The sequence below is a fragment of the Ictidomys tridecemlineatus genome, chromosome 11 (assembly GCF_052094955.1).
Source record: "Ictidomys tridecemlineatus isolate mIctTri1 chromosome 11, mIctTri1.hap1, whole genome shotgun sequence".
Lineage (NCBI taxonomy): Eukaryota > Metazoa > Chordata > Mammalia > Rodentia > Sciuridae > Ictidomys > Ictidomys tridecemlineatus.
In genome coordinates, this window is record NC_135487.1 from 111,477,065 (window position 1) to 111,621,243 (window position 144,179).

The following is a 144,179-nucleotide window of genomic DNA, read 5'->3' on the forward strand; positions in this document are numbered from 1 at the left end:
AAATGGTAAACACCACATTAAATATTCTTATTGCCACAATTTTTTCAATGGCAAAAAAAAAAAAAAAAACACTTTTTCTCGGACTATTCCCTGAAGACCTTAAAAGAGCGTACTACAGGGATACTGCCACATCGATGTTCACAGCAGCACAATTCACAATAGCTAGACTGTGGAACCAACCCAGATGCCCTTCAATGGATGAATGGATTAAAAAATGTGGCATATATACACCATGGAGTATTACTCTGCATTAAAAAATGACAAAATCATGGAATTCGCAGGGAAATGGATGGCACTAGAACAGATTATGCTTAGTGAAGCTAGCCAATCCCTAAAAAACAAATACCAAATGTCTTCTTTGATATAATGAGAGCAACTAAGAATAGAGCAGGGAGGAAGAGCAGGAAGAAAATATTAACACTAAACAGAGACACGAGGTGGGAGAGAAAGGGAGAGAAAAGGGGAATTGCATGGAAATGGAAAGAGACTCTCATTGTTATAAAAAACTACATATAAGAGGTTGTGAGGGGAAAGGGGGAAAAAAAACAAGGAGAGAAACGAATTACAGTAGATGGGATAAAAAGAGAAGATGGAGGGGAGGGGGGATAGTAGAGGATAGGAAAGGCAGCAGAATACAACAGTTACTAGTATGGCATTATGTAAAAACGTGGATGTGTAACCGATGTGATTCTGCAATCTGTATTTGGGGTAAAATGGGAGTTCATAACTCACTTGAAACTAATGTTTGAAATATGATATGTCAAGAGCCTTGTAATGTTTTGAACAACCAATAAAAAAATAAATAAAAAAAACACTTTAAAGAATTTGAAACACAATTGGGAAACATTGCCAAGTATAGCCCCCGTACACCAAGTTCTTTTGGGGTGCCCCTGGCATCCACTCTGTTTACGTTCCCTTTTCCAAGGGTCTCTGATTCCATTTGAGGAGCTGTGAGGTTTCAGAAAACTGACTTCATCTCTTGCTCCTGGGGTAAAATTAGCATGTTTTAGATTGAAATTCACAAACTATGGGCAAAATGAAGTCCTCTGACTACTTTGTAAATGAGTTTTTTTTTTTTTAAAAAAAACCACACACACATCCATGTCCCTTCCTCTGCATCTTATGTCTGCTTTTGTATAGTTTGATTGTCTTAACTTACTAAGGTTAGTAGCTTGCAGTGTATTGAGTTTTGAAAGCATAAGTATAGAATTATTCAGGTGAACAGCATGCAAGTATAATTAAAAAGGAAGAAATAATATATGCGAGTGCAAAGGTGGGAAGAATGAGGTATATCAATTGTTTGGCATTTAAAGTATAAGTTTCTGGGACTGGAGTGGTGGTATTCACCTATCATCTGAGAAATTCAGGAGACTGAGGCAGGAGGATTGTGAGTTTGAGGCCAGTTTCAGCAACTTAGTGTGACCTTGTCTCAACATAAAAAATAAAAAGGTCTGGGAATGTGGCTTAGTGTAGCACATCTGGGTTCAATGCTCAGTACCATAAACAAACAAACAAAAAAACAAACAAATAAATAAATAAAATGTAAGGTCCTGGGAAGAGCAGAGAGGGAGAGAACAAAGTTGGCAATGGAATAGCAACAGAATAGTGGAGTGCTCCATAATCTTTTTCATTAAACTTGTAAGGGGAATATTTTGCCAATTATTCTTTCGGTACTTGAGCAGCTCCATTTCTGTTCACATGAATAGTATGCTCATTTTCAGTTTTTTTTCTCTCCATTAATATATACGAACGTGTTAGTGTTTTTCAGATACTTGGTGTTCGGTAATAACAAAATCTAAATATGTATTCTAATATTCAGAATTGCAATTTGTGAGATTTCCTTCTTAACTACTAGAAGTGTTTGGGGGTCAGCATCCCTAAAATCAGACCACTAACACCCTGAGGTGTCTCAGAGGCCAAGTATCTACTAATATCTGCAGAATGATAAGAATCAGTGGAATCAAGAGTCCAGAGCAGCACCTCTGCAGGCACTAGACTTGGGCCTGCCACAGAAGGCAGAGTCAGCTGTATGTGACCTCTAGCATGGAGGAGTATCTACTCTCTGACCTGTCAAGGTCATGGCCAGAGGGTCCTGGGTAGAGGCAAGTCAATGAGCCACTGATGGTTTCCATTAAAATCTCAAGAAGGATTCAAGGTACAAGGATTCAGGGCTTTCAACTCACAGCTCTTGGGGCCTAGGATGCCAAGTGTGTAGCTCTTGACCTGCCCCCAAGTGTTGGGAATCTTAGAAAAATCATGAAACCTGACTCTCTTCTCTTTCGGGGGAAGGTTTATCAATTTGATAAATCAAACTGTGGCTGAAACAAGTGGATACTGGGGAGAGAAAGGTGGAGACCTTGACAAAAGTGTGAATGAAACTCTTCTGGGTCCTTCTCTTATTCATTTGGGTGAGTGTTTTTCAGTCCTGGCTGTACATCCGAATTAACCGAGGAACTTTGAAAAATACCAAAACCTGTGCTTCACAAGAGTAGTCATGACTAGTCAGAGTGGAGAACCCCTGGTTGAGGGCAAATCCTGTGGACAGAAGCTCTCTTGCAAACAGCTGTAGTTGTGGTGTGAGGGCACCCATTGGCTCATGCAGATCTCCCTCAAGGGTATTCTTGGTCTTCCCAAGGCCCCGCTCTGATCATTCAGTGGCCAAAGTGCTCCTTACCATTAAAGGCTTCCACATTCACAGAACTAAGTTACTTCAAGAAAGTGTGAAGTCACGGCAAAAGTTCAGCCTCTAGGAACCCTCATAGGAATAACCTTTAGATAAGAACAAAGCCAAACGAGCCAAGTCTACCACAACCAACAGATGGCGCCATTGGCCAATGCCCTGACATTTAGGTCCCTGTCAACCATTTATTCTGTAATATTTGGTGAATTTCCTGCATGACTTCAAATGTTTTATAAATATCCTTGATCTGCATATCTGGGAAGTAAAAAAAATCAGTGAAAATTTTAAAAATGTGACTGAACAAAGGAGAACAACTCTGACAAAACGAGAGTCTTTCTTTTTTAAATAAATGAAGGTGAGGAAAAACGTGGACAGCTGAATGTAATGCAGGCAGAATTAGTTTTAGACAATAGAACAATTCCAAAGGACAAAGTTAACAATGAAATCTGATAAAAGTGTTATGCCTATACAATTGATAATAATAAGCAAGAGATACAGAGATGAATGAAATAGTAAACTTTATATCGCATGTGGCTAGCGGGTTCCAATACCCAGTGCATGCTTTATCTTTACCGCCAAACACACAAGTGCTTTCTTTTCTTTCATCACCACCTAGTCACCCTAAACCAAATTGTATCAATTAGAGTGTTTTCAATTCTGGAGAAGGGTGAGGGTTTGTCCTAGAATTTGAAACTCAGCATGATAAAATATCTATTTCTCAATATTCTGCTGTAATGGATGGACAATTCTTGTCATCTAAAAGCTAAGTCTGTACTTTGAAGTCTCTTCTAATTCACGGTGGCAAGGCAGCCCAGTCTAACACTAACCGTAACTGCTAGAGATGTGTGTGTTCTCTACTGCACCTGCAGAAATGATAGGGAAGCTGTGTTAAATCAAAATGGGTTTAACACAGATCAAAACGGTACATGCTGGGAAAAGATAGTCGATAGAATGTATCAACAAGAATGAAAAGAGTATTGCCTGACTTTAAAGCTGTGAGAGTCTGACACTTTTTTTGTATTCTGAGGGTTCGCTGGGACATTGCAAACTCAAGTCCTATGATGAACCAGTCAGAATCATCAGAGAAACAGAACAAGCAGGACATATATTAAGAGAATTATTGCAACTATTGGCTTACATGGTTGTGGAGCCTGAGTAGGCAAGTCTCATTTCTGTAGGGAAGGCTATCAGAAGGACAGGCTGCAACTCCTGGGTACAGGTGGAAGCTGTCATCCACAGGTAGATTTTTTTTTTTTTTCAGGAAGCCTCAGCTTTACTTTTACCCATGACTTTTACTCCCTTGACTTCCTTTCAAGTCATGAGTCACGTACACTGGTCATCTGCAATGTCCATGAGCACACAAATCTCTTCATTTTCAAGATGTGTTAAGGTATGACTTCTCTGCTTCCCTCTCAGGACAGTGAGAGTTAAGTGAGTCACTGTGAGAAGCCCCTTAAAAAGGACTCTTGCCACATGAAAGCAAAGTACATATTATGTATTGCCATCATGTGTCTGGATCTGTCTTTTTGTCTGTCCATCCATGCATCCATTTACTCCTACGTTGTGTCACATAAGGATAAAGATTATATTTGAATTTATGAAACTTCACACAGTTTTCTGCACATAGTAATTGCTCATTAGTTGTCTCGTGAAGACAACGATAATGAGATCATCTGAGGCTTTGGGAGGCAGATAATTGCAAACAGCCACACCACTGGTGCTAGAACGCCCAGAATGTTCCCATCCCCTATCTCTGGCTGGTTGCCTCTTTAACACTTAGCATATGCATCAACTTTACTAAGAAAACCTTCCTTGCACATCCTCATGACAGAGCCAAGCACCTCCTCCTGTTACTATAGAATCCTCTGCATACATTAGTCATTTCTGATGGACTTTATCTCTCCACATGAAGGCCAGTTCTGAGAGGGAAAGGACTGTGTTCTGATAATCTTTATCAGCATATCTTAGTTCTTGGCACAATGCAAAGATGCCATAAACAATAAATTAATAACACGGTATTTCTCTTTCTTGACGGTTGTCTTACTTTCAGCCACATAACAGATAGACTATGGTGGAGAGGAAATAATACTTAGGTGCTTAGAATTTCTTCTTCCTTATCAAGTAGATGGAAAATGAAAAGGAGCTAGGAGATGTGAGTTTGAATTTTTAACCCTGTATTTTCTTAGAGAAGTCATAATTCCTAGGGATGTGGCTCTTCACAGTTTCTCTATTGTGGGTTATTCTCAGACTGAGTCCCTTACAGAGACTGAACACAATAGATTAGGTGGTTTCAGTGACAGAAAAGTGAACCCACACCCAAGAAACTTCTAATGGGCACTGGCAGAGAAAATTTCATTCTCGGTTTCTGCTGCTTTTTTTAAATCTCAAAATATTCATGAGTGCCCATAATCTGGTAAGCTCTTTAAGGGGAGTAAAAGTGTCAGAATTCTTTTTTGTATGTCCCCATCTAGCACAGAGTAGGCACTCAATAAGTGCTTATTGATTTATATATATTCTTAGTGTGTACCCTTACAATTGGGACAGGGTTTTGCTTTTATAGACCCTGATTATTAACCCATCTCTCAACCAGACTGTTTCTTACAGCTCTGAAGGAGCTGGCTACGTGACTCCATGGCATGCATACAGCCCAGCTATGTTACTTCTTTACAGAGTGAATCAGAAATACAAAGACAAAGAAATTCGGAGTTGTGCATTCCAAGAAAGACATACGCAGCAAGGTAACTCATTTTTAATAACGGTCTCAGAATTATGAATTAAAGCATTAACTAACACCCTGTGGTCTCCTGGAATGTAACCGCCAACAAAAAAAAGCCATTGCCACAGGGGCAGGTCTGGGTTGGTTCAGCAATTTTCAAATGCCGGCTGGACTACAGGAAGAGTTTGTTGCATTAAGTAATTTATGGGGTGCTAAGAAGTTCCTTAAGCTATTATTAAAAACATGCAAACTCCTCCCTGGTTAGACCTCTAGTAAGTCAGACTTCTAACTAAGCAGAACTGATAGGCCCGTCTTTTGATGTTTAATGAGTTCTGCAGCAGATGTGAGACGTGATGGACAGGGCTGTGGTGGTGATTTACTGGTCATGAAACAAAACGATGAGAGCCTTCTCCTGAAAGAAGAAAATGGAGCCAAAGGACAGGTTCCCCCAACCCCCCGCTTGCCTTCCTCTCCCACCAATCCCTTCCCCTTCTTTCTTTGCTCATGTGTTTTTGATTTCCTCACCCCCGTGCCTCTCAGTGCTGGGATCATTTCCATTCAGGCACACACAGAACACTGCAAACTAATTAGCCTTGGATATAGCCACAGGAAGTCAGGCTGCCAAATCCTCTTTCCCCCACAATTCCTCAACTTTCTCAGCCTGCCTCGGGCCTGAGGCCTTGCACTGGGCCTCTCTGTATAAGTTGCCAGTTCTAATTTTGCAATTTCCCTTCACCTTATCAAATAGGCCCCAAGCCTGCCAACGGGTAGAGGAGGGAAGACTTTGGAGTCAACCTTGTCCTCTAGACTTTTTCCTCTGGACCCCTTTTCTGCTTTCTCCCCACTACGAGGGAGCCCTGTGTGGATACAGTTTCAGTGTTGACTTGTTAATCTGACCTGGGTTAATGCTTTCTAAAGACAGCATTGCCCATCCTGCAAAACTCAAGGGGGTCACACTTACCGAGCTCTTCTACCCCACTCACGTCTCCACCTCCCAGGGGCCCTGCACCTCTGACTTTTCTCACAAGTTAACCCATTTTCCCACAATCCGTAGGAGCCCATTGTTTGCTAACTAATTCTGTACATTAGTGTACATGACACTGGGAAGGGTCCAGAGGGAGGTGGGAAGATGAGGGGGGATAAGAGATGGAGAGATGAGAGGCTGGGCTCTGGTATTCAGTCAGGGGAGCATGACACCCAGGCTTCCCAGAAGGTGCACCCCTTCAAGGGAAGCCCCGAATCAGAGGTGACAAATTGGTAGCTCTCAGGCCAGATCTGAACTACCAAAATAGAAAAATTAGCTGCCAACATTTAAAAAAATGGAAGATTTGACCTAGAAATCTAAATTGCTTGCTTCCTGGGAAAACATTATATCTGGCAGCACTAGATTATCACACATTCAGCCTGCATGACACTATTTTCTAAAGCTGAGTGGACGTTCCAGGCCAATACAGTCCCCCATCTCACAGGGCACAATAGTCTCACTTTCTACTACTTGTGAGGCCTTTGCAAACATTAGAATTTGCCACTGTTGCTCTAAATGAAGAAAGAGAATTTTTATATTGAATCCTAAGAGACTCTGAAGGACTTTCTGCATGACCGTTCTTCTTTGTCATAGTCATTTAATCACATCAAATTATAACACCATATTAGAGCACTTGCCTGTTACTGAGCCCTGAGCTTCCTTCCTTATTGGACCGTGAGCTTGCTGAGGGCAGGGACATTAGCTGTCTTTTTCATTATTATATCCTCAGTGCCTTGCATAGTGCCTAGGCATTCAACGCATTTGTATTGACACATGTTGTTCATTTGCTTTTTCACTTGTCAAAACTAAGTGAATACTCCATGTATTGTGCTAGATATTGTGTGACACATTCCTTAGTGAGGTAATAGATTAAGAAATAAGCAGGAACTAAAATATGCATGAATGGTAGGTAGAGTGTTTAAGAGGCAGAAAATAACGTTAATTCTAAGTTAATTCTAAGGGCAAACTTCTCAGAGGAGGACATATTTGAGTAGAGCATTCTAAGATGTGTAGAATTGGGGCTTGGGACTCACTTTTTTTTTTAAGTAACATGAAACGTGTCATCCATGAATTATAGAATTAATCCTTAAATTTAATCCTCAATTTTTTATCTCTTCCGTCCTACCAGTGATCTAACTGGGTTAACTATCATTTTTTTTTTCAGTTCAGCAGTGATTAAACTCAGGGGCACTCGATCACCAAGCCACATCCCCAGCCCTATTTTGTATTTTATTTACAGACAGGATCTCACTGAGTTGCTTGGTGCTTCCCTTTAGCTGAAGATGGCTTTGAACTCATGATCCTCCTGCCTCGGCCTCTAGAGCCAGGCGTGCACCACTGTGCCCAGCCAAACTGCGTTAATTTCTAATAGTTATTTTATAATGTTGTTGCTGTGTGTTGTATGTCCTGATCCTGTGGAAAATCAGGGACTCCAGTCCACTTTGTGGTAAGCCTAACAGAATAGAAATCGATGTACAATAAATACTCATATTGATGATGGGAGGAGGAGTATCAAAGGTATTGATAACAATGATAATGAAATAGCAAAGGCAGAAAAGCCAAAACATCAAATGTGCAGATGCAAGATGCAAAGCTGATAAATCATTCTGTCTTCATGAGCCGCAACACAGAGAAGTAGAATCTCATCTAAGGATGGGGTGCTTTCCTGGACCTATAGACACCTAAAGTAGACTATGTGTTGGATCACCATCAAATACATGCTGAACTACGATCAAATCATGGTGACTAGCATTAGTAAAACACCACCAAAGGGAAGGTTTTAGAACCGTCTGGTAGAAAATTTTATATGCAGTTCATGTTAATTTCAGGATCCCCACAGAAAGATCTAAAATAGTTATAATCCTTAAGATTTTTAACTTGTTAAAAATGAATTTGGAAATTATATGCATATTATGATCGTATATACCTGTTTACTATAAAATAAAATTTAAGTTCTAGAGGGGATTGAATATTTACCTTAGTCATTTAATTACCTATTTAAGTTGTGAATAAGAAATATATGACAATCCTATTGCCACTGACATCTCTCATGTCCATGACAAGTGTTGCCAATAGTCATTCATCAATCCTTTTTGAATGCTCCATACATTGTGGTCACAGAGCTTGCTCATATGGTCCTAAGATTTATTGCCCAAAGACTTTTTAGCATGGTGCTCAGATAGCTGCTCCCAACTACTAAAGTTAACATTGAAATTGAAACTTATGGGGCTGGGGCTGTGGCTCAGCAGTAGAGCGCTAGCCTAGCATGTGTGAGGTACACATACAAATAAATAAATAAAATAAAGGTATTGTGTCTGACATATATATATATATATATATATATATATGTGTGTGTGTGTGTGTGTGTGTGTGTGTGTGTGTGTGTGTATACATATAAACTTATTTGAAATCCATATTCAAAATATTCACAAAACAGAATATTTCTGAAGACATGTTTTTAATCACACAGTGCTCCTAGAGCCTTTCACTTTTCACATACTTTATACAGGTTAGTCTACCTAATGTTACTGAAAGAAAGACACCATGATTCCTCCTTTACCAATCAGAACACTGAGATTTGGTTATTATGAATGATGATATTAAAGATGAGAATTTCACTGCTAGTTAGTCCCCAGTGGGGACTAATAATCAGCGAAAATTCCAAATTGTTAGGCTATGCCAGGTTTTTAAATAGCAGAATTTCTTAGAGAAATCTAGTCCTTCATTCTCTCTTCCCCATATTTTACTCTTATTTTTGGAATTTATTTTCTTTCTCTATCTCTATCTCATTTCCGCTTAACCATTATCCCTCTTTTTTCTTTCTCTTTTTCTATAAAACAGGTACCGCTACGGACTTCTCAGTACCAATGCAGAGGCAGAGTCTAGCCCAGACCAAATCACAGCATTCAGTGCTCTCTTGGGAGGGTAGTCAAAGCTGCTCAAACTCATAACCCATATCCAACAGACATATGCTCCTTTGAAATTTTTAGTCAGAAGGATACAAGTACGATGTGAGCAAAGGGATCAATTTGTCTTCTGGTTTCCAAAGAAGAATCAGGTAGGATGACCAGTATGAAATTAGCCAAAAAGCTCATCTCTAGCTACAGTTTGCCATTTACTGATTCCAGAATTAATTCACTCATGGCTCTTCTTCTATGTGTACTTTAGAATAAGATAGGATTTAAGAAGGTCCAGACCTCATAGTACATAGTGACCTGGAGAGAGAACATAAGGCAAGTTGCTGAGAAGTAGATAACATTGGCATGGTTATTACTTTGAAAAATATCACGCTAAGAATTGCTATAAGCACTGGAAAATATTCTCTCTCTCTCTCTCTCTCAACTAAATTTGAAGTGAAATTGATCCATGAAGAGACAATACAATTTTTTTTGCCTTGGTCTTTGATAGGTGGTACATTTACAGCTGATAAGTACAGGTTTTCTGTGGTATTAGTGCTATTCAACACTGGGCCAAATTAAAAAAAAAAACAAGTGAATGCAGTTGTCAAGATATAATAATCCTAATAAAATGCATGTTATAAAATACTTAACTTTGGGATGGGAATATGGCTCAGCAGTAGAGTGCTTGTTTGGCATGCATGAGGTACTAGGTTTGATCCACAGCACCACACAAAACAAAGAAGCAAACAAAAACATAACTGGAAATCTTACTCAGGTCTTAAGTTTTCAAGTAGGCTTGAAATTTACATGGGTCAAACTGAGCCACAAACCAGTGATTTTTAAATTTTAATTGATACATAAAAATTCTGCATATTTATGGGGTAGAAATTGACGTTTCTATGCATGTATACAATATGTAATGATCAGATAAAGGTAATTGACATGTTCATAATTTCCAACATTTATAATATCTTTGTATTGGGAACTTTCAAAAAACTTTCTAAACTAGCTGTTTGGAAAAATACAACAAATTGTTGTCAACCGTTAATATCCTACTGTGCGAAAGAACATGAGAAGTTATTTCTTCTCTTCAACTGCACCCCTGTATGCATTAATCATCAACTCTCCATCCTCACTCTTACCAGTCTCTGATAATCACTATTATACTATCTACTTCTATAAGATCAACTTTTTAACTTCTGTATTCTGTATCTAAGTGAGAACTTGTGGTATTTGTCTTTCTTTGTCTTTTTTACCTCACTTAATATAATATCCACCAGGCTTCTCTATGATGCTGCTAATGCCAGGATTTCTTTATTTTTTTATGGCTGAAAAAATTCCGTATTCCATTGTGTGTGTGTGTGTGTGTGTGTGTGTGTGTGTGTGTGTGTGTGTGCATAAATATACACATAAGAGAATACCAAGTTAGAATGCCTACTTCTTTTTCCTGTTGTCCATTTATATCTTATATAGTTATTATTCTAAGTATGTCCACTATAGTTGAGAAATAAAACCACATGCAGCATATCCAATATGACTGCCTTAAAATTTCCTAAACTATTTACTCTAATAAACTTTTATCAGACGGGAATTTAGTTCAATTTATTCAATAGTGGGGGAGAAATTATCTAAAGAGATATTTATTATCTTTGATATCATCACCATTATTATCCTCTAAAGTTCATTATTAAGCTTTTAAAACCTAAGCTAGCAGTCTGCTAAAGGTAAAGTTGATTACAAATGATTAACTTAGACAATTAGGAGCAAGTTTTAGGTGGAAGGCTGCTGGCAGGGAGACATTCCTATTCATGTAAAAAGTGTGAACTTTGTGCCAACAATGAATGACCTAGATATTGGAATACAGTAATAAAGTTAGAGAGATGTAGTCCCTGCCTTCAAGACACGTTCTAGTAGAAAGACATGCAATTAAATGAAGAACATAATTGTTCAAATGAAACTATTAAATTACTAGCTGTCTTTGCTTTTATTTCATTTGAGTCAGAATTCTTAAAAGACATTTTTGAGCTTCAGGCACCAAACAGTGGTCAAATGTTTATTTCCCTCCAATGTCTTCACATATTCCTCTAATATAGTTAAAAAAACAGTACCCTAAATTTAGCACATAGGGTGGAAAAAACAGAGGTCCTGTTATTCTTTTATTGGCAACATATAGATAGATGTATTAATTATATATTTTTAGCAAATTACTTGCTGCTATGGACTGAATGCTTGTGCTCACCCCCAAACATATGTTGATGCCCTAGTCCCCAGTGTGATAGTATTTGAAGGTGAGTCCTCTAAGAGTTAATCTGGTCAAGAATGTGGAATAGGATTAGTTCCCTTATAAAGACAGCTATAAGAGAGATGGTCTCTCTCTTCACCCTATAAAAATATGGCAAGAAGAGAGCTATCTACAAACCAGGAAGAGGGTCCTCGCCAACTCTGCTAGGACTTCCCCACCTAAAGAACTGTGGGGGCTGGGGATGTGGCTCAAGCGGTAGCGCGCTCGCCTGGCATGCGTGCGGCCCGGGTTCGATCCTCAGCACCACATACAAAGATGTTGTGTCCGCGGAGAACTAAAAATAAATAAATAAATATTAAAAAATTCTCTCTCTCTCTCTCTCTCTCTCTCTCTCTCTCTCTCTCCTCTCTCTTAAAAAAAAAAAGAACTGTGGGAAGCATGTATGTTGTTTAAGCCATCAGTATATTGTACATGCTATCATGCTATAGCACCTTAAACTACGACCATTTTTCCCTACAGGATTCAATAGTCCTGTTTATAAAACAAACTCCAAAAGAAATGTATATTAAAAATAAGATTAAGTAAATACATACATAAATAAATGTAAAAAACAGACTCCCTTTCAAGAGTAAAGCAACAATGCAAAATATAACTTCCAGAATCACTGCAGTCATATTCTTGCACATCTGAAATGGAGGTAGGACTGTACACTTTTGGACTGACCACTCAGGTGCCTGGGGGTGAGGACTACACTCCTTTGGGATGGCAGATGGAAGCCCATTGTGATAGTAAAGAGGCCCTCTTAAGCCTGAGCAAATCAGTGAACTTTCAGTCTTGATTTACTCTGAAATGAGAAGAAATGGAGATTAGAGTCTTTCACATTACTAACAGCACAACCTTTTCTTCATACAAAATCTTAGGTGGAAACTCAGTCCATAAAGAGGAAAAGTAGTATTAAGACGATGTTGAGGAGTTTGAGGATACATAGCTTTAGAAGGGGTAAGGAGTAGGAGTGACCTCTTCCCTTCCTTGACAATACCAGGAAACAGGACATATAAAGGTATAAAGTGAAATAAAACTGTCACCAACTCAAGTCAGTTTAGCCTTCCATCAACAGAGCAAGACCAAGGAGAGGAGTCAAGTCAAGGAGCATGGAAATCTATTACAGCAACAGATTCCCTCCTTGTACCCATTCTGTGCAAAACACCACATCACACCACTAGGTGGAGCCAGGATCTTAGCAAAGGAAGAGTTCGGAGGTCTTCTGGGCACAAGGTCTATTGGCAGAACTGGGTTCTTTGGTAGCTTAAAAAGAAAAAAGAGGGCATTCTAGGAAGTCGTGTCTGTGTTGGTTTCTGCTTACCCAAAGACCACTTCTCACTTCTGCTTGAGCCTGTCATGGAATTTAGAAGTAAAAGTCTTCAATAGTGAAATTACCGATTGGTCTCAACTCCCACCTCTGTGCTTAAAGTGTTCAGATGCCTGTTTCCTGGGAACATTACCCCACAGGAAGAGTGTCTGAGGGTGCAAACAGACTTAAAGGTTATCAAACCCAAGCATCTCAAGATGACCTCTGACCTTGGCTCCGACACCTCTAGTAATAGGAAAGCTCATAAGCACTTGAGGCAGCCCATTTCCTTTCCTACTGCATATGTTTATCATAAAATTCTTCCTTTATATGGAGCTAAAATTCCCATCCCTATATCTTTTTGCTTTTTGTTTCTGGTTCTGGTCTCTAAGGTTATAAGGAATGAGTCTAATTATCTTCATGATAGTCCTTCAAGTATTAGCAATTAGCTACCACTTTCCTAAGTGTCTTTGGTTTTTTTAAACTAAAATCTCTTCCTTATTTATTGCTTGTTCCATGAAATAGACTATATCATTTTCAGTGTGAGTAGCAACCAACTGATGAAACTTAGCAGGGGATGTGGCTGCTTGGTGGAGCACTTGCCTAGCATGTCCCTGGGTTAAATTGTCAGCCCTGAAAATAATAACAGAGTGACAATCAAGAACCTTTCTTCTAGTCTACAAGGAAAGCCAAAGTGATATTACAATGAACAGGATTAGGACTCAGCTCCCTATTAAAATATCTGCTACTAAAATCAACCCCACAGAGGCCCCCTCCCCATTTAGAAGTAGAGCAACAATGAATACAAAATTAAAAATATGTAAGATAATGCTTGAAAACATCAAGTTTAAAAGAAAACTGCTGCTGGGCACCATGGTGCACACCTATAATCCCAGTGACTCAGGACACGAAGGCAGGAGGATCACAAGTTTGAGGTCAGCGTGGGCAACTTAGTGAGACCCTGTCTTAAAACAAAATATTTTAAAAGCTACAAGGTGTAGCTCAGTGGTAGAATGCCCTAGCTTTGTTTGTGTGTTTATTTATTTTTGGTACCAGGAATTAAACTCAGGGGTGCTTAACCACTGATCCACATGCCCAGCCCTTTTTATTTTTTATTATTTTATTTTATCTTGAGACAGGCTTTTACTAAGTTGCTTAGGGCCTTGCTCAGTTGCTGAGGCTGGCCTTACATAGGCAATCCTCCTGCCTCCGTCTCCTGAGCTGCTGGGATTATAGGCATGCACCACCATGCCTGGCTAACCCCGAGTTTAATCACCAGTACTGCAAAAAAAAGAAAACGACTAGTGATTTTAATGCCAGGGTTTCATTTACAGTTTTTATTTTATGCATTACCCCACATAAAACATTAAGAAGCTGATAAGCACAGCAAGAACTTACTCAAGTATGGTTGTTTATAGTGGACTCAGAGGTTTTTTCAAAATTTCCAGAAGAAAAATATAGTTAGTGCTAATGAAATAATTGCTTAGAATGAGCTAGTATCCATCTTAATAAATCGACGCTCTGAATCAGACCCATCTGAGTCCGCCAGGTCCTGCTGTTACGAGGGTAGCGAGCTTTGCCCTTGCCAGAGTCCCCAGTTCCTGCCACCAATTCCAGATTTGGGTGAAGCACCACTACACCATGAGGCATAGATCTGGGTTCCTCAGGGGACACCCAAAATGTCAGGTCACACAGCCCAGAAGTGCTGGGGAATCACTTCCCACCAGCAGAACTTGAACAAATGGGATACAGAGGGTGGGAGGGAAGCCAGTGAGTAGATTCCCTCTCCATTTCCCTCTTTGATGGTCTGTTCTATGGCATGGTTGACTGTATGGCCACCAGCCAAGGCTCTTCATCAGAGGGTGACTTGTTCAGTAATGCAATGCTTTGAATTTGCTCGCCAGCTTTCCTGCCCCACCCCTCACTGGTTGCACTGGGAAGGATCCACTCAGTTATCCATCAGTATCCAAATCTTGCTGTAAGTCCTGATATTAGGAAGCCCTCCCTCTCTCTTTCCTTCTTCCCCTCTTTTCTCTCTTTCACTCTCTTACCTAACTATTCTGTTGACTTACTTTTCTTCCTAGAGATCTGATTTCAAAGGGGTAGACATATATGCCTTTTAAGTGATGTTAACACATCCCTGTCTAAGAAGGAAGGATATTATCTTGAGAGATTTTTGGATACAGAAATTTCAATAGACCTGATTAGGGCTTCAGTGGGATAAAGTCAAAGTTCTGATCCTTTTATTCTAATGCTGTAGTGCTGAACTAAGAAAGGCCAGGAGAAGGCAGATATATGGAATGTCTTTAATTTATGGTACCTTGGAAATAGACTTTGGGAGATGTTACAGCTTCACCCTATGCGATATATTAAGCACATACTTGTGCCAAGCGCTGTTCTATGTGCTTTTTTATATCTTAATTTAATTACATTTTCACAAACCCAAAAGGTAAGTGTTATTGTTACTTCCATTTTTCAGATGAGAAATGAGTGCTCTTGATGACCTAGGTCACGTCCACCGTCATAAGGGCATATTCCACAAGCAAAGCCGAGTTCGCCTGACCACAAATGCTTACCCTCTGCCACCGCTCTGAACCATAGTACTGCCTGAGTCTTTCTGCCAGGGTGACAGGTGGCTGTCACTTTGGATTGCTGGGTAAAGAACATAGGTACCCCAGGGTGAGAAGAGTGGTGGCAATGGCACATGCAGCAGAAAAAGAAGTCGTAGGGGACGACTCCAGCCCTGCCCCAAGTCCCTCTTCTCAGTGTTCCCATCCGGTTCAAACACCCTGCCAACATCCACACTCGGCCTCCACATAAGCTGGTGGGAAGGAGAAACACTAGGGGTGTTTCCTTCTTTTCATGGATCCTGGAAATTCCAGGAGGAGAGGCGGGGAAGTCTAGATTCCTTGGGCACTAGCTCTTTCTCTTTGCACCCCTGTATCTAGCTTCAGTGCCATCACACGCACCTTCAACCAAAATTCCACTACCACCTTCTCATGTTCCATCTGTTTTTTTTAGCAATTACTTACTTCCTCACATTTTAACATCCAAGAGGAAACATACTCTGCGTTTCAGACTCTAAAAAGTTCACTGGAAACTTTTTTTTTTTTTCCTTTTGATCCCATTGCAACAGGGGCTGTAACCTTCCCATTCCCTTCCGCGTCTCTAGTCAGTAGTTCCAAAGCTTCCCTCCACCTCCTCCTCTGGCTCCTGCCACTTCCTTCTCTCCCCACCCTGACAAAATGTGCCAGTCCCATCCCTGTCCCTCAGAAATCTCGGAGCATGAGCAGCACCCAGTCATTTTCCTCTTGCCTCAGGTAGCACCACCCCAAGTTAGGCCAATGCCAACCGAAGCATGAAACAAAATGACAACGTTTCTCCCCCAGTCTTCAATGGCAGTGGGACTCCCCCCACCAACCCTGCAACCCTTTTCTTCTTCATCCTCAGCCTTCCCAGAGCCTCATAATCTCTGAAAACCCACAGAACAGAAAGAAACCACATACACCATGATGTGCTTTAAAAAAATTCATTCATTGTACAATAAACCTTTTCACAGCTTCCTCTGTTGGATCCAGGGGGCCGGGAAGGCAGGCTTGGGCTAGCATTCCGCCCCAGGGAACAATGACTTATCCCTCCCAAGTCAGGGATAAGCAATGGGCCAGGAATGGATGCAAAGCCACAATGGGATGACTGCTGGAGATCACAGGCCATGCCGGGAGGGGCAGGCACAGGGACCAGGGTCTATTCAGGCGCCCAGGTCACAGAAGAAATGCTCACCTCATAGTGAAACATCTAACCTCCACCCTGTGCTCACGAGGAGCAAAATACTCCTAGCTAAGATACTGACAAGATCTGAAATGCATTCTAAAAATGGTTCTTTGGGACTGGGGATGTAGCTTACCTAGCACGTGCAATCCTCTGGGTTCTGTCCCTAGTGCCTCAAGCCAAACAAAAAATTTCTGAAGCTTTTAAAAATGGCACTTCTGCTGAAGAGTGGAATAAAATAGATCATTGCCTTCCCTAGGAGGGATTTTATATCTGATATGAGTTAAGACTAAATAGATGAAACTCTAATATTAGCATTCAGGAAATGTCGTAGAAGCAGGGGAGGGATTTGAGGGAAGACAGATGAAGACCTCAGCCATGGCAATCACATCAGGATGATTGCTCAGAGTTTGACTTCCACATTCCCTAGACCCACTCTTCCTGCCCAAGACTCCAAATCTTAAAGAATAGAATCAAAAGAAAGAAAACACAAAGTTCCTGAGACCTACCCCCACACAGCTCCCTCTTTCTCTTGTGAAAACTTTCTGTCCTGAGCAATGACGGAGAGGATCAAAGCGTCCACTTCCCTCCCTTTGATGTGTGGTCCAGAGGAGCTCTGATGTCAGGTGCATGATGCATTTCATTAGACCTGATACTGAGCTTCCTGGAGGTCGGGGCTGCTCCTCTGTTTTAACCTGCCTAGAAACACGTTCACTTTGCCTGAAATATCAGAGGTTCCCAGCTCCCCTCGGACTCATTAGGAAGTAATATGGGGTAAAGAAATTGGAGTGCTAATATCTTTTCTTGTTCTCTGTTGCTTTGCACTATAGAGCTTCTCTTTGACCTTGCTCTTCTGCTAAACAGTACTGATTCTATTTAGTGAATTCATACGCCTTCTTCATGTCAAATTTTGGAGCTTCGATCAGGTATAAAAAGGTGCAAGTTTTGGTTTGAGACACATCATTTTCAGCCAAGAGCACCTCTGCTTTCTCTAAAACAATGTCTGCAGCCCCAGCTGATTGCAAGTGCTGGGTTACCCTATAGCCAAGCAAGATGAACAAGTAATGGCACCAGATTTGCGGCAGTATTGGAAGAAGCTGAGCACATATTCCAATTAATCTCTCTCCAAAGGAAATTTTTAACCATAAAATTTTCTCCTGTATACTAAACAAGTGTTTTAAGCAGCACCTGTTGCACTTATGTCCCAAAGTTACATTTTCATAGCATATCTTGACCCTGGGCTGCATTCACAGTTTGCTACAGGAAAGTAATTTTAGTGTAAACATAAAGACTTCCATTTGATTTAGGGGTGCTCAATTCCCAGGCCAGACTGCAAAGTCAGGCAACCATTCATCACCACTGCAACTTACCCTATCTCATCTGCAAAATGGAGTGAATGCCAGATTTCTCAAATACACCTTTAGCACATTAAAAAAAAAAATCAGTTGTCATCCCAGGAAAAAAAGGAATAAGCACTCTGTTGGACTTTTATCATCATGTTTTTGTAATTCTTTTCATTTTCTATTACTTGAGAAGATTATCCTCTTTTCAGGACATAGGAATTCAGCAAGTCTTCATTTAGTCCCAAACAGGAGTGGCCCAAGTCTCCCTTCTTGTCTCGGAGTGTCTCTAAGCTGAGCCATTTGCCTTACTCACTAAGTTGCTCCCAGCTCTTAGGTCCTCTGAAGTCTTGTTTGTGTTTCAGGAGAGCAGAACAGATGCCTGGCTTTATCATTGCCGCTAAAAATGATAAATCATCTCCTGGCTTTAGTACGGGGAACTTACTGCTGTCCTTGCTGTGGTCTCTTAGCGGAGGCCTGTTGACCTGGGCTTAAGCCCTGACTCTGCCTCTCACTTACCCCCTGGTCTTAGTGACTCTCTTAACCACTCTCAGCCCAGTGTCCTCAATACAAACCCCACTCAGAGCACTCTGGGACAATGGAGTGAATTGAGGCATTTTTTGCCTTCTGGAGATGATCTCTCTCTCTCCTCTTCCTCTTTTCTTCCTGTCTCTCACCTCGTCTTCACCGTCACCACAACAAGCTAAAGGTTTGGGTGCCCCACATTTCCATTGTGGCTGGAGTGTCCTTCCCCACTTTCCTGCTATTCTCTCCTCTCCTCAAAAATCAGCTCTGTTTTCTCCGGGAAGTCTCAGATAAGTATGGCAGGTTTCCATAAAAGTTTTAACTAGACACGAGGCTCTTTAAGGCAGAAGTGAAGTCTTTTTAAAATGCTTTTATTAGTGCATTACAGTTATCCATAGTGTGTGGGTTCATTTTGACATAATCATATATGCATAGAATTTAATTTGCTTCCTTTCATTCCCAGTGCCTCCTCTTTCCTTCCCTTATTTCCATTCTTCTATTCCACTGGTCTTCCTTCTGTTTTATCTATTTATTATTTTTCAGTTGGTGCTTTATAGATATACGTAAAGATGGAATTCACTGTGCTATCTTTATACATGTACATAGCATAATTATATCAAATTCATTTCACATTCCTTCCTTCCCCTTTTCAGTCTCTCCTCCCTCCCAAATCTCCTCCTTCTAATGCACCGATTTTCCCTCTGATCATATTGAAATTCAACCCCCTCTTTCCTCCCTTACTTTGCTCTAGCTTTTGTAGATGAGAGAAAACAATCAACCCTTGATTTTGAGTCTGGCTTATTTCACTTACCACAGTATTCCCTGCTTTCATCCATTTACTGGCAAATGCCATAATTTCATTTTTCTTTATAACCAAGTAAAACTCCGTTGTGTATGTATATCACATTTTAAAAATCCATTCGTCTGTTGATGGGGATATGGCCTTGTTCCATAACTTTGCTACTGTGGATTGTACTACTATAAATATTGATGTGCCTGTATTACTATGATATACTGATTTCAGTTCTTTGGAAAAATACAGAGGAGAGGGATAAATGGATCATATGGTGGTTCCATTCCTACTCTTTTGAGGAATCTCCATATTGCTTTCCAAAGTGGTTTTACCAATTTACAGTACCACTGACAATGTATGAGTGAACCTACCCCTACATCCTCACCAGTATTTATCATTATCCATGTTCTTGATTAATGCCATTCTGACTGAAGTAAGATCAATCTTTTAGTTTTGATTTGCATTTACCTGATTGACAGAGTTGTTGAACATTTTTTTTTACATATTTTTTGGCCATTCATATTTCTTCTTTTGAGAATTATCTGTTTAGTTCTTTTGCCCATTTATTGATCCAGATTTTAGGGGGTTTTTTGGTGTTAAACTTTTTGAGTTCTTTATATATTCTGGATATTAATCCCTTGTCAGAGGAGTAGCTGGCAAAATTTTTCTCCCATTCTGTAGGCTCTTTCTTCATACTCTTAATTATTTCCTTTGCTGTATAGAGCTTTTTATTTTGATGACATCCCACTTACTGATTCTTGGTTTTATTTCTTGAGCTTTAGGGGTCTTGTTGAGTGCCTGTGCCAATATATTGGAGCATTGAGAGTCAAGTCTTTTGTTTTCCCTATGTAGCTCTTGTGCCAACAACAGGTACTTCCCATTTACTCTGTGTCTGGAGGAACACAGCTAATAACAGCTACCTCCATTTAAAGCTTATTTTAAATGCTTACTCATAGACTTAGAAAAGTTTCACATTAAACAATTTGAATTCACAATATTCATGTCCACCTATTAAAAAGTACTGGTTAATGGGGTTTCATAAATTGTTAAATGCCTCAAATTATTCTCAGCCTCAAATACCAAATAGGATTAATAAGGGTGAAAAAAACACTATTCAGGATGTATTATAATGAAAATAGAATGTACTGAAAACAGCTTGCAGAGAGAAAAGAAGACCAACTACAAAAAAAAAAAAAAAACCCAAGAAACTGATGGACAGAGGGGTAATGAATATCTTCAAAATGTGCAAGGAAGCAAGGAACTTGGAACCTAAAATTTTATAGTCTGCCATGACCTGACAAGGTTGCTTGCTGGGAATTGAGGAGCATAATCATCTTATTTCTATATTTTGAGGCTGGGTGAGAGAAAACATGAAAGGTATAAATCTGGGTGGATATTTCAGCTGAAGGTGGAGGAAGAGAGAAGTGTTCTTCCCCCAGACACTCTGTCCTCAGAATGATATACAGAATATTAATTTTCTATTCTTCCTGGGCCAACTCACACGGTACAACTGGGTTGTGACAGTGACAGCCAATTGCAAAATTAATGTCCTGCCTACACCTCCACCAGGTAATTGAGCTCATCCCTCTCTCCTTCCTTCCTGATGCTTGTAGGAGCAATGGCTAGCCTTTGCCTTTCTCACCAATAAAAGAGTGGCCAGGAAACATTTCTAATCACATTCCTCAAGTTCTGGAGAAACCATAAAGTTTCCCAGAAAAACCAGTTGGAATGGCCAGATTCCAAATGGACGTCTCCTGACAACAGAATCCCAGCCTCTATCTCTTCGTTCTCGGCTATACTCTTGGGGTCAGATTTAACAGTGACAGACATGGTGGTGGGAGGATACTGTTCCAGGAAGCCCCAGTAATCTGCTGAACAGCAAATGGAACCAGATCTCCAGCTAACCCAATACAGTGCTCCTCTTGTATCCAGTTACTTTGGGTTATAAGTCATAAATATCTTATTGAAGTAGTAGCTTATTGCAGTTGTTCCTCTTACTTTTGGCATACTCTTACAAGAAAAAGCCAGCCCTTGTGGGATGGAAAGTAAGGAACACATCAAAAACTTAAAATTTAAGAAAAATTGGCAGAGAGGGAGGATTTGGTCAAGTGAACAAAATGCCAACTCTTAGCATTTAGGCTGTGTCAGGTGCTGGGGGGAAAGACAGATCTAGTCACTACTCTCAGACCACATCTCCCTATTTATACATATCACTTTCTTAGCCATGAGCACAGTTTGCTTCTCCTACCCTTAAATTTATGACCACTTAGACCCGTAGGAGACAGCAGACATAAAATACCAGGGTTTTTGAGCTTTAAGAAGCTTGCGATTTCTACTTCCTTCCTCTTGTAACCCAGTGACCATGCTGTCCAAAGTCCGAGCCACGTGGCCCCATATAGAGGAAAAATGAGGCACCCCAGTCAACAACTCCAGCTGGGCTTCCAGTCAGCAAACGGTACCAATGATCAGCTGTGTGGATAATCTGTCTTAGACATACCAGCCTATTCTAGCTCCCAGATGACTAAATCTTCGAAACAACATGATCTAGAGCAGAAGACTCATCCAACAGATCCAGGTCATCTTGCAGAACCTTGAGAGATGTAATTGTCTGCCAGTATTGTTTGGAGTCACTAATTTCAGGGTAGTTGGTTACACTAGAGTAGATAACTGAAGCCACTAGCTTAATGAAAAGATAGGCATTAACTAAGAAATTATGGTAAAAATGGGATGAGAGTCCAGGGTACTAAGGGAGGATGGCATATGTCTTCCAGTGGGAAGCTTAGTGGAGGAGTTATGCATTACAAAGGACCCTGGAGTATCCCAGCCCAGGCCATGTGTGAAGTCAAGAAAGAAACAGGGCACTTAAAGTATAAAGGGAGAGTTAGATGAGGAGAGGGAAATTATCATGAAGGCAGTGGGAGGCTTTTGGAGGACTATGAGACTGAAAGTCAGGTAAACTGATGCATGATCAGTTTCATCTTGGCTGTGGCGTGAATATGTGTGACTATGAACCAATACAGAGAATTTCCTGTAGGCCCATTTTTTTGAGGTAGAAGGATGAGAGGCTGAAGAATCTTTGAGGGGATGTGAGACTCCCCATCAGCACTATTGCCTGGTTTGGGGCATGTTGTACCTTTTTTTTTCTCGGCCATGGCAGCTCTGGTCCCAAGACTTGGCCGCCTTCAAGTTAGCTAATGAGTGGGACTGGGACTGATGGTTTCCATATGAGCTGCTTCTGAAAGGCTCTTGGCATGGGCTGGTAGAGCTCCATCTCCAGTATTCAGAACCGTTGATCAGTCTATCCCAACCACCCACCAGAGACACCCGCTGTCTTTCAGGAAATTCCACGCTCCTGGGCCAAGTCCATTGTTTGAATGCCCCTGAATATCTCCCAAGGAGCTGCTCTAAAGCCCAGCCAGAAAGAAGAAATAGATACGGACGCAAAAGAGCCTGGAAAATTTGGGCAGGAAGCTATAAAATGAGATGCAGCTTGGAAAAATACAGAATGCTACATCTGCAAAAGAAAATAATATATCATTAGCAAACCCTACGAGCCCCCTTCACCAAATATATAATATATTCAAGTACAGAAGCAGAGGTTGACTACTATGAGACTAAAGAGGCTTAGACCTCAGACCCCTCAGTTGTTCGGGCCTCTTCCAAGGCCTTCAGAGAGCCTAGCAATGGGTTCCTTATGTTTTTGTAAATTTGCAAAAGTAAACAGTTTTTAAATTGTTTCTTTAAATAGACTCGCCCAAATTATATAAGTTTCATGCGTTACAAAACTTGGATCTGTCCCGTAAGGAGACTGAAATGTTCAGTGTCAAATCAGCCACAATATTGTTGGTCCTTTTGCTAAATAAGAACCTTTATTCCTACTTTATGAACTTCTGTTGGGAGAATCTCTTTAAGCCAAATATAATAAAGTGAAGCTTCATCTCTGGGTAAGGCTGTGGGCAAATACCTGGTTAGGTGTTGCAGACAGAGTTACTGCATCACACCACTCTGAGACTGGTCTTTGGCAAAGTCATGAACTCAAGGAAATGCACTTAAAACCACATACATAGTGTTTTTCTTTCCTTTTTACTCAATTTTCCTTTTATTGAAGAACCTGATGGGTTCTGTCTATAGTGAAATAGACACAACTAATAATTTTCCAAAGGGATCTTGAGATGGAGGTGCACCTTTATAATATTAGGATTCAACTCTTTAACCTTAAAGAATTGTATTCTAGCAGTGGAGTTAATTTCAGAACTGGAGAGAAAGAATTATATGGACTTCTGAGAAAACTACCTAAAATCACAGTTAGGCTGTCCCTCAGCCAGGAGTGACTCTAAAGCCACCCACTGGGATTCTGAGAGGTGCCACCAGAAACAGCAAAGAGAAAACATGAACTTCCTTTTTTTGAAATCTCATATGCAGTTTTGATTATTTTCCTCCCAGGACAATGTTCTCATCTCTTTTCATATTGAATAAAATTGACTGTAAGAGGAAGGAGCAAAATAATTATCCAGTGGCCCTGTGCCACCCTGCCATCTGTCGTGTGTCCCCTGGATTTTTGCACCCCAGGTGTGGGAGCACACATTCACTCCCGTCAAGAGGAGGACTCTTAGAAGCATGAGACAAAAAGGAATCTCTGGTATTGGAAGGGGTTCATGCTTTTTATATTTCAAATTGCACCTCGGCACGGCTGTGCTTCTCCAGCCTGTCCCCTAACTGTGTACAGACATTTGGCAAAACCAATGTGTCCTGCACTGCCAGGCTGGCTTTGCTCAAGGTGCTGTGGAAACATGAGGAATGGCGTTGTTACCAGTGGAAGTGTGCCCGGGCCTGGCTGAGCTTGGGCTTGCCCTTTCTAAGCCCTGTCAATGTTCCATTAGTATCCAGGGAAGTGCTCCTCACTGCCAAAGCCTAGAATCTGACATTTTAATAACAATCACAATATTTGTCTACTAGGTGGCTGTGAGTATTGTTGTTTATGCTCCTTTACCTTAAGTTTTCTGGTACCACATTTACCAAACTGGAAAACTGATGTAGACAGACCCTAGACTGACATTGAGCAGAAAGGTAAAAAAAAAAAAAAAATGTGAGATAACCTATGGTGGCCTTCTCTGCCTAGTTCCCTACCCCTTTTAACTCTCTGTCCTTTGTCCCCCAAAGGAGATCTCTCTCTTCCAGGACCCAGGGCTCTGGTGACTCAGACTTACAGTCAGTCCTCTAAATATTGTAGGTGAGAAACTGATCAAGGAAGGTTTACTGAGATGCCTGGGACTTGGTAGCTTGGGACTTGACTGGAAAATATCCCAGAAGAAGACTTCAGAAAGATGGCTCACATTATTCATTCTGAGGTTAGTTCCGTACCTTGAGTATTAAATAATGCTGCAATGAACATGGGAGTGCAGATATTTTTTATGAAGTGGTATTATGGTACTATATACAATAGAACGTTATTCATTCATAAAAAAAGAACAAGATCTTGCTATTTGTCGCCACATGGATGAGCCTGGGGGACTTTATGATAATGAAATTAGTCAGACACAGAAACAAAAATACTTTATGATCTTACTTATATGTGGAATTACATAAATTTATAATTTCTATAAATTAAATGTATAGAAATAGAGAAAAAAAGTAGTTACCAGGACCTGAGTTTGGGAAAAGTGGGCAGATGCAAGTTAGAGGATTAAACTATCAGATATGTAGGATGAGTGAGCCTGGAGATTTTGTATATAACAATAGGTCATAAAAGCATACTGTATGGGATTCTTGATAAATTAGTAGATTTCAGCTTCTGTTACCACAAAAATAATTTAAAAATGGATAAATGTGTGAGATGATGGATATGCTAATTTACTCCACCCATTCACCTTTTTATTTCTTAACACTATGTTTTATGCCTCAAGTATGAGCAATAAAATTTAATTTAAAACGAAAAGAAAGAAGGCAAACAACACTAACAAATCTCTAATGAGAAATTTTAAAAAGTGTCTGTGGGGGAATTTTGTCTTGTTATTTTGCTTTGCAGTGAAGTCTCCTAACACCTCTCAAATCATTTTTTTCCCCCTTATAGAAAAGGCAGGTCCCACTAGGAACCCTTCAACTGTACTCTAGGCGTGTCTGAGAGTAAAATCTGCTTGTGGCAATCTAAATGGTCATTGTCACTCAGTTGAGCCAGGATTAGTAATTTGAGAGCAAGAAAAATGTACTAGCCAAGCCCAAAGAAAATTCATTGGGTCAAACTCTACTCCTTCAAGATGCAGTAATTATAACAGCATCCCTGCCTAGAGCTGTGAAAGACACTCATGAACTTTAACAAGCGGTCTGCCTTCCTCCCAGTCTGAATATTGGATGAGGAGATTCCCAGCCAGAAAACCTCTACCACATGGCCCCTGGGGTCCTTGGTGAGCAGTGCACAAGTCTCTTAGGAAGCCAGCCCCAGTCAATGAGCTGCCTGAAGTTCCACAACAGAGGATCCAGCCTCATGGGAAACAGTCATTGAATGCCACCTCTTATGGCTCCATCCCTTCACTTCATATCAGATGGTGAGCTATAGAGGTCACTTTGTTCTCTGACTCTTCCCACTTTTTTGTTTAATTCGGTCCTTCTCCCTTCCCCACATGCCTATACCCACACCATACTTTCCTCCCTCCCATCTGAGCCATTTCTTGAACTTCCAACTTTGTTTCCCAAATGCTCTGTTCAGACAGTCCATCCAGGAAATGCTAGCCTTGCTCTTCCACAGCATCATTTGTAGCTCTGCCCAAGCATACACCCAACTCCCCAGGCTTCTCCCTTCCTAGGTCTGTAGGGAAAAGTCAAATCAAGGGTCCTGTATGCTCAGGGGCCCTGGAGAATCTTGGAAAAAGATTAAGTAACTTTAAATGAATCCAAATTAAGGGGTACATACCAGTGTGATTTAGGATTAGATAACTAATGATTCTAAAGGCCAGAATGGAAAAAAGGGTGACAGTGAGCATATTTACCTATTTTTTTCCTTTTGTCATTTCTAATTTTAGTTAGCTGAATGTGATTTGTGGCTCCATTACTCTGGCTATGAGAGCAAAAGGAAAAAAGCATTCAATTTCCACGTAAGCTTGGCTCTAAATGTAGAGAGCCTCTCAGCACCCCAGGGCTGGACATGCTATGGGATCACTGCCCCCTGTAACAGGAAACAAAAAGCCTGTGTACCGGCTTCATTCTCTTGCCCTGGACGCCATTCCCGTTTGGGTGAGTCTCACTCACTTGGCATATGTGTGAAGGCATCTGTCTTTTTCCTGCATTCTGGTTGGGGCTGAAACCGATTTATTCCAAAATCTGTTATGTATTTAGGATGTGTCATGGCCCAAATACTGGGTTTCAATGCTTTTCCAGTAACTTGTACAATTAATTACATTTTATATACGGGCTATTAGGGTTTGAGCTGGCATGAAGCATATATATTGGGCAAGAATAGTGTGCAGATGGTGTACAACAACTAGCCAATAGCTAGCTTTTGTGGAGGGTGCCATAGTTTGCAAAGCACTTTCACGTACATTATCGCTCTTTGGTCTTCACAGCAATCCCCTTGAGATAGGTAGCAGAATAAAAATGATTATTGTTCCCATTTTACACATGATTAATATAAAACTTAAAGATGTTAGAAGTGGTAGAAGCAGAACTTGAGATTCTAAATTCCCCTTAAGAACTCCCAGGCTGAAAAATGTGCAGCTTTAGCTCTTGGAGTTCTTTGGTTACTTTGTTTGAAATTTCTGTCATTAGCCTACATTGACTTTTTATTTAAGGTCTTTATTGAAGTACAATTGACATGCTATAAACCGAATATATTTAAAGAACACGACTTGATAAGTTTTGACATATATTATACCCATGAAATCAGCACTATAATTAAAATAATGAACACATTTATCACCCTCAAAAGTTTCCTTCAGTCTTCTTGTAATCCCTCCTTCAGGATCCCCCTTTTCATCCCCACACAACCACTGATCTGCTCTGTCATGACACATTAATTTGAATTTCATAGAACTTTATATAAATGGAATCATACAGTATGCATTTAAAAAAATCAGCTTCTTTCAGTATGCAATTCAATAATGTTGAAGCCTGGATCAGTATGAGTTTATTCCTTTTTCTAGTGTAACAATACTCTATCCTATGGGCATATTACAGTTTATCCATAGACTTGTTGATTACTATTTAGCTCGTTTTCAGTTTGGGGTTATTACAAATAAAACTCCTATGAACATTCACACACAAGACTTTGAATGGACGAAGGTCTTCATTTCTCCTGGGTTTACACAAAGGCATGGAATGTTTGCATTACATTAAGTATATGTTTAACATTTTATAAAACTCCCAAGATATATTCCAAAGAGGCTGTACCAAATTGCATTCCCTCCCTTTTGGTTCTAGTTCCTTGCCATCATGGTCAATACTAGATATGATCAGCTTTTTATTTTAGCCAAACTCATAGATGTGTAGTAATATCTCATTATGCATTTCCTTAATGCATGTTTCTTTAAATTGCATTTCTTTGAAGACTAATAATGTAATAATGTTTAGCAACTTTTCATGTGCTTTTTTTTAAAACTATCTACATATTTTCTTTGGCAAAGTGTCTGCTAACATCTTTTGCTATTTTTAAATTATGTCACTTTTTCTTTTTGTTGAGATTTTAGAATTCGATCTAAATTCTGAATACAAATTATTTATCATATATATGATTTTCAAATATATGATAAATAATTTAATACTGTCTCTTAAATTTTTTAATAAGTTCACTCAATGGGTTTTCTTATGAACCATACTTTTGATATTGTATCTAACACAATATAACCAAAGTTTCCTGATGAGATCTTCTAGAAATTTTATAGCTTTAGGATTTGCATTTATGTCTGTGATCCATTTTGCATTAATTTTTGAATATGGTGGGAAGTATGGATCAAAGTTCCTTTTTTTGTGTGTGTGGCTATCCAACTGATCTACTATGCAAAAAACATTCTTTTCACCATCTGCCATTGAAGTTTTGCTTAAATAGTTGTTCATACGTGTGTACTTCTGTTTTTGGACTCTCTCTTCCATCAGTCTGTCTGTCTTTATTCCAATACCACATTGTCTTAATTTCCATGATGTTTAATTTTATGTGCCGATTTGGTTAGGCTGTGGTACACAATTGTGCTAAGTATTAAGATATTTCGAAGAATTTTTGTGAAGGCATTTTTCAGATGTTCTTGACATCGAAAAACAGTTGATTTTAAGTAAAAGAGATTATCCTCAATTATGAGTCTTATCCAATCTTCTGAAAATTGTTAAAAGCAAAAAGTGTTCCTGGGGGATTCCTGGAGAGGAAATTCTGCCTCAGGACTGTAATAAGAACTCATGCCTGAGTTTCCAGCACCATCCTTTACTACAAATTCCATACATACCAGCCTCCACCATCATGTGAGTCAACTCACGTGTGTGTGTGTGTGTGTGTGTGTGTGGTGTGTGTGTGTGTGTGTGGCCTCCTCTTGGTTCTATTTCCCCAGGGAACTCTGACTAATTCAAGCATCAGAACCTTGTGATAAACCTTCAGACCAAATAGTTTTAACCCTCCAACTTTGTTCTTCTTCAAGATTTCTTAATCTATTGTAAGCCTCTTCTTCTAGAATAACAAAGAGAATAAAAATCACATTCCACTGAGTGTTCAGGAGGGATATCCAAAAAGAAATGGTCTGAGTGGAACCCTGAAGATGGGAAAGTTTCTACAAATAAGCTTATGAAGACAAGTGTTGTTCCACTAGCAGGCGAAGAAGGCCACTTGAGCAAGGCGTCAGAAGAATAATTTTTACAAAATACTCTGAAAATTGCAGTCATCTCATATGGTTGAAAAGTAAAGGGTATGGAAATAAAAAGGAGGGAAATATATTTGAAAGCATATCTTGGATTAGTGTCCCCTTACTTTCAAATAAAGAAATCCAACTGAAACTGGCTCGTGTACCAAAAAAGGAATTTATTAACACAAATAACTGAAACTCCAAGAGTTATGGCTTCAGGCATGATTCCAGAGACCTCCGTCCGGTTCATTCTCATATTCTTTGTCTCTGTTTCTGTCTCTCTTCTGTCAGCTCTGCTTCAGGTAGGGTTTCTCCATTAGGTGTTCTCTGACAGCTCCAGGTTTATATTACCTGTATAACTTGGCAATCCTTGTAGGAAGAAAGCTGCTTATTTTTACATTTTTTTCTAGCTTTCAAAAAAATATCTCAGACATGAGTCTCATTGGACTCCTCGGGTTACACGTCTGTACCAGAACCCACCTCTGGTTCAAGATATGGGGACACACTTTCTAGACTGGGGTCCTGTGACCATCATTCCTGGAGGAAAAATGTGAGGTAGAGGGTGGAGATTGAGGTCAATTGAATTGTCACATCCTTCTCCACTTCCTCTTGTGGTGACAGTTTTGGGGAACTTCAGCTATTTTTTTTTTTTATCCTTAAGTCTCTCCTATTGATTGTGTTTTCTGCATTGCTCTTCCTTTTTTAATCAAATCCCTAAGCCTCCTGCTTCCTTCCTCCAAAGTCAGTATTACATGGGTAGGTTTCACCGCATTTTGTTGTTCCCTGGTTGTTAGTCAGTCCTCCACAGAGTTCTCGTTTATTGCTGTCACCACTGGAGTTGGTAACAGCTTTTAATTTGGCTCCTTTGCAAATCTCATTAATATGCACTTATCACCTCTCTTCACCTCATTAACAGATATTAACCGAAGCCAAGTCTAATAATGAAGTCTGAAGATTCTGCACCCATAACTCCTTCATGGGAAGTTAAGGAAGAAATTTTGGGGTAGGAAAACTGAAAAGTCTTCCTTTCCCACACAACAGCTTTTCATCAATCTCAAAAGGAGAACTTGAGAGGAAGATGAAAGAATTACAGTGTTAAGATACAGAGGTAGAAAAATGCTTCTTTCTCTAAATTGAGAGTAAAAATCAGCCATGAGTAGCTGTAAGCTTTGGAGGCCTGAGGTTACTAGCCCTGTTTAGACAAGAATTCAATTAATAAGGCCAAATAGAGCTGACAAGGGAATTTAGTTGTTCACTGTTCTCCTTCATCTCCTAGGAATAGTCTCTCTTTAGTCTCAGAGGTGTTTCAGGATTCACGTTTTTGTGGTGTTTCAGTTTAACTTAAGTGTCACTCGGAATGAGATCATTGCTAAAAAATGTCATCTTCCTGTGTCAACCCACGGTTGGATTTGTTTTTATGAATTAGATCTTCTCCTGTCCTATTCAGTATCTCACTCTTTTATTTTATTTTTTTAAAACATATCAATGATCTTTTAAATATTCAACATTTTTATTCAGGCCTAAGCCACATAGTTTTTATGTATGCCATTATTTAAAAAGCAAATTTACAAAACTAAATAAGCATTAGAAGAATGGAATCTCAAGAGATTCACTATAAATTTCTAGAAAACAAATTCTCCAAGGCTAATTTCCTTTCTCTGTTTTTATGATTGAAAAGTAGCTGTAATCAAGCTTTTTTTAAAGAATTTATTTATTCTAATTTGTTATACATGACAGCAGAGTGCATTTCAATTAATAGTACACATGTAGAGCACAATTTTTCATATCTCTAGTTGTACACATACAAAATAAGTCACACCATTCATATCTTCATATATGTACTTGGGGTAATGATGTCCATCTCATTCCACCGTCTTTCCTATACCCCTGATCCCTCTCTCCTTCCCCTCTCTCCCCTCTTTGCCCTATCTAAATTACCTCCATTCCTCCTGTGCCCCTCCTCCATCCCCATTATGGATCAGCAGCCACTTATCAGAGAAAACATTCTGAATTTGGTTTTTAGGGATTGGTTTTCTTCACTTAGCATAATACTTTCCAACTCCATCAATTTACCTGCAAATGCTAAAGATTGTATCCTCTTTTAATGCTAAGTCATATTCCATTTTGTATATATACCACAGTTTCTTTATCCATTTATTTATTGAAGGGCATATAGGTTGGTCCCACCATTTAGCGATTGTGAATTGTGCTGCTATAAACATTGATATGGCTGCATTACTATAGTTTGCTATTTTTAAGTCCTTTGGATATAAACTAAGGAGTAGAATAGCTATGTCAAATGATGGTTCTATTCCAAGTGTTCCAAGGAATCTCCATACTGCTTTCCAGATTGGTTGCACCAATTTACAGTCCCACCAGCAATGTATGAGTGTGCCTTTCTCCCCACATTCTTGTCAATGCTTGTGTTCTTGATAGCTGCCATTCTGACTGTAGTGAGATGAAATCTTAGAGTAGTTTTGATTTGCATTTCTCTAATTGCTAGAGATGTTGAACATTTTTCATATATTTGTTGATTGATGGTATATCACCTTCTGAAAAGTGTCTGTTCAGTTCTGTGGCTCATTTATTGATTGGGTTATTTGGTTTTTGGTATAAAGATTTTTGAGTTCTTTATCTTGCTCCATTTGATGTGCATGAGGTAAAAAAGATTTGTTCCCATTCTGTAGACTCTCTATTCAAATCACTGATTGTTTCTTTTGCTGAGGAAAAGCTTTTTAGTTTGAATTCATCCATTTATTGATTTTATTTCTTGCACTATAGGAGTCTTATTAAGGAGCCTCAAAAAAATTGGGAATTGACTTAATTAAAGACTTCTACAATAAAAATTACAAAACACTAAAGAAAGAAATTAAAGAAGACTGTAGAAGATGCAAAGATCTCCCTGTTCTTAGATAGGCAGAATTAATATCGTCAAAACGACCATACTACCAAAAGATTTTGCTACACAGATTTAATGCAATTCCAATCAAAATCCCAATGACATTCCCCATGGAAATAGAAAGAGCAGTCATGAAATCCATCTGGAAAAATAAGAGACCCAGAATAGCTAAAGCAATCCTTAGCAAGAAGAATGAAGCAGGTGGCATCACTATACCAGAACTTAAACTGTACTACAGAGCAATAATAACAAAAACAGCATGGTACTGGCACCAAAACAGACTGGTCGACCAATGGTATAGAATGGAGGACACAGAAACAAACTCATTATCTCAGTCTTGACTGATCTTCATAAACATCAACTCATACCCATTATCACCTCTGATCTGGACTACTGAAGGAATTTCCTGGTTGGTCCCTTATCTTAATCCTTCTGCCTCCATCACTGTTATGCCAACAATCTCTTCTCTTTGCTGAGATAAAAGACTATTTCTCTAAAACCATATTATTTTGGTTTCCCCCCCCCAAAATAAATAAGTGTACAGGAAAGCCACATTGTGTGGCAGACATTTCTACCAGTGCCCTGCTTCATCAATATAGAGGTAAGAAAGTAAAAAGCAAAACCACTCAATTGGTTGAGAATGTGACCTTTGAAGGCAGCATGCCCATGTGACTACTTGTGTCCAGTGAGTTGTGGGGAGCAGTGATGTGAGTTACTTCCAGGTTGGAGCATTTAATTGCCTTTCATGTTGGGAGTGTGGTGGCAAGCTGCCATCAACCTGGGTTCTTGCATGACTACAAGGAGCAGAAATTAACAGTTTTCTGAACAATCTTGTTGAAATCACAAGTTTATTTCAAACCACTAAAATTTTAGGGTGGTTGTTTTACAAAAGTATAATTTGGACAATTCAGCTGATACAGATACTGGAGCATGAAGAAGTTTGCTACTATAATAAACCAAAACAAAAAAACCCAGTGTGACCTCCTGCCCCAAAAAGAAGAGAAAAAAGGCAACCCTAAAATATGTGACATTGGCTTATGGACCAGGTGGAAGGTGGTAAGAAAACTAAAGCTGGAAAGTTGGCAATTCATGCCATTTAATGGCAAAGCATTTGATGAAGCTGTCAACTTCAATCATTTTGGAGACATATTATGTGTCTTAATAATTTATGTATCTATTAGAAGAAGTTGGGAAACAGAGTATTGCAGTATGCCCATTGGCTATATTTGTTAGGGTCCCATAAGAAAGAGACGCATTCAGAAAAGAATTGGCTTATTTACAAGCAAAAATGAAAAAGAATAAAGAGAATCCAAAAATTCAGAAGCTATGGAGTCACACAGATATATATGTTCAATTCTAAGATATATAAAAGTGATAAAAGCTCTGAACAGGAAAGGCTAATTAAAAGTCAATTTTTTCAGGGAGGATTCAATTAAGGATAAAGTCACCACACACAGCTGTAAAAACTTCTGCATGGGGTAGGCGTCTTAAAGTGAAGATTCAGTGAAGGGCAGTGTGACCAGTAAAATCTTTTAACTGGACAGAAGCCCTTAAGGAAATAAAATAAAGATGTGGCATACAGTTGAATCAATCGAATGCCTAGACAGACGATGGTGAGAAAGCAAAGAAATAGCAAATATGGGACTTCCTTAGAGAAAGCACTGAGTATGGTTAGTGGCATACAGAGCAGACTAAAGTACAATATACGGGGGCAGTCCTCAGTCTACTGAGTTTTTGAGAGAGTTATATGACCAAAGGAACCATTGTCCTTGAGACCTTGTGACTGTTGAGACATTGATTGTTAGTCATTTGGGACAAGAAGTGCACTGGGGCAAATGCTCAATCCCCTAAGAAATCATATTCCCCAACGCCTGTTTTAGATGTGATCAAGAAAGATAAAGGAAAAGGAAGAAACTCCCTTGAGGTAGCTACATCAGTGATTGAGGAAAACAAATGAGGAGATCCATCAGCCTGAAGAATAAGAGAGCTATCAAAGTAAATTTCAAGTCCAAGTAGAAATTAGCCAGCCAGGACTCAACTTGTATAAGCCAGTATCTACTGCACCTGTCCCATTCTTTCCTCTTCTGAATAGGAGTGTTATTGTGATTTTCCCATTCCGATTCAATCAACTGTGCACTGGGCAGGGGTAAAGGGGGAGGAGATCACCTGTGATTTTTATTAGTTTATGGCTCTTGAGATCAAATGTGATCAAATATGATGTGAAATTACAGTGTAAGAACCATGCTGAAGAAACTACCATGCTTCACTCAAAGACCTGAGATTTTTAATTTAATGCCCTCACTTGGTGGGATATTTAGGTCATCTCCTTGAATAGGGAATAAGTATGTTGTGCATGTATTCAGAAAACAACACTAAAATATCCAGAGACTAAAGACAGACTACAGCAGATATTTCCATTCACCAATACTCAATTCTCCCCTCCTTTGGAGAACTTAGAGAACTTCACTTCCCCACACACTTGAAGTTAGACATAGTGATATGACCTGCTTTGGCCAATGGGTTGTGGGAGAGTGACATGGACAGAGCACATAAGTGACAACTGAAGACACTTTTGACTCTTTTTGTTACCACTATGAGGGCTGTGGATTACTTTGAAAGATACTAGTCTACATGGGGTAGGAACCCCCATCAATCTGCGTCCCTAATACAAAGAGTAGAGCTTTATGCCAATCTGATTTGGACATGTAATACAAATGAAAAACACACTTTGTCTTCACCCGCTGGGATCTGGGGGGGCTGCTTCTTCTGCAGCATAAGCTTTCCTGTTCTGAATGATATGCATACTTTTCCAAAAGGAAAAAAAAAGAAGAGGTAGAATGAAAAATTAAATTTAGTTTTGTCTGGTTCCGAGGGCAAAGCTCAGCCACGACCATACTATCAGTTGCAAATGTATCACAAAAGTCTATTCTTAAAGGAGGTCTGATGAGTAAAATTCAACATTATATAGCTTCAAAAAATTAAAACATGAAGATATTGACATAACATAATGGTTAGGTGATAGGAGAATAGAGAGGAAGCCTGGTAAGACTGGTCAGAGAGCTGGAGCATGAAGTTGCCAAACTTCACATCAATTAATTTATTTTCCTTGTGTAAGAAAGGCAAGTATTAGAATATACTTAAAAAAAGATTTACTCGATGATTTACTTATGAAAACCAACTACGGAAATAAGCTTTAATCATGTCCTGTGTATGAGATCTGCTACAATTTGGTTCTTGCATATCTTTCAAAAGTCCACATGATGGAGGCTTGATGACTAACCCATGGTGATTTTGGAAGGTGGTAGAATATTTGTGAAGGAGCTCAAAAGAAGGAAGTTAGATGACTAGGTCCTTCCAGTCTTTGCTTCCTGGATGCCATGAGATGAGCAGTTTTCTCTACCACATGCCTCTGCCATGATGTGCTACTGAACCTCCCAAATTCTGAGCCTAAGTAAACCTCTCCTAGTTATATGTTGATTTATCTCAGATATTAGTTCCAATAATGGAAAGCAGACTAATGCAAGGTCTTAAAGTAAACTCTGAGGGACAGGTGTGTGTGTGTGTGTAGAGGCAGTGAGATGGGGGCAGGGATAAGTGGGAAGAAAGGAATTGATAATAGCATACATAGGTATATTGACCAAATTCAATTATCTTTAATTTAGACAGAGATTGTGAAGAGGACTATAATAGTAGAAATTTGAGACATGAATTTTAGCTATTATACAATAGTCAAGAAACGCTAAAAAATAAATACATTTTTTTTAAAAGAGACACATGTAGATACTTGTGAAATTTGAGACTTTTATATTTTCCTTGAACAGTTTTATATCTTGATTCTTTATTTCTTTATCTGTTTTAATAAAGTAGTTTATTTTATATCAATGTAACGATGGAATTTTGTGATTATGTCTCTGTAGGTCTAAAGTTGTATTCTGGAACTCCAGACCTTGGTGAATCTTGCTGAGCCATGTTATTATTTTACTGACATATGGTGACCATATAGCTTAATTGTAGGAACACTTTTACAGAGTTGCAAGTGAAATGTATTGACGATAAACCCTCAAACCATCCGTAGAAATGGCTGCAATTGGTTTTTGATTTCCTTGTCTTCTATTTATCCCTTTCTTTGCCTCCTTATACATTATTTACCTCTAGTTTTCTTTCTCTTTCTCCCTTTATCTCAGATATAGCATATGGTTATGGTTTATAAAATATATCCCATGTAACCAACATGTTTCTGAAGGAAAAAAAATCAGAGAAATTACTGAGAAGGCTAGAACCAGAATTTTAGAGCTTTTCAAACTTGAGTAGTAAAAAAATCTGCAAATCAAGCATTCATTCATTCACTCATTTATCTAAGATTTACACAGATTCCACTATGTGCCAGGCAGGATATAAACTTCTTGAAGTCCTTGTCTTCAAGTGCTTTGTTATCGTATAGGGAATAAAATAATTAATTTAATATAGTAGAATACAGGTAATCATAGATCAGTATGGAGGATCCCAGATGTTCAAACTCTACCCTTGCAGACATTTTTGATCACTTTCGACAGAACTCTTAGGGACAGGCCACATGTATGTTACATAGGGACTCAGTCCAGACTTGTCTCCTTCCTCTCATTTTTGGTACTTGATTTAGGAATTAAAACAATGATGCATGCAAAAGTGCTTGGGTTAGTGCCTAGAATTGTGGAAATGTTACCTAATACTGCTTTTCCATTCTTACACTCATGAGACTCCATACCAGACATTGTGGTAAGAGCTGGGAATATTAAAATGAAAAGACAGCCTTTGACTTCAGGAATTTATGATGTTAATGGAAAATATGGAAAAATACAGAAAAATACACAAACCTATTGGCAATGGAAAGGGACAAACTGCACTTGGAGAAGCAGAAGAGCAAGGTTTATTCAGTACCCGTAATAGGCTCAGCAGAGCTTTCTCCAAAGGCTGAGCACAGTTCTTTGTTCTCAGAATCTTTTACTCAGTCCAGACTTCCTGGTTTCAAGACTTTTTCCTGCAAGTAGCCCTTTCTCTAGGCAGCTCTGGTTCCTGCCATAGATGCTGAGCAGAAACAGAAACTAAAAGTTTGCAGCTATTAACAGTGATAAAAAGAAACATCTTAGGAAGAAGTTACCACTTCAATGAGCCTGGAAAAGAAAATGGATATGAAAATAAACAAATAAATATAACCTGGTCACTGTTAGGTTACAGGATTAGAAGAGAGTGAGAATTCTATTAATCTAAAGAAACCATAGTTCCAAACTGTTATATTTATAAACTAGATTTGGCCAGGGTATCAAAAAGAAGTAAATTCTACAGAGAGAGTGCACCCAAACAAAAACATGAGGGTACAAGAGAACATGTATGAGTTCAGGAACTTTAAATACTTTAGGATTATTCAAACATAAAATATAAGCAGAGAGGAATTAGAATGGGGGAAGACAGGTACCAAGGTTCACATAAGAAAGACCTTGCAGGCCATACAAAAACTCTCAATTTATATGGTAGGCCACGGCAATTTAAACTTATGACCCAAGGTCTTCATGACTAAGAGAAGTTTTCCTTGGTTTGCACTGAGTTTTTGCAAATCAATATATCTAGATAGAACATACTACGTATTTTACCAATGTCCGTCCCAGGAGTTTGGGTTTCCTGTCTGTACCTACAGGTATCTGGGTTTGCAAGTCCATTTCAACATAATAGGTGACAGAAAACCATCGAAGAGTTTTGAGCAAAGATCATGATTATATTTGTGTTTCACTGCTAATAATGTGGTACCTAAGACAGAAGAATGAAGAATTAGAAATAGAGACAAGTAAGAGGCTATTAAAATAATTCAGAGATGAGAACCTGAAGGAGGGCAGCGGTACAGGAAACTTAGAAATTTGAAGAATTTCCAGGCACATTGGTGCACACCTCTAATTCAGGAGCCCAAGGCAGGAAGATCCCAAGTTCAAGGGCAGACTCAGTAATTTAGCGAGATCCTATCTCAAAATTAAAAATAAATAAACAGGGCTGGGGATATGGTAAAGGGATCCTGGGTTCAATTCCCAGTATCCCTCCCCCCCCCCACGCACACACAATTAGAAGAATCATCAGGTTCCATAAATGATTGTATGTAATTTTTGTTTGCTTTGTTTTCTAGTAGTGGTGGGACAGGCAGGAATCTAGCATAATTTCCCTATATTTAGTTTGTGCAATTAGGTAGATGGTAGGTAGAGACGCCATCCTGCAGAGGGTTCCAACATGATGTGAGGACAGATTAGGGAGCAATATCCTGTGCTAGGATTGGACAGGTAGAGTTTGATAATGATGCTGAACATTCTGGCAAGGATAGTGGTTGGGGTGAATCACAGACCAATAACAAATCATGCAGTTGATCTCAGGAATAAGGTCTATTTCTCTACAACTTACAGAGGAGGAACCCTCAAGCTTGGAATCAGAATAATTCTCTTGCTCTCCCGAGGCTATCAGAGTTATAAAAAAGAACAATGGTGATTACAATGGCCACAGTAACACAATAGCTGTCATTTACAGAATTCTAACTACCCGTGAGTGCCTGGATTGTTTATTTTATTCCTCGGATAAACCTTATACAACAGGTGCGCTTATTGTCCCTATTTCACAGACGTGGAACCTGAGGTTTAGTGAGGTTACAGAGCTGCTTCAGGTCACAAAGCACTAAGGCATGGAGTTAGGTCCTCAATCTGTCTCCAGGGTTTCATGTGGGTCACCACGCCATCATCCTGGCAGTTTAAGCAGGCCATGTATCATGAGAGACACCAGAAAAGATGACCACTTTGGGTAAAATATTCATCCTTTCTTTTAATCTGCCCATGTCCTGAAAGTATAACCTTTTAAATGTGTTATTTGGGGTCTTTAAGAAAGTTTCTCAAATTCTCTATGTAGGTCTAAATACTTCTGGGAAGTGAAGACCTGGCCTAGATATACAGAGGTTCTCAGGCTGATTACACTTTAGAATCATCTCGGGTGGTTTTTTTAAACATCAGCATTGTGCTAATTGTACTAGGGCGTACACACTTAATATTTTAAAACAGGGATTCGAATTTGCAATGCAGGGTTGCAAACCAATGGTAGTACAATGAAAAGCAAATCCTCTCCTAAACTCTGGATGGGGCCCAAGGATCTGTTTTCTGAAGCCTTGCAGGTGACTCGGGTTGGTACTGTAGTGGGGAATGATCATTCAAGGGGGAGCAAAAGAGGTGCAGGAAGAGGTCCAAGCTTCAGGCATTGGAGACAGGAGAGAAGATGCTGGAAGGAGAGCCTGGCTAGAAGATGATTTCCTTTACGATTTGAAAATTCTGTTAGGCCCTTCCACACTCGTGGGCTTGCCAATTGTATTTTCTCCCTCCAGGTGGCCTTAGGCAGAACTGGTCTTGTGCAGGGGTGACAGAAACTTGCTGGAGACACCAGAGCCGCGCGCTACTCCCTGAAGCAGAGCTACTAACAGAGGCGAAGTTGCCAATCATGGCCAGAAGGTGGCTCCACACTCAGTCTCTCCCATCGGTCTTCCTGGGAGTCAGGAGCAATGGCGGAGGCACTGGGTAAAGGCAGGGCAGTGGAAAGGTCAGCACCTTGGAGAAACTGCAAGGAATAGGACTTGTGAGATGGGAGAGTAACCGGAATTTATTTTTTTCATAGTTTTTTTTTTTTTTCTGGGAAAAGAAACCGAGATACCACTTGCTGGGAAAGTTATGTGAAAGGCGAGGATGTCTCCTTCTCATCCCCAGAGAGCTAAATGGAACCAGATTGGGCCCTCCCCAGGCCACTCAGGGAGATGCTTTTCAAGGGAGTGAAATGTTTTATTGAAGAAACTCCAAGGAGGGAGGAAAGAAGCCCAAGAAAGAGGCAGCCTGACAGGTCGACAGATGGAAATGGCCCCTTTCATGCATGTGGCTGAAAGCTGGCAGGCAGGTTCTCTGAAGGTAGAGCGGTAGTTCACAGATTCCCCAAAGCCTTTCATCTGTGGGCTCCCAGCTCTGGACTGAGGGTAACTAGGGAAATCCCCAGCTGGCCTGTGAGCATCAGAAACGCAGGCCCATGTTTAATGACTCCTTGGGTAACAGCAAATGCAATAGAGCCCCTGCAGTTTGTAAACTCACACTTTCTATTCAATTTTGTCACATGGACAAAATGAGGATAAAAGGAGATTTATTTCACGGGGTGGTTGTGAAGATTATGAAAAATTATGTATGGAAATTGCCTAGCACGTAATAGGTAGTCAACAAATGTCTCTTTCAGGTTCCTCTTCCCCAGAAGTGCTCAAAAAATGTGCTCCAAATATCAACTTATAGTCATTTTTATTTATTATTAGATCGATTTTCTCAAGTGAAAAAACAAAACAAGAAAATAACCCATCTTCCTTTGCAGGATGAAGAAGCCATAAATGTCAACTACCAATTCAATGAAAGGAATATTATTAGTTGGCAATAACTTCACTTTGGATAACCTTCCCAAGATATAATATTGCTACTCTATCAGAATATTACTGAATGTTTCAATAAGGTCCATTTCAGTTATCATACATTTACAACTCTTAGCCCACCCAATTAGCTCATCTTCAATTATGAATGTATTAAACTTTTTCAATGGTGTTAAGAGATAAAGATGGACCACATAATTGAATTGTCAGCATTACTTTCAGAAGTACTTCTAGGAGCTATGACCTTAGGAATTTTCCCACCCAGTTATAGAGTGACCAGATTTTTCTGAAACAAAAGTTTGGTTAAATATTCACTCCATGTCAGGCACAAGGCACATGCCTGTAAAGCCACTCTGGAGACCGAGATAGGAGAATTGCAAGTTACAAGTTAGCCTGGGCAATTTGGGAAGACCTTTCTCAAAATTTAAAAAAAAATAAAAAAGCTCTGAGGATGTAGCTCAGTGATAGATCGTCTCTGGGTTTAATCCTCTGTATTGCAAAGAAAAAAGAAAAAAAAAATTACTCCAAAGAAACACTTTTATTAAAATCTTCTCCAACCCCTCTTTTTTTGGCAGGGGGGAGGGGGTACCAGGGATTAAATTCAGGGGCACTAGACCACTGAGCCACATCCCCAGTATTTTATTTAGAGACAGGGTCCCACTGAGTTGCTAAGCACCTTCGTTTGCTGAAGCTAGCTTTGAAGTTGCTATCCTCCTGCCTCAGCCCCCATGAAATTCTATGGTCCCTCTATTCTTTTGCCAAGGAGGAGGCCAAGGAGAACCACTGTTCTAGATGCTGAAGTTACAAGAGGGATTCAGTCTTGTTATTTTGGAACCCTAAGTGATGATGTGAAGCAGAGCCCCTCAAACAATATATATCTGACATGAGAAATACATGTATTTGTGTCTTAAGCCATTGATCTTTAAGGATGGTCTGATATTGTAACTTATTTGACTTGTCTAATCCTTCCAAGTCCAGTACCTCACCTCATATCACCCTACCATAATTAATGAATTATTTTAAAAAAAATCCAACCAATATTTCTATCCCTGATTGCTTCCCAGAGTTTTATGGATTTATTATTCCCATCTGTTGCTGGACAAATCCATTTCTCAGAGCTGCTTCCCTTCTGGTATTCCAGACCTTTTCTAGTTGTACCACATACTCTGCAGGAACCCACCCAGACATCTTCCAGGGCTGCCCTCTCTACCCCAATCCAGACAATTGTCAAGGGCTTCTATAAACACCACCCCAGTATCTCCTCCGGATGTTCCCCATCAGCTGTACAGTGATTGGCTTGGAAAGTGGAGTTGAATCTGGATCATTCTTATCTTTTTACCCTGGTCTCCACCCAACAAATGTACTCTCCACACTCTGGTCAGAGGAGATGGCCTAACTTAAAATATGACCATATCAAGTCAGGCACAGTGGTACAGGCCTGTGATCCCAGCAGCTTGGGAAGCTGAGGCAGGAGGATTGCAGGTTCAAATCTAGCCTCAGCAACTTAGTGAGGCCCTGACTAACTTAGCAAGAACCTGTCTCAAAAAACAAAACAAAAATGGGCTATGGATGTGGCTCAGTGGATAAGCATCCCTGGGGTTCAATCCCTACTATGAATATATATATAAATTATATATATATATATATATATATATATATATATATATATATATATTAGATGTGGTGGCTTGTCACAGAGTCCTCCATACACAGATGACCTAGACCTACTTGCCCTTTCAGCCTAAGCATAACCTCCCCCACGCTGCCTTTTGCCTTGTATAGTACATGTAATGCTACTTGTAGCTCCCCCAACACTTGTTATGCAGTTTTGTGCCTCCTTCCTACTTTGCCTGGATGGACCATATTGATTCTCTAGGATTCACTGGAACCTCATCTTTGCCAGAGATCTGCCCCAGACCTCACCTTCATGGCTCCAGATTTGTATTTCCATCACTATGGTAGTGGCTCTAGGATAATACATAGACAGGAAGGTGTGTGTTCTCTACCTGATAAAGAGAGGCCCAATGACCTTGCTCTAACTCTCCCAGGACGTGTTTCATTTGGAGATTATTTGGTTCTCCTTCTCTGTCCATTTCCTTTCCCCAGGTCTCAGAATAACCTACCTGGAAAATACTTAGTAGAAAGTTTCCCTTCTCCTTATCTTCTTTCTCCCCACCACCCTTCCATTCCTCCTCTGTCTTTCCTAGTTCTGGGGTCAGAACAACTGGGTTCAAGTCCAAGTTCTACCATTTATCATCTGTGTGATCCTAGAAAATTTTTTTTACTTCTCTGAGCCTCATCTTTCTCATTTGGAAAGTAAGGATAGTCATATTTATCATAGAAACTTTCATCTAACTGGATTGTTATAAAGATTAAATAATATAAGCATACAAGTATATTCTTGTTCTAAGAATAGAATACTTGATACAAGATAAGCATTCAAATAAATGTCTGCTAATGTTATTACTTTGTGATATGTTCAATGAAAAACTAAACAGTAATCATCATTTAATAACAACTCAATAACCATGGAATCAAAATTAAGCTGACTGGTATTTTGGATTTGGGCCCAAACCCAATTCACATGCCCCAAACCCTCTGTCTGGAGGGCTGCAACCGACATTCCATACCAGAGTTTCACTCCTTTGACTTAAGACTTCATTCGCCCTTAAAGCACAAATACCACATAAAGTCTTATCAATCATTTATAATGCCCTTATTGAAGTAGTCCCAGACAACCCCAGCTGGAAATAATAATAACTCATATTTGTAAGGCTCTTTACAATTGACAAAGCACTCTCACATACTCTCATTCTTGTGATCCTCAGAACAGTGCTGTGGGTTAGGAGAAACAGGCATGACGATGATTATTACCATTTTAGAGAACAGAATGCTGAGACTCAGAGTTTGGGTTCCTACAGATGGCCTGCCGTAGAGCTGCCTCTCGTTGTCAAGTTTTCTGGCTCCTGGGAGCAAGCTCTTTCCACTCTACCATGTTTATGTAACCTCTGAAACGTTCTAGCAGCAATAGAGGATTTAGAATCAAGATTTACTGAGGAGTTCATGCCCAGCTCTGTCCCTTGCTGATTAATCTCGGGAATGGCATTTAGCTTCTGTGTACTGTGTCACCTATAAAATAGGGCTGACAGTAGTTATCGAATAGAGTTGTTGGAAGATCAAATGAGATCATTCACTTATAGCAACTTAGCAAATGAATGCTAGCTATCATTACTACCATTATTCCATAATTGTAATCTGTGATAGTAAGGAAACCTGAGGTAGCACCATCAGATTTCTAAGAGGAAGGCACAAGGCATTAAACAGTCAGCTGAGGAAAATGGCATTGGTGACTAGATGGTGAAGAGACTTCAAAATGATGTTAGAAGCTGGCCCTGCAGGGGTGGGTGATCCTTGAAGATAGATGGATGGAAAAAGGTAGGAATAGGGCAGGCTTTGAATTCTCCTTTCAGGCTATTAAGTTTAGCAGGAGCCCTTAACATCTGGCTGATCATTGTCTGACAGGTTGTATTAATCAGATTTTTCATAGAAAAAGATCAATCACACACACACACGCACACACACACGATCATATACATAAACTCAACATTTAATACCAATTCATAACCTCATAATTCACATATGCATCCACTATCGATATGGCCTAAAGATATAAATATATGTGATTTGGAACAATAATTTATTGTGTTCATTCCCAGTGGGGGGTGTGTGTGTGCACGCGCATGTGTAGAGAGTGGGGGGCAAGCTCAACAGAGACAGAGAATGAGAGATTATGGAGGCTGGGAAGATTCAATAGTAAGCAAGCTGATATATAATTCTAGCCTGAAGAGATCAGGAAAGGCCCATGCCCCAACTCAAGCAATCAACAGGAGAACTTCCCCCTTGCTAGAAGAAGGTTTATCTTTTTATTCTGTTCAGAATAATAAAAAAACCTTCTCCTGGTTCGATGACCCCTCTCTCTCTCTCTCTCTCTCTCTCTCTCTCTCTCTCTCTCTCTCTCTCTCTCTCACACACACACACACACACACACACACACACACAAACACACACACAAACACACTTTATGGAAGACAATCTACTTAGTCTACCAATTCAGGTAGATTTGAGAGGTATTTTAATCAACATTCAATATTGAATACATATTAGTGGGTGAGCACACAGAGGAACATTAACTGAATTGGAGATGTTATCTGTGCCATATAATGCTCTCATTATGTCTTGAATGGTGAAACTGGAGAGCTCCTAGGACAGGAGCTGGCCAGCCCATATTAAGTACTTAACAAATGTTTTTCCTGCCTGGAAGAAGAGCTCAGTGTTAAGAGAGCTTGCCTAACATGTGCAAGGCCTGAGTTCATCCTCAGTACTATAAATAAATAAATATCATTTTCTTATACTCATTTTGAGCAAAAGAGGCACAACTTACTAGGAAGTCACAATTGGCAAGAGTATTTATAAATTAGTTGCCCTTTAAAGATGTAGAGCACCTAGGAGGTGGATTGGATCTCCCCTCATATTTTATAAGTAAGGAAACTTCCACCATGCAACCAGCGCACTGGTTTCATTAATGAGGTTCTTGGCATAAAAGTTAGCTAGTGAGATCGAAATAAACACACAGACTCAGTTACCTTTTTCTATGACCAGGTCCGAGACGGCTCCCCACTCTGGCTTCCACCTCGAACCACCCGGCAGGGCAGCAAGGATTACTCAGGGCTAGCAGGAGAGAGAGAGAGAGAGAGAGAGAGAGCACACCAGGGAGTAGCCTTTTATTGGGGAACAAGAAATTCAGGGGAGAATTCCATCCAATGAAGGTTGAGGGGGGCCACACTCCAAGGTCAGGGTCAGTGATTGGTCCCCCGGGATCAGTGGTCAGGCACACCCCCACACGGACAGGCTCTCGCACCAGGAGAGGGTCGGGAAAGCTCCGACACAGTTTAGCCAGAGCGCCTCCAAACTGGGAGTTGCCCAGTCACGTGTGAGAATGGCTCCCCACAGGCAATCAAGGCAACTTACACAGTTTGAAAAAATAGAGACTACAACTTAGGTTTTTTTTTTTTTTTAATTTTTCTAGAATAAGGTTTATCTTTAAAAAAAAAATTCAAGGTCCCTGAATCCCTACCTGGGACCTTTGCCATTTATTGTGTGCTATAGCCTCTACTAAGTCTATGGGAAGATAACTCAGTCATTCAACCCATATTTATAATTTAGTTGTATAGTCAAGTGTTAAATAAGAGCAGCATTTAAACCAGCATTTAGTTGGGTTGAATAATTAGTACTAGGCCCTCAGCGACATGCATAAGGCATATAGAAAAGAAATGGTTTCATTCATCTAGTGATTAGCCAGTATTTTATTGAGCTCTTAATTGTGGGAGGTCTTCGTCTCCAAAATATATGGTCTCTACCCTCAAGGACATCAATTTAGATGGGCAATATATGGGTAAACAAATAATTTCCAACATACTGTGCTTTAAAAATCCATAAGAATGATGTTAATCAGGACTGTGTGAGTGCAGAAGAGTATAGGATCAAGAAGAGGATTATTCCTAAGTCTGTTTTGGCAAGGGAAATTCAGGGAAGTGACATTGGAAATGGGTTCTGAAGTATAAATAAGAGTGTACTAGCAGGTAATGGAAGAAGCGACCTCTAGCAAGAGGAAAATGGCTTTGCAAAAGCCTAGACAAAGAAGAAGGATGTTCTTTAGGGAACTGAAAAATTACTGTATAGCTGAAGTAGCCAGAGTTTGGGTTGTGAGCTACGCTGTGTCAGGCAAAGATGGGAAAGGTAGATAAAGGTCAGGTCATAGGAGCCTTAAATACTCAAGCATGGTTTATTGGGTACAAAATGAAAAAAACTAAAAAAAAAAATGAACAGAGAAATAACCAGGGAAGACTGGAATATTTCCCTTTATTGTAGTGGGGATTTTTAAAATATTTCTACAATGCGTGTGGGGTTAGTGGGGTCATCAGAGGAAACATGCTATTTCAAAAGAAAGCACAACCATGCTGGTGTGAGTGGAGGGTGGCCACTCAATACAGGAATGGAAACAGGAAGCCTAGGGGCTGCTGTAGTCCCCCAGATACAGACTGTTGAGAAAAGGAAGTAAAACTGAAGATGGAGGGAAGCCAAGGTATCAGGGGAACCTGAAAGGGAGAGGCTGAAGGGGGCTGGGAATGAGTGAAGGAAGAAGGAAAAGGGGTCCAACGTGACCCACGGAGTGTGCTGGCATGAGACTCAGTGTCAAGCAATTGACACTAGTCTTTTTTTTTTCAGCTAGTCTGAGAACATTCTTAGGATAAAGACTTCTGTGTTCTGGGTCTCTCTGACCATGACCCATCCAGAACCCCGCCCCTCTCTGGCTGGCTGTCTCCTGATGGACTTGAAGGCTGAAGAGCACTGGAATGTGACAAGCTCTGATTAGAATTATCAAGTGAAACACAGGACACCCAGTTAAATTTGCATTTCTGAATAAAATGAATAATTAAAAAATAAATATGTCCTATGCGATATTTGGGATATCCTTACATCAAAATAATTGACTGTTTATATAAAATTTAAATTTAACTGGGCATCCTGTATTTTTATTTGGTAAATCTGGTGTGACTTGTGTGTAAGTAAGACAGCAAGAACAGAGATCTGTAGCAAAGTAATAAAATATACAAATATTGAAAGACCGCAAGGAAACTTCTTTCTCGCAAAGCGTACAGGAAAGGCACAAAACACAAAAACTGAGTCATGTTAAGGAAGACAATGGAGCAGGTGAATTGTAAGATAGGCTTCTTGAAGTCATAGCTCCCCTTGATGGAATTCCTCAATTCAATCTTCTAAAGCAATGATCTCATAGTTAAGTGTGGAATCAGCTGTAACTTGGTTATGGAGAGATTGCACTGATCTGGGAATGAGCCTTCCTGACCCACATAAGCAGTAAATAGAGGACGTTATTTAGTATATGGGTTTTGTTATCAAATGGTCTGGGCTCAAATTCTAGCAGCATTGCCTTGAGCAAATCTCTTACCCCTTTAAGAATGAAGAATGAAAATAGTAAAACCTACCCCGAGAATCCTTTCATAATTAAAAGAGGATGTGCATGCAATGATTTGAGTCTATTAATAAGATGTTGTTACTACTATTTTCACATAATAATAATACCTTACCTTTAGAAATCACCTTTTAAAAAGTGGTTTTACATCCGCTTTTTAAAATATCATATCTTCTCAGTTGCTCTATAACACAGTATGAGGCAAGTTTGATTGCTTCCATAATACAGAATTTTTTTTTTTTAAGAAGAACATCAACCAGCTTGACTTAAGTAATAACAAGGGTGATTGGTTGGTACTTGAAACAAGACTCCTTAACTGGTGCAATATTAGGACTGTAAGGGAAATGGAGTCATCCAGTGTTTTTGACTTGGTAAACGTGAGGGCAATTTTGATTGTCACAGGCCTGAGGGTTCTGTTGGCATTTAATGTTGGAGGTGCCAGATGCTAAACATTCTATAATATGCAACACAGTCCTGTTCCCAGATCCCAGAAACTCTCCATTGAAAAATACTAATATTCCTGCCCATTCATTTTGCAGGTGAAGAAACTGAGGCCCAGAGATTAGATGACAGGTTCTCTATGGCTTTCAGATTGGAGATGATAAAAAAATAAGAAGTCAACAAACAGTTCAAAAAACTGCTGAGTTAGAGATTTAAAAATGGAAATGGAGTCCATTAAATTAGCTTTCTTCTTTCTTTCCTCTACCTAGTGAATGTGTCCCCAAATAAGTTGATGGGACCGTGGGGGCAGAAAAACTACTGAGTTCCAGTTCTGGATGCACAGCTGGCCATGTGACCAAAAGCAGTTTTCTTACTTCACCCTGAAAACTCAGGTTCTCAGTGGAAACACAGATCTTCTATCCAACACCCTGGGGCATCCCTTATGAAAATACAACAAGGACACAAGAGGAGCCACCTGAATGTTTTCAAAGGTAGAAACTCATTCAAAGAGATGAGGGCTCTAAGGTCATGGAGGTCAGTGACAGCCTGAGAACTGGGTCCTGGGTGCTTGATATGGCCAGCCTGGCTGGGTGGGAGTCTGCAGCAACAGCAGGACATGGTGCTCAAGGATGCAGGGTTGGCTCAGGATGTGCAGCTTTCAGCTGGAATCATTGGCAATTTATAGAAGAGGGAGGAAATAAAAATGGAACCATCATATTTTCACGATTTTACTGCATGCAGTACAAGGTACAAGGGTAAGCAATGGACACATATTGCCTCGTTTAATTCCCCCACTCACCCTGAGAAATATGTTTATGTTCCCATTTATACCTGAAGAAAGTGAGAGAGTAAAAGCAAATGTACTCAAGCTGGAAAGGTGAAAATTGGAGAGGTGGGATTTGAACTCAAGTCCATCCGATTCAACAGCCACCATCCTGCTCTCTGGAAGAAACTGGGGACTTTCGAAAGGACTTACCCAAGAGGGTTCTCCTGCCTAGTGGGACTGGCCCCAAATCCCCACTCCTGATTAAACTTCTTGGTGGCATGGAGACAGCAAAAAGGGCGGTCTGGTGTGAAATTGTCCCCTCCCTTTGCGTTGTCAGGAGGTCGTCCAAACTTCCTTGGTAGCTTTTATTCCTCCCAAAGTAGCTGCAAAGAGGACGTGAGGTGAATAGCAGAAGCCCCAGGCTGGAGCCCTTGCCTCCCACAACCCCAGTCCGGAGCCACGGAACTTCAAAGCGAAAGGAAGCCCGTGCAGGAGGGGGAGGAGGTGTCAATTTCTCCCTCGACCCCTGCGAGTTGTGAACACGTGCGGATCCCGCGCCCCGGCGCCCCGCAGGTGTCCGCGTCCCGGCCGCGCCCCGCCCCTCGGGCTCGGCTTTCATGTGGATCCAGGCTGAGAAGATGACAAGCCTCCTGACGGAGAGATACGCCGAGACTTCCTTGGTGATTTATTGGCTTTCTGCACCTGACGAGAACCACTAGGCCTATCTGGGGAGGGAAATATACGGCCTTTCCTGACTCCAAGTGGCAGCCCCGGGGCGCGCATGTGATGTCAAGCTGGGCAGGGCAGAGCGGCCCTGTGCACGGGCCTGTGTTCTGTAAGCGGGCCCGGGTCATAAAAGTGTCAGCAAGCGATATATTTCTTGCGGGGGATCTTCCCTGGGCTCTCGCCAGCGCCTTCTCTCTCGTAACTGGCAGCCAAGCTGGCTGAGGGTGTCCCAGACGCCTGAGCCCCCGGCTGATGGAGGCCGTGTCCCCAAGTCGCCAGTCTTTGGCAATGTCCAGGGCTGGGTGGGGTGGCCGCACCCAGGGGACTTTCTGATTCATAGGCCAGCCTGGAGTCTCTCACATGACTTCTGGTCTGGACCACAGTGTAAGATAAAGGCTAATTTCTGACAGTGTAGGGCAGAGCCCGAATGAACTAATTCCCATCAGACAAGTGGATGGAAATTCCGAACCTATTACTTATTAGTTGGGGGATTATGGGTGAACTACTTCATCCCTTCGTATTTGCTTTCTTATCTATAAAATGAGGATGGAAATATATATATTTATATATCATATTTACACTGAATGGAGTGGTATGATGATTAGTTTATGAAATAAAGTTCTACCTCTACTCTGAAGGATGAAGCTACCAGGAAGTAGCTGGAAAAGGAACAGGAAGGACCAATGTGGTGGACCACAGAAAATAAGCAGAGGAGAGTTGGAGATGATGCTAGGAACCTATAGTCTGCATTTCATTTTTTATGCTATATTACTATAGCAAGACACTTAAAGATGTCCTGTAGAAGATGGTTGTGCTTGTCCAAGAATAAAGCAATGGTTGATCCAACTTCCCTAAATCTTTCTTGTCAGTGCCTGTATTTCTGGGCCACACCATCATTGCCTAACCATGTGCTGCTGTGTATAGGCCTGTTCTCTAATTGTCCCCATTGCCGGATTTGCCACAATAATTTTTTTTTTTTTGCCACACTATTATACAAAGATGAGCTTTGCCTTCTCTTATGTTAGAAATAGAAACTCCAGATCATCTAGAAGGTTTATTTTTTTCCTGGGGAACATAAAATAACTGTTTTTCTGGATTTTGCAAATATGAGGCCTTGGTAGGAGAGACGGGAGAGAGATGAGAACTTTCTGTTACCAGAGCAAGGTTGCAAGTCCTTAAGGCCTCCAGTGTGCCACGCCAATCCCCGAGCAAGAGCTGCATCAGTTTGCAAAAGGAGGCCAGAAATTTCTGATAGAGAAGATAGGAAGGCTGCCAACTTCTGTTTCCAAATATTTGAAAACAAACCCAAGATGGTCCATTCCCAGTCAAGATCCAGGGGCAGAGAGGGACAATTAGGCCATAGAAGTAAAATTAAGGAGAAGAGCAACTTGGGCTCATGATCCTAGCTCAGTACAAAGGCCAAAAGAATTGAGAGGGTACTTGGTGTTAATGAGGCATGGTGTGCCTGGTGCTATTTGATTCTCCACAACTACCTACTTTGACACAGTGATTGCATTTGAGGGGAAGATGCTCAACATGAGAATCTGACCTAAAATCCTTATACCTGGGACAGACACTTGAAGCGTCACCCTCCAGGGTTTTTCCCCAGCCAAACCCAAGTATTAGTTTCTAAACTTGCACAGAATCATGTTCAAAAACATCATCAAGGACTGGGGATGGGGCTCAAGCGGTAGCACGCTCACCTGGCATTCGTGAGGCCTGGGGTTCAATCCTCAGCACCACATACAAACAAAGATGTTGTGTCGGCCAAAAACTAAAAAATAAATATTAAAAATTCTCTCTCTCTCTTAAAAAAAAAAACATCATCAAGAGATAAGGAAATGAAAGGGTATTGTCGCTCAATCAGACCCTGGGTCTACTTTTAAACTTTCAGGTCCCAGTGTTCTCAAGTAATTCAGTGTGAGGATAAGGGTAAAAAAGAGGATATTGGTTAAGGGGAGAGGACTTTGAAAAATAAAAGAGATTAAATTGCATTTGTTTCTCAAACTGGTGAAAATGGGTTTGATTCTGATGACTTCCACTGCTTTTTATGAAGAACTGATTTTGTCTTCAGTTAGAGCATAGACTTAGTGCTGAGCCCATAATGCTGAAGAAGTATTTGTTGATTGTTCTTTCCTAGAACTCCATCCCACCATGATATTTGGAAATGGATGAGCTTTACATTTTGTTTTCAATCATTTGTTGAAGTTCTAACTTGAGACTATGCTACAGTATGAAGCAAGTATTCGTAAGATGAGCTCATAGCTCTGCACCACCCAGGGAGGAGGTAGGTCTGCTCTCCTTTTCCACACTCAGCTGCGTAACATGCACACCATAAGCAGGACAGCACCAGCCTCTGCTCCTCCATCATAAGGGAGGCCTTCTTGTTTCTGGGCTCACGAGTTGGAGGGCAGAACACAGGCTGAATTTCAGACCCCTCTGGTTCCCTCCGCTGGGCTTCCTTGTGCAGAGGTTATTCTGCACAGCCTTCTGGGAGGCCCAGACCTCATGCTGATCTTCTGGGATCTGCAGTCCTCTCCCTGACCTCCCAAAAGGCTCATTGTAGACAGCTGGTATGCAGAGCTATGAAAACCCCAGCTCTGCCATTTACAGTCTGTGTGATTGGGGCTTCTTGCTGAGTTACTTTCCCTTTTTGTAAAACAGGGATGGGCCTCCTTCTCCCATAGGACTTTTATGGGGGATGAAGTAATGACCACTGAGCACCAGTGTAGATATCTAGGCCCACACCCTCACATATCTAATGACAGTCTCTCTTACAAGATTGAGGATTAGGAAGTAACTTTAATTCTCTGAGTTGGAAGGGTTTCTGGAGATACCTGTGTCCATCCTTGTCCTTAAAGTGAGTAGGGGATGATTGGACAGCAGGGAGTCAGGCTGTGACAACAGCAGAATTTTTCTGCAGATGCCCAATATGAGCCTTGGAGTCTACAGCTTCAGATCTTCCTATCTCAGCCCTCATTGCTGCTTCCACCACCCTTCAAGCAGCAGTGACAAGCATCATGCTAGTTCTCATTGCTGCATACAAGTTGTCACTAGATTGACCCTTGGTAAACACTGTGGTGCTGTGTTGAGCTGAGCCAGAGCATTGCAGATCACGACTATTCCTTCATTTTATTGCGGGCCCCACTGTCAGTTTAAAATTTCCCCAGAAGATTTAGACTTTCATGAGTGTGTAAACACAGTGATTCTCATCTTTGTTCAGCCCAACACTCTGAACCACAGCATGGGCAGTCCAAGACCATGATCCAAGAGAAGTGTTAAGGCACACTTAGTTTGGAAAATAATGGATATGGACTCTCATTTAGCAGCATCCCAACAAGAATGGCAAAAAGGCCTAGGGCTTGGAGAAGAGTAAGGGCAGCATCTTAATGTTGGTTTGAGAACACAGGTATCTGGGGAGACCAGCCTAGGAGCATCTTATGAGCCTGGTGACAAGGAGCATCCTTGGGCCAACTCACCAGTCCAACTTTCCAGAGACATTAAGCTTCCCCTACTCCCAAGAGCAAGGTCACAGAGTTGGATGTTTATGAGCTCTCCAGTGTGGCTGACTTGAGGTGGTCAAAGATGATGCAGGCTTATGCAAGGAACTCAGTGTCTCTGAGCTTTATACTTCATCTATTTATCTACTCCAAAGTCCTGAAAGAACCTATGTTTTTACCCAGGTGAGTAGAAAACTGGATATGTATTGCTTCATTTTTATATTATTGCTAATGTAATTAATCCTAAAGGTGTGTTTCATTTACAGATGCTTTATGGGTATGTATCGGTGGTAAAAATAAATAAGCACACAAATACCTTTTTAATTTTATAATAAATGCATGTAAATGACCTATTTTTATGTGTTCCCCAGATGGCTATTTAGAGTCAACACAAACATACCCCAATTCTGCCTGAGGCCTTAAGTCAGTAACAGAGGACAGTCCCGGCTCTGAGCTCAGATTAGGCCCCATAAAGATGAAAAGACTGAAGTCGTCCCCAGGTTTCTAAATCATTGTGAAATTTTTTTTCATTCTTCGATTTTTTTCGATTTTTGATTCCACAGGAGGCAGGAATCAAAAAGTTTAAAAAACAAAACAAGAGAACTTCCTAATAAGAAGGCCAATCTGTAGTTTGGATCTTAGGGAAGAAATCAGGAAATCTGATTGTATATCTTACTTGATCATTGATTCACTACTTGGAAAATGGGATAATCATTAATACGAGGTGAAATTTTTTTCTATAATTGGCCAAACTATAAACATTTTAGGATTAGTAGACCACTTGTTCCCTGTCTCAACTACATAGTTCTGTTCGTGTAGGATACAATCAGCTATACATGATTCTATAAAGAATCGGTGAAGTTATGTTCCAATAAAACTTTATTTACAAAAACAGGCAAGAGATCAGTTTTGCCCAAAGGCTGTATATGGTTTGCTGATCTCCATTTCATTCCATTGTGCCTCTGATATTAAGAGATTTCCTTAGGACTGGAACTAGCTACAACTGAACATCCACCCTAGTCCCTGGCCAACCCCAAATAAAAGGCCTGAGAGGTAGAGGGAGAGAAAAATGAGACCAAGTTAGGCCAAGCCCCATGGTAAGGCCTGGAAGTAAATGAGATCAGTGTAGTGTATGTCTAGCATGATGTGGATTTTATTTTCTGAATCAGTAAATAATTAATTGATTGTTTTCTGGGAATGTGATTCCACTGTTTAGTTGTCCTAGAATATTCTGGATCTCCAGGTTAACCATCAGCTTCAATATTTCACCCACAATAATTTTCTTTGCCACAGTCAAGGAATAATATTAGCAAAAAGTCAAAGGAGCTGTGTTCTGATCAAATCAAGCATGCCTCAGCTAACCCAAACTGCTTTGGAATCAAACGGGCCTCAATATATCTTGAAATCCCTTGTTTCCCCAACTGCTCATACCAGCGACCCTTTCCTAAACAAATCCTCCTACCCTTTGGACCAGTATCCCTGGAGAATCAGTGACTGTGGCATGCTGATGTTGTCTCACCTGGAATGGTCCGATTGCTTCCGAGCATCTTAGAACATTTTGTTCTTGCTGTCCTCTGGTCATTCCTGTCAATGCTGCACACCTGGTAATGAACCATGCTTGGAACTGAGAAGAAATGGTCTCTGCACAGAAGGAAGAGGTACCTCAGTGTCTTCTATGGCTCCTTCATCATCTCTATCTGAAAGGGGAGTCTAACTTGACAGCTGGCCGGGAAGACAGATTTCCGGCTCTGCCACATATTTCCAACATTACTTATCTGCCATGACTTACCATCTGTGATTTGACATGTTCTACACACATGGGCATGTTGTACACATTAAGACATGCTTCCTACATTAGGAGATTTTCCCAGATTGAGAGCATTTTCCTGGAGCAGAACAGAAAGATTGAATTGAGGCATTCAGGTTGACCTCAAAATCCATGGATCTAAGAAGGTTCAAGATGTTTTCTTCCCTTTAAGGGTCCACCCTTATCCTAAAGGGCAGCAGCATTTATAATGAGGGCCTGGGGCATGCTACAGGAAGCGTCTGCTGTCTTACATCCATCCCTGATCAACGATGGATGAAACTGCCGCCTAAATCTGCCTTTCTCTTTCCCCCCTCCACATGGGGAGAGGCTGTGGGCTGTAGCTCACAGCTCACCTGGAAGGCCTCTGGTTGCTAAAGAGTGGGATGGAGACTCTGAGACAACCTGATGGATCATCTCATAAACAGAGCCCACAGGAAGGAAAAGAAAATTATGCCAGCAGAATGCACTTATGAGAAATAGATACGTGTGGTGCAGGGAGAAATGCTTTGATATTAAAATTTTTTGTAACTTAAAAAGGCATGAAAAATGATACCGACCACTAACTAATCAACATTCCTTTGCGAATGCAGCTTCAGTTCCTAACCAAAAACACATCCCTGCTATTGTCTTGTCTGGATCCAGATGCAAACATGATTAATTAAGTTTTGAGGGAGGAGAGGGAGGGGGATGGGTGGGATGCATGGCTCTCTCAGGATCCCTTTTATACACAGGCCTGGGAAGAATCTCTGTAGCAGGGTGAATATTTTCTCCCATATGGCATGGCTTGCCTTCTGTCTACTGAGGGACTCAGGGTGCAGTGAGTGGCCTGTATTCACTGTGGGTGAGGCAGAGAGAGGTTCAACAGGCATTATGGAGAGGTTCTTGGTACCTCCCATTGTACTGCCCATCAGAGTAGGGAAAGCACTCCAGATGTCTTGTTGGGAGACCTGGCCTCTGTTCTCTATGCTTCTACCAAGTAGTCTGGCAGCTTAGGCCAGCTGCTTTGGTTTCTGCACTTGTACATAGAAAGGTTGGATTAAAAGTTCCTTAATAAATGTCTTCTATTTCTAGCTTCTTATTTAGATGCATGAGGTCCCTCACAGGTAGCAGGTGTTTATTAATCAATTGCCAGGCATGGTGGCAACTGTCAACCTTAGGCAAAGGAGTCTGGTGATGGTGGGGCAGAGAAGTATACTGGGTGAGCATTTCTGGTGCAAGTGACTGCACTGCAGAGTCCCAGGAAGCAGGGCAATGTCAGCAGACTTGCTTGCTGACACCTGCTCTGCCACAGTAAAACCAGAGACTGGGATTGAGACAGCTGAGTGCCCTGCACCTCAGTGTCCAGGTTAGAGAATAGAGAAACCTGGCCCAACTTACCCTGGGCTATTAGAAAACTGAGCAGTGCTCTATTCTGCTAATTGGTCAGAGGGGACAGTGACACAGTGGTATCTTCTCCAGGAGTCTGCTTCCCTGGTAGAAGTGATAGGTCCTTGAAGTACACTGTAACTAAGTAGTTAAAGTGGGTCTGGAGTCAGCTGCATTCAGATCATTCATCATCCTAATCATTAGGCAAATTACAAACCTCCATTAGGCCTCAGTGACTTCCTTTGTCAAATGGGAATGATAGCCGTATTGCATAGCTTCTAAGATTGTTGTGAAGGTTAAAAAAAATTAAAATATATAAAAATGCTTGTCAGGAGGATTGCAAATTTCAGGCCAGCCTGGGCAAAAAAAAGATCCCGTCTCATAAAAAAAAAATGGCTGAGATTATAGCTCAGGGGGAGCATACCGGTGAGTTTAATTCCCAGTACCGAAAACACACACGCACACACACACACACACACACACACACACACACACACAAACACACACTGTGCTTCCAGTCATGCCTGACAATTTCAGCAAGTGCTAAATGAGTGTTAGTGTTGTTACTGTGGCTCCTCTCCAGTGTTGGGTGCCCACCAGATGTCCTCTTAATGTGCACAGAGCTGTCCCAGGGGAGAGTGAGCAGAGCTGCCCAAGTCTTCAGCTGCACAGAGCGAGCATATCATTCCTTTGACAGATATCACCAAGGGCTCACAATGCACCAAGCTCTTTAGCTAGGCTTTGGGGAGACTATGTTACATGGTGATTTCAACCTGGCAGAGAGATCTGGGCTCACCAGAGAAGCATGCGGTGGGCATCTTCCCTGTGTGGTAAGCAGGAGCAGACCTGTGCACAGGTGGAAGAGTTTCACAAGGCCAGAAGGACCCCAGGATGGTGCCAGTACCAGGAGCTTCTCACCAGACTTTAAAACCTAAATGTGGGGATTTGAGCCAGAGCCAAGAATAGGGGTTATCGAGCTATTTTGTTGGGGGTTTTTCTTTTCTTCCAAAGCCATCTGATTCCACTAGTGGTTAGCATCTCTTGATGTCAGCTGTACATGGCCAATTTTTCAGAACACTAACCACACCCTCTCAAACACTGGAACAATGAATTGCCCAATTCAAGTTCTATAATTTCTCTCAATTCCCAAAGGAAGACAATGAATTTTACATGTGTCTGATTTCTTCCCTGAAAGCATCTATGGATTATTCAGCATTCTCTTACTTAGCTGGGAAATCACTTTAAAAATATCATTTCTAATCCATCTTCATGTTTGGGAGTTTGTTATTCCCATTTCCCGGATGGAGTAACTGAGAGCCGAGTCAGGAGACATCTTGCTCAGGGACTCAGAACCACAGAACAATGTGATGGTGAGGGCAAAAATCTGCTCTTATTTCCTGCCTTACAATCCATTGCAACCTGGGAATGACCTTTCTGGGCAATATTAGAAACATGAACATATAAAATGGAGAATTTAGATCACAATCCTCTGGACCAAAGCCAGGACACTAAGATGAGTGTGCTGCTGTTGTGAAATGCATTTTAAGAGTTATTTACTGTTTTGAATGTAATTTAAGGTGAAGTAGATCTTCCATGGAGGCTGCAGGCTAATCCCAACCTCATGGACAATGACTTTCAATTCATGTCAGCAAAGATTTAACCCCTGAAATGTGCAGGGTACTGCTTGATGGATGTTTTATAAAGGAACCAAGATGAGAAGGAATTTTCCTTAGAAGAACAGCATAAAGATGGATATAGAGATGAAATTTTGGCTCCCAGCCTGTGCATGAACCAGCCCTGCAGATGTGTGTCCCCTGCTCCATGCTCCTGCTGACCTATCCAGAAGAAGCTGCCAGGGGATGTTCTCTACTCATTCAAGGGCAGTTCCCCTCATTGAGGAAGGCTGCAGTCCAAAGCAAAGGTCCTATAAAAGAAGGTATTTTAGGCTTAACATTTGGTATTTGTCACATGTTGTCTTTGTTGTTGTTACATTTTATTTTTATTTTAAGCACCTTTCAAAGATGTAAAAACTATGCTTGGTTCATAGACCATAGGTTGCCAATCCCTATGGATTGAAATGGAATGAAAACAAGATTTGGATTAAGAAATGAATTCAGGATGAGGCTGGGACATTAGAGCATTCACTGCAGGTCTTGCATCCAAAGCTATATGTCACTGAGTGCTGTGTGTTGGAAAATGATATTGACTACTAATGTGTTGGGTCTTCTTTTCAACCTGCAATAAGAACCATCAGCTTAAGTCCCTAATAAAAGTATAGTCTTGTTCTTTGTAAAATTCATTTAAGAAAACCTTCAGATGTACTCATGAGTATGAATAATTTATGTTATTATAAAGTTGACCTATCTTAACATTTAGTAAATAATTCTGATAATTCCACAACTTACACACACACACACACACATTACCAATTTTGTTTTCACACTTAGGGTTTATGTCATGACACATTTTTAAAAAGCCATCATTAAAAGCCACTGAAAATGATACTCCCAGGCCCAACTTCCCTAGAACAAGGGTTAACTATTTATATATTTTTATTTTATGGGTATTTGTCTTCATGTTTCCAAAATAGGACTTCCTTGGTCATCTGGAAGAATGGATTCTCAAGAAATGAAGTATAGACAGAGAATCCTAATTCCTTGATTTTTTTCTACTCCAAGGCTGATCTTAAGTCCCCATACCTTTTCCTTAAAATGCAGCACAATTTAGCAGATATCAAATAGGTACAAGGCAGCTACACTAGAATTTGCATATCCTTCAAAAATAAGAATGATACCATTGCTGTGTTCAAGGAATTTATAATAGGATGAGAGAAGAACTGATTAGGTTTTACTATAAAAAATGTAGGAAAAATATCTCTTTGATGAGCATATGTGAACACTATCAGAAGCTGGATAATTTCTTTCTGGCAATAACTGTTTAGGTTGAAAGTAGATGTAAAAAAGGATAAAGGTGTCTTTAGCACTGGATAAATTTTAGTTCCATGGTGGACAGAATAAAATTTTTTATAGTTATGGATGATGATACATTTGCTGGCCTTCTCAATGAAAAAGACAAAAAGCTCTATAAACAGATTTTTTTTCCCCCAGGGCAGAGGGAAAAGAGCCAACCCCGAAGAAATACAGGATTTATAAGAATAATACACTAGTCAACTTGGATGTCAAAACAAAATACCATACACTGGGCAGCTTGAACAGCAGAAATTGTTATGTATCAACAGTGCAGTGCAGTTTATGGATTATATCCAACTTTTCTTGCAGTTCTGGAGGCTGGAAGTCCAAGATCAAAGTGCCAGCATGGTCACTTTCTGGTGAGGGTTCCTTTCCTGCTTTATAAGTGGCCACCTCCTTGCTGTGTGCTCACATAGCAGGAAGAAAGAGAAAGAGCTGACTCTGCAGTCTGGAGGGTCTGGCCCTCCTGACCTCATCTAATTCTGATTATTTCTCAAAGTCCCCATCTCCAAATACTTTTACATTGGGGTTATGTTTTTTTTTTTTTTTTTTGCGGGGGAGGGGGATATATTTACATCCATAGGAGCAATATAAAATTATTGTTTAACACCAGATCTCAGTTAAGTTTCTCTAGTGTGTATTGCTTTAGGATAGAGTTGATACATGTGAAGTGCTCATAATAGCACCAAGCCTTTGATGACTACATCCAAGTTGACTATTGTTATTGGAATTACATTTGATAGTGCCAGAAATTCATAAGGCCATTCTTCTTATAAATTACTGATTTATTTAAGCATCATTACCAACTTTTGTTTCAGCATTAACAATCGCCTGAATAATTTGAGCAGGTTGTCTGGGAGGAGAATTAATTATTATTTTTTTTATGTAACTGATTTTTATATCCATATTTTGGTGTATTTAAATTAATCTTTATGTATATTGGGGCCTTATTTTTCTACCATATAGATCATTTATCTTAACATTTCCTTTTTATAATATAAGCCTTTAATGTTATAAATTTCAGTCTGATCCAGGTGCAGTGGTGCACACCTGTAATCCCAGCAGCACAGGAGGTTGAGACAGGAGGATTGCAAATTCAAAGCCAGCCTCAGCAATTTAGCAGTGCCCTAAGCAACTCAGTGAGACCCTGTCTCTAAATAAAATACAAAAAAATAATAATAATAAATAAAGGGGTGGGGCTGGGACTCAGGGTTAAGTGGCCCTCGTTTCAATAGAGCACAATTTTTTATATCCACCACCCCCCCGCAAAAAAAGAAATCTTTCTGAGTCCTGTTTGACTTACACTGCATATATTTTAATTCATTTTTATTCTATTTTTGTTCATTTACAACTATTTTCTATTTTTCCTTTTATTTTTGATCTACGGTTTAATTAGACATCATTTACCTTTTAAAAATCTGTAGATGTTCCAGTTTTCTTTCTTATATTTCTCCATTTTGATCAGTAAACATCATATTTAAACAGTGAATAGTTTTATCCTTTTTCATTCATCTAGGAAAATTTTCATCCTTTACTATCCTATTGTATACTATACTATTGTTCACCAAAAAGGTCCTACCAAGGTCCAAGAGGAGATCACTGTTGAGTGATCTTAGCTATTCACAGTTCTTGTTACCTTATTATCTATAATTTCTGTTAATTTTTATTAGTAATTTGATTTTATAAGTTAACCTTGTATTTTACTGGTAAAACTCCCACTCCAATTATATCTGCACTATCTGGTACTAATATTCCAAGTCTATTACTCCTTGGCATAACATAACATTTACAAATTATTATAAATAACAAGAAAGTTTAGCCATTTGTTGGATACGAGGAGAATTAATTATTCCCATTGTATTTACATGAATTTCAAATAACAAGATAATTTAGTTGTGTGGGGGATTGTGTGAAAACTAGGCTTGAGATATTAATGTCCTTTACAGTAATTCAATTCTTAATCACTTTCAGAATCATTATCTGACAATTTCGGTCACAACCTTGAGAGAATTGTTGATATCTCATTCCTAATTTGAAATAAGATAACCTTGGTTCAAAGAGATTGAGTGTTCAAGGTCAGCTAGAAATGAAGAGTCACTTCCTGGACTCCACCCAGATCACCTCACATCATAGACAATGTGCTTCTCTTTAATCCACTGAAGCCTTTTTAGAGCAAATAAAATTCCTCCTCTCAAGGAGTATTGGACAGTGTAGTGCATTACCTACTGGAACAAAAATCATTAAATGCATTGGCAGTGATGGAAAAATGGATGAGGGATAACGTGTAGTATTAATGGACACAGTCCCCATATATATCCTCACACACATCATTCATTGTGCCCTAAACAGCTGCCTATAATCCAAGCACTGCAGAAAAAGTGAGCAAAGACATCAAACTTCTTAATTTCAGAAGGCATTTTCCAGCAGTAAGACAGAAAACATGTGAAAGAATTTAGGAGTAGGCAGCCTTTTCTTTCTTCTCCCCTGCATCTGTATTTTCCCCCACTTCCAAGTCTAAGATGAAGCCCTCTAGTCTGAGTAGAAAGAAAGGAAGGTTGAAGAGGAAATACTAGTGTCAACTGAGAAACAAAATTTGTGCATTCTTCTAATCCCCTTGTAGTTGAATCACAGATGAGGGTGTGCCTGCTGGGAGTACATAAAGCACCCCTTTTAAATTTGGAGATCTGCAAATGGAGAGAACCTGTGTCTTGCTTTCTGTATGAAATCCAAAGAGATGCAAGGCTGACTCATTTTTATGTATCAACAGTGGAGTGGAAAGTGTGGTGTGACATAATGGAGCCAGAGGTGTACTGGGTTTCTATATTCTTTTTTTTTTTTTTTTTTTTGGTGCTGGGGATCAATCGAACCAAGGGCCTTGTGTATGTGAAGCAGGCACTCTACCAACTGAGCTACATCCCTATTCCATTTCTGTATTCTTGAAGAGGAGCAAATGGCTGTGTGAAAATATTCAAATTTCTTGAGTAAGACACAAAAATTTTCTGAGAAAGAGTAAGGCCATGGGACCCCCAGGCCAGCCTAAAGGAAGACTGGATGAGAAGCATATAGCCCAGGGACCAGATTGCTGAAGTTATGGGAAGACACAGTTAAATTTCAGAAGATTGCAGGTCTGCTGCAGCCTATCTTGGCTGCTTAGAGGGCAAGGTACCTCTGAAGCAGCTCATCAGCAGTGCGCCAAGGCAATCCAAGTAAGAAGAAAGAAAGGTACTATTATTGCTCACCTGTACCTATATTTTGTAAAATAAATAGTTGTTACATTAGCTATTATTTATCAACGGCCAATTTTATGTCAAGAACTTTGTATCATCTAATTTCAACATAACTTTATGATGTGTAAGTTACTGAATCCCCTCCATAAGACCAAGGGAACTAAATTACTTACCCAAGATCACCTGCCAATCATCAAAAAAAAAACATGATTTGTATCTGTATCTGTATGACTCTAAAACATATCTTCTTGGGATTAGAGAGAAAGATTTAACTAGTACACCATTTGCATCTTTGATTTTTAAACCATGTGGCTGTTTTTTAACCTATGTAGCAATAAATGTCATCAAAATTAAAATAAAGCTAATTTTTTTGCTAGTGTATTATCATTATACATAATAGTGATGTTCATTTTGACATATCCACAAATGCATATAAGATGATTTTCTTCATTGCAATCCCCAAAAGTTTCTCTTTTCCTCCCCTGCTCCCTCACCCATATCCCCTTCCTTTACTCTATTGGTCTTCCTTCTATTTATTTATTTAATTGGTGCATTATAGTTATATATAAAATTGGAATAAATTGGGATTATATTTATAGATGCACATAAGCTAATGTTTTTTATGACACAGCGTCTACCTCCATATCCACCCTACACAAAGGCACGCTGACATCCACAGCCACTTAATCCTTTCCCATCTCCTCTTTGTAGGGGTCTATAAAGTGCTGACCCCTTAAAACTAGACTTGAGCTGGGCAATAGAGCTGTGCTTTCCCTTCATGGGGATGATCAGTCAATGCAGGCTGAGATGAGCTCCTGCCCTGGGAGGCAAATAAGAATATGTTTGCCTTTTAAGATGAAGGCCCCTTAACACACCCAAAGACCTGCGGTTCTTCCTTTGCTCATTACCTATGTTTCTCTAGACTTTTGAAAGGGTGGGAACATAGAAAAGGAATCCCCCCCACCACCCATGTACTGGGGGAAGGAGGTACAGTACAGTAGTGATGTATCCTTTGCTCTTGTCTTCCCAACACATGCTAGCCAGCACCACTAGTTTCTTATCAGACTGCCTATCACCATGTGGGACAAAGGAATTCCATATATGAACAAGGGGCAGAAAACAGGAAATTGTGTCCTGATCAAATGAAATTTGGGAGGGTTAGATTTTCATTTCAGACATGATTCTTGGAAGTTGGAGAGAAATGATTATTCTAAAGCTGATCTTAGGGGAGAGGAAGAAACAGAATGATACCTCAAATTCCTGCGATTCAAAACACTGACCATGTTCAAAATAGCCATGAGGACCCTTTCCTCAATATCTATAACTATAAACTGAAAAATTACGAAGAGAAAGAAAGAGGGAAATAAAGAGGAGAGTGGCCACATTAGAAGGGGTGGATTCATTTGTGAGTGGTTTACATTTGTCTACGGAGTTGTCTGTGTCACCGGTTCAGGGTACATTTATCTCAACTCATTTTCCAGTTAACCTCTGGTTCTTACATATTGTATTATCCAGAACCATATTTTTTAATCTTTCTCCACGGCATCTCAACAATAAAATTGTCGACGTTCCAGGAGCATAACAGTTGCAAGGAGGTTTTCAGTTAAAGGGAGAGAATTGAGTATCCACCATAATCCCTGTAGGCCCCGTATGAGTTGACAGCGACACCTGACTTCAAATATTATGATTGTCTTTTCCAGCTCACTATAGGGTTCCTTGTAAAGATTACAAGTCTTTTGAGCTCACATTTCCTTGCACAGCCATTATTTTTCCAGGGCACAAACTTTGGTGCCTAGGCGTTTGTGTCTTCAGGACCTGTGATCATGAAACTCACCTTGTGTGCTCAAACCTACCCTCCCTGATCTGGATACATTGCATCATCAGTCTGAGTTCTCCCCCTTCCCTATATCTATGCTCTTTACCATCTAATTCTGGAGTTTTCCCACTAAAAGGAAAGAGTATATTTCCCTTTCACTTTGGATTTGGTCACATGACTTGCCTTGGCCAATAGAAAAATAAGGAAGTGAGAGTGTGTCCATTCTAAGACTGGGTCCTAAGACAGTTCATGCTTTTTTTTTTTTTTTCTTGTAGAACTGAATTGAGCCTCACCAGCCAAGACCCTTGAGAGAAGTGGAACTCTAGCAGACCCATACATATTTGAAACCAGTGAGCTGCAACTGAGCCCAGCATGGATTAGCCAACTCTTAGTCAACTTGCAGAGTCCTGAACTAAACAGTGCTTATGGATTTCGCAAGTGATATTTTGCTGTTTGTTCCAAAGCATTAGTGTGGTCATTATTAACTGTTAGTGTGGTCATTATTAACTGTTCACCCTGTGTTGAGCTCAGACCATCAACTTTGATTTCCCCTTTCCTCATGATGATTTTATTTTCAGAGACTTTATTAGAGCTCCCCTACCCCTGATGGTGGATCACTGTACATCTGACCTTTGGGTCACAGGGCTGAGATCTCAGCACCTACCTTCTCAAAAGGCCCCTGGGATTCTTTTTAAAAAATTCCATAGCTCTTTGCCAGATCTTCTATTCCCACAGAAACAGGCAAGTTTGTGAGGTCTCAAAAATCAGAATGTTCACTTATCCTTATCCAAGAAAATGATAATCTCTTCAGCCAACTCTTCTGTGACTAACAGGGATTTCCAAAGATGTGACTCTACAGCACCTGAAGTGTCTCTTGATATGTGCTGTATTATGTAAGTACCCTACTGTACATATAATTCTAGGGTAATTATTTCATAAACGAATGTTACATTCAAGGAAACGGAAGCACAAGAAAATCTAAATGTCTGTATTAGTCAGCATTCTTTTACTATAATGAACACCTAAGATCATCAACTTATAAAGAAAAAAAGGTTTATTTTGCCTCATAGTTTTAGGAATTTTAGTCAATATTAAGTTGACCCTATTATCTTGGGCCTATGAAAGATATCAGGGCAGGAATAATTGTCAGAACAAGACCTTTCATCACACGGCTAGGAAGTGAAAGAATGAAGAGGAATAGATCAGGACCCCACAACCCCCTACCAGGGCGTGCCCTCAGTGATCTCCAGACCTTCCACTAGGCCCCATCTTGTAAAGTTTCTACCACCTGTTCATAGTGTCAAGCTGGAAACCAAGACTTTAACACGGGACTTTGTGGAAGGCTTATTCAATATCTTCCCTAAATTCAAAAACCTAAGGAAAGACAAATCCAGGATCAGAAGTAAGATTTTTAGTTATCCATTCAATTTTCTTGGCACTTAAGTCATTAGGGGTGTCTAAGGAAGCCCAATAACTAACGAGTTGTCCTCTTTTTCTGTACAAACTGCTAAGTAAAACAAAAACCTGGTAGATGCAGAACAAAACATCCTACTATGGTTTAGATATTAGGTGCCCCCCCCCAAAAGCTCATGTATGAGACAACCAAGAAAGTTTAGAGGTAAAACGAGTCAGTTATGAGAGCCTTGACCTAATCACTCTATTAATCCCCTGATAGGGATCCACTGGGTGGTGACTATAGGTAGGTGGGGTGTGACTGGATGAGGTGGGTTTCTGGGGGACATGCCTTTGGGGTATATATTTTATCTTTGGTGAAAGAATTCTTTCCCTCCCCTTCTCCCTCTGGTGCTATGTTGTGAGCTCTTTTACTTTTTCACATCTTTCCACCACGATGTTCTCCCTCTCCTTGGGCCCAGAGTGATGGAGTTGGTCATCTGTAGAATGAGACTTCGGACACTGTGAGCCCCAAATAAACTTTTACCCCTTTAAAATTGTTCATGTCAGCTCTTTTGGTCACAGCAGGAAAAAAAAAAAGCAGACTAAAACATACCCTTTATTTATGATAGAGGCTTTCTATTAGCCAAGTAGAGCTGAGATATACTCTAGGGAGGGGAAAAATCCTCCTCTAGAAGATCAAAATAAAATGTTTTCCTTTGTGAGCAACTCACTCCCAAGAGGAAGAATAATCTGAGCTGAGCGTGTCCAGATGGATCAGACAGTAAGTAACATACTCCATCCTCTCCCAGGGAATGGTGAGTAAAGGGGAGGAAGAAACCCAGTTTAGTGACACTAAATTATTCCCAGACACTAAATTATTCCCTTTAGCAAAAGGAAAGATTATAAGTTGGGTAAAAATATTCTAAAATATACCATTCTTTATTTAATATCAACCTAAGTCAGGCTCCATTAGAAAAACTGACATCTCATTCATTCCACTTCCTTAAAAACAAGATAGATATTTCTTCTGTCTGTTAGTGAAAACAATAGCCATTTTTCAACAATCATATTCTGAAATGCAGTGAGGTGGAGTGGGATGGAGTACATACTGAATCGTACTGAAATCACACCACATGTTCAGCCTTCTTCTCAGTCAACCTGACTGGTCCAGGCACAAGAAAAACCTCTCTTTCATCCACTTGTTAACTAATAAGAGACTATCTTATTTCTAATGAAAACTATGTTAATTCCAATGAAGTTGCCATTCCCCACCTTCAAATGTAGTGGTGTACTTTACACTCATATGCATCTTTTTCTAAAAAAAAATTCATCTGTTAGAAAAATTTGAATTTTAAATAGGTTGTAATTTTAGCCTATTCCCAATCCCATTGCCAAGTCCAGCTGCGTATTAGCTTCTTGCAGTCAATGCACACTACACAATGAATGTTTAAAGAATAATAAATGATAGATGAATTCCCCAAACTGATTGCCAAAGCCTTTTATAAAGTAGGTGGGAAGCAGGAATGGTTCTCATCATATCCTGTCTCCACCATCTTGATTCATCTACAGTGACAAAGAGGTGGTGTTGGGTTGTGGAAATGTGTGCGTGTGTGTGTGTGTGTGTGTGTGTGTGTGTGTATGTGTGTGTGTGTTTCAAATTGCATTTTTTGGCCACATCTCCAATGAGATGATTAAAGAACTTTAGTTCTTTGCAACCAGCTCAGCCAAAAGTTTGACTATGCTTCACTTTCTCAATATGGTTCTCATTTGCTTTCAACCTCATTCATTTCTTATTATTTGTCTTTCAGAGAAAAATCCAGCAAGAAAAATCAACCTTGAGCTTCGTTAATTAAGGCCTGCATTCTTGTTGGTATATTTCAGTAAGACAATCGGTAACTTTTGCCCCACTCTCTGGAGAACTTTATAATGTGGTTCTATTCATTCATCAGGGCTCCTTATGGCTCTGGGGCCCATCCTGGTTTGGTGGTCCCTAAATCTGTTTTCCTATGGAATTGTGGACATCATATCAGTTTGTAAAATTTATATTTCTCTCGACAGAGTTCCAGCAAGCAACCACTAGGATAATCTCATAGATCTTCACTGGGAAGAAGAGAAGAAGTAAGAATTTTTATGTGACTTTGTGATTTTTTTTAAAATAAAAAGACAAAAGGCGAGCACCAGATCTCCCCTCCCCCTATCCCAAATACCAAGCATTCTAATTCCAATTCCCCGTTTACTTGGTATGTGACATCATGACCCATCTTAAGCTCAGTCTCATTTTTCATGGCAAGCCAAAATAGAGAGGTAACTTTAGGGTTCTTTTTTCCCAAAATGTGGGCTGAGACAGAGTCAGGAAGAGAAGCAATATGTCCACCTCCTGGGCTCTTTCCTCTTCACTTTCAAAGAAGACTGGCATGGGTCAGTCATTTTACCCCAGCTCTTTGTGTCATTTTTACCAAAATAAGACATTCAGGCTGAGATTCTTAAGGTAAGAGTGGATCTTAAGGAAAGTTCTCCATATATTTGCTCAATTCTTCTGCTCAAGGGAATAGTATGGACATTGTAAGGACTTGAAGATGAACTCACTGTTCACATAAAAGAAGTCCATACACAGAACGGGGAAAGACAGATATGGAGCATAAAAAGAAAAAGTAGAGAGGAATAAAGGGGAAGGACCATTAAACATGCCCCTTCATGAGGCTGATGCCACTGTGTCTTGATTTGTTTGACCTCTCAACATCATCCCAATTCTAAACTTCCTCTTTTCTAGCAATGTAGCCAGGATAAATGTGGTCCCAGTAAGTAACCCAAACAAACAAACAAACAAAGGGTGTAGGCATAGGCCTAAAACATGGAATTCCCATCAGCTGACACAAAGAAATTTGTAAGGTTGAGTCCTGGGGCACTCCAATGTTAGAAGTCAGGAAAATAAGATGGAACAGCAAAGGAAGCAGAGAAAGAGCAGCGGTGAGGGAAAAAGAGAACCAAGAGAGAATTTTGAACAAAAGGCCAACAGAAGAAAGCATTTCTGACCTCCTGTCAAATGCCACTGACTGACAGCTCAGGATGGGAATGGAGAATTACTTCCTTGCTTTGGAGCTGACTTTGAACTGTAAGACTAGAAACACAAACCTGATTGAATAGACAGACGTGAAGACAATGATTATAGACATCTTTTTTTTTTTTCCCTAAAAATATCTTGAAAAAAAAATATTTGAAGACAAAATTAAGGAAGGCATTCGAGGTTTGAAAGCCGAAGTTTTCATTTATGTGAGCCTTTTGATGCTACAAAATGATCACCTCCCTCTGGTTCTATTGGTTTTCAGTTTTCTAGCACAATAGCTAAGACTGATGGAGCACTGACTCAGTGCTCATCAACCTTGCAATCCTATGTACACATTTGCATCTATTTAATCTTTATAATAGTGACTGAAGACCATTTAGAATCATTCCAAAGATGAGGATACTGAAGAGCAGAGAGTTCAGTAATTTGGCCCAGACAGTACAGTCATTAAAAAAGGGGAGGCAGAGTTCAAATAGTCAGACCGCCTTCCTGGTCCAGGCTGTCCACCACGTGGAGAGGCCTGTCCCTGAGTGTCAGCCCTGTCCATGGGTGGCAGAATCAGCTTTTGAAACTCTGAAGCTCTTTTCTTCAGTCACTGCCACAGTGGAAGGAAGAGGAATCAAGAAGCTCATCAAAGCCCAGGTTTTCTCTGTTCTCAACACCATGAATCCTCATGCAGCAGGCTTCTGTTGTCTGACCCTTCCTATTAAACTTCCCCACACAGTCACTGACCCCTGAGATTTGTTTGAAATCTGTAGTGATGGTGGTGGGAAAGGTAGGAGGAGAAAGGTGTACTGAGACCTGCCGGGCTGTTAGGAGAGGGAACTAACAGTCCCCCTAGTCCCTCAGGTTCCTGAATGACAAACACTGGAACCAGGACCAGGATCTGAGGTCACTCTTGTTCCCACTCTTCCTACTTTACTCTTTATGAAATAAAAAAAAAAAACTGCTCAGGAACGAATATTCTGCCACATCCTCCTTCCTATCATATATCCCAATATGTTAGTATATCAATCAGGATGACTTCGACCAAAGTAACAGAAAACCTAACTCAAATGAATTTGAAGATGTTTCATCTGAAATAACAAGATTTTTCCCAAAAGTACAGTGTCTCCAGGACTGGTTAATGAAGCCACTCAGTGACATCACCAAGAGTCCAGGGTATCTCCATCTTTTTCCTCTGCCATCCTCAATACTGCTCCTCGCAGTCACAAGCACATTGTTATGCCAGGCACAATAGTCTCCCGTAGCAGCTCTTGGTGACAATCAGGCATCTTCCTCAGAAGCTCCCCTAGCAAACATTGCTTCATGTTTCATGGCTGGAACAGAGTAACATTCCCACTCCTAAACCAAGCACTGGAATAGAAATGGAATTCCCATGGTTAGAACCATCAGCTTTCACCTTGAATAATGGGATCAACCGTGGTAAGCACACGATTATAAGGAAGAGCGTGGACACCTGAAAAAACTCAAGGCTGAAGAAGTTGAAGCAGGGTAGGAATTGGTGGGAGGAAGAATTTGGTCTGTGTGGTCTTATGGTGTTTGATAAAATAACACCTGATATCAATTTATTGAATTTAACCTCACTTGAACTTGAATTATGTCATCAGTTGTGGGATCTGAGCTATGAGGACATTGAACCTGGGTCAGAAGAACTTTGATGAGAACAGAGATAAGAACATATAGGAAAGGTTGGGAACATGAGACCTTGCCCTACTGGAGAGTCACTTCAATCTACCTAAGGAAGGAGAGAAAGCCATCTGAAATATTTCTGTATACCAAGTACTGCATTAAAGTATCCACATACCTTATCCTATTAATTCTCTTAAAACTCTTCTTATATCAAAAGTATTGTTCTCCTATTATAGATGAAGAAATCAAGGTTCACAGCAGTTGGGTACCTTGCCAAGGCTTCCATGGTTAGTAAGAGTGCAGCAGAGAGAATTATGCTGGTTGCTGACTGCCGTCACAGTCCTCCCACAACCTCCAAGCCACAAAGGAATTACAGGAACAGAAACCTCAGCCAAACCAATACTTTGTTATTATCTGAGGTTTTGGGTGTCACTTCTGCATAAAGTCTCCTGAAGAGGTGGACCATTCGTGAGTAGGGAGATTTTAAAGGAATAAGGATATTAGAGAGTGTTAAGAATGTGGAAAAACAAGGTAAATCCACAAAATCCAATTGGCTAAAACTAAATGAGTCAAAAAATCAGTTTTGTAAAATCATTAATTTGCTAAGTGATCCATTGGCCAAACTTGCAATTACTAAATTGTTCCTTCTGTTAGTTACTCATAGAGCTTATAGTAATTATGTTGCTTATAATAGTTTCAACAGACTTTGTAGAGTTTTCCCAATTTGATTTTCCAGAGGCTTTACCACAGAGGAAGTACTTTTCATATAAGTATTTTTTATATATAAAAAAACTTTGTTAGTGTATATCTTTGATGAAAGAATGGTCTCCTGCTTTCAGGAATGTTTGAATGCACAACTTCAGGATGGATGTCTATGAAGAAATGAGAATTCGCCATATAATCAACCAGAAATCCCAAATCCACCAGGACATATATTCAGAGACCAATATGGAAAACTTCAACTGGCAAGTTGGGGCTGGATACTGAAAAATCCTAAATGCTGAGTTAATGAGTTCTAAATTCCCAGGAGGTGCTGAGGAACAACTGAGCACTGGAGGGACATGCCGCGACCCCTCGCCAGCAAGGAGGACACGACACAGGATTCTTCTCTCAGCAGTTTATTCAGGCCTTTAATTATGTGTCTCTGGAAGCTTCTCTTACTATTACTACTACTACTGCTGCTACTACTACTTCTTCTACTCCTACTTCTACTTCTACTCTACCACTACTCCCTCACCCGAGCGCCCCAGCCTTGATAAAGCACATCAAACCCCAATGCACAACTGCCACGTGGATCTTTCTCATAGGGTGTTTTACAGCTACATGCCAACTCTCCCAAAACAAGGAGTTGTTTATCACAGGCCACGGCGCTTATCAGCGCCATCTTGTAATGGCGGCCACAGTTCACAGAAACGGCTCACCACAGGGACAAGTGTGTGGGTGACACTTGCAGCAGTGGATGGCATCTGTCAGATGAATATCCCATCTTAAGATATACCATGTTGCTTCAACTTGAGCAACAAGGCTGCCAGCACTCTCCTCTGTAAAGTAAAAGCCAGTTATAATGACGGAAGTTCCATTCTTACAGGTTGGGGCCATGCTTACATCTTTATTTTATTAATGTATAGGATTCCCCACTGGTTTTTATGCTATTATTTAGATTACCATCATCATTATTATTTGCTAAGTAGTCATCCTACAGAATGGTATATGAAAGGTGCTGGGCCTATTACTCAGGGTTGATGGCTCAAAACTACCCTCTTCCACTAACATTTAAAATTTAGTGTTGATGGAACCAATTAGCATATAAAATTAAGATATTTAAGGGGTTATATAAATGTATATAAAATTTTAGTTTTATTTTATTCTCTCTCCATCATTTGTCTACTATACTTTCAATGAGAGTATGACGGATGTGTGATGAAACCACTGAATTTGGATACTAGACACAAAGTGGTGAGATCTTGGGGTAAAACTGAAGTCTGCATGATCATGAGCAATCTTCTTCTCCTTTCTGAGCCCTAGTTTCCTAGCCATAAAACCCATAGCACCTGGTTCAAAACATTGCCCTGGAGATCATATGGCCTACTCCTACTCTGACCTGCTGTGACTCCTACTCTGATTGATCCTCTCCCAGAATACATTGCTTGCTTTTTGGGATCTATATGCCCAATTACGTTTTTATTCCCTTAAAAATTATTCAAATAAACACACACACAAAAAGGAATTCCATGTGAGAAGCATTAAGTTAGCAGATTTTCATGTTCTTTCAAGCTTCCTCTGGAATATCCACCTTCTGCACATCCTCCTCCTTACTCCCGGCCACAGGAATAGGCACCTGCCTGCTGCAACTTCCATATAGTCCACCACTGTCTGTCCAAGCGATTCTGGTCCTCAGCTGCCCCTTTTTACCCACCCTTGACACCAGGCTGAGGGCTTTCTTTCTGTTTCTTTCCAGGGATGACCACCACCAGCTCTTTTTGCTATGTTCTTGCCCCCATCTTTTCCCTTCCCCTTTACCCTGAAAGCCAGGAACATAATGGAGGGAGATGTCCTTTATAACCTTAATCACCTTTATTTTCTGAACCTCCTTTTTCCCCTTCTCTAACACTTATATCTTGATTTCTTTTCTTTTAATTTCTGAGTCTTAGAAAACCTCTGTCCCAATTGCCTGGTTCATCTTACTCTTTTATGACAAATTCTTCTCCTCTTACTGCCCACCGATCCACTCCCAATAATGATGGCTCACAGTTTCAGATCTAACTTCAAGTTGCCTCTCTTAAATTCTATTGCCCATTTTTATGTATACATGCAAATTACATATATATTATACATTTGGAAGTTATGCTACATATGTACCTACAGCTGTCCCTAGGTGTCTATAGGAATTTGGTTCCAGGATATACTACAGATACCAACCTCAAAGTATTCTCAAGCACTGTATACAAAAATAGCAGAGTCTTTGCATATAGCCTCCACATATTCTCCAATATTCTTTAGACCATCTCTAGATTATTTATAACAACTCAAATATCCTAAATGCTGAGCAAATAGGTTTTATACTGTCTTGGTTAGGCAATAATGATATAAATAAAGTCTGTACCTGTTCATTACAGAAGATTTTTTTAAAAAAATATAATTTTGGTCCATGGTTAGTTGAATATGTGGATGTGGAGCCCACAGATCCAGAGGCTGGTTGTACCTACATGTCTAGCACAAGGCTTGACAATTTGTGGGCCCTTAATTAACGCACTTGTCTCCTATTTTATTACAGTATATTCAGTATAGTAGCCACTAGCCACATTTGGCTATATAAATTTAAATTAAATAATGTTAAATACAATTTAAAGCTCAGTTCCTCAGTCACACCAGCCCTGTTTCTAGTGTCGGTAGACACAGGCAGCTAGAGCGTATTATAATCCACAGGGACATCGCTAAGGGTTTTGGGGGCAGCACAGCACTGTATCATTTGTTGCTGTCTTTCTGCATCTTTCTGTATTATTACCAGATCCTTAGAAATCTAGAAGCTATGTATTTATACTGCTCATTCTTTTTCTATTCTGTTAGGTAAAAATCAACATGAAGCTGGGGCTCAGCAGAGGCAGAACCTTTTCCTGGGCTGGAAGTGGAGCAGAACTAGAGAATGCTGTCTTCTAGGCATTGGAAGGAATCCCACGTTCCCTGTTCCCTGTCCCTGAGCTTCTGTACAGTGCTCTTGCGGCTCTGTGTGAATGGCAGCGATGACATGTTTAATGAAAGGTAAATATTTATGGTCAGTCTCCAGCAGATGTGCTCTGTGGGTGGGTGGGTGAGTCAGCACGGGGGCTGGGGGGCCCAAGGCTATGCTTTGAATCTCACCTGAGAGGCGGCTTCTGCCCAAAGTTAACCTTGTAGCTCTGACACCAGAGCAAGTGGGGATGTGGTGATCAGGAGGCTATCAGCAGCCCTTACTCCAGAAGGACTGCAGTGTGCTTGAAGCTGGGACAGTTTTCATGTGCTGTCTGCCTCTGAAACTCAGAAGGGCACAGAGCATCCATCCAGGAGGTGTCCTGGGATGAGGCTGGCATCTGGTGTAGAGACAGAGAAATGGCTGACATGCAAAGGGAGGGTCCCAGCCAGACCTGGCTCAGCCCTGCAGGGTGCACCTTGGACAGCTTCTTTGACAAGAATGGTTGGCAGCAGAAGGAAAGTCTGCAGGAAGAGAAAGCTGCAGATTTCTATGTCACCCCATTCACCCATACAACACCCATAACATTAACTTTCAGCACTACCAGGTCCAACACCCTCTTTTTATAATCTATAATTAGTAATTGCACTCAACTAATGTCCTAAAATTAAATCCACAGACATTTACAATGCACCAATGCATATTAATGTAAAAATCAGATTGTATCTAACTCTAATATATAGGAGAAAAAGAGTATTATGTGGCAAAAATGTATTTTACTCTTTGTTTATTCACAAACGGAGTAGAACACATAATTGGGTCACATACTCGCATGAACACAAAGCGTTTAGGTTTGAATTTAAGAGAAGCAACAATTTTGGTAAGAAGTAAGAGTACACAAGACATGCAAAAAAACAAGAGAGCAGGAATACAGACCAGCCTGGTTGTTGGTATGTAATGAGAAATACAAAGAAAGAAAAGGAGATGTGTTTTACATTTGGGTAAATAGAGAATGGAAAAAGGAAAAGAGCTACAAGAAAAGAGCTACCAGTGAAGATTAAGAATTCAGCAGAAGTAGGAAATTAAGAAGTATATAAGGAGCCAGACCTGTTAATGCATGCCTGTAATCCCAGTGACTCAGGAGGCTGAGGCAGGATGACCTCCAACTTGAGGCCAGTCTCTGTAATTTAGCGAGGTCCTGAGCAACTTAAGGAGACCCTGTCTCAAAATTTTTAAAAAAAAATAAATAAAAAGGGCTGGGGATGCAGCTCAGTGTTAAAGCTCCCCTGGGTTCAATCCCTGGTACCAAAGGAAAAAAAAAAAAACACAAACAAACAAACAACCCAGATCTCTGAGAATCCACTGAAATATGGAGAGGAATTGATAGGAATTTCCCACCCTATGTGAGATGGGAGCTAGAACTGGCTTATGTGTTTTTTAGTGTTGAAGAGGGCATGGCCCCATATGATTAGAGGGCCAGGGACACTGAGGAGTCTGACACATGAATCACAGCCCAAGGGATGCTACTGTCATTGTGTGAGTTTTATGAGCCTGATAAAGGAAGTACCTGGCTCACAGCAGGTGCTGAGCGAAGGTTGGTTGTCTGCTCTGCCATTTGGTGGTTGGTGTCCTGTATACCTTAGACACGTAGCCAACTTCATATTGAGGCTTTGGTTATCAAGCACAGTGTTGGAGCTTTATATACATTGACAAGTTTAATTCGTACAACAACTCCATAAGGTATGTATCTTTATATTCACAGGGATGAAAACCCACATTTGGAAAGTTGAGCACAGATTTGGTCCAGCTCTTGACAGGATGTGGCAGAGCCAGGATTTGAATGCAGCTTTATCACATTTAATCTCAAGCTCACCCTAGTAAGCAGGTGATAGAAAACCACTTTGATTTTGAGTCACCTGAGCAGTAATGTGACTTGCTCAATGCTGTGTTGCTGGTGTGCCATGTCCCTCTTCTTCTTTTTTAATTTTTCGGTGGACACAACATCTTTATTTTATTTGTATGTGGTGCTGAGGATCGAACCCAGCACCCCATGCATGCCAGGTGAGCGCGTTACCGCTTGAGCCACATCCCCAGCCCCTCTTCTTTAATATTTTGGTTACAGCAATGTAAATCTGACTAACATTCCCGCAATGTGTAATGATTAAATCCATCACCTTGAACATCCATGCAATGTCTCTCTACTGATTGCAAAGTCCCTATCTTCTCCGCATTTGCATCATATCCTGTGATATTTACATCATATTTTGTTCTAGGGAGTCTCGGAAATCTGTTCCAATCTTAAGCAAATTAAATTAAACTCTACTGGCAGGATATGAGCATGGTAATTTATCAACTGTTTTATAATAGAGACCAGAAATCTAAATGTCACTTAGGGCATTTAGTTAAGATCTGTGCTCAGTATGGGAACAATTAGCCAACAGACTGCAAATAAATTCTCTGATTACTCTCAGGGATGGGATAGAAGCCTTACAAAGCTTCTCTTGGATACAATGGTGATCTGGCGTGAACATCTGTCGTCAGACGGATGTTGGGTTTGATCCTGCCTGGTAGGCTGGATGTACTGCCATCTGCCTGTGTTGCATCTTGAACAAACTTCCTAAACTTGCGTGCAGACCCTAAGGTCTCAAGAATGGAAAACTTTATCCCATCAAGAGTATCCAAGTGTGAAGCATCTCGTGAGGGCAGAATATACTGTGAAATCAGTTTTTCAGAACCAATTTTACGACTGGGTGAGCTGTTCTCTCTAACACTGACTACTTGCTGATAGAAAGAGGCCTAAGAGAGGTTGAAGTAACTCCATCTTTTGTACTCTGGGAGCAGGAATGTAAACTACTTTGGAGAATTTTTTTTTTATTACAAAGTTAAAAATACACCTACCTTCTTGCTCAGTAGTTTCACTGCTGGGCATTTATCTAAGAGAAATAAAAACATGTTTAAAAAAGAATTATGTAAGGAATGTTTGTAGTGGCCTTATTCCCAAGAACCCCCAAACTGAAAACCATCTAAATGCCCAGGAACAGGTTACTAGATAAACAAATTTGTATGATGTTTATGTAGTAGGGCAGTATTTAACAATAAAAAATAAACTACTCATACACACAACATAAGGTGTATCTCAAAAGTATTTTTTGGACCGACAGGAGAAATACATAATCAAATGAAGAAATGTTTAATTGATTCCAGTAATTTAAATTCTAGTGTAGGCATAAGTAATCTACAGTGCTAGAAATCTCAACAGTGATTCCTTGTGCGAATGGGAAAAGAGGAACCTGGAATCCCGAGGTAATGAAAATATCAAAACTGTGCCCTTAGAATGGGTTCATTTTATAGTGTGTAGATTATATTCCAGTTGAAAAATGAAACCTCTTTTGTTGTTTCTGCTACTAGGGGAGCATGTCTGGGTTCTCTTTCTATTCTGACTTCTTTTCTTCTTTCTGATTTCATGCCTCAGACCTTCAACTATCAAGAATCACACAATCAACTTTTACTGGGAGTGCATCCTTGGAGTGGGGGCCTGAGGAATTGGGTGAATTATATTTTGATGTATAAAATTATACATCAAATTTTATGTATAAAATTCCAGAAATGCATTCAGCAAACTGTGCATTAAATAAATTTGAGGCACAACCAGTGATTGCTGCCTCTTCTTTTGCCCCCTGTCCCACCGCCAGAGTGTAAGAAGGGCACCCAGAAGCATGCTCAGGAACCCAAATATAATGAACCCTGGGCATACACAGGAGATTCTACAGGAGGAGGATTTCTAAATTTAGTGTATTAAGGGGCAGAAGAGCAGTTTCAGGCACCTGCTTTTCAAAAGCACCAAGGCTTCATGTCCCCAAGTGGCATAGCAGTCTTGATGAATGCACTTTGACCCAGGGCAGCTCACTCAGAATCCAGAAATTTGGGAACCACACTGGGAGTCAGTGGTGTAAGGTCTGGGGGTCTCATTAGACTCTTAGGATCTAACAAAGCAACCCCCCCCAATAAAGCTCATTATACCAATGTAATCCTGTATGAATACATGAAGTTCACCCTTGGATCTGCTAAAGTCCTCACAGGTTCAGAAATAAAAACATCATTCGACAACCGAAGAACCAAACACATCCTGACCTTTGCATTACATTGACCATACTCTTCAGTGGGACCACAGTAGAAAGGAGAGAGAGGAGGGAGAAAAGGGGTAAAGATGGGAATGAATGATGCTGACTGCATTCTACCCCTGCTTCTGACTGAACATTCAGTTTATTTATTAGTTTGTTTGTTTGTAACAGGGATTGAATTCAGGGGTTCTTTACCACTGAAAGATATCCCCAGACCCCTTTTTTAATAGTTTATTTAAAGATAGGGTCTTGCTGAACTGCTTAGGTCCTCGCTAAATTACTGAGGCTGGCTTTGACCTTGTGACCCTCCTGCCTCAGGCTCCCAAGTCACTGGGATTACAGGCCTATGCCACTGCACCCGGCAAGTATTCAGTTTTATAATATCTTTGCTTTAATCCCATAGCAAGTAATGGTACCAGGAACTAGGTACAAGGTTCTGGGCTGCGAAATGGGACTCGAGAATAAATATAACACGGTTCTTGGCCTCAAGGAATTCCAAGTTCTGCTGATTCCAAGGAATTCCAAGTACACTGTGATGGATCAACTGAAATTCAGTGACAAGTTTCTTACAAGCACGTGCACACACACATAGCCAGCTCTGCCCGCAGTGCTGAGGAAGGCTTCATCGAAGGACAGACAAATTAACTGAGTCCTGAGAATGGGTAGGAGCAATAACAATATTCCAGGAAGAAGGAAGAGGGAAGTAGAAGGCACAGAGGCATGAAAACAATGAATTTTGGAGCAAATTGTGGCAAGAGTCAGCTAGTAGGCTGCTAGACCTTTCCTAAAGACACAGGCAGCTTCCAAGAGATCCTCACCAGCACAGCCACAGCTTTGGGCTTTCAGTTCAGCAATTCACATAGAAGCAAGATCTATGAGCTTGATTTTGGACCCAAGAACTAGTATTGGAAGCAGAAAATCTGGTTCGATTTATGTTAAAAGAATAGTTGATATACCTACTTGCAAAGTCTTCACTAGTTTCTCCAACGGGAAGGAGTCTCTTTCTGCTCTGGTGTCCTACAGACAACTCTTTGTGGTATTAACTACATGTATTAACTATTAAGTGTAGGCTCTGAGGCCAAATTGCCTGGCTTTGAATCCCAGTTTTGCCATTTATTAACTATGGGAACTTTCTCTCTGTGCACCTCAGTTTTCTTATATGTAAAATGGAGATAAGGATGGTCCCTACCTCATGATTTAACTTGTGCTAAGCCCTTACAGCATGACCTGGCCCACAGCCAATGTCTTATACATTTTATTAATTATTATTATTGAGGATAATACTGAACACAGTGTGTTTACTCCTAGGTAAAACGCGAAGCCAATAAGCACAACCAGAAGATAAAAGAGTGAAGAAAGGCTTATTGCTTGCAGCAAGTAAGGAGAGGATTGAGAATAATTCCCAAAGCAGTGTCTCCTGGAGTGAAAAAAGCAAGGTTCCCCCAAAGAAAGCTTTTATTTGGGAAACTCTTGTGCATATGCATATAGGAAAGCCTCATCACATGTAGAGGTGAACATATCACTGAGCATGCTCAGTTTGAAGTCATACTTCTTTATACACTGCATGTTCAAAAAATGGTGAGCAGGAATGCCTTTGGGTGGAAAATTTAGTATTATAAAGAGCAGTGTTTACTCAAGGTTACCTAAAAGGGGAGAATCAGAATGACTTGGTGATTTGTGCTCATTTCTTACAAGTTTCTCTGGAAGGCTCTGTCTGAACCAACAAAAATTTTGAAGGTATGTTAATAGTCATTAAAGGGAAAGCAGCTCATGCCCCTCCACAAACATAGGTGACTGCCCCTAAAAGTACTTAACTAGTAGCTAAAAAATTACCCCCTTAAAACATTTCACTCCTCAATCTCAAAGGGTTTAGGGAGACAGGTCATTCTTTGGAGACTACTTCCTGCTAAATGTATTGTATATATCCTCTTTAAAGGAGTGAAACCCTCTTTAAAACCATATTTTGAGCTCCCTTTGCAATTATTTTACTATAACATTTTGAAACACGTTTGATTATGACATAATTCACAGGTAAAATGAAAATCTCTAGGAAATACAGACTTAATGATCCAGGGAGTCTCGGAAAACAATTATAAGAACAAATCATTTATTCCTGGTATTTTGGGGGATATCTGTTAAGACCAAGATCCCTATTTTTATTTTTTTTTTAACCCTTTTGAGGTGCGTTTCAATTTCAGCAGAAGTACTTAAGGTAAGCACAACAGGAAGTGTTCACAGTAGCACTGTCCACTTCTTGCTTGACTAGACTATAATCTAAAGCAATTCAGTTATCAAACACTACTTTAGCTAAGGATTCTATTTCTTTCTGCTGAACAGAAATGGCACAGTCTCAAGTACTATACTCCCTAATCATATGTTCAAGGGCTCCCACTCCTTACCAGGGCAAGAAGGTTCTACCAAATGTATCCTGAAAATCATCTTTCTGTTAGCCAGATCAATAGTTATGAGACTGTTTTCTAGCTCTTGAGAATAATTTTCATGAGCTGATCTAACGCTTAGTTTCTTGGGGCCAAGGTATAGAACAAAGCATGGCCAGATATCCAAACAGATAAGTTCAACCAATTCTCCAGTGTGTCTCAAAGCCGTCCATAAACAAGCAGGTATTCAGATGGAGTACATAGGACACCTGATAGAGTGTTTAAATTTAGCACTGAGTTGAGCAAATTTTCCTAGACTGGACCAATTCAGGTCACTATAACTGGTCGGGTCATTGTTCTAACAAGTTCAAAATTATTGACCAGGTCTTTAAAGATTTATCAGAGGGGTGTGTACTCCGAGTAAATAACAGCAATTAACATTCTCCAAGTTCTTGAGGTAACTCAAGCTCCTCCACAGGGGAGTTAATAACAAACAAGGTTGAGTGTGTCCAGTCCTGGGTGATCCTGGTAGCCATTGGTTGCTACAGAGGGCTTTTTATCATCTCTCACAATGAAGTTAGGAACCATGGAAATGGTAGTTACTGACATGACCAGGGGGTCCATATGGTCATGAACTGAGAAGGACTTTCAGTGACATATCCAACTCTTTGTTAAATTTCCTCTCTTAGCCAGGATTTGGGAGATTCTTATCATAGATTTACCTTTCCACGGAAATGCAAGAAAACAATAATATAAACAGAAACCATACCATAGTCTTGCCCTACTTGTGATTGCATGCAAGTGTCATTAGTTATGACATATCTACGTTGAATATGGGTCTACCCTTCTATTTAATTTAATTTAATTTTATTTTATTAGCTACACGTGACATTACAATGATCTTGGCAATTCATACATTTAAATCATTGGGGTATAATTTCTCATTTTTCTAATCGTACAGATTGCAGAATCACACTGGTCATAGCGTCACCTACATACATACAGCTATCATAAGGTCTGTTCTATTCTGTTGCCCTTCCTATCCCCCCTACTCCTCCCCTCCCCTCCCATCATTTCTCTCTATCCAATCTAATGTGACACACTTCCACCCTTCTATTAAGACACAGAACATACACAGATGGAAGACCAACAACTGTGCAGGTGAACAGACCAAGAAAATAGGACAAATGGAGTCATTCATTGTTTAACTCTACTTATCTATTTAAGTTTTTCAGCTTCAGTATGAGTTCAAGTCCCAGTTCACAGGAGTCGGCATTTCTGGGCTCACCTAAGTCTTCCTGTTCCTGGTCCCTGTCTACTCTGGTGTGATGAAAACCGGGAGATATGCCTTGAAATTTAAGGGAAGAGTAAGTACTAAGATTAAATTAGGCCCTGTCCAAAGCTGGACCTACCAGGAACTCTGATCTATAGGTTTTTAATATACCAGTTCCCTGATTCATAGAGGTAGAATCTTGTCCCTGTAAGAGAAGGAAGACTTAAGTTGTCATACCTATTAAGACAGATATTGCCTGCCTTAGATTGACTGTGTGTTTTATCACCAGTTCCACTTCCAAATCAGGGTATATTCCAGAGGTAGGTCCCCCCAGAAAGGACCGAGAGCAGCTGCAATTGAGCTTCCCATGGGGAGGAAAAGTTTTGACCACATATCCTGAGCTTCTTGGTGCAATTTGACCAAAGTGTTCTTATGCATACAACTGACCCTTTGAGGTCTGACTAGGATCTCCAGGCTGCATGTCATCTCCATTGTACTCCATTGTTTCCTGGGAAACCCCACCCAATATCTCTGGAATAAAAGCAGGTGAGTCTAAGCCTCGGGATAATTCCCCTTATTGTCCTTTTGTAACATCTTTAGACCTCCATCCACCAAGTAAAGGTATCCAAAGCACCAAGAGATATTAAAATCCTCCTGGGACCCTGGGACTGTAAAATGCACTCTCCAGTCCTGTCTGTCTAGCATGTGCAGACTTGTACTTCCCTTGCTCACGGGGGTACAGGTGGCCTTGTTTAAATGTTATTTTGTTGGCATTATACACAATATTCAGGCAAGTTTCTTTATGATCCCCTGTAAGTTTGGGGTCTTTATTACTGTAAGAAGCCAGTTGTATGGGATTTCTTTTCCACAATGAGTTGAACGATAGACAAATTTAATAATGGCCCAGGCCACATTTTCTGGCAACCAGACCTCCCTTCCTTGTCGGTCATCCATCCCTCGGAGACAGGAAATGTTTGGAAACCCGCCATTTTGGCTCTCTTCATGTCTTCTTCCAAGTGGGAGGGGGCAAATTTCTAGAGAGGCAGGGAGGGAATCAAAGGCAGCTAGAAAATCTATCCAGACAGAAGCATGAGCTTAGCTGTGGCATCAGCCACTCCTTCCTCCCACACTCATGTCTTCCTGCAGATCTTTGATGATTCATTCCTCCTTTGCCTCCACCCAAGGAGAATTACCCCATGTCTTTTCTGCAGCCCACATCTCGTAGCGATCTTATACTTGCCTTTCCCACAGATAGAGTCCTCTTCTTCCATGGGGTCTGCTCCCTTCCCTGTCTTCACTGTGCCAACTTTCCCCATCCCTGTTCCATTTTCCACATTCCTAAGTATTCCTTGGCTCTCAACTTAGTACGCTGCTCCATAACCACATCGGTTCTGTTCACTGATCTCTAGAACCTGGCGTATGACCTGGTTGCCTTCATTCACAAACCTTCTGCCACTTGCTCAAACCCTAAGAACTGGCCTACACCTTTAGTTTTGCCCTATTTTTCTTCTAGTCATTCTACTTAAGGACAGAAATCCTATTTTTCCCATATAATTATTTTTTCTCATCCCCAAGTAGTTTCATACTTATAACTTCCTTCATATTCTCTTTAATCCTCCCTACTGGTTCCTATCAATCTCATTTCCTTCCTGAAATTTAGATTTTTGTACAAAACCTCCAAATTTAGATGATTATTCTTTTCATCATAAACACAACTTACTTTCTTTTTGTATTCTCTACATTATCTAATGTAATGTACATCCATTAAATTTTAGCTCTTAGGAACCTTGCTTGTTAATTAAGACCCATAAAAAAAGCCATTTAAAACTGTTTATCCACATGCCTATGATTTCTGCAAACACATTTATTAATAGATCCCAAATATGTTGCTTTTGATAGAATTTAAGAAGTCAAGCATACTTGAATTTATATTTAGCAATTGATATTTCAGTATTTCAATTTAATTAGAAATAATCCAGATGTTTTAACTCTATCACATAACTTCCAAACTTTGAATTACATGAAGAGTACACTTATAAACATTTAGTCCATTTACATCTACTTATTTTATTTATTTACTTAGAGTACTGGGGATTGAACTCAGGGGCACTCAACCACTGAGCCACATCCCCAGTCCTATTTTGTATTTTAGAGACATGGTCTCACTGAGTTGCTTAGCCCCTTGCTTTTGCTGAGACTGGCTTTGAACTCACAATCCTCCTGCCTCATACTCCTGAGCCCCTGGGATGCCAGGCATGTGCCACCACCTGGCATTACATTTATTTTTTAACAGTTATCCCTAGATTGTCCATGAAACCAATCACACAATCATAATTATTTATTTCCTTGTCAAAGAAAAAAATTTGCTAACTGTTGCTACATTTGAAACATAGAAAGCAATGGATATTGCATAATTTTATTCATGAGACAAGGTGATTCAGTAATACAAATCTATCCGTTTATAAAAAGACAATTATTGAATCAAAAATTGAATCCAAATCATATTCCTGACAAAATGGTAACAAGTTAAGGTCACCTGATCATGCGTTGCCTTAGGAAGTCTGCAAACCATGTTGTTCATGTCACAGGTTTGGATAGATCAAGAGCCAAAAGCCTTAACATGTGAATCCCATAATTTCAGTTTAAGAATTGTCTGAAGATGTTCACTAGAAATGTTCTAAATTAGGAATGTTGATCAAACAAAATATTTAATTAGGTGTACAGATCCCAAAGTGAATTCACCAGGAAAAGGCCGTAAGTTGCTACCCTGAGCTCAATAATGCTAAAAAAAAAAAAAAAAAAAAAAAAAACAGGAGAAAATAGTTCCCAAAAAAGCTGCCACAGGAACCCCCACAAAGGGTGTTCCTAGGAATTCTGAGGGCAGTTTTCTTAGTCATTGGTGCATTGTGAAATATCTGCCAGTGATGGAGACTGGCTCTGCTTGGTGGGGAGCCCATATTAGCTATCTAAGGTCTGGAAAGAAAGATTAGTCAAACTGCAAATCCCACAATTCTTTACCTACCCACATCTAATTTTCTAATTTAGTCTACTGTTACAATATTTTAGAGCATAAAATTAAACAACTTGGTTCTAGAACGATGATGATGATAATTATATACATGATAATTATATACTTTGCCCTGATGTACATCTGCAGGAGGAGATATCTTCCCATCTCCCGAACTTTCAATTGCCAGCAACCAATGCAGAGATTTCTCTTAATTTGCCAAACCTCCTCAGAGGCTTTCCGTGGCCAGGTGTACCCAAGCAGCCTCCCCTTTAGGACAAGTTGTCTTTTAATCTATTACTGATTTATCCGTTTTTATTACTGATTTATTACTGATTACCTTCGTAGAGGCCACCAACACTACTTTTATTTGTTAGCATCTGCTGGTACTAAGCATAATGCAGGGCCCATTTAAAAGGGTTGCAAGTCTTTCCCTGAATGCACAGGTGAATCTCCTATGAGAGCTCGTACTGCTCTACCACAGGCACTTTGATTATTAACTTATTTATTTCTTATTACAGTAGGAGAGATGTGAGGAAATGAGGTACAGAGAAACTAAATAACACGTGGATGTTAGTAGGTGGCCACAGAGGGGAGCTCAGGCAAGCTCCTGTGAACTGCCTTCTGGAAGGGAGCTGGAAGACAGTAATGTGGTTGAGGATTGGAAAGTGCTGTGGAAAGTGTAGATCCAGGGGCTGTAGGCAGGCTGGGTGATGTGGGAGCTGACCATGGGCACAGAACCTAAAGAGGAAACCTGCCTTGCCAAAAGAAATCTCCAGATTCAGATGGCAGCTTTGGAAGTATTTTTGAGGTAATACCGCCATCAAGTGGTCAGAGGACAGGTAGCACTTAATGTTCAAAAAAAAAAAAAAATGCAGAGGAGCCTTGAGTGGAGGAAGTGTGAAAAATCAGAGGGAAGGTTTTTCTTTTTTACTCTAACTACAGATTCTAAAAGACGGATCCCTCTGCATTGGTCATCAAATCAGCCCACAGTTTCCATGTGCCACTGTGTGGTCAGTCCAGGTTCAATGAAATCTGCTCTTTACTGCTGAAAGGTACTGAACTTGCTGTGAGATTCAAGTAAAATACAAGATCAAGTAAAAGAATGCCCACAATGTGTCTAGGGCATCGTAGCACTTAATAAAGGTTAGCTGCTCTTGCAGTACGAGGGACAGGTGGCAAGAGCTGGGATAGGAGAATAAAGGAAGGACTGGACCAATTAGAAACCAGTTAGCAATGTTTAGTGAAGCCTGACATCAATCAGTTGGGGAATTGACTAGCTAAATCCATTCTGTTTTCTCTGTGTACTTTTGTGTTTGCTCTTCTCAGCCTTCACACTGCATTATTGAATTGTGTCTCTACTCGAAAACAGTGGTTGTCCCTACCTCCCCCATTAATCTGTCTGCTCAGGCAAGAAGGGTGCTACACCATGTGCCCCCTGAGGGACTCCCATCCCGGGTCCTCACTGCTCCCAGTCTCTCTTCTCTGCCACCATCCCATCATCATATCCAGACTAGCCCTTCCTTTCCAAACAGTGGTGCTTTCGTATTTCTAACCCTAAAGTCACCCACTCCCTTCCAATAGCCACCGTTGACGAACAGGTGACCACCTTATAGTTTGGGAGTGAATAAGCAACTGGTTTGTTTTGCAGTTTAATTTTATAACGAATTCAAGAGTCTTGAATTTACTTTGTAAGTCTTGTAAGGTCTTATAACTAAATAACTTCTTTTGATTCAGAAGTTTGACCAAACTTGACATTCTGGGAAACTGTTTCTGCACCTCAATCCCCACATTTTCTATCATTTATCTACTTATAAAGTTTGATTTACATGAGGGGAACACACACACACGTAGAGAGAGTGGGGGAAGAGCTTCTTTTGGGGGTGAATTCTGCAAAGCCAATCAAGTTTATTTCATCCAACCTCACTCTGGCTTTGTTACTTATTACCAGAGAGCTTAATTAAAAGATTAATGTTTAACTTTGAGCTTGTATTTTACTCCTGAGCTATATAGGCAGGGAGCTGTTGTTTCCTACCACATCCAGCAGGGTGCCAGGCTGTGTGGGGAACACCACCTTTCCCAAGCCCTCGAAGACCTTAGGATCAGGTTTGTTGTGGGGTTCCCCAAGTATGCTTGAAGCTGGGGGAGGAGTTGGAGCTGCGAGGAGCAGCCTGCTTGTGTGAGTTACGGTGGGAGCTGACTGTGAGTCCACAAGGCAAGAGCTGTGACAAAGAGGTTCACATGGAGGCCGGCAATGGGGACTCTCATGACCTTGGCAGAGGAAGCCTTGACATTATACAGACAGAGAAGGTCAGGTCTAGTGAAGTTAAGTCTAAGAGACACATGGTGGAATATTTGTATGTGTTGTTAGGAGGACAAATGGGTCAAAATATGTTCACGTTGGGGGCTGGAGATGTGGCTCAAGCGGTAGTGTGCTCGCCTGGCATGCCTGCGGCCCGGGTTCGATCCTCAGCACCACGTACAAAGAAAGATGTTATGTCCGCCAAAAACTAAAAAATAAATATTTAAAAAATCTCCTCTCTCTCTCTCTCTCTTAAAAAAATATGTTCATGTAAAATGATTCTGAAAATCCAAAACATATAGCCCTTACCCTCAGGTAATATATTGATTACTATTTCTTGACCACAAATAGAAAAAAAAATAATAATGTCAAGGCTACTGCTTCTAAAAAGCAAAGTTAGTATTTCTCAAACAACTGAACTGGTGGTGTTTCTTTGGGGATATTCACTTGCTTGGAATTAGGTACAAATTCCCTGCAGTGAAAGAGTCTCTTGGGGTTGTGATCAGATCAAGGAAAATCTATTGATCAATTTGGGCAGAACTATATAAAATCAGTAATCAAGATAGGGTGTTATTGATAGAAAGCTAGGGTGGTGTTGGCATAAAGATAACTGAGTGGAACAGGACAGTCTGAAAACAGGACTGAGGGAGAAATGGTTTTTATGGTCGACTACCTCCAAACAGTAGACAAAGCTCCCAAAGCCTGTACTCTGAACCCTTCAGCTTATTATGTCTTTACTAGATCATTTAGTTCTTACAAGCTCTCTTGGGTAGGTAGTAATATTCTACTACCATAGATAGATGAGAACTGAGAGCTTATACAGATAAAGTTGAACATCATCTGGGTGGTACCATTTGAGAAGTAATGGGAAATATTTCCATATTCCCAAGTATCTCTCCACAGAAAAACACTCTTGTTATACTGTAAGTCACATTAACAAGCAGAGCATGAGGGCTGCAGTATGGCTTCTTTTATATCAGAGACTGAGAAGACAAAGGGCTCTTTTTTGCTCTCTAATGTTCAGTATAATGCCTAGATATTTTAGTTAGGCCAAGTTAGGCTATGTTGTAGTTAAGAATAGACCCCAAAACCTTAGTAGGTTAATGCACAGATATTTTTCTCTTGTTCATATAATATCGGCAAATGTCCCATGCTACTCCTTTCCAGGTGGCAATTGGGGGACCTAAGCTACTGTTATCTTAAAGCTGTACCTTCTGGAGGATGTGACCTTTGGTTTGTTGTAGTAGGAAAAAAGATAGAAGGTCACATACTGACTCCTAAATCTTGGTCGAGAACTAACACACGTCACTCCCACATCCTGTCCATATAACCCTGTAGTATAACCTTGTCTATCTTTCAGCAACTGGGAAGTGTTGGGAGCCCAAGGAGAGCAGTACCTGCCTCTGCCATCTTGGCTGAGAGCATGCTTTGATGAATTGTGTTGGATAAACTAATAAACAAATATGACACTGGGTAAAAATTACAGAATATAAGGTTTTAATCACAGTATTCCTAGAATCTTGGAACAGCTTTCAACTTCAGAGCCATGAAAATACACCCCCCCCCAACAGGAATGATGAAAGCAGACCTGCCATTCATTGACAACCTACTATAAGGAACAGTTCTAGAAACTTTACATAACTATAGGGTTCAGCCTTACAAGGATTCTCATGTGAATATTCTTCTTTCAGAAACTAGTTTTTCACAGAAATATGGTGCGTAACTAGCAAAGCTGAGATTTGAGCCATTAGCCAAGTCACAAAGCATATGAAAGAGTCTATCTTCTCTTCTGCACTGGCTCCCTCAGCCTATCTCCAAAGCTATCTGAATAATAAAATTATCCTATTATCCTGAATAGAATAAGAATATCCTCAACCTTTCAAAACACCATGTAAACACTTGTACCAGTCTCTCAGTGTGCCTTGATTGCCTCTATCCCACTATAGAACCCACACTGTTCAGCATGGCTGGCCTTCAAAACTCTACTTGAAAGACATTGGTTTGGAACTCAGAACATGTTTTGCCACGGAAAGAATGCTACTAAAATAATGATCGCATCCTCAGATGACTGAAAATACCCACTTGGTTCACAAAGTAGCAGAAAATTGGCGTATTTGCGACGCAAGTGACTATAAAGCAAACTTACTCTATTGCTAGTTACTAACCAACACTGAGAACTGAAAATTGTGTAATAAATGGTTTCTGTTATTTGTCATGAACATTGATGGTGAGGAACAGCAGTCTTAAGCAGAGAAAGAAAGAGCTCGGTGGAAATTTTGAAAAAGACTCTTAGATGCCTCTGAGGGTATTTTCAAAGGCTTTTGAAGTCCTTTGCGAGGTCTAGTGTGATTTTAGCATCTATTGACCTTTTGGATTTTTTTGCTTCTTGACACAGGGCCTAAGTAACATGGATTTCATCCACCATAATGGAGTTATTTTTGGTTTACAAATGGGCAAGGGAAGGGAGTAGAAGAGATTAGGGAGAAGGAAGAAGGAATGAGAAAATCAGCCAAGAGTTTGGAGCACCAGAAGGAGGAAGAGGCATTCTTATGGAAGATGGCTTTTGAAGACCAGGTCTGGAAGCAGGGAAAAGAAGTGTTCTGGGAATCTAGTCCTCTTCTCAAAGGTAGATGAATTGTCAAATGATTCTCACTGGAGCCATAAGGTGACACCACAGAGCCAGAACAGCTTGAAAAAAAAAAAGAAAAGAAAAAAATAAGGTTGGAGAAAAGGAGCCAAGGCAGGCTGTGAGCACTGAGCTGCTCTTTGTTAGCAGAGATGTCTAGATAATGAGCTAGTTCCCTCTTTTGCACTTTATAGCTACGGAGTAGATGCTGAGCTAGAATGTTCACATGACTTCATCTATCCAGAGGCCTTTGTGGTTATGGGAAGCACAGGAGAGGATCTGAAGGACCTCAGCTCCCTCTGGTGCCTTGGAATTTAATGTGGATTAAACTGAAATATGCAAAGACCCATACCTTTTCATAGGAAGGAACTGAGTTTTAGAGAGAAGCAACGCCTCCACTGATAGAACTATCGTCAGTCACCTTCTCCTCAAAGCAGGCTCCCTGCAGCTGCCACAAACACCAGTGGACGAAGCCAGTTTATTCAATACGTCCCACTTGAAGTGCAGCCTCCTTTGATGACCCTGGCTAAGCAGAATCGGCAGGAGTGGAGGAGGAGGTGGAATGATGGCATCAAGTGTAATAAAGTGAGTTTCTAGGATTCTTTGCTCTATGCTGAGAAGCTAAATAAGCCAGTTCGGAGAGAGCACAGAGTGTGGAGGAAGGAGACCTCGTTTCTTAATCCTGCTGCGAAGCTCAGGCGTGTCTCTCCTCTCTGAGGTCTGTCTCAGCTCCATCAAGGGCAGCTGTTTTGTCTTCCAGTGATGATGGACAGGATCTGTGGTCCTTAGGGCCCGAGGAGGCAGGACAGCCGAATTTAGGTCACAGCACTCCAGAATGAGACTCCCATAAATATGTCCCCTGACCCAGAACCTCTCAAACTCTTTTGACTCATGACACACAAAGCTCCTAGAGTCAAATTTGTTTGACTTAGTCCCGAGAACCCAAACATCACAATCCTCGTGATAGAACATGCGTACAGTTCAAGAGAAGTTTCAGTACTGGGAAGGAAAACAGGTAGATGAGAGAGGTGGAGGGCTAGTGGGCTGACGAGGAAGAATTATTCTTATACAGAACAGAATAAAACAAAGACATGGCCATCATGTTGTGGAAGGAAGGGGTCCTGAGTCCTTGGCTCACAAAGTGTGAGGGCTCAGAAAAGAGGCCAGAGCTGATCCTGGGCTGGAGGAGACCAGGAGTCAATTCTCGCAGCATCTAACTGGAATGGTGCCTGTCAGACCCACCGTGGGCCCCTGGTTCCCTTCCTGTCAGACACATCCTTGGTTCCCTCGGGCCACCCCCATGTCAGGAACATTCTGGTTCCACTTTTACTCTGAGGACTCACTTGCTGTTTGTTACTGGGAATCCAAGTCCTGCCCCTTACCTTATCTCCCCACATTGAGAGATCTCCCTGGGTGCTCATCTGCCCCCAGTTCTAGTGGCTTTTTCCATTCCTGGGATGATTGCCTACTGCACCAAGGTTCACAGGGTCCCTGCAGCTCTGGGCCCCTGATCCTTCGGCTAGCATCCAAGCCATTGCCATAAACTTCTGTGGCTGTAATCTCTTTGATAACTCGGCTGACTCTCTGTTCTTTGAAGTCACTATCCTTGAGGCTAAGGAACGGTCATCCCACGTAGGATGAAAGCCCTTGAGTCCTTTAGTGTCTCCAACCTTGTTCCCAGAATGCAGCCTTGATGTTATCTCTGCCATTCCAAAGAAGCTTGGCATGAGTTTTAGGAAAGTGGGTCAGGGCTCTTGAAGGACACATCCGGTAGTGCCAAAGATATCCCCCTTAAGGTGAGTCATCAGGGGCAGATATTTGTCCTCCAACCCCCTGCCCCCCCTGTCTCCAAAACCTGCCCTGAGATTTTCACCCTGAGATTTCCCTTCCATACAGACACCAATTCTGAAGTGTGCAGAGTTCCTAATCACATGAATTATTTGAGATATTCAAAAGAAATCAACTTCTTATGTAGCTGAACTGTATCAGGTCAGATGGCAACACTAAAGAAAGCAAGGTCTTCCTCAAAATGCCCGTGAGCTCCAGTCCGAGTCTAGTGTCAGAGAAAAGAGTGTGAACATTAGACTGTTTAGCAACAGGAACCAATGAAGGTCTCTGCCTTTGCACTTTCTTGTCACTGGTCTGCTAATTGTACCTAGTTGTTTATTTTGCTATTAAAAAATAAAGAGCCTGAGAAGGTAAAAGAGGAAAAATGAAACCAATGTTCTTAGAATAGGATCTGGTATTTGGTCAATGTGCAAAAAATAAAAAATAAAGATTTTCATAATTTTCCTCCTGTCTCTTGGAGTAGAAACAAACAGAAGAAAAAACACTGGAATGGGAATGAATTAAAATGAGAGTACAAGAAAACTAGGAGATAACGTCAATCTTCTCTGGTGTTTTCTAATCTTGTACGGGCTCAGACTGAAATACACAAAAACATACTGCGCTAAATTCTTCCCTCCCAAATTTAAGGAAAAGCTTTGAACAGCCAAATTATCTTTCTCTTCACCTCTAAGTCTGACATTGTTTCTTTAATAAGAATGATAGACTACTAAGTACTCTACTAAGCTCACATGTTATAACAATAAAAAATGCGCAATTATATTTTTTTGGATCCACAAAGTGATTTTAAATTCAATATAACATAATTTATTTGAGCAACTAGTTTGCTTTTCACTCTTGAACTGCAAATGGAGAGCATCATCTTTAGAAGCCACCAAGAGACAGGATTCCAGAACCCCACCTCCTTTAGTAACTTACTGCCGAATCTTTCACAAGATATTCATTTCCTACACCTCATTCTCTTCAAATGAAAAACAGGGGAGATTAATACCCCATCAATTCTAATATTTCACAGGGAAATTGAGAGAAACTACTGGATAGAAGAAAGGCTAAAGAAAGACTATAAATGGTGTAAAATCAGATAAAATAGTGTTTGCCATATATAAGGATGTTGGGATTAATGCTTTATTTCTAAGAAGGGTTCCAACCTTATTTCCAAGTAGTTTTCAAATGACATAATTTACTCTATTCAAGGCAAGTAATTTGGAGTGAGTCTGAGCCATTTCTCCTGGATTATACATAAGCTTTGTGTAGTTTCTGTGCTAGAAATATTCAGGAGAGTATCTGTGATGTTTTAATACACAGGATATCGGGAGTTAAAACTTGGGGTGGGCAATTCTCATCCAGTAAAGCAGAGAGATGACATACAGAGAAATGTTCATTCAAGTAGTGGACATGTATGAATGTTTACTCAATGTCATGTACAATCCTAAAGTCCAAGGATAGAGTGTGTTCAGGGTCCCAGGTTTGATGTTTTACTAGGAGGATTCACAGGGCTCAGCATATAGTTGAGGCTCTGACTTATTATAGTGAAAAGATTGAAAGCAAATTTAGCAAAGGGAAAGGATCACAGGACAAAATCTGGAGGAAACCAGGTATAAGCTTCCAAGAGTCCACTCCCAGGGGAGTTAGGCAGGATGCACTTAATTCCCCCAGTCCTGCGATGTGAGAACGCATGTACAGAGCTGTCTGCCAAAGCTCATTAGAGACTCAAAACTTAGACTTTCATGCTGGGAGACGGTCATTTGGTCACTCTGTACCAATACCCTAGACTCCCAGAGGGAAAGCAGGTGGTCAGCATAAATAATGCTGTTTGTACAAACAGTTCACATACAAGGAGCCATTCTTATCAGGGACCCTGCCAAGATGCAAGTTCATGGACACCAGCCAAGGTCTAACCTTGCAGGCAGGACTTAAAAAAAAATAGCATTCTCGGGCCTGCTATATTAATTCATTTATGCACACAGAAGTATAAACGTGTAATTTCAATATAGTTGGATCAATGTAATGATTGATTGGACTAAGGTTGATTGATCCTTCAAGGGTTGGGTAGGAATGAGTTAAATGAGATACAGATGCTGCGCTTTGTCAGACTCAATTCAGCAGCAGAACAGCTTCCTGCCCATCCAGTGACAAGGCTGTCTATGAAAAGCTCTGCAGCTGTGGTCCACATTCCTCATCCTTTTCTCCATCTGTAACCTTCACATCCCAGTGGCTCTTTTTTTCTGAAATGTAACTTTCTGTTCAGCCCCTTGGGTTAATGTTACTGGGCTACTTCTCTTTTTGACCTTGCTGGATTTGGGCTTAGCTCGGGATATCCTCAGGCCAGTTCTACTCCTTCTCTACCTCAGCCAAGATATCCAGCACCCCATGTTACATCTGGGCCTTTGGCCCCTTGCCCGTTGATGGAACTAAACCCATTCCTGTTTGAAGTTCTAGTTCCTGGGACCTTTCTCTTTCTTCAGTCAGTCACTTAAAAGCCTTCTAGTTTTTACTTGCAGTCTTAGGCTCAGAAGGGAGTTGGCTGGAGCTTTAAACTTCGGGTTTCTCAGCCTTTCCTTCCGGAATCCTTTCATGTAGCTCTATGTGCTGTGACTGACTGTAGCCACTGCAGTAGCCAGCAGTGACGGATCCCACAGTCCTTGCTCCTGTTAAAGAAAATGAACTAATGACCTCAAACTCTACCCTCTTTCTTGTTTCTGGGATGATTGTTATCAGAAGTACCAAGCTCCAGGTTTATAGGTTCAGACTGGATGTGAATAAATAGAAGCAACATATGCCATTTTTTTTTTCTGGCCTCAACATTATAAAAAATAACAAAGACATAGGTAATGATATTTTGTTGTCCTAATGATATAAAGGAATATGTTTAATGTTCCCGTCAAGGAGTGAACAACAACAACAACAAAAACCCAGCTGCCTCCCCCACCCCATTTCACCCACAGCCTCAGGTAATTCAAATATCTGAGGTTCCTGGGAGCTCTCATTAGTACTAGTTCATTCCCTATTTTTCCTCTTGGGGAAAAGCCAACAAGAAATGAGTCTGGTGAAGCAGTTAGGAAGCAGGACCTGGAAAACTCCAAGTGCTATGATATGGACGCGTTGAAAGATCAGAGGCATGAACAGGCTTGCATTTTAGATTACCGCAGGAAGCTGCAGGGAGATGAGATGGAGAGCGGATTTGGAGGCAAGAAACAAAATAAAAAAGTTTTTTGGTAATAATCTCTTAAGAGGTGGTAGGGTCTCAACTTGATCTAGGGCAGTGTGTACTTTGTACAAAATAATTCAGACTTAGGAATGGGTGTGGGACATAGAGGACTAATGCGTGGCTCCCTGCCTTCTGGCTTAGAGATCATGCCCTGGACAGTAATTCCTTTAAATTAAAGAACAAGGGAGATCAATATTGCACCCCAGCAATTTCACACCACAGTCCCCCTTTACTCTCTCTTTTACATCTGAAGTGCTCTTATGAGGTTTGTTTCGGTTTGTTTTTTTTGAAGGTCCAGAAATGCCATTGGTGTGTTTGAAAGACTTTAAAGCACATGCCCGAGATCGGCTGTCAAAGTCATCTTGGGATTTTATTGAAGGAGTGGCTGATGAAGGCATCACACGGGACGAGAACATTGCAGCATTCAAAAAGTTTGTTCTTTCATATTCTTCTTATTGTTAACTAAAGTGCATTGATTGGGAGCTCCTTAGATATTGGTAGTGCTGGCTTCTGCCTCCGAAGAAGAAGGAATAATCAAGATATAGTAATATGGGTTTTTGTTGTGGTGATTTTTTGGGGGGGGCTGTTAGGAGAGGCAGAGGGGGAAGAGGGTTGGAGAGAAGATGGAGAGAGAATTTATCTTAGAACAAACACAAGTGAGTCATCCTTCCTTTGTATTCCAGTAATTTTGCAACCCAAAAAGCTAAGACAGAGTCCCAGGAAGACCAGCCATAGGGCAGGAAGCCTAGATGCTCTGAACTCATAGACTTCTATCTTGGAGGAGAAAATGTGGGACAGGAGAGTGGACTTGGGTTTGGAGAAAACATGAAAACCAGCAAGTCTCCAGGATGATAGAAGATTGTTTTAAGGGAAAATAGGTAGACTTGAAAAACAGGGGATAGAGCATGGATCAGCCAACAATAGCTACAAACGGAGTCTGGTTCACCACCTATTTTTTTGTTTGTATTGGAAAAAAACTGGGAATGGTTGTGCATTTTTAACCATTTGGGGCAAAAAGCCAAAAAAGAAGAAGATATGTAAAATTTACAGATGTGTCACTTAGAAATGGGATACATTCTGTGAATTGCATTGTTAAAGAATCTCATCATTGTGCAAACATTGTAGAGTATATTTATACAATAAAAGATGGCTCCAGTGTCACTAGGGGATACAATCTTATGTGACCTTTCTCATATATAGGGTATATTGTTGATTGAATCGTCTTTATATGGCACATGAATACATATAAACTTCAAATCTTAGTGTCCATGAATGAAGTTTTTATTGAAATACAGTCATACTTAGTCGTGTACAATTGTCTGCGGCTACTTTTTTACTTTAAGAACAGAGATGAATAATTCTGATGGAGACCAGCTGACCCTAAAATTCTAGGATATTTACTATGTGACTCTTTAAAGAGAGTTTGCCAACCTCTGTGACAGAAAAGTCAGGAGAAAACTGCAAAATGGAACACCAAGCGAACATTCTATTCTGTACTTTCATACTTAGCTGGAACAACACTGCACACTTGGAATGCTCCGTCTCAGTTTGTCTTCACAAAAGTGTTAGTAAATTGAATCATGACTCCTATTTCACTGATGAAGTAACTGAGGCTCACTTACTCAAGTTTGCCAATGAGTATTTTGAGAAACTCCTTCTAAGTTTTTGAACGGAAACAATAATAAGTCATGAAAAAATTAAAAGCTTGGGAGGCTTAGTTTAGGAGGCTTGGTCTTCACTCAACTTAAAATCATGTTTTACAGATGCATTTATTTATCATTCTCCTACCTTTTTCTAAAGTAGTACTTAAGTCAAATAATCAAATGAATTAGCATCCTCCAATACAGCCATGATTATTTTCTGGTATGTGTCTTATCTCAGTGGCTCCTTCATACTTTCTAGGGAATTCTTTCTTTCCCAGAAGGAAATGAGCCTGGAACTTCGATCTCTTCTTTCCCTTTCTAGTCCTTGTTATGATGGATCAATCAAGTTGTCCCACCACTGACGACTCTAGTCAGGCAGGCACCCTTAAAAGACACAGACTCTGCAAACAGCAAGGCGGGGCCTGGCATGGAGCGTTGTGCACTAGCAGTTTAGAGAGGGTGGGGTTTGTGTGGGAATCAGCTGCGCCAGAGATGAGGCCCCTGCAGGACCCACACTGCTCACTTAGGATGGGTCGAGTGAACTCACCAAGTATTCACAGGACCTAGACTGGCTTAGATAAACCTGCACCGGGAATCAGGGGGCCCCATGACCATGCTGAAGCATCATCATCACACCCATAGAACTTTTGTCTACCACAGAATCCGCCTCCGCCCCCGGTACCTGCGAGATGTGTCAGAGGTGGACACCAGGACCACCATCCAAGGGGAAGAGATCAGTGCCCCCATTTGCATCTCGCCCACAGCCTTCCACGGCATGTTCTGGCCCGATGGAGAAGTGAGCACAGCCAGAGGTATGAACTAACCCCATCTCTAGGCTTCCTTTCCAGAAGGCCAGATGTGTTCAGGAGGCCTCCTCAGAACAACAGCAGGGAGCTTCAGGACTCCTCATAGAAAGGCCCTTAGGGACGGCAATCTGACTGGAAGGTGGGAAAAGGAGTGCTTAAAGCTGTTGGTATAACCTTTTACCTAATGCTGAGAAAACACCCAGCACTCGTGATAGCAAACAGAGTGAAGGGAGGACCACAGATAAAGAGGCGTGTGCTGAGATCCCACCGAGTTGTCACGGAGAAGAAGGGTGCTGGCCTGATGAACCACACTCTCTTTGGGGAAAGGAATGCTCCATGAGTAGACCCTGAGGATGGCCCCAAGGGTAGGTCTGTCTGGCTCTTTAGGGATCAGGTATGGGGCTGAATGATGAACGTCTGAATTTAGGGTGAAGAGAAAACTATGACATTAGGTTCTAACACAAGGCCCTGTAGGTTTCTCTTCTGTAAATGTTCCATTTCCTTTCTCCTCAATTGACCTTGTCATCTTCTTTAACAAAAAATTATTTGTTTGTTTTTTTTACTGTGTATTTATCCTTCCTGGTAACTTCCATGTCTTCCACCGATACCAATAATAATATTAATATTAATATCAATAATAAAAATGAGAAGAGATGGGAATAAAAATCCTCTGGAGATTCTGTAATCTTCACTCTAGGCTGAATCTCTTGTTTTGTTTTGTTTTTAGTTGTCCAGAGTTTCTTTGGGGTCTTTTCCCTTGACTCCGTGATACAGAGATAACAAGTCCAAGTATTCCAGAGCTAAAAGTAACATAGCCAGGTCTGGCTGGGTTGAAACATGAATTTCCTATAAGAATTTGAATAGTTTATTAAATCTACACAGTTGAAGATATTGGTTTGAGAATGAGGTACCTCCCATTGACATGAGATATTAGTATTAATTTTTGGTTAGGCCAAATTTTCTGCCCATCGTCTGTAACATTAGTGACGTTAGTGACATTAACCTGTTGGAGAAGCTCCCTGAAGGACTGAATGTAGGAAGTGAGAAATACTCAATTCTGCGGTAGTGGTGACATCAATATCGTCACCATTGTCACCATCAACCTCCTTATCATTAGCACCTGTGCAGTATGTCACTTTGCAATTTAAAGAATGCTTCCATATCTAGCAAGTTATTTAGTCTCCTAACAAAAGACAGATATTATTCTTTCCCCTATTTTATGGATAAAGTAAATGAGACTCAAAGTCACACAGCAAGGAAGCAGTAGTAGAGCCATTATTCTTCTATTTGTGATATCCTGATATTTGTACTCCACAGTTTAGGCTTTTCCACCAGAATTGTGTTTCCCTTCCTCTGGCCTCTTTAATTCTCTTCCTTCATTAAGGGGAATTCATAAGAAGCCTCCTTTCTTATCTGAAGACTGTAATGTATCCAACATGGTTCTGGGGATTAAATGATATCTCTAGCTGGAAACATTTTACAATAGGCCACAGGACTTGCAAGACAGATGGTACAGGAGAGGGACAAGAACAGCTTTAGGCCTCTCTGTCTGATCAAGCCATCTCCAATCCCTGCCCTACAGGGAAACAGAATGAAGTCAAGTTTTATCTTCACATCCAGGGCAAGCTGGCCAGGGGCAGCGTGGACTCCAAAGGCCTTTCACAACAGTCCAGAATTCCTGTGCTTTCCGACCTGAGTCATGTCCTTTGCTTTGCAGCTGCCCAAGCAGCTGGCATCTGTTACATCACCAGCACATTTGCCAGCTGTACCCTTGAAGATATTGTCGCTTCTGCTCCCAAAGGACTCCGATGGTTCCAGCTCTATGTGCAGTCAGACTGGCAGCTAAACAAACAGCTTATCCAACGAGTAGAATCCCTGGGTTTCAAAGCTTTGGTGATCACAGTGGATGCACCCATAGTTGGCAAAAGGCGAGAGGACATTAGAAATCAGTTGGACCTGATGAAGAGCTTACAGCTAAAGAATCTTCGGCCACCTACGGAGGTAGGAAAGATACCAGATTCAGCATGCAGGCAGTATAGAAGCCAAAATTCCTTCCTTCTTTCCTCCTTCCCTCCCATCTTCCTTTCCATAATTTTTTTTTTTGAGTGCCTGTCCTATGCCAGACACTAGGGATGCAGCTGTTCAAAAAGAATATCTGATTTCTTCTCTGTAAACAAGCAGAAAATAAGACAAATGTTCTCACTTCTGGAGCTTCCTAACTTGAACACTTCTGAACATCAGCAGTCTTCAGGCCAGAACTGGATGTTGAGAAATAAGAAATCCCTCGGAAGGAATTTAGCAGGATTAGGAGAATAAATTAATGTCATCCAACATTTTCTACGTCAAGGCATACTTAGGAGAAGATAATTGTAGATTGTACACATAGATAAACTAGTTCTCTGCAGAGGATGTTCACGGTCAAGATGTCCATATGTCTGCATACTTAGAATATCACACTCTGGAACATCAGAGTGCTGCACACTCATCTTCTTGGAATCTTTGAATGCACTGACTACTTAATTAAGTGGGCACTTCCTTCATTAAAAGCTTATATTTGAGTGGGATGGAGTACTCCAGAGAGGGAATACCATGGTAAAGTTGGAATCCCTTGACTGACTGTCATAGAGGTGGTAAGGACAGCCTTTTCAGCCAATGGGCAGCTGTGATACCCAGCCAAGATACTCAGCAGCTCTCCTTCACCACAAATTGACCATTAGGTACTCTGGAAACTTTATCCCAAAAAAATCAGGTACATTAGGATTTATGGGTATTTGATGCTCATAGTGAGTCAACTGTAAATATTGGGAAATAACCTGAGTTAGGATTCTTGAATTATTGCTTAAGTCTTAGCCTCTGAATATCTCAACCATAAAAATGTCAAACTGACCAGTAAATATGTCTGCTTATCTATCCATTTCATATTATAAACTCTGAACTCTTTGTAAAAGGACCTTATCTTATCTTTTTTAAAAATCTTTTTTGTGTCCTCATATTTTATCGTAATTATTAAGCAAGGACATAACCAGTGGTTAATTAATAAGCAACTGAATGTCTGAAGTAAACATTCTTTCATACAAATTTTGTTAGGAAAACAGAAGCATTTTGGATTTCTTTCTTTTTCTTTTCAAGCTTATAAACGGCAGCTCTCCAAATGCATTTCTTCTTTGGAATACACCAAGCAGTCTTACAGGAGTTCAGGACTAAGACTTGGCTTTTTATTCCCCACAGAGAAATTCCGTGCCTTATATCCAGTCGCCTCCCATCAGTACATCTTTCTGCTGGGATAACCTCTCTTGGATTCAGAGTATAACTCAACTCCCCATCATCCTCAAAGGGATTTTGACAAAAGAGGATGCAGAGTTAGCAGTGGAGCACAATGTCCGTGGCATCATTGTTTCTAACCATGGTGGGAGGCAGCTTGATGAGGTCCCTGCTTCAGTAAGTAGGATGATATCAGAGGGAGGGAAGGAGGTGTGATTGTGAGGCTGTGTGTGTGTGTGTGTGTGTGTGTGTGTGTCCACCTCTAAACCCTCTGTGCAATCTGGTGCCATTACCCTCTCCCTTACCCTAGTGCCCCCATGATCTTAAGGACTGTTAATCATTACAGTAGTCTAGTGTGTACCAGACTATTTTTTACAAGCTTTGCAAGTATTATCCCCATGTCTTTTGACCATGCTGCAAGACAGGCATATCCTTATTTTACAGATGGGGATACTGGAGTTAAAAGATGTCAAGTAACTTGTCCAGGTTCACATGGATAACATGATTGAGGTAGAATCAGAGAGATTTTTCAAAGGAATGAAACTTCCTGCCTGCTGTAAAGAAGCATTCAGATTGAAGACTGCATGTCTGCATTGTTTATAGCCCCATGTTTTCCCATCTGATATATCCCAGGAAGGGCCAGTGCTCACTTAAGCTAATAAGTAACTGTCTTTCACCTTAAAAGCAAAAATCACCCCCAATGAATTCATTACTAAAATCTACAACAGCCTATAATTTTCTTCCCAAACCCATAAACTTATGTTCATTATAGATGGGGTTTATAAGAAGATAACAAGGAGAAGGGAGGCAGAATATTTAAATATTAAAAAGAATATTTAAATGGAAATTAGTTGTTGATTTATTTTCATGGAGATGTGTATGTTATCTTTTTTCAAAAGGTTGTTTTATTGCTGTTTGACTTGTATTAAGAAAGGGAAGTGAAGCTTTTTTATCCTAAGTTTTTTTGGGGGAACAAAACATGCAGATAAATTATAAAATACACATAAGAAAAAAGGAAAAGATAAAAATCACCCAAATTTCATCTCTGTCATTAATGTCAATATTTTTGTTACTTCCTTTTAAAAATTTTTGTTCTTTTAGGTATTTGGTACTTTTTGAGAGAGAGAGAGAGAGAGAGAGAGAGAGAGAGAGAGAGAGAGAGAGAGAATTTTTTAAACATTTATTTTATAGTTTTCGGTGGACACAACATCTTTATTTTATTTTTATGTGATGCTTAGGATCAAACCCAGCACCCCATGCATGCCAGGCGAGCACACTACCACTTGAGCCACATTCCCAACCCCGGTATTTGGTACTTTTGTCATCAATTTTCTTAATGCAAATACTTTTTCTATTTAAATACATAACATTTTGTAATTTCCTTTTTTATTTAACAATGAATTAAGAGCAAATTTTTGTTTCAATAAATATTCTCCTCGTATTTTTAATAGTGTGTCATATGAATGGACAATTTATGTAACTAATATCCTATTGTCCATCATCTGCATTGCTTCCAATCTCAATATTTAATGCATTGGTGACCATCCTTAAGGTTAAAGTCTTTAGCACATTCTCAATTACTTCTTAAAGATAAATTCCAGGAAGTAGAAATGCTGCAGCAGCCCTTTGGCATGTTCCAAGATTTGTGATGTTTGGAGGGGTCAGGTGTCAATCACTCTTCCCCTCCTTTCCCTGGTAGAAAGCACAGGCCTGGCCAGCCCATAGGGGGAACATAACTCTATGTGCACTTGATTGTGGCTTTTTGGTAAAAGCTGGACTGAATGAATTGGTCAGGCCTCCTATTTTCCATCCCAAATCTTTTATTTTTTTTAATTCGTTCTTTTTAGTTTTACATGATAGCAGAATCCATTTTGATATGATTATACAAGCACGACACATTTTATTCTAGTTGTGATCCCATTCTTATGGATGTACATGATGGTGGGATTCACTGTGCTGTTTTCATATATGTACACGGGAAAATTATGTCAGATTCACTTCACTTTCTTTCCTTTTCCTATCTCCCCTCTCTTCTCTTCATCCCCCATTGTCTAATCTATTGAACTTCTCTTCTTCCCCTCATCCCCCACCCTTATAGTGGGTTAGCTTCCACATATCACAGAAAACATTTCACCTTTGGCTTTTGGGGTCTGGCTTATTTCACTTAGCATGAAGTCTCCAGATGCATCAATTTGCTGGCAAATGTCATAAAGTCATTCTTATTGATGGCTGAGTAATACTCCCAACTCTTGACCTGTAACCGGAAGAGAAAATGGGTCTCAAGTGCACACATTGAGCTCTCACCTAACTCCTGCAAGGATGCCCACAGGCCTACTTCTCACACATCCAGCCATTAACAGAACAGAGAATGCAAAATCCTTGCAGGCCTCCTGAATTGCCCCAATGTGCTTACCAGATAGAAGCAGAAAGCAAGAGCCTACCACCCACAAGCAGCAAGCAGGGTAGAAGGCAGGCTACTGATGGAAAACTAGGACAAGCATTATACCATAGGTGACAGGCTCTCATTAATCCATTTAGCTAGTCCTACTCCCTTGGGAGGACTGAGTAATGAGTGTAGAAAGAGACCAACTAATCTCCCACTGAACTTCCTCAATAGAGAACAAGAACTGGCTAACACACTGAGCCAGAGAGAGATTTAGAAGCATTTCTCCCTCAAACTATGCTGATCAACCATTTTTTTTTAAATCATTCAAATACAAGTTTATCCAGGGACAGCATCCAGAGACATGTGAGGCTAGTGAGATGCTGGATTCCAAACTTTAAGCAGGTACTAAAGGACTTAGTAAGATAAATATTTCAATACACTACTTAAAAAATTGAAAAATTAATGCAAAAGAATCTGCAATGAACAAGATATCCATATTTTAAATATAGACAGGATCTGCCCCCACATCTACATAACCCTGTCTCACTTATTTCACCTTGATCCTTACCCTGGATCCAGGAACATTTTATTTTCACAAATAAATCCTCACAAATCAGAATTTACCCTTTTTTTGGTTTTATTAAATGTTTTTACTAGTACATTATAATTATACATAATAGTGAGGGTTATTTTAATATAATAATACATGCACAGAATATAACTTTTTCCATTTCGGTCCCTAGTACTTCCTCTTTCCGTCTGCTCCTTTTGCTACTTGTTTCCCTTCCTCTCTTTACTGGTCTTCCTTCTATTTATTGATTGATTTTTAAATTAATGCTTCATAGATATACATGAAGGTGAAATTCACTGTGGTGTATCATGTATGTACATATAGCATCATTTGGTCAATTTTTGTTTGTTTGTTTTTAGAGAGAGAGAGAGAGAGAATTTTTTAATATTCATTTTTTAGTTTTTTCAGCGGACACAACATCTTTGTTTGTATGTGGTGCTGAGGATCGAACCTGGGCCCCACGCATGCCAGGCGAGCGCACTACCGCTTGAGCCGCATCCCCAGCCCCTGGTCAATTTCTTTCTGCAGATCCTCCCTTTGTTTTTTTTTAGATATTTCAATATCATTTATCTGATATTTTTTTTGGTGTCCTCGTAAGTTTTCTGCCTGTGGCAAGTCCCTTACTCTCCCTAGGCTGATGCCAGCCCTATAATACCTGATATATTTTGAATATAGATCCCACCTCTATGAAGTTCCATGTCTAATGTCCTTGTGTTTCTAGGGGACAGGATAAGTCAGCTGCTGTCCTTGGGAGTCTCCAATGAATATCCTGATCTGGCCTATTAAAAACAAACTCTAAAAACCACACTGTACCCTTCGATGAAATTCACTCCCTCTTCGACTTCCCAACTTATTGTCAGTTCCTTTGTCCAATATGGCTAGAGGGGTTGTCTGTACAAATACTTTTATTTCTTTTTCACAACATCATGGAAATATTCCAAATAATACTTGGACATGAGTTTTCTCCGGTTGTTCTATGTGAGTCCAAAATATATTCAATTAACCCCTCCGTTTGTAAATTAAAGCACAAATTTTCTCACTAGTTTACTAGGCTGCTCAGTCTCAAGCCAGGTAGAATTCTGATGAGTTCCTCTGCAACAGAAGGCCCACTAGAGCCCAATTTCAAGTCCTCTTTTCTGGCATCCCTCAGTGAAGCACGAGCAAGAACCCAGAGGTTAGTTCAGAACTCCCTCCCCAGGATCCTCTTGCTAAAATCCTGAGGGGCCTGCTACCATCCTCCTCATAGACTTAGAAGTGCCAGGAGCCTGGAGTGGCCTTGGGCATCTTGTAGAGTCAGGGCCTGTCAGCCTCAGTGGCTGGAAATGAAGTGATTAGATAAGATAGAAAATTCAGGGGAGAAATGCAGCCAAAGTGATAAGCTGCTTTTGTTCTGTCTTTGGAAGGCCTGCACTTGACTTTCACAACACTGCTGTTGTTGCATTCTTCTTTCCATTTCTCAGATAAACTGTGAGGGAGTTAGGGACCAGTTGGCCAAACTAGTGGAGGGCACCTACCCCCCCCCCCCACACACACACACTCCCTGAAAGTCAAAAGAGAAGTCCCTGCAGTCACGTGTCTGTCTCCTTTTCAGATTGATGCTCTGACAGAAGTGGTGACTGCTGTAAAAGGGAAAATTGAAGTCTACCTCGATGGCGGGGTCCGAACTGGTACCGATGTGTTGAAAGCTCTGGCCCTTGGAGCTAAGTGCATTTTTCTTGGGAGACCAATCCTCTGGGGTCTTGCCTATAAGGTAAGAGTGGCACAATGTGAATCAGTGGGAAGATACAGAGAGTCTTGCTCATATCCATGCTTTTCTGTGGTTCATCCTCCACCCTCACCACTTTTCGAGGTGCCTGAGGATAATCACCTCTCCTCCACATGCCCTCTGATGCGTGCCACAAACTTTCAAGAGCTCTCATCTCTGACTTTTCCTTCTTGCTTTCATTTCTTCCCCAGATAATTCTAATGTCCTAGGTATTCTTCCACATCCCCTGCCATAGTTCTCACTATGTCCATGGTTCCTACCCAGCAGATGGTCAGAATGTTCCTTCAATACAACAATTACTAGTAGGGCATTATGTAAAATTGTGGATGTATAACCGACGTGATTCTGCAATCTGCATTTGGGGTAAAATTGGGAGTTCATAACCCACTTTAATCTAATGTATGAAATATGATATGTCAAGAGCTTTGTAATGTTGTGAACAACCAATAAAAAAAATAAAAAATTATAAATAAAAAAAAAAGAATGTTCCTTCAAGTCTCTTTTGGGGCCTTTGCCCTTTCTGTCTTGGGAGCAGGGTGAAGATGGTATTGAGGAAGTTTTAAAGATTTTAAAAAATGAGTTCCACACTTCCATGTCACTTATAGGTAAGTTTTTTATTTTTATTATTATTATTTTTTTCTGTTTTGGGGGATTTAAGTGGGAGATCTGTAGAACAGAAGCAAGAGCCCTTCCCTTGAATGAGTTCTTTCCTAGCTGTCCAGAAGAGAGAACAGGGAAGAACTGTCCTAGACAAAGATCAAGCACTATTCTCTGCCAGTGGTAACCCAGAACTTTCCTCAAGCTCATTGCAATTTCTGGAGAGGGTCACCTCTGTCTCTAAATTCCTGATTCTGAGTTCAGTTCACAGGCTGTCTACAGATCCCATGCCTGTTTTTTTGTTGTTGTTCAATTCTATCAACGCAGAAACTCAACCCTTTTATTTGTTTCTATTTTTAGAAAAAGATTCTCTCATTGGTTAATATTTTGGTAATAGAGTTTGCTAATATTACGTTTGGGAGGCGAAGATGTATACACATCATAGATATGGAAAGAACGTGAAGTTCAAAATCACGCTGATTGTTACTAAGTTCTTTCAGTCTTCGCATTACTAGGGACTTCTTTTTGTCTACCCGAGTCCACAACTCTCTAGTCCCACACCACCACCACCGTGCTAGCTTCTCTTTCTCCCTTCTTTTTTCACTTTTTGTCTGAAAAGACTCTTTTGAATTCCTGTATGCAATCTCTACTATAGTCCTCATTTTGCATATTAATTAAGATCTTCTGCTAAAAAAGATCTTTGTCCTTTGACAGAATTTTGCATTAAAAGCAGCTGGTGTAGGGGGGACTCAGCCCGCCTCCTACACTATCCCTGAGTCTGTCCCTCCTTAGCAATTGCTTTCAACACTCCTGTACCTTATCAAAATTTAGATAAAGTTCAAAGATATCTACAGTACGCAAGGATAATTTTTTAAAATACTAAAATAGAGTTTTTACCCTGACATTTTGAAATGTTAAAACATGACATGGTATGGCATCATAAAATAATTTCCAATGCAATCAGAATTAAATGATCCATTCTGTGCACATAATATTTTATCAGGGACTGGGGATATAGCTCAGTTGGTAGAGTGCTTGCCTTGCATGCACAAGACCCTGGGTTCAACCCCCAGCACAATACACACACCCACATACACACACACAAATGTGTGTGTGTATATTGTGTGTGTGTGTGTGTGTGTGTGTGTGTGTGTATTCTTGGGCTAGACACTTTCTGCATGAGCCTCTAAATCATCATCTTTTTCCCAGTGCTTCATCCCGTGCCTGTGAAATGAGAGAACCAAGCTTTGTAACCATCTGGTTCTTTCAGGCTGCAGGTCAGTTGCCGAGATCAATCGTGACCTGATACAGTTCTCCAGGTTGTAAGGAACCACTGAGACTGCCTGCAGGAGGAAGGCAAGCCCCCTACACGCTGTGCGGTGATGTCCTGCCCGGGCTCCATCCCGTCCAGTGGCTCATGCCCTGCCCCCTCAAGTTCTTCATCCCTGTACTTTCCAGTGCTCCAAACCCCCAATCCTCCTCAAATGTCCCCTTCTTTGCTTCCCTGCCTTTCATACCATGTTCTCTTGGCTAAAATTCTCCCTGAAATAAAATATCTTTAAAAAGCAGGTTGGCAATGATCGAAACAACTAGCGTGTTATATTTTTCACATATCCTATGCATCTCTAGGAAATAACTGTGGAACTTTGTACTCTAGAAAGAGAGACTATACATACACCCCCCATTACACTTCTATTTATATACAGTAGGGAATTTGTAGAGTTAAGGACGTTGTCTCTGGAGACAAATGGATTTCATAGTCAGAGCTGCAGCTGTTGATCTCTCAGTATTTCTGTCTTTGCATGAAATGGGGATTTTACTACCTGTCACAATAGGTTGGGAGAAAGATGAAGTTCTTAAGTTCAGAATACAGTCCTCAGCAACTAGGAATTTAAGAAATAATAGCTATTATTATTATTATTGTTGTTGGTTAATTTTCTACTGATCTTTCAAAACCTTGCTCAAATATCACCAAATCTTACCTGGGACTACTTGCTCCCTGCCTCTTATGTATGTACTTTATGCACCCATGATTACAACCTTTATTGTAACATATTATATTTATCTCTTTGCATGTCTTCTACACAAATAAACTATGAATGGCTCCAGACCAAAAAAAAAAAATTTTTAAACATTGTATGCTTAATACTGGGCTTGGCAAACAGTAGCATCTCAACGAACATTTGTGGGGTGATAGATTATAGATAAAAGGATAAAGGACAGATGGAGAAATGAATATATGTCATACCAAAGTAAACCAGATGGGTAGTCAGCTGGAATACATTTCTAGAACAGAAGCACTCATTTGAATAAGAACTAATGCTTAAAGACATCAAAAAAATTAGGAAAGAAAACCTATGTCCTATATAAATAGTCTAGAACAAGTTTCCCCATGTCTTTCTTGTTGTCTACGTTATGTTCTCCATGTAGATGCCTGAGAGATTTCCTGCGGGCTTTTTTTTTTAAAGCAAAAATCTATACCTTGCCTATAAAACCTTTATGGTTTCCCATTCCTCTTAGTATAAACTCTAAACTGATCCTCAGGTCTCTGAGGCACTGTAGGATCTGCTGAACCCGGCATCTCTTTTCTTAATCATTCCCCCTTCCCTCAGTATGCACTAGCCATATTGACTTGCTTCCTATTCCTTAAAACAAGCAAAATTCTCACCTCTCATCTTTCACATTTATTATTTCCTATACATAAAATGTCATTTCCCATCCTACTCCCATGGTTGACTCTTTCCTGATGCTTAGCTCTCAGCTGAAATGTCACCTCCTGAAGGAGGTAAGATTCGATCCAATCTAGAAAAGACTGTACTCATCTAAACACTCATTTTCCCTAATTAACCTTTTTTTGCTTGCTGATTATTATCTGCAAGAGCAGAGGAAACTTAGTCTAGTGCAGTGCTAGGTTCCCAAGAGCCTAGAATCATGTCTAACACCATAGAGGGCTTTGAGTAAGTATTTATTAAATGAATTATCCTAGGAAGTCAAAGACTGATCACACTATATTGTTGTATTTAGAATTATGGCAATCCCCAAGTTGGAATGGAACCAAGAGGCATGGGTTTCTGCCTAAGCCAAGAGACATTCAGAGTTTATACAATTCCTGGACTAGATGCTTTTCTGCATGAACCGATGCCCTATTATAGCTCCGCTTTGCCCAGTTTATGCCACATAACTAAGGGCTGGTCAAGGGATCATTAAGGTGGGAAATACTAAAAGAGAAAACAGACCCACAGCAGTCTCCCTGGTTATAACTGCTAATACTATTTACCTAACCCAGATACATGCATGTGACCTACATTACCTACATACTTAGAAAGAGAAAGGAAGATGTGGTGGCAAGAGGTATATTCCTACTTACTCATGACTAGGGCATGCTCAGAATCCAGAAAGCAGAATAAGTGAACATTCAGACTCCAAAATCACCAATCATTTTATTTCATTTTTATTTGTTATTTTTAGATATACATGATAGTAGAGATATTTTGACATATTATACATACATGCAGTATAACTTATTCTAATTAGGTTGTGTTCTAACTGTGGTTCTACATAATATGGTATAATAGTGGTGGCGTATTCATAGGAAGGTTATGTCCTGTTCACTGCACTCTTGTTCCTATTCCTATCCCCGCTTCTGTTCATTCCTGTTTGTCTAGTCCAATGAACTTCTATTCTTCCCTCTTCCTTCCCCTTATTGTGTGTTAGTATCCCATATCAGAAAGAATATTCAGCCTCTGGTTTTATGGGATTGGCTTATTTCACTTAGCATGATATTCTCCAGTTCCATCCACTTACTGGCAAATGCCATAATTTCATTTCTGTTTGATACGGAGTAAGAGTCCATTGTGCAGATATAACACATTTTCATTGTCCATTCATCTGTTTAAGGGGACCTGGGTTGGTTCCATAGCTTAGCTATTGTGAATTGAGGGGCTATAAACAATCATGTGGCTACATCACTGTAGTATTCGGACTTTAAGTCCTTTGGGTATATAAAGAGGCCTGGGATAACTGGATCGAATGATGATTCAATTCCAAGATTTCTGAGGAAACTCCATACTGCTTTTCAGAGTGGTTGTACCAATTTGCAGTCCCACCAACAATGTATTGAGAGTATCTTCCTCCCACTCCCCACATCCACATGAACAATTATTGTTACTTGTGTTCTTGATAATTGCTATTCTGATTGGAGTGAGATGGAATCTCAGTGTGGTTTTAATTTACACTTCTCTAATTGCTAGAAATGCTGATCATTTTTTTCATATGTTTGTTGATTATTAACATTTCTTCTTCTGTGAAGTGCCCATTCAGTTCCTTTGCCCATTTATTGATTGGGTTGTTTGGGGTTTTTGGTGTTAGGTTTATTTAAGTTCTTTAAATATCCTGGAGATTAATGCTCTATCTGAGGTGCAGGGGGCAAAGATTTTCTCCTATTATGTAAGCTCTCTCTTCATGTTCTTGATTATTTCCTTTGCTGTGAAGAAGCTTTTTAGTTTGATACCATCTCATTTATTGATTCTTGATTTTACTTCTCGTGCTTTAGGAGTCTTGTTGAGGAATTTTGTTCCTAAGCCAACATGATGAATATTTGCCTACTTTTTCTTCTAGTAGACACAGGGTCTTTGGTTTAATGCCTAGGTCCTGATCTACTTTGAGTTGAGTTTTGTGCAGGGTGAAAGATAGGGGTTCAATTTCATTTTACAACATATGGATTTCCAGTTTCCCAACACCATTTGTTGAAGAGGCTATCTTTTCTCCAGTATATGTTTTTGGCACATTTTTCTAGTATGAGATAAATGTATTTATGTGGGTTTGTCTGTGTGTCTTCTATTCTGTTCAATTGGTCTTCAAGTCTGTTTTGGTGCCAATACCATGCCATTTTTTGTTACTATAGCTCAGTAGTATAATTTAAAATATGGTATTGTGATACCTCCTGCTTCACTTTTCTCACTGGAAATTACTTTGGCTACTCTAGGCCCTTTATGTTTCCAAATTAATTTCATGACTTCTTTTTCTATTCCTATGAAGAATAACATTGGAATTCTTATTTATTTATTTATTCTAGCTTATTATACATGAAAGCAAATGAATTTCAATTTATAGTACACATATAGAGCACAATTTTTCATGTCTCTGGTTGTACACAAAGTAGAGTTAGACTATTAATGTCTTCATTCATGTACTTAGGGTAATGATGTTCATTTCATTCCACCATCTTTTCTACCCCTATGTTCCTACCCTACTCCTCCCTCCCTTTTGCCTAGCTAAAGCTCCTCCATTTCTCTCATGCTCCTTTGCTGCCCCCCATCCCCAATATGGATCATCATCCACATATCAGAGAAAACAGTCAGCATTTTTTTATTGGCTTACTTTATAATATTCCCCAACTCCATCCATTTACCTGCAAATGCCATGATTTTATTCTCTTTTAATGCGGAGTAATATTCCATTGTGTATATGTACCACACTTTCTTTATCCATTCATCTACTGAAGGGCATCTAGGTTGGTTCCACAATGTAACTATTGTGAAGTGTGCTGCTATAAACATTGATGTGGCTGCATCACTGTAGTATGCTGTTTTTAAGTCTTTTGGGTATAAATTGAGGAGTGGGATTAGCTGGGTCAAATTAGGGTTCCATTCCAAGTTTTTCAAGGAATCTCCATACTGCTTTCCATATTGGCTGCACCAATTTGCAGTCCCACCAGCAATGTATGAGTGTACCTTTCACCCCACATCCTCGCCAACACCTATTGTTGTTTGTGTTCTTAATAGTTGCTCTTCTGACTGGAGTGAGATGAAATCATAGAGTAGTTTTGATTTGCATTTCTCTTTTTGCTAAAGATGTTGAACATTTTTTCATATATTTGTTGATTGATTGTATATCATCTTCTGAGAAGTGTCTGTTCAATTCCTTGGCCCATTTATTGATTGTGTTATTTTTTTTTGGTATTAAGATTTTTGAGTTCTTTATAAATCCTAGAGATTAGTGCTCTATCTGATGTGCATGTGGTAAAAATTTGCTTCCATTCTGTAGGCTCTCTATTCACCTCACTGATTGTTTCTTTTGCTGAGAAAAAGCTTTTTAGTTTGAATCCATACATTTATTGATTCTTGATTTTATTTCTTGCACTATGGAAGTCTTATTAGGGATGTCAGGGCCTAATCCAACATGATGAAGATTTGGGCCTACTATTTTTTCTATTAGGCAAGGATCTCTGGTTTAATTCCTAGGTCCTTGATCCACTTTTAGTTGAGTTTTGTGCATGGTGAGAGATAAGGGTTTAGTTTCATATTGCTGCATATGGATTTCCAGTTTTCCAAGCATCATTTATTAAAGAGGCTATCTTTTCTTCAATATATGTTTTTGGCACCTTTGTTTAATATGAGATAACTGTATTCATGTGGCTTTGTATCTGTGTCTTCTATTCTGTACAATTGGTCTATTAGTCTATTTTGGTGCCAATACCATGCTGTTTTTGTTAATACTGCTCTGTAGTATAGTTCAAGGTCTGGTATAGTGATGCCACCTGCTTCAATCTTCTTGCTAAGGATTGCTTTGGCTATTCTGGGTCTCTTATTTTTCTAGATGAATTTTATGACTACTTTTTCTATTTCTATGAGAAACATTATTGGGATTTTGATTGGAATTGCATTAAATCTGTATACTGCTTTCGGTAGTATGGTCATTTTGACATTATTAATTCTGCCTATCCAAGAACTAGGGATATCTTTCCATCTTCTAAGGTCTTCTTTAATTTCTTTCTTTAGTATTCTGTAGTTTTCATTATAGAGGTCTTTCAACTCTTTTGTTAAGTTTATTCCTAAGTATTTTATTTTTTTGAGGCTATTGTAAATGGGGTAGTTTTGCTAGTTTCTCTTTCAGAGAATTTGTCACTTATATACATAAATGCCTTTGATTTATGTGTGTTTATTTTGTATCCTGATGAATGGTTCCCTTAAGTCGTATAAAGTGTCCATCTTTATCTCTTTTGATTAACTTTGGCTTGAAGTCAACTTTTTATGTGAGGATGGAGACCCTTGCTTGTTTCTGTAGTCCATGTGAGTGGCATGTTTTTTCCCAACCTTTCACCTTCAGTCTGTGGATGTCTTTTCCTATGAGATGATCTCTTGGAAAAAGCACATTGTTGGGTCTTTTAAAATCCAACCTGCCAGTCTATGTCTCTTCATTGGTGAGTTTAGGTCATTAACATTCAGATTACTATTAAGACATGATTTGTATTCCTGGTGATTATTGTTTATTTTAGGTATTTAACTTGACTTGGTTTCTCCTTTATTTGGTTTTTCCTTTAGTGTAATACCTCCCTTTGATGATTTTTATTGTTGTTTTTCATTTCTTCCTCATGGAATATTTTGTCAAGGATGTTCTTTAGTGCAGACTTTCGAGTTGTAAATATTTTTTAACTTTTGTTTATCATGGTAGGTTTTTATTTTGTCATTGAATCTAAAGCTTAATTTTGCTGGATATAAGATTCTTAGTTGGCATCCATTTTCTTTCAGAGCTTGATATATGTTGTTCCAGGATCTTCTAGCTTTCAGTGTCTGGGTTGAAAAATCTGCAGATAACCTAATTGGTTTTCCCCTATATGTTATCTGAAAATTTTCTCTTATGGCTTTTAAAATCCTCTTTTTATTCTATATGCTAAGCATTTTCATTATAATGTTCCTTGGTGTGGATCTGTTGTGATTTTGCACATTTGGCATCCTGTAAGAATGGATTTTCCAATTTATTCTTCATGTTTCAAAATTTTTCTGATATTATTTCATTGAATAGATTGTTCATTCCTTTGGTTTGGAATCCTACGCCTTCCTCTACCCAATAATTCTTAAATTTGGTCTTTCTATGATATCCCATAATTATTGAATATTCTTCTCATAGTTTCTTATATGTGGTCTACATTCTTTTCAAGATTATATAATTTGTCTTCATTGTCTTAGGTGCTATCTTCCAAGTGATCTAATTGTGGTGCTTTCATTTGAACTTTTAATTTTTTGTTTATTGTTTCTTTCAAGGATTTCTGTTTGTTTGTTTATTTTAGAACCTCTATCTTTCTATTGAAATAATATTTTGTTTCCTGTATTTGATTATGTAGCTCTTTATCAAAATGATCTCTTACTGTCTGTATTTGCTGTTTTGTATTATTTTTCAATTTGCTGAATATTTTAATTATGTACATCCTGAACTCCAGCTCTGTAATTTCTTCTGTTGTGCTTGTCATGGATTCTCTTAATGTAGTATCTTGGTTTGTTTGGGGCATTTTCTTCCCTTGTTTTTTCTAGCATTACATTTTTTAACCTATAGGCTTATAGTGTTCTTGCAAGGCTCCAATACCTCTCATTTAAGGGGGAGAACAATATTAACAAATTCCAATACAAACAATATACAACAAAATATCTGCTATGAAAATGTTTACAGTTGTGTCACAATACACAGAAATGGTGAGTTCAATTATTACCTACAATATAATCAGTAGGTTTGCAAAAGGGTCTACTGTTTCTGATGGTGGACAAAGAACCAGGGGTGAGATGTTGAGGTGGTAGGAGGTGAGAGGATACAGAGTTATTAGATCTTAAGGAGCATGAAAGAGGAATCTAAAGAAGTTAATTAGTAGCAGGAAAAGAGAGAGAAAGTGATTTTGGGGAGACAAGTAAGTGGGAAGACAATAGAGAGAGTAAAAAAAAAACAAAACAAACCTAATATTTGGAAAAATAAAAAAATGTAAAAATAGGAGATTAAAAAATGTACAACACAACTGTAACATACTATTCAGACATACCAGTAGCATAATTCATAAAATGTACTTGGTTTCACAAATGTTGTGGATGTGAGGGTGGGAGAAGTGAGAGAGAGAGAGAGAAAAGAGAAACAAAAATCTCAAAGGGAGATACAAGGATTGTTTTTGCTGGAGATTAGTATCTTTCCTGATTCCCTTCTCATCCAATAGATGGGGTTGTCTGTTTGCTGGTATCTCCACCCTCAGGATGGTGAAAGTTATTAGGGTAGAGGGTTGGTCTACAGGGAAAAGCTCCTGGAATTGGAGTATAGCATTTGCAGGACCCTGATAGGAGACTGCATCCCTAAAGATCTCTGTTGGGGCCCGCTCATGTGATGTGGGTGCCCGGTCTTATCTCCTTTTATGGCCTGTAAACCTCACAATTTCTGGTCTCTAATTTAGTCTCTAAACTGTATCTCACTCACCCTCTCCCTTTCTACTTCTCAATCAGGAACCTCTCTCTCCAAAGGTCTTGTAGGCTGTGCTCTGGGTGCTGCATACCTGTTGCAGAGAGCTGTTTTGTATTGGAAAGTTCAGGACCAGGTTTTGTGAGCTACAGATCAGCTGCATAGCCGCAAGCACAGTGCCGGGTTAGTGGCTGCTGGGAAGGGGGAAGTTGGGGACTATAGATACTTTGATATTGCTTCTAAGACCCAGCCAATGTCCCAAGCTTGGAGTTGCCCCAACTAAGATGGCAACAAAGGTGTCCCAAGATGGAGGTGGCTGCTTTCAGCAATGGAGTGTTGTGTTGGGTGGGGCCTGGAGGTGGCATTGGGTGGTGTGTTCAAAGATGCAGCTCTGTGGCATGTAGTATTGTGGCTGGAGGCTGTCTCCAGACCCTGTGTGGTGTCCCTAGGTGCAAGCTATCATGTGTAGGGGAGTATGGCAGTGGTTGCAATGTCCCAAGATGCAGGCGACCTGGGGAGCCCCACATTGTTAGATGAGGGTCCACAGAGTGGTGGAGGCTGAGTGTCCTGCGTGGGAGCAGCAACCAGAATTCCTGCAAGTGTGCTGATGCTGGTGGTCCTGCTCGGGAATCCAGAGGTCCTGCATGGGAATCCAGAGGTCCTGCATAGGCAAGTGGCTAGGAGTTCTGCACTGACACTGAGGCTTGGAGACCTGTGCAGGCACAGCTGCCATGATTTCAGCATAGGAACAGCTATCAAGGGTCCTCTAATCATTCACAGAGAAATAGTATTCCCACTACTTGAATCCCAGGTCACAGAGCAACACAAAATGCAGCCTCCCTCTAGCCTGACCTCTTATATCCCCTCATTGGAATTTTAATAAGAATTGCATTAAATCTGTAGAGCACTTTTGCTAGGTCAGCCATTTTAACAATATTAATTCTGCCTATTCACGAACAAAGGGGATCTTTCATGGTATTTTTCATTTTCTTGCTTGAAATTGATCTGTTTAAATTTTCTATGTCTTTCTGATTTGATTTGGGTAGACCATTTGTCTCTAGAAATTTGTTGAGGTTCTCAAGATTTTCTATTTTATTAGAGTATAAATTTTCAAAATAGTTTCTGATTATCATCTGCACATTGTGATATTGTCTTTTTCATCACAAGTTTTATTTTGAGTTTTTTTCTCTCTTTCTCTTCATTAGCTTGTCTAAGGGTTTGTCAGTTTTACTTATTTTTTCAAAAACCAGCTTTTTGTTCATTATTTTTTTTCTTTCAATTTCATTGATTTTGGGCTCTGATTTTAATTATTTCCTGTCTTCTATTGCTTATGGTGTGATTTGTTCTAATTTCTCTAGGGCTTTGAGATGCAATGTTAGGTTATTTATTTGGTGACCTTCTAGTCTTTTAATGAATGAGCTAAATGCAATGAACTTTCCTCTGAGAACTGCCTTCACGGTGTCCCTGAGATTTTGGTAGGTTGTATCACTAGTCTCATTTACCTCTAAGTAGTTTTTTTAATTTCATGCCTGATTTCTTCTGCTATCCATTGTTCATTCCATAGTGTATTTTTTAGTCTACAGAGTAACTTCCATTTTATATATTATCATTAATTTCTAATTGCATTCCATTATAATCTGAAGAAATGCAAGGTAGTATCTCTCTCTCTCTCTCTCTCTCTCTCTGTGTGTGTGTGTGTGTGTGTGTTTCCCTTGTCTCAGATATGGTCTATTTTAATGAAGGATAAATTTTGCTGTTGGGAAGAAAGTCTATTCAGTCATTTAGGGGTGAAATATTATATATATATGTATATATATATATATATATATATATATATATATATACCTGTCTCAATTATTAATTGTACTTTTTATTTCTATAGTTTCTTTATTTCATTTTTGTTTGGGGAATCTATCCATTGGTGACAGAGGTGTGTTACAGTCACCCAGTATTATTGTGTTGTGGTCTATTTGATTCTTGAAATTGAGAAGGGTTTGTTTGATGTACATAGATGCTCCATTGTTTGAGGCATAAATATTTACAGTTGTTATGTCTTGTTGATGTACCATTCCCTTAAGCAGTACGAAATGTCCTTTTTTGTCCCTTCTGATTGACTTTGGCTTGAAGACCACTTCATCTGATATGAGGCTAGAAACCCTGCTTGTTTACAAGATCCATGTGAACAATTTTTGTTTTATCCTTTCACCTTCAGTCCTGGGTGTCTTTGCCTACATGGTGAGTCTCTTTGAGACAGCATATTGTTGGATCTTATTTTTAAATAAAATCTGCCAGTCTCTGTGTTTTGATTGATGAATTTAGACTATTTACGTTCAATGTTACTATTGAGAAATGATTTTCATACCCTTTCGTTTTAATTTATTTCTGATTTTTACTTTGAATTCGTTCCTTCTTTGATTGACTATTCTCTAGTATAATTCCTCCCTTTGCTAGTTTAATGTTTATTTTTCATTTCTTCTTCGTGAAATATTTTATTGAGTATGTATTTATTGCCTGCTTTCTAGTTGTGAATTCTTTTAACTTTTGTTTATCATGGAAGGTTTTTATTTAACCATCAATTCGGAAGCTGAATGGCATCTATTTTCTTTCAGAGCTTGGTATATACTATTCCAACACCTCCTAGCTTTGAGTGTCTAGGTTATAAAGTTAGCTGAGATCTGGATTGATTTCCCTATAAATGTGACCTATCCTTTTTTTTCTGACAGGCTCTAAATTGCTATCCTTGTTCTGTATGCTGAAAAAGCAAGGGAAAAAATTGCCCCAAAGAAACCAAGATACTTCAATAACCAAATCCCTCAACACCAAAGTGGAAGAGATGTCAGAGAAGGAATTTTAAATGTGCATTAACTGATCTTGAGGTATAGGAGAAAGTAAGGACTGAATCAAAAAGAAAATATAGGAAGTGAAAGATAATTTCAATAGTGATCTTCCACTTGAATTACAGTTTGAGGCAATGAAGACTAAATATATAATCTTGAAAATAACCTTGATCATGGAAAAAAGATACTAAGAAACTATGAACAGAAATCCTGAGAAACATGGGGGAAAATAAAAAAAGATCAAATATAAAATTTATTAGGATAGATGAAGGCTTGGAGATCCAAACCAAAGGAATGCATAAACTTTTCAATGAAATGATATCAGAAAATTTCCTGAACCTTAAGAATGGAATGGGAAATAAAATATAGGGCCTTATAGGACCCCAAATATACAAAATTACAACAGACCTACACCATTGCACATTGTTATTTATTCTATTGTTTTCTTGTGAGGTTCAACTCAAGATTATAAATAATAATTTCATAGTGAAAATGGAAAATCACCCAAATACTCAATAATAAGGAAATAGCTAAGTGTTTTATAGTACCTTTATATGATGAAATATCACATGGGCATAATATTTTCAAAGAATATCAATGACATGAGAAATCAGTCTTTAGTGTAAGTGCCAAAAACAGGATACAAAATCATATCTGCTATTAACTCAATGCAAAGTACACACAAACACATACACAACACACAGGCAAGCACATAAAACCATACAAGAAAAAGAGTGGGAAAGAAACTTATGGACATATTTACAAGAGTTACCTCTGGGTATGGTTTCTTTTCTTCTTTTTACTTTTCTGTAGTTTCTAATATATTTATAATAAAAAGGATGAAGTACTGACATGCTACAACCAGGATAATCCTTAAAAGCATTGTGATAAGGGAAAATTAAAAACATGATCAAATATTGCATGCAGGATTATACATTATGTACTGACATGCAGAAGGCAGACTACTGATTGCCCGGGATTAGGGGTGAAGGTGGAGAATGGGTAATTACTGGCAATGGGTGTGGGGAGTCTTTGTGGGGTGAGAAATACTCTAAAATTACATTGTGATGACAGTTTTACAGCTCTGTGGCTAGGTAAAAACCTTTGAATTTTACACTTTAAATGTGTGAATCATAGTGTATATAAATTATGTCAGGAAAGCTGTCTAAAGAAAAAAGTAAGTAATATAATCTTTATGCAGAATGTTTTTAATTCTTTTTTAAGGAGGAGGAAAGAAAGAAAAGTTGAGGATGAAGATGAGAGCCAGGTGAATAATTTAACTCAAACCTATGCTATACCAAGTCTCCAAACACAATTCCAGTTCTGACCAAATCCTAGGGGTAGATGGCTCTGGCTTCCTGTCTCAAGCCACAGCTCAATTGCAATATGAGGAACTCTTTGAGTATGTTCTCAATTTTAGAATGGTAGTTCTTCAAGGGCAAAGGCTCTGTCTTGTTCACCCTTAATTCCCCTCTAAATCTTAGCACATGTTCTGCTACAAATCAGTCACTTTCAATGGTTTTGTTTGTTTACAGTTTTTCATTTTGTGCTTTAAAACAACAGGAATTTATTTTCACAGTTCGTGAAGCTAAAAGTCCAAAATTCAGGTGCTGGCAGAGCCATAATTCTCTGGAGGCTCTAGGGAAAAGCCTCCTTCTTTATGCTTCCTGAGGTTGCCAGCCAACCTTTGTGTTCTGTGGATTGTAGACACATCACTCTAATTGCACCTTCATCATCAATCACATGATGGCCTCCTGCGTTTCTCTAAGGAAGTGTGAGGTCCCTGAGTCGTCCACAATCCTGAGCTTCCTTCTTCTCTAGAGAACTTGGTGTTCTTGGAGAAGGGACATTCAATAGTATGGACCCAGAAATTCTTCTCCCAGGAGTTTTGGTTCCTTCTGGTTAGGATTTTCTTGGACTAGGGAGGAATCCTAGGATCCACTCTTAATGCAGATACAGGAAGAGAGCAGAGTTAGGCTAACTTGAATAAGAAATCAGGGAGTTCCTGTTCTACCCCATTTCCACGCTTTTTTTTTTCAGTAAGCTTTTCTCTCACTATTGCCCAATAGATAGGTTTTTAATGACTGAAGAGGGGTTAAAAAACATATTACCACTGGAAAAAAAATATGATCCTGTGGGCTGAAAAAAATCATAATTATGAGAAAATGTAGTTCAACGATAAGATAAGGGAACATATCTTGAGGACTTTCAAGGACTAAAGGCTAGAAAAAAAAATCATCCTAAAATCTTGGGTGCATTGGGTCATCAAAGAATATTTTTCTCAATACTTGAACTGAATCGTAAGGCCGTGGTCTATCAGTTATGACACAAGTTTGAAGCAAACAGAAGAGTGCTTTGTTAGTGTAAAAGGTTTGCACATGGCTTCATGTACAAATGTGTAACGACAAATTCTACTATAATGTGTAATTAGAGTGCACCAATAAAATAAACATAAAAGCATAACAAGAGAAAAAATAAGTGAACGAAATATAAATAGGAGGCTTCTGCCACAGAGACATGATTAATCAATCAGTTCAACCAGTCAGTTGCATCAGTGATAAATAGTGGATAGTTCTGTATTTTCCATACTCTGACTCTGGATAAAGCTCTTGGTCCTGCTCTAATTGAGTTCCATAGAATTACATCGAGTTCTCATCACCCCCTGCCCACATATCAACTTAGTAAAAAACATGCAGCAAAGAGTTTTAGTTTTAGTTTTATTAAAAGGGAAGAAGTTGAGTCTGCTTTACATTTTCCCTCTAAGACATTTAGACCTTGTCCATCGATGCGGTTTGAATGTATCTCCCAAATAAATAAGCTAGAAACTTAGTGAGGACTGCAAAAGTGTTGCCAGTGAAGGCATTAAGGCTCTGCCTTTATGAATTAATGCCATTATTTCAGGCGTGGTGGTTTTATTATCAAGGGAGTAGTTTCCTTTTATAAAAAACAAGTTGGTCTACTTTTGCTCTCTCGTTGTAGGATGATGCAGCAAAAAGAACTTTGTCAAATGTACCCCTCAATCCTGGACTTCAGTCTATAGCACTATTAGCCACTGAATTTTCATTTATTATACATTGTCCAGTCTTTAATATTTTTGTTATAGCAGTACCAAGCAGGCTAAGACACTCATAAAGGCATGCATGTGGTCATCTGGCATTCATTCATTCATCATTTATTTATGAATATGTCCAACAAATATCCATTATACCTCTATGTGACAATCACTTGGGGAGATATAAGGATAAATAAGACATGAATCATGGCCCAAGAAAGGTCAATATGTTTTCCAACTAAGTCCATGTGTTTTAAGTGACATTATAAGTCATGAAGTATATCAGTAGCTGGAAGGTTAGTTTTTAACTTTGAAAGTTAATGTTTAACTTTGTTGAAATTTAGTGTTTAACTGTCAACATTATCCCAAAAGATATCCCCAGAAGACCTCTGACACTTTGAATACATTTTTCTACTGGATTCTTTGGAATTGCCAGAGCTCCAAACTAATACCTTCATATTCTAGGCAGACCCAAAGGGATAAAGTGACATATCTAAAACTACATCGTGAGCTAGTAATTAATCAGTACTGGAATCCAGATCTCTCCTGACTTAGTGCCCATATGAATTCACTCCAAATATCCCAGAGAAATGCATGGCTGGATTTTACAGTGACCTTGTGCAATGCTAGGCTTAGCTTGTGCTCAGTCACCAGATCAGCACTCCACCACTGCCTGAGATTCCACTTGTATTAGTATTCTGTTGTTGTGTAACAAATTGTCCCAAACATAGCAGCTTAAACGAAACTGCAATAATTATTATCTTATAATTTTTGAGCATGAAGAACTCAGATATGGCTTATCTGTGTCCTTTGCTTCAGGGTTTCTCATGTCAACCAAGGTGACACCCAGGATTTAGACCTCATCTGAATACTCAATTAGGGCATAGTCTACTTCAAGCTCACTTACAAGGCTGTTGGAAGATTCAGCTCCTTGGATGTTACTGACAATGGTTCTGAGCTGTTCAGTGACAATTGACTGGAGGCTGCCCTCAGTTCCTTGTTGTATTTTCACCTCCAACATGGCAATTTGCTTCATCAAACACAATGCAAACAAGGAAATCTGCTAGCAGCATGGTAACCATGATTATTTCTATTTACAAAAGTAACATTTCTTTGTCATCCTTAGGATAAAATCACTAGATTCCACCCAACTCAAGAGAAGATTACACAACAACATGAATGCCAGGAAGCCTCCATAGAAACTGGCTATCACACCACATTGTTAGCCTCTGGATTACACACTTGAAGAGCATCCATGTGACCTTTTCCCAAGAGAACTGGCAGGCAAAATAATAGATGGTAGATGGGAAGAGATCCATAGGTATATGTTTTTCTCTTTCCTTTCTCCCACAGGCAGCTGTGCTAGAAAAAACAGCCAAGTTGCACTCAGAAACAACTTGGACGTAAGCCTCCCTTTACAGTGAATGTTATAGAACATTCTTTTTTATTTATGACAACTGGATCTTCAAAAAACACTCCAAATACTCAGAAATCTACCCATATGCATCCTTTAGATGGGAATAAAATTGCTTTTCCTTGACAAATTGCTTTAGCCTGGACTGTAGTTCTGACTTTTCATTAGTATGTAGTCTTATGTTGTTGCCACTGTTCTCTTCTATTTCCTCTTATTCATTAGTCCACATGGTTTTCCAAAGCACCAAGATATTCTAGAGTCCTTTATTGCTTATTTATCTTCCTATCCACTTATTCAATCATCCAATAAAATTTATTGAGTTCCTATTATGTGTTAGATACAAGGCTAGTTCTTAGGTGGTGTAAATATGTAGGAGCCATAAACACTTTGTTTAGTCAAACATTCGAAAAATTTTGAAGATCTATTCCTTTTTTTAATTGATTTTATTTTTTAAATACATGACAGTGGAATGCAGTACAATTCTTATTACACACATAGAGCACAATTTTTCATATCTCTGTTTGTATATAAAGTATGTTCACACCAATTCATATCTTCATACGTGTACTTTGGATAATGATGTGCATCACATTCCGCCATCATTGCTAACCCCCTGCCCCATCCATTTATTCCTCCCATGCTCCCCCTCCCTACCCCACTCTGAGTCAGACTCCTTATATCAAAGAAACCATTCGGCATTTGTTTTTTGGGGATTGGCTAATTTCACTTAGCTTTATGAAGATCTATTCTGTATCACGCATTTTTGACTATCTGTGCTAGGAGTTAAAGATTAATAAATGGAGTAGAGTAAAATAACATCACAACAATAACAAACTCTTGGCCATGCTATCTATAACACCTTTTAACTGATATCTTTATGCCACAAATTCTTTGTTTTTTTTATATTGGCAATACTATTTTAGTACTGGAGCAGCACATTTTTTCTTGGCATAAATAGTTCTTTAGAACTAGATCTAGAGTTGCACAAATAGTTCACTGGAACATAAAACTAAAAGGAAGTATACATAATAATTACATTAAGTATTTATAAGAGGCAATAGAAAAATGTGCTCTGCTTCTACATGAGATAAATTGCATATAATATCTGATTTAAATAATATTAATCATATTAACTAGTGGGGATACATCTCTCTCAAAATGTCTGATGTTTCTCACAGTGGAGGGAAAAATGCAATTATATGAGTTATTGAGTTTCTTTTCATTTCCAAATAGTGGGAAGATTTAAGGAGAATCTTTTCTTTAAAGAAGTAGAAGAATAAATTACAGGACTGTTCTGAACTCATTAAAAATTAAATTAGGCCCATGTGCTTCAGCAACCCACCTGAGGAGCTTCGTGTACCAAACATAGTCTTAGAGGAACAAAAAGTATGCCAAAAATTTTTGAACAAGCTTTTTGTGTAGTTACTCTCTTCACTATTCTCCATCTGTTCCTCCACACATAGATGATAGTGTGTTGACTTCTAATTGGCCTTTACACACAACACTTCCTGGAAATTGCTCTTACTGGGGTACTGATGAACTTAATGTTGCTGAAACTGGTGGTCAGTTCCTTCATTGCATTTGCTGTCTAAGTAGCCTCCAACATAGTGAACCACATTCTCCTTCTTGAAACATTTTCTTCATTCGACTTGCACAACTGCACATTCTTCCTTTTCTCCTGCCTCCCAGTACTCCTGTTCAGTCTCCTTACCTTGGCCCCTCCTTCTCCTCTGTTCAGACTCTAAATGTTGGTATCTCTTTTCAGGATTCATTCCTGAGACTTTTCTTTTTACCCACAAATAATTTCACCCTAAATTATTTCATCTACTCCTGTAGTTTTAAAAATTATCATATGCTTTTCTTTCCCAAATTTACCTCTCCAGGACATACAAGGAGCATAATTGTTCTAAAGTGACCATGAAAGACCTAAGCAACCTCATTCTACTTGGGACCTCATTTTGCTCTGAAACTCAACCTCCGACCACCTGCAGTCCTAAAGTCAGGAAAATACCACAGAAAAGCTCTGTGGAAACAGTTCTCAGAAAAGCTGCAGATGGTGATCACCTAAGATAGGCCAAGATATCGAAATATCTAAAATTCCAGATGGCCCCCACCTAGGTATGGTGACCAGTATCTAAACCAGAAGCCCTGCAGCTTGGCACATACTCCCCTTGCAACACCCCCACAGATTACATCAATCATTTTTAAGTGTGTCAACCCCTTGAACAAACCAATAATCCTTTCCAGATTCTTTCCTGCCACTTGATACACTCATCATGTTTTAGAGTTGTTTTATGATTTTCCCGTGGTGTGTGATGATTTGCTAAGAGGCAGGGACTGTGCCCAGCACACCCCATGGAGTAGGTGACTTTCTTTTTTAGGGAGACGAAAATACTTCTTATGAGTCCCAAGGACTCCAGATGCAAGGAATCTGATTTCCCCATATCACTTTTGTGAACAGCCAGCATGCCAAGTTCAGAATCTGGCACCAATTTTCTTTGTGTTTCTTCATTGATAAAGCTAATCTCTTGGACTAAACTGATACAAAAATATAATAAAGGAGGCTAATATCCCTATGCTGGAATGAAGACCAATACTTTGAGCCCAGAAATCTCATGACCACTTCTGCAACTGTATTGGATAAGAGCACAGGGAAATCATAACTTCTATATTCCTTTGCTGACCTGTGGACTTTGTGAGTTCTTCTAATACAAAATATCATTTAATCTGTGCTTTGTTTTATTAAGAAAATACCTCTAATGCCAATTATTAATGAGCCTCATTTTATGTAGCATGCCCTGACCTTCCCTAAGCATGTGGACAACCCAGTTGTCAAGCATTACTTACTTAAAGACTATCCTCCCCAGCCCAGTGAATTTAATTTTGTCAAAACCAGTTAATCATCTGAATTTAGACCATTAACTAACACATGTATAATTTCTATCCAAATGTATTATAGTCCTAAATGATGGCCAAAATGATATACTTCTTTATAGAAAACAGATGAAAATCTTTGTGACCTCGAATGAGGTAAAAACAAGAGTAGTAAATGGGAGGAGGATTGAAAAATAGAATGCCATTAAAATTAAAAATTCACTTCAGAAAGTCCCCTTTAAAAATGAAAATCTACAGACTGAAAAAATATTTTAATATCATATATATATATATATATATATATATTAAAAGACTTGTATCTAGAATATAAAACACTTTTATAGAAAAAATAATGGAATGGATATCCAGCATTAGTTTGTTCCTCTACAGGATGGAAACAAAGCAATAGGTGTATAACTGCTTGTGGAGGTGAGTGGCTGTGGATTAACAGCAGAAATTGACATCACAGAAAATGAAACTGTCAGGTGGGTGGCGGTGACTTAGGAACAAAGCACCAAGCAGGCCTCTGGAGTGAAAGAAACAACCACCAGACACCCAAGGTACTGCCTGTCAATCAGCAGGGTCTCCGGGCCAATCCTGGATCTCAGCCAGTTCCCCTGACCAACTCCATTGGGACAAGGGACTCTAAAAATCCCTTTTCCTGTCCCAAGCTCTTTCCTTCTGAGAAACTGATGTGACTCCACTTTTGAAAAAAAAATAAATAACAGCACCTTCTACCTGAATAGATAACTCAAGGCCTATCCTAAGGAAGGGGGCATGACTCTTGTCCTTGGAAAAACCCACAGAGCCTTTCTAGGCACATACCCACCCTGCTGAGTTGTTTGTCTGCCAATAACAGGAGAGATCTGTGGCACCAGGTGTCCCTGACTCAGTTAGGCTAGGTGAGGACCCATAGCAACCCCCTAGCAACCACCAATCAGCATGAGACAGGGAAAATACCTGGGACGCCAGTTTGACCCCCCCCCCCAGTAGTTTATGGTGGTTGATAACATGTTGGGAAACCATTTATTTCAGCACATACACCTCTCATGGCCTAAACCAATCAGTTCAAGGAATCCTCCTCTTGTACTAACCAATCACCCCTACCCAACTTGTTCCTGCCAGTGAATGTGCTATCAATGTTAAGAGTTGTTGTTTGACTTTCCCGAGATGTGAAATGATTTGCTGTGTGATCTTGTGAGGCATAGAGTATCCCCCCAAAACCTATAAAATCTCACTGGACAAAGGGCCGGGACTCACTCCCTGAGACCACTGCCTCAGGAAGAATGGTGGTGAGTCCAGGCTCGAGCTTGCAATAAAGACTCTTGTGGGATTGCATCGAATTTGGCTCCTGGAGGTCTATTGGGGTCCCACGAATCTGGCACTACACTTCTTGCCATAAGCCCTATAAAATTCCAGTCCTGTCAAGCTCCCACGCCACCGTTTCTCCTCCGACCCTCCTCCTGTCTATTCTGTCCGTCTGATCAAGTTCTGCCTGGGAGTGAGTCTCAAATACAGCCTTGTTCAGTGGCCCTTTTAATCTGCTTCCTTTGGTCACTGCCATTGCCTGATCTTTCAGGAACCTAGTGAATTCTGGAGACAAGTTATTACCAAAAGTTTGGTCCTTGTCCCCAATGGCAATCCATTAACAAGGACATAGTTTTGAGAGAAAAAAAAAAAGAAGAAGATTTATTGCTTTGCAAGCAAAGGAAAAACACAAGGGACTCCTGTCCCAGAGGCTCTGATTCTGCCCACCAGGGAAAACAGAGAGCTTTTAAAGAAGCTCTTCAGAGGCTCCATTCCAGGTGTGCCCTGGCAGGAGGTCCCAAGTGTGCCCTGAATAATGGGTTGAAACTCACTTGTTAATTTTGGAGACAGTCACGTCCCAGTTCTTGTGGTGACGTCTTCTTCCTTTGAAGAATAGATAACTCAAGGTAATCTTACTCCCTGCCCCCAGGTTAGGGAGGGAGAGAGAGAGAGAGAAGAATAAAAGAAAAACATGTCTCTCTTAAAGTAAGCTGCAAGGGCTACTGTTCCAAAGGTAATGAGGATCACTGTTACATAAGGAGAATAACCAAGCAAGACAAGCAGAGTACCTGAGCCCCTGGCACCCATATCTCAGGCACAGGAAGGAGACATTTCCCCCCAAGGGAGTAAAGGTAAAAGAGAAAGAATCCTAGCATGGTCAGAAGGCTGCACCCTGAAGGCAAACAGCTCAAATAAATAAGTAACCCGGAGTCTGCACAACAAGTTAGGTTTAGAGTAAAAATATCATCACTGCGTCTTTCAGCAAACTCTTAAAGTACTTTAACTAGGAACTATCTTTAGACAGGTCCTATTGAAATCCATCTTGAAAATTATCAACAGGTTCCATTCCTCCAGTGTTGGAGATTGAACACCCAAGAAACATGGAGGCAAGAACAAAAAGTTTCATTTAAATGATGAAAGAGAGAGAGAGAGAGAGAGAGAGAGAGAGAGAGAGAGAGACTCCTCCAGAGAGGAGGGGTTTCAAAGCTGGTACCTGAGGGAGTGGGGGTGTCCTGCCCCTTTATAGATTTTAGGTTTCCTTTATTCTCATGCCCTCTCCTCCCTTTCCCCCTATATAGTGACCCCAAGGCAGAAAGAGAATCATCCCTCTAGGGTACCTCTCCCCATTTTCCATATCTGCCTGAAAAGACAGGAAAGGAATCTCCCAGGGAGTTTTTGTCAACAATTCCTCGCTGAAGGGAACAATTTCCTGCAGGCAGGTGACCTTAGCAACAGGTGAAGAGGAGGGAGAAGTGCTCTGGAGGTATTAGCATTTCATTTCCTTTAAAACCAATCCCCATCTTCCAGATCTGACCTGATCATCTATTTACGCTGACTGCCTCTTTGTGCTTATCTCACTATTGTCAAAGACTAAACCACTTTAGGGGGAATCAGAAAATCCAGCATAATCACCTCTCAGGCTCCCTGTGGACACCCACTGGATTGACTAGGCAGCCAGTGACCACACAAGAGAGTCATGGCTTGGGAAGCAACTCTGACACAAACTCACTGAAAGGTTTATATTGATGGAGTGTGAGCTGCAACGAGGTGTGTGTGTAGGCCCAGTGATTCAGCCATTCTGCCCTGTGACATGAAGAAACAGGAGTCACATGTGATTTGGAATGAGGACCAGGTAACAGGTTCCTGCTGGAGGCTAGCCAATCTATCTGTCCCATATCACCCCATCCAGCACAGAATTCTCTGGTTCAGTTGCTTTCCAGGGACCCACTTTAGGGCTTTGACACGTGCCAGTACACAGACTAAAAATCTTGGTTGCAAATATACATATCCCTTGCAGGTTCAACATTCTACCTTAATCCCTATGGCAAGAAACACCAACCCAAGACCTTGGGCAGAGCTGAGAGGAATTACCCCAAGCTGCATTTGGAACCCACCAACTCTTTAGGACAGACTCCGATCTTGCAAGACCTAGAGAGAAGCATTTCTAAGCATCTTAGCTGGGAGGGAAATTTTACTAATTTTTAGTTTTTTCTTCATCTATTTTTATTATTAATATTATTACCATCATCATTTCTTTATTCCTATTACTCTCCTTTTATTTTTATATTTTTATTTTTTCTCTTTTCCTTTTTTTTTTATTCTCCTGGTGCTGGGGATTGAACATAAGGCCATGGACATATTGGACAAGTGCTCTGTTTCTGAGCTATACTCCTAGCTCAGTAGGAAAGAATTAAGCACAGCTTTGGTCACCAAGTTTTAAGTCCTGCTAACATTGGTGAACACTTCTACTTAAAGCTCCTAGCAGTTGACCTGTCCTCAGACAGGCACTGATAGGGGGAGGTTGAGGCCTAGCTCCTGAGTAGATATACCCACAGTAGTGTTGTGGAAATCACATTAGCAAAAGACCAACCATCACTAGAGGATTAGAAAACTCAGGTTTATTCACACACATGGATGAACTAGTGCTCTAAATTTCTGGGCCCCTGAGCTGGAGTTAAGGAGGTCTTTATAGGAAATTTGACATCATTCCTTAACCATTACAATATTAGTGGGTTAGAATTCTTGACCTTAATGACCAAGGAACATGTACAGAATATTTTTTTTGTAAGCAATAATTTTTTAATTTGTTTTTATTAGTTCTAATCAGTTATATATGACAGAAGAAAGCTTTTTAACTCATTATACACAAATGGAGCACAATTTTTCATTTCTCTGGTTGTGCACAATGTAGAGTTGTACCAACATTTACAGTCATATATGTACCTAGAGTAATGATGTTCATCTCATTTCACCATCTTTCCTACCCCCATGCCCCCTTCCCTCCCTTCCTCCCCTTTGCCCATTCTCCCTATTCTCCACACCCACACTCACACCCACACCCACACCCATTATGGATCAGCATCCACTTATCAGAAAGTGATAAACCCAACCTGATCTTTTATTAAATTGGGAGCCATCTTGCCACAAAGCCATGAAAACCTAATTTCGGCTTTACTATAAATTACTGCAAATTCTGAACCTGCTTGGAATGCCTGCCCATGCCTTGAACTCACCCATGCCTGGCTCTCTGACCAGATAGCAGCCCTCTCTGAAACTTTAGTGACACCTCATAAATATTGGCCTTCCCTGGCCAGACAACGACCCTCTCTGAGGCTCTAATGGTCCTCATAAATTCTGATGTTGGGGCCAGCAAAAAAATGTAAACTACCATTAGTGTGATGCTTGTCAGAGTTCTGTTATCTGTAACCCCCCCTTTTGTGTAACTTTCTGGGCTATAAAGCTGGGCTGTAGGAAAGGTGGGGCTGCTGTCTTGTTCCCACCGTTTTGGGAGGAAAAGGCAGTCCGGCCGGTCGAAATAATAAGCTTGCTTTAATTTGATTTTAATTGGAGTCAGTGGTCTTTTCTTGCGTCCTGGTCTAACATTTTGGAGTTCCCCAGCGAGATGACCCTGCCCGACCAGACCACAAGAGCAGACTGCTGGAAATTCTGAAGCCGGCCTTCGCTCCAGGGCTCCGGGCTGGAGAGCCACTCTAGGGGGTGCGCAACTTGAGACGTTCCAAGGCCTCGGGGTGAGCCCTCAGTCCCCGGAACCCTGCAGTGAACTGCCTCACTAAAACTATTAGCAAGCACCTGGTGGAGGAGGCCTCCATAGGTAAGTGGCACCTTTATAACATCTGGTATCCGGTTAAGGGAGATCTCTTCTGATGACAGAGAGGTGGCCTGTCGAGCCTCACATATACTCCTGTCCGGACAGTACGAGAAATCGTTCTGTCTTCTGTTCTGTTCTGTAGGGAATTCCTCTGGAAGGGTAGAGAGGTGCCGACGGGCACGCACACGCTCCTACCCCAGAGCTTTGGCAAGACGTTGCATTGCTCCTCTGTTTTTCTGTTTCGGCGCCGGGTTTCTGTTTTCTTGTTTTTGTTCTGTGTTCTATATGTTTTTTGTTTGTTTGTTTTTGTGCGTTTTGTTGTGTGATTTCAGTGGTAAAAACTTAAGGATATTGGATGTGAAAATGGGTAATAAAGCAAGTCAGCCTGACACCCCTTTGGACTGTGTTTTAAGGAACTGTGATGAACTGTACCCCCCTTTGTTAAGCAGGAGAAGAGAAGCCCCTAGCTGGCTGCTTGAAGCACCTCCAGTGCAGAGGGCAATGCCTGCTGGGGACCTAAGAACTGAGTATCTCCAGATCAAGAGAGTCACAACCTTTGGGCAGAGTCTCAGGTGTTTCTCCTTTGTTAGCAAAACAATAAAACTCCCTTTTTCTTTTTCTCAAAACCCTGTCCTCATTATTAAATTGGCATTAATTGGCTCTGAGGTCAGGAACCGAACTTTCAGTTACAAATTTTGATACCCCCCCCACCCCCAGAACTTTTTGAGAACTGACTACTGAAATGATAGGAGATGGAATGTGCTTGGGGTGGAATCCTGTAAGTAAAAGGAGGGACTGAGGGACTCCCAGCAGCTGCCGAAGCCCTGTTGCTTCGGGGATTCCCTCCTTCTTTCCCTGCACTATAAGGATTATGCCACCTCTACCTTCTTGAAAAGAGAAAAAGAAAAAGGAGACACTTAATGCAGTAAAGTCGCCATGGAGACCCTTGATTTTATATTTCTGTGAAAACATCTGGTTCCCTTGTGGGGACATCTATGGTGCCACTGGTGTAGGAGATTTTTCTCTTATCTGCTCTGTTTTAAAGGTTTCTGTCTGTCAGCCATAGTCTGGAGCTCCTCTCTGTCTGTCCTGTGTCTTTGTTTCTGACCCTTTAAGACATGTGCAATAGTGTGTTGATATTATAAATTGTTTCTTGGGAATGATCTTGGCTAAATGTGTGTCTAAAAGATGATGTTTTATTGTAACAATCTGGTATCTGAATGGGTTTTTGATGCATTGCACCATGCTGCAGTTAAAAGTTGGGTTTAGGTAATTGTTTAGTTTATGATTTCAGATAATTCATGCCAGAGAACTTAAATACTTAGGATGGAAAACTAAAGAACTCTACTTCCAAGTTGGCAAGTAACTTCCCAATCATTCAGTCTTTTTTTCACCAATTTTGAATTGGGTAGCCTGGGAAAATGTTACTGTGTGTACCACTGTATTAATTTGGACAAAGATAGTAAATCATAGTATGGTATCTGTTGACAAAACAAGTTGTAAATATATAAAATTTTGTGAATTGTATCTTAAACTTGTATCATAATTTTCAACATTCGAACCTGAAAATTATGACTTATAGTTAAAATGCCTTAGGCCTGAGGGGTCTGCTCAGAAGAGCAGTTTTTCCCTGCTCCTTCCAGACCTCAGCCAGGACTTATATTAAAATGCGAATGAAAGAAGCCTGCAAGCTCAGTAGGAGACTGATCTGAGACCTAAGGGAAAAAAAAGTAAATTGTATGGTATTTACTAATTACTGGCCAGTCATTTTTACTAGGACTCTTTTTTTCCTTAGATTCTGTATTTTTTTGAGCTCATGATTTTGACCCTACAGACCTAGGTTAATGTTTTTCTGATCAGTCCTATCTTTGACCAACTGTGGAGTTTTTGAAACATTGCAATGGAGATTTCACCTGCGAAAAGTTACTAAGGCCTTTACTATTGTTATGTGTGCACACTTTTGTTATGTGTTGTATGTCTATATATACATATGTCCGTAGTATATCATATATATGATATACAAATTAACATATATAAGGAGCGCTCATAAAAAGAAATTAAAAAAATGGATCCAAAGATCTTTTATTCATGTGATTTAAATGGTTCAATTTAAATTGGATAAACAGATAAAAATAAATGTCTTTAAATTTAACTTATAAGTTTTTCTAGGCGTTCAAAAAAACCTCATAAAATATTAATGTCTATAAAATATCTAATATGCCTTGGTTCTAGGACTTTTCCTTCAACAAAAAATGGTTTACACTGTTCAATACATTTGTCTAATATTTTGATAAATAAGTAAAGTAAATTTGATATGGGATTACTCATTCATGAGTACTTTTGTTAGATATCTGATTGATTTACTAAGGTCTGTATAAGTTTGTACTAAAGTCTGTATAAGATTGTAAAAATCAGTCATGTGTTAAAGAGACAAAAATTTCTTAAAACATAAGTTTACCCATAACATTGTGTTTATTAAGTTTTACTTTTTTCTAGAGTAAGCAACCATAAAAATTAAACAACTGGTTAAATAAGAACTGTTATTTTAGAGCACTGTACTGCCATTTCTTTAAAAGCTAAACTTGGTTAATGTAGAAACATCAATGTAATTGTGATGCTATTAATGTGCTCATATCTTCCAGGTATACAAGTCTGTAAGGTAGAAACTTTGAAAGAGCATTATATCAAGCTGGTGTTCGGAAGTTGTATGGTAAAAAATATATTGGGGATTTATTTACCTGTTATCAATAAGATATGTAAAGTTTTGTTACTTCTTACATTGGGAAACAATTTAAATGTATTTTTAAGTTAATGAGAGCCTAATCTATGTCAAGGTTAAAAACTTTCAGCCTTTTTTTAATTCATGTTTTAAATGTGATATCATATGGTGTTAGCTAATGTTCATGTGACCTCAAACAATTTATGTAAACTTTGTAAAATGATATTTAAAAATACAAAGATCAGCTTTAGAACTAAAACACTTAAGATTTATAAAGAGCCCTGCCTTACCTGAGATGAGGCTCTGTGTCCCATCTTACTACATGTGAGAATGACTATGAAAACAGTAGGCCAGATTTTAGTTCATTTAAAGTTATGTTCAAAAATTTGTTTTTTTTTTGTTGTTTTTTTCTGTCAAGATTACTAGGATCTCAAACAGGGGATATAATGTATAACTCAGCCAAAAATTCAGGGTAGCTGTTACAGGAACTAAGTGTTTTTACTCTTGTTAATTTTATTTTGTAATTTCCTTATAAGTGATCTAAAGATTCCCTGTTAGTATTTTACAGAAGTGTTGCTTTAAGAACACAACATGGGTGGGCTGGGGATGTGGCTCAAGTGGTAGCGCGCTCGCCTGGCATGCGTGCGGCCCGGGTTCGATTCTCAGCACCACATACCAACAAAGATGTTGTGTCCGCTGAGAACTAAAAAATAAATATTAAAAAAAAAATTCTCTTTCTCTCTCTCTTCTCTGTCACTCTCTCTAAAAAAAAAAGAAAAGAAAAAAAAAGAACACAACATGGGTTAGAGATAATAAGCCATCACCTACAAGACAGATAGAATAATACAGATCCCAATTAATAAAAAGATAAATAATTATAAAATTATAGACATTAAAGCCTAGTACTCTTAATATAAGGCTGTTAAAATTTATTTGCTGGATGTTTAAGATTAAGTTTTAAAATTAAAGTTAAATTAAAAGGGCCAGAAAAACCAATATTCAGCTCTTGCCCTCTGAGTCAGTCTGAATCCAGGGAATAGGGGACTTCTCTAAAGAGCTTTGCAACTCTGGGCGACATAACCCCCTGATCAGGGAGACTAATGAGACCACTGGAGAACAGAAAGCCAATCAGTGCATTTGCTATGAAGAGGAGAGTCATCAGAGAAGAGAGACATCCCTGGTGCTTCCGAGGGAAGCCACATGGTCAAGCAAGACCTAGACCCATCCTAGCGCAAATGGCACTAGCAGAACTGAGAAGTTTCCCCAGGAATGACTCCCATAAAAGCTCAGCTGACTGTTAACAATAGATAGAAACAAAAGTCAGTTTGACTTCTTCATCTTAAACACTTAGCAAAGACAGTTAAAACCAAAATACAGTCATTCCTGGGCATTTTAATTAATAATAATGATGATAATAATAATAATAATTATTATTATTATTATTTAAGGTATACACTTTATGTTAGCCTCCCAAAATAAGTAAGACTGGAGGCTACAAAGAAGGATTCTCAGACAGAAATGCCTGATAACTATAAAAAGAGACTATCAAGAGGAGCTGCCAGAGACAGAAGTTTTTAGTTTAAGGCCTACAGTTATTCCTAACCTACACAGGTAGGCTTTGTGTTTGCTAGTATGATTATCCAGCCCTGAGTAACAGAATTAAAGGTTTCTCTATTAGACACAGAGCTCATACTAGTAAAAAAATTTTACAAGATCAGATGACATTAAATTATTAAACTGTATCTTATGGGGAAGGACATCTGTAACACTAAAAGTTAAATGTTAAATTTACAGGCCTGATAACTGGAAATGTTAAAGCCTGGTGAGGGAACTTCTATACAGTGACATGTTCCAGCTGCTGCAACATTTACTCAGAACTCATGGTTTTTGTTTCTCTCATAGAAGCACCCATCCCCAGATGACTTTACAACCTGTTCTTCCCCAACCAGACTTCAAACCGAACTGACTTCTAAAAGGCAACTCATGTCCCTCATGCCGTGCCCCCTCACGTCACCCTCTCTCAGCTCAGAAGAAGCCAAAATGAGTGACGCCTGTCTTCTTACAACAATGGAGCCAAAAATAAATAGATTATCAATATAAGTAATTAATTAAGTCAGGTAAAATCAGGGAGACCGGTTTGGGGTGAGTTCTAAAAATTTAGACTGTTACCTGAGGGATTAAAATTCCCTCAGTGCTCTTCCCCTACCCTATCAAAGATTTGAAAGGGACACATAAGAAAAGGGGGAAATGATAAACCCAACCTGATCTTTTATTAAATTGGGAGCCATCTTGCCACAAAGCTATGAAAAGCTAATTTCGGCTTTACTATAAATTACTGCAAATTCTGAACCTGCTTGGAATGCCTGCCCATGCCTTGAACTCACCCATGCCTGGCTCTCTGACCAGATAGCAGCCCTCTCTGAAACTTTAGTGACACCTCATAAATATTGGCCTTCCCTGGCCAGACAACGACCCTCTCTGAGGCTCTAATGGTCCTCATAAATTCTGATGTTGGGGCCAGCAAAAAAATGTAAACTACTATTAGTGTGATGCTTGTCAGAGTTCTGTTATCTGTAACCCCCCTTTTTGTGTAACTTTCTGGGCTATAAAACTGGGCTGTAGGAAAGGTGGGGCTGCTGTCTTATTCCCACCGTTTTGGGAGGAAAAGGCAGTCCGGCCGGTCGAAATAATAAGCTTGCTTTAATTTGATTTTAATTGGAGTCAGTGGTCTTTTCTTGCGTCCTGGTCTAACAAAAGAACATTCAACCTTTGGTTTTTTAGTATTGGCTTACTTCACTTTGCATGATATTCTCCAATTCCACCCATTTACCTTCAAATGCCATAATTTTATTCTCTTATAATGCTGAGGAATATTCTCTTGTGTATATATACCACGATTTGATTTCTTTATTCATTCATCTATCGAAGGGCACCTAGGTTGGTTCCACAGTTTAGCTATTATGGATTGTGCAGCTATAAACATTGTAGTGGCTGTGTCACTGTAGTATGCTGTTTTAAGTCCCTTGGGTATAGACAAAGGAGTAGGATAGCTAGGTCAAATTATGGTTGCATTCAAAGTTTTTTAAGGAATCGCCATACTGCTTTCCAGATTGGTTGAAACAATTTGCAGTCCCACCAGCAATGCATAAATGTTCCTTTCCCCCCACATCCTCACCATCATTTATTGTATTTGTATTCTTGATAACTGCTATTCTGACCGGCATGAGATGAAATCTTTAGAGCAGCTTTGATTTGCATTTCTCTAATTACTAGAGATGTTGAACATTTATATATATATATGTTCCTTAGTCCATTTATTGACTGGTTGTTTTTTGGTTTATTTTTGGTGTTAAGTTCTTTGAGTTCTTTATATATCCTGGAGATTAATGCTCTATCTGATGTGTGTGTGGCAAAAAAATTTGCTCCCAAGATGTAAGCTCTCTTTTCACTTCATTGATTGTTTCTTTTGCTGAGAAGAAGCTTTTTAGTTTGAATCCAACCCATTAATTGAATCTTGATTTTATTTTTTTGCACTTTAGAAGTCTTGTTAAGGAAGTTGGGGTCTACTCAGACATGGTTAAGATTTGGGCCTACTTTTTCCTCTATTAGGCAGAGGATCTCTGGAATAATTCCTAGGTCCTTGATCCACATTGAGTTGAGTTTTGTACATGGTGAGAGATAGGGGTTTAGTTTCATTTTGCTTTATGTGGATTTCAAGTTTTTCCAGCACCATTTATTGAAGAGGCTATCTTTTCTCAAATATATGATTTTGGCGCCTTTAACTAGTATGAGATAACTATATTTATGTGGGTTTGTCTCTGTATCTTCTACTCTCTACTATTGGTCTACAAGTCTATTTTGGTGCCAACACCATGCCATTTTTGTTACTGTAGCTTCGTATCATAGTATAGTTTAAGTTCTGGTATTTTGATGCCTCCTACTTCACTCTTCTTGCTAAGGATTTCTTTGATTATTCTAGGTCTCTTATTTTTCCAAATGAATCTCATGATTGCTTTTTCTATTTCTGTAAGAAATGATGTTGGGATTTTCATTGGAATAGAATTGAATCTGAGCTTTGAGTAGTATGCCCATTTTGACAATATTAATTCTGCCTATTCAAGAGCATGTGAGATCTTTCCATCTTTTAAGCTCTCCTTCTATTTCTTTTTTCAGTGTTCTGTAGTTTTTATCATAGAGATCTTTTGCCTCTTTTGTTAAATTGATTCCCAAGTATTTTTTTAAGGCTATTGTGATGGGGTAAATTTTTCTAATTTCTTTTTCAGAGGATTCATAACTGATGCATAGGAATGCATTTAATCTATGGGTGTTTATTTTATATCCTGCTACTCTGATGAATTCATTTATTGATTCTAGAAGTTTTCTGGTGGAGTTTTTTGGATCCTCTAAGTATAGAATCATGTTATCAACAAATAATGATACTTTGACTTCATCTTTTCCTGTCCATATCTCCTGTCCATATCCCTTTAATTTCTTTTGTCTGTCTAATTGCTCTGGCTAGAGTTTCAAGGACTGTTGAATATAACTGGTGAAAGAGGGCATTGCTGTCTTCTTCCAGTTTTTAAAAATGTTCTCGATTTTTCTTCAGTTAGAATGATGTTGGCCTTGGGTTTAGCATAGATAGATTAAATAATATGCTTTTGAATGATTCATGGGTAATAGAAGAATCAAGTAGGAGATAAAAAATTCTTAGAGGTAAATGGAACCTCTGATACAGCTCATAAAAATCTCTGAGACACTATGAAGGCAGTGCTAAAAGGAAGGTTCATTGCATTAAGCTCATTCATTAAAAGAATAAAAAGTCAACAAATAAATAGCCTGACACTACATCTCAAAGCCCTATAAAAAGAAGAACAAACAAACACCAAAAGTAGTAGAAGACAGGAAATAATTAAAATCTGGGTGGAAATCAATGAAATAAAAACAAAAGAAACAATTCAAAAAATTGACAAAAGAAAAAGCTGGTTCTTTAAAAAGATAAATAAAATTGACAAATCCTTAGCTACCCTTAGGAAAAGGAGGAGAAAGAACTCAAATTACTAAAATTTATGATGAAAAAGGAAATATCATGACAGACACTATTGAAATACAGAAGACAATTTGAAGCTATTTTGAAAATTTATACTCCAGTAAAATAGAAAACCTCAAAGACACTGACAAATTTCTAGAGGCATATGATCCACCCAAACTGAGTCAGGAGGACATAAAAATTTTAAACAAATCAATTTCAAGCAAGGAAATAGAAGATGCCATCAGAAGCCTACCAACCAAGAAAAGCCCGGGACCAGATGGATTCACAGCTGAATTCTACAAGACTGACAAAGAAGAATTAATACCAATACAACTCAAATTATTCCATGAAATAGAAAAGGAGGGATCCTTTCTAAACTCATTCTATCAGGCTGGTATCATCCTGATACCAAAATCAGGCAGAGACACAACAAGGAAAGAAAATTTTAGACCAATATCCATGATGAACATAGATGCAAAAATTCTCAATAACATTCTGGAAAACTGCATATAAAATAATATTTACAAAAATAGCGCACCATGATCAAGTGGGGCTCATTCCAGGGATGCAAGGTCAGCTCAACATATGGAAATCAATAAACATAATACATTAATAGACTTAAGAAAACTGGTTTGGCAGTTCCTTTAAAAAGTTAAAGATCAACTTACTATGTGACCCAGTAATTTTTATGCCAAGAGAAATAAAGACATACGATTATACCAACACATCTGTGTAAATATTCACAGCAACTTTCTCCAGAACAGTTCAAAACGTAGAAACACTCAACATAGTCATCAACTAGAGAATGAGAAAACAAATGTGGTGTACCCATATAATTGATACTGTTCAGCACATAAAGGGAACAAAATACCAATACAGGCTAAATACAGGCTACAATATAAGTGAATCCCCAAAACACTGTATGCTAAATAAAAAAGCCAGGTATAAAAGACTACATATTATATGAGTCCATTCATCTGATGTCCAGAAAAAACAAATCTTTAGAGTCAGTTAGGGGTTGGCTAGAGCTGGAGGGTGAGTATAAGGGAGGAGTAGCTAGGGGGTATAAGAGATCTTTTAGAGGATGAAGCAATTGTCCCCTAAAAACATTATGAGGGTGGTTACACAAGTCCACATTTTACCAAAAATAATAGATTGTACCCTTAAAACAGGTGTTATGGCATATAAATGATACTTTTTAAAAAAAGATGTTTAAAAGTAAAAGAAAGGAAAATTATGACATGTGTAACTAAGAAGAACTAATTAAACAAAATAAAAGAAAGGTAATACTGTGATCCTTTTGGCCTTGTCTTTCACAATTTCATTAGGGTTCATATTTATTGATTCCTCTCAGAGTCTAAATGCTGTTTGGTTGGAGTCAATTCCCAGAGCGATTCTAGATGAAAGCAACCAGCCTCCAACACTCCCAAGAGCTGAAGGAGATAGGAGATCTCTAAAGAACACTTCAGTGTCCACTACAACATACAAAGGCAGAAAATGCAACTGGGTGGCTCAGAGAGTCCCTGCTCTGAGCCTCAGCAAGAACAGAGGCCTTTAGCTAGTGCTTAAAACTTCAGAAAACAAATTGCTACACAGGGAATAGAGTCAACTCTCCTAGGAAAGTGTATCTGAAGCATTGACAGTGAGGTCCCAAGTGAGAAGAGGAGAACATGTGTGATACAGAGGAAGGGGGAGTTGAAGTGAAGGGTCAAGTCCATTCACTTATGGACCATTACTCCCAACAATTGCAGAAAACATTCATTGAAAGTACATATATCTTGTTCACAATATAAAACATGTATATAGAAAGGCCGTAGGCAAGTCTCAATAAATATTGCAGAATCATACAAAGAATACACTCTGGCTACAAAGTTTATTAAATTAAAAATCAATGATAATAAGCTATATAGAAAAAAATCCTCACTTTTAGCAAATGGGTGACATATTTCTGAATGTCACTTGGATAAAGAAAAAAAATATGAAGGAAATTGGAATATATCTGTATCTAAATGATGATTAAAACAAATCCCAATACTTCAAAATTTTGGATGCAGTTAACACAGGGTGGGTTTAATTAAATTGTTACAGAGAGAAATGAAATGTTTACAGTTGAAGAGACAAAATGGATAAAATCAATTAATATCATTTACCTTAGCTTTTACCATAAGACTTTGAAAAAGAATAATAATAAATTAAGCCCAAATTGAATAAATGAAAGCAAATAATAAAAATAAAAGGAATCAATAAAATGTAACAATGGACAAAAAAAATAGAAAAAAAAATCAAGTCAATTCTGCCCTCTCTGCACAAAACTTAATTTCAGATGGATTGTCTATTTTAAATATCTGTCCAGGAACACTGACATCTTAGAAGAAGAAAATAGCAAACTGGAAATAAAACGAATTCTAAGGGGATAAAATTCTAAAAGTAGATGCCTTTAGGGTATCTACAGGAGTAGCCTGGAGGAAGGAGTCACTTTTGAAAAGAGTCAGGAAAGAACTTTCTGGGGTAATAGAAATGTTTCATATATTTTTTGGGGGTGGTACTTACATGGGTACTTACAAGTGCCTAAGGTTAACAAAATAAAACTAAAATCTGGGCATTTTAATGTCTACGAGTTATAACTAAATGTTTAAAAATGGAGGAAACACAGTATCTAGAGGACCTTCTGGCAGTGATGTTTGGGCACCTCTGGGGCATAGGCTTTAAAAGCATTCACAGCATCTTCAGTTCAGGAATTTTCTGCAAGTGGTTTTATAGCCAAAATGTGGAGTGAGTGCAAACATCTGCGTTGAGATCCACAGTGTCAAACAACTACAAACCCCCACTCTTTGAGATGTGAGCCATTTTAAATTTTAAATAGCTGCATGGCTTCCTTTTAAAGATGCTCTCCCCCTAGGAAATCACAGCTCTTTTGGGAGAAGGAAATTGAAGTTTTGAAAATATATTTGGTGGGAAAGGAAGTCACCTCACCTATGACTTGCTGATTGAAGCTAGCACCATTAAAATTTTCTAAAGTTTGCAAGACAGCAGCAACATCTCAAACTATGTGAGAGAGCAGACTACGGGCTAATGTGGATTTTTCCTTCCAGATGTATTTATTGAACAAGACCAAATCATACATTTTGCTTTGAAATTTCTCCTTTTCTAATTTAAGTTCATAGATTGGGAATAACAGACAGTTTATATGAACAAGTATCTGACTAAGACTAAAATACAGACTCTTCATCACACTGTGGCCTTGAAGCTATTTTCTTTTCCTGATCTTGGAAGGAATAAGGATTGTAACACCAAGGCCGTGCCTTGGGGGAGGAGGCATCAGAGAGGAGAGCAAGCAATGAAAGTGAAGCAGAGTTCAGGTGATTGGCTGATCTTGGAAAGCACAACATAAAAGGCTCCAGTCCTGCCCCTGGAGAAGGAGGAGACCAGGACCAAGGCTCTTTCATCTGTCCTTTAACAATCTAATACGTTAGAACTGTTCATGTTCTTTCTGCTATCCTAGTGGTAGTGGTGGGGATTGGGAGGGCAGGATATGGGAGCTTTCAACAATAGAGTGGAGTAAATATATTGTGCTTCTGTACCCCTGTACTCATTGGACTTCTCTTTTTAGCCTCTTCAGGGTCACCCTGTTGTACACCCGTCCCCTACTGTGTCCTGCTTCCTGCATTGGCCATGACTGGGTGGAGCTGCCTGGTGACAGGAGCCGGAGGATTCCTGGGCCAGAGGATCATCAGCTTGTTGGTGCAGGAGAAGGAGCTGCAGGAGGTCAGGGCCCTGGACAAGGCTTTCAGACCAGAAATCAAGGAGAAATTGTCTAGTAAGTGTGCAGGATGCTTGAATGTGTGGCTCCGTTATGAATCCTGAGTATATGTGTGTGTGCAGGGTCGGGTGGGGGCGAGTGTGTGTTGAAGGTCTCTTGTCCAGCAAATGAAGGAAATATGGAGCCATAAGTCTCCACCTATGTCTGCACATCCAGAGTAGTCCCAGGTGGTATTGCATAAGGACGCTGCATAGCTCTCTGGAGACTGGATTCTGGCAAGAACCAGAACTAGATAAATGGCCATAAGCAGCCAATGGGCCTCTAGGACGCATCAATTCTCTCTGCCTACAGTTCTTTAACGTGCTGAAGGTTTGGGACTTCAAAATTGGTGCGTAGCATCTGAAAAGGGCCATTCTGAGGGAGACCTTAAAATAGGATACTGCCCCCTTGATTAACTGGGGTTTTCGTGCTTTGCTTTCATTTGTTCTGCTTTTTAAGAGAATGCCTTAGTATCTTCTGTGAGGTGAATGAAAAGGAAGGGAAGGTAAAGCTGACTAAGTATGCATGTGTGTGCATTAAAGAGAGACAGATAACAGAGAACGATAACAGAGACAGGGAGAACAGTAGTGAGTAGCCGTAGCCAGAGTAAACATGACAGGCAAGACAAAACCAGACCTGCCTCACCTGAATTCCTCTTACTCACCACTCCTCTCTGCTCTTCATTCTCTCAAAAAGGTGACTGCATATTTGATGTAGCAACATATTATTCTTTGCCCAAAGTGCTACCCCGGTACATTTCCAACCTGCTTAAACCCAGATCCTCAAAACAATCCTGTGGGGAAGGTAGGAAAGAGGATTCACCCTTTCAGAGAGTGAGGATATTGAAGTCCTAATAGGATGGGAGATTGATCTGAGGTTATTTCATTATTGGAAAGCAGAACTTTGTCTAAAGTCCTAGTCCTGAACTTTGACTAAAGTCCATCACTTGGCCCTGGACTGAATCCTGGCACAGTGAGTCCTGAGTCTTTCATTGCCCCCTGTGTATTCCAAAGAGTTGCCTTCCTCCACATACAATTTGGAGGCACTGGGTGTCTACCCACAGGCACAGGTTCTCAAATGAACCAGTCCTGCACACAGAGGACCCAGGACAAAACTCTGGAACCACAATGATCACTGTACTATTTTCTGCTCCTCTGACTGCTTCCAAAGTTCCATCTTTCTCTCTTATCTGCTTCATTGTGTTCTCAAACAAATACTGACACGTGACCAATACTTACTAGAAGCCTGATGCTTCAGCAATAATTGCAATCTAATGTATCACAGCAGGAGAGGGCAATGTTCAGCCTAGAGGAATAGCTTCCTCATGAAAACAGGTCAGGGGTACCAGTGGAGAATCCTTACAGTTTTTTTTTTTCTCTGCCAGGTACAGTGTTGGCAGTATTAACTAATCATCTCTTCATGAGATCACCAGAAGATAGATAATGGTGTTATCCTTATTTTACAGACGAGGAAAGAAAGGCTAATTAACTTGCCCAAGTCCCCACAGCTAGAATAAGGCATTGCGGGGTTTGATCTCAGGAGATCTGGTTGCAACATCTGAGCTCTTATAGATGGATTAGTCCCATCATTTCCCTCTGGGCCTCCCTCCAATCTGATGCAACCAGAAAAGCAAATACTTATTCCATATAAATAAAACACGGGCCAAGTCCTCAGTGTCTTGGACAAGGCAGGAGCTATGGCACCACCTTAAAGCACCCAAAATGTCCTTTCCTAGATCTTAGGGTGCCTCAGTGCTGGCAGACAGAGGTCAGTTCTCCTCAGAGCTCTGGGCTTCACCACCTTATCCCATCACTTTCTCTGTGGCAGTTCCTCTGAAGGCAGCAGCAAAGGAGATTCAGAGGAAGGAGCAATGCCACTCTCAGGTCAAACCCACCTCTCCCATTCCCTGTCCTGACCTCCTTCACTGTAGGGCCTTCCTGGAAGACACAAAAGTCTGCATAGGATTAAAAAGGATAAGCAGTTCTTGCAACCAGAACTCCTATCTGATGGGATAACTAAGAAATAAAAATGTGAGCAAACTGCAAATTTATGTGTAAAAAATCAAGTGAAGGGTATTGAAGCAGATCACCAGCAGCAAAGTTTTGACAGCCTGGCTGGCAGTATCCTTCCTGAGGATCTCAGAGAAGCCTGAAGACATTGATGTTGTATCCATTGCTCTTAGCAGTGGTGGCTGCAGTGGAAGTGCCTTGGAGACTGATGCATTTTCAGGACTGATCTTTGCTTTTAATAATATCTCATATTCAATTCGAGATGTTCCATTAAATCTGTCATTGAAGCCCATCCTAACTTCCCTATTAATGGCTCCAGAATCCTAGTCACACAAGCATGAAACACTAGGGCTGATGTGATCTCTTCTTTTCTGCTTAGCCCAGACCCAGT

At 39.8% G+C, this 144,179-nt stretch overlaps 2 protein-coding genes and 4 long non-coding RNA genes across 11 annotated transcripts in view; 2 read left to right on the forward strand and 4 right to left on the reverse strand.

The window, feature by feature from the left end:
* Nucleotides 1-32,878: 32,878 nt before the first annotated feature.
* Nucleotides 32,879-79,278, reverse strand: LOC144368289 (uncharacterized). The gene is made up of 6 exons (XR_013428093.1): nt 79,001-79,278; nt 76,818-76,852; nt 54,497-54,618; nt 48,962-49,134; nt 45,137-45,221; nt 32,879-39,655 (listed from the first exon to the last, which is right to left on the reverse strand). It is a non-coding gene; the product is annotated as an uncharacterized LOC144368289 (long non-coding RNA).
* A 3,208-nt stretch (nt 79,279-82,486) lies between these two features.
* Nucleotides 82,487-85,104, reverse strand: LOC144367763 (uncharacterized). Its single transcript, XR_013427275.1, has 2 exons — nt 84,831-85,104; nt 82,487-82,725 (listed from the first exon to the last, which is right to left on the reverse strand). It is a non-coding gene; the product is annotated as an uncharacterized LOC144367763 (long non-coding RNA).
* A 1,568-nt stretch (nt 85,105-86,672) lies between these two features.
* Nucleotides 86,673-107,276, forward strand: Hao2 (hydroxyacid oxidase 2). Of its 2 annotated transcripts, XM_021732973.3 has the most exons (8): nt 86,673-86,804; nt 94,972-95,110; nt 96,983-97,134; nt 98,846-99,129; nt 100,357-100,566; nt 104,938-105,096; nt 105,647-105,716; nt 106,979-107,276. In XM_021732973.3, the coding sequence occupies exons 2-8, from the start codon at nt 94,980-94,982 to the stop codon at nt 107,032-107,034; spliced, it is 1,062 nt and encodes a 353-aa protein (XP_021588648.2). In that variant the 5' UTR covers nt 86,673-86,804; nt 94,972-94,979; the 3' UTR covers nt 107,035-107,276. The 2 variants fall into 2 exon arrangements, with proteins under 2 accessions (XP_021588648.2, XP_077883224.1); XM_078027098.1 differs by lacking the exon at nt 100,357-100,566 and having other exon boundaries at nt 86,692-86,804.
* Nucleotides 88,475-91,304, reverse strand: LOC144368291 (uncharacterized). Its single transcript, XR_013428094.1, has 2 exons — nt 89,979-91,304; nt 88,475-89,688 (listed from the first exon to the last, which is right to left on the reverse strand). It is a non-coding gene; the product is annotated as an uncharacterized LOC144368291 (long non-coding RNA).
* An 11,014-nt stretch (nt 107,277-118,290) lies between the features above and the next one.
* On the reverse strand, nt 118,291-127,390 carry LOC144368292 (uncharacterized). The gene is made up of 2 exons (XR_013428095.1): nt 126,955-127,390; nt 118,291-119,698 (listed from the first exon to the last, which is right to left on the reverse strand). It is a non-coding gene; the product is annotated as an uncharacterized LOC144368292 (long non-coding RNA).
* Nucleotides 127,391-129,902: 2,512 nt separating this feature from the next.
* Nucleotides 129,903-144,179, forward strand: part of LOC101959454 (3 beta-hydroxysteroid dehydrogenase/Delta 5-->4-isomerase-like) — an 18,135-nt gene continuing 3,858 nt past the window's right edge. For 2 of the 5 annotated variants that reach the window (XM_078027093.1, XM_078027094.1), the window contains exons 1-2: nt 141,303-141,339; nt 141,591-141,797. In XM_078027093.1, coding sequence (XP_077883219.1) covers nt 141,318-141,339; nt 141,591-141,797 — 229 coding nt within the window. In that variant the 5' untranslated portion in view covers nt 141,303-141,317. Of the gene's footprint in view, nt 130,236-132,920; nt 132,943-141,288; nt 141,449-141,590; nt 141,798-144,179 lie in introns of those variants that run through there. The other 3 variants (XM_078027096.1, XM_078027097.1, XM_078027095.1) reach the window with 3 other exon arrangements.

What these genes read in the sequence shown, in the direction of transcription:
- Hao2 (XM_021732973.3), top strand. Translation starts at nt 94,980, where the DNA reads ATGCCATTGGTGTGTTTGAAAGACTTTAAAGCACATGCCCGAGATCGG. An exon ending in ATCTTCGGCCACCTACGGAG is followed by an intron (nt 99,130 to 100,356) that starts GTAGGAAAGATA and finishes TATTCCCCACAG; the next exon opens with AGAAATTCCGTGCCTTATAT. An exon ending in CACTTCCATGTCACTTATAG is followed by an intron (nt 105,717 to 106,978) that starts GTAAGTTTTTTA and finishes TGGTTCTTTCAG; the next exon opens with GCTGCAGGTCAGTTGCCGAG.